At 39.8% G+C, this 144,179-nt stretch overlaps 2 protein-coding genes across 4 annotated transcripts in view; one reads left to right on the forward strand and one right to left on the reverse strand.

Annotated features, from left to right (window-relative positions):
• Window positions 1-5,509: 5,509 nt before the first annotated feature.
• On the forward strand, window positions 5,510-74,691 carry sema3bl (sema domain, immunoglobulin domain (Ig), short basic domain, secreted, (semaphorin) 3bl). Of its 2 annotated transcripts, none has more exons than XM_031286434.2 (16): window positions 5,510-5,824; window positions 25,810-25,970; window positions 33,978-34,040; window positions 47,111-47,230; window positions 54,917-55,007; window positions 57,364-57,480; window positions 58,255-58,397; window positions 60,094-60,208; window positions 60,403-60,472; window positions 60,869-61,013; window positions 65,270-65,501; window positions 65,608-65,699; window positions 65,992-66,033; window positions 66,139-66,364; window positions 68,831-68,961; window positions 70,380-74,691. In XM_031286434.2, the coding sequence occupies exons 1-16, from the start codon at window positions 5,719-5,721 to the stop codon at window positions 70,890-70,892; spliced, it is 2,367 nt and encodes a 788-aa protein (XP_031142294.1). In that variant the 5' UTR covers window positions 5,510-5,718; the 3' UTR covers window positions 70,893-74,691. The 2 variants fall into 2 exon arrangements, with proteins under 2 accessions (XP_031142294.1, XP_031142295.1); XM_031286435.2 differs by having other exon boundaries at window positions 68,834-68,961.
• A 28,222-nt stretch (window positions 74,692-102,913) lies between these two features.
• The window catches only part of sema3b (sema domain, immunoglobulin domain (Ig), short basic domain, secreted, (semaphorin) 3B), an 87,786-nt gene continuing 46,520 nt past the window's right edge, over window positions 102,914-144,179 (reverse strand). The window contains exons 2-20 of one of the 2 annotated variants that reach the window (XM_036008054.1): window positions 136,839-137,445; window positions 134,654-134,811; window positions 131,556-131,618; window positions 121,503-121,622; window positions 120,714-120,807; window positions 120,409-120,528; window positions 120,105-120,247; window positions 119,192-119,306; window positions 114,138-114,207; window positions 113,834-113,978; window positions 112,024-112,243; window positions 111,823-111,914; window positions 111,602-111,643; window positions 108,934-109,091; window positions 108,729-108,784; window positions 107,362-107,501; window positions 106,188-106,813; window positions 103,169-106,119; window positions 102,914-103,123 (exon numbers count right to left, since the gene is read on the reverse strand). In XM_036008054.1, the coding sequence (XP_035863947.1) occupies window positions 106,301-106,813; window positions 107,362-107,501; window positions 108,729-108,784; window positions 108,934-109,091; window positions 111,602-111,643; window positions 111,823-111,914; window positions 112,024-112,243; window positions 113,834-113,978; window positions 114,138-114,207; window positions 119,192-119,306; window positions 120,105-120,247; window positions 120,409-120,528; window positions 120,714-120,807; window positions 121,503-121,622; window positions 131,556-131,618; window positions 134,654-134,811; window positions 136,839-137,037 (2,448 nt within the window). In that variant the 5' untranslated portion in view covers window positions 137,038-137,445 and the 3' untranslated portion in view covers window positions 102,914-103,123; window positions 103,169-106,119; window positions 106,188-106,300. Of the gene's footprint in view, window positions 106,120-106,187; window positions 106,814-107,361; window positions 107,502-108,728; window positions 108,785-108,933; window positions 109,092-111,601; window positions 111,644-111,822; window positions 111,915-112,023; window positions 112,244-113,833; window positions 113,979-114,137; window positions 114,208-119,191; window positions 119,307-120,104; window positions 120,248-120,408; window positions 120,529-120,713; window positions 120,808-121,502; window positions 121,623-131,555; window positions 131,619-134,653; window positions 134,812-136,838; window positions 137,446-144,179 lie in introns of both variants that reach the window. The other variant, XM_036008053.1, reaches the window with a different exon arrangement.

Genomic DNA, 144,179 nt, shown 5'->3' on the forward strand with positions numbered 1-144,179 from the left:
CTTCTGGAAGACATCGACCAGACCAGCGGGCGCTCGTTGGATTGTTGTCGGCCGCGTGAAGCCAGGAGGGCGAGGAGGAAGCAGAAGCAGGGACGCCGGCCGGGCCTACTAGCCCGGCTAAGGAAACCACAACGATCGACACTGACAAGACTCCTACTCACCAACTCCAGATGGATCACACACAAAATGGATATATATGTTACAAATACACACGGAACTGCTGCGTGATGATTATTACCAAAGCATGGCTGAACACACTCACTCATCCCAGACGGCAGCTAGCAGCTAACAGGGTAGGTTAATTTCAACAATGGCTAAGTTGCTAAACGCATCTTGTTGTCATGTAAAGGCCCTGTTCATGTTACACAGACATTTTAATTGCATTTTGTGTCTGTTAAGAGGCACAAAGTCACTCTTTATCTTATGCTCCCATAACTGCCGTTTTAGCTAAGTGGGAGCTCTCTGCATTAGCTGCAGCAGCTCCATGTTGCTAGCACCAATTTGGCTTGTTTTTTTTTTTGCTATAGACGGTACTCACATAGATATAGCGATCAAGATTAATGTAAAAATTGCCCGGAGTTCTCCTTTAATATTGCAAATGTTTGCCTTGCGTTAGTGTCATCTCACTACCCCTTTTGTTTTTTTATGTTACATTTTAGTGTGTGACAGACAAATACATGGATTTCAGCGATTTTATCACCTAAATAGGCTAAAACAAGAACTAAACTCATTGTACCCCGCTAGAGAACAGATTGTTGTTTCCTGTGTTGGGTCCCATGGCACTCACTCTTAGTACTAGAGAACTAGAGAATCCTAAAAAACTGAGTTTTTGGCTTGTAACTTCAGAGTGTTATGTCCTTTGTGAGGCGTCACAAATTGACGCGCAATTCTTGCAATGATAGACATGGCCAAAATAGTGCTGCTAAGAGGCTTACTAGCAGGACTTTTTACATGTTTACACATGAATGTACAGTTACTCTACCATTGTATTGTGGACGGCAGCTACAGAATGCGCTACGAAGGTCACTGCTACATAATCCAACACTGCCACGACACGGACCCCGGCGTCAACATTGCCGGTTTTGGAGAAGACCGTTGGACTTTTAGTTGGTGGGTAGGCTACTGGTGGGTAGCCTTCCGGAAACAGCTTTTTTTGGCATGCTCTTGACAGCATTTCAATTGTGTTTTCGCGTTTTCATGTGGACGGAGATTTTTCTAAACAGTGCATGTGTGGAACGAACAAAAAACAAATGCTGTTTTTAAAAATACACATTCACGTGTGGACTACAACTTAGTCAGCTCACCTAATGATAATGTAATAGGCCTTTTTCCTCTGGACATTTTGATGTATCATATGTATAAATAATACCATTAACACAACAAGTCCGCCAAACCATACGATGATATGGGTCGTTTGTTCCCTACCCTGTAATACGACCCACAGGAGCATTTCATAAAATAGCGCCCTAGTGGTGGCGGAAATACAACCTCATATCTAAACAATAGAACATCAGTCGAGGTGTTTTATGGAAAGGTCGCAATTTTAAACACGTCTTTAATGTTGTGAAATAGTTGCAGTTCGGTTATGTATGTTTAGGCACCAAAACTACAAAGGTTGTGTTTTGGGTTCAAAACAGACTTTACTTCACTTCCTGAAGGTTACACATGTGATGCTGAACGTTTGTTAAGTAAAAACAAAACAAAAAAAAGCTCGCAGTTTACTTTTATTTTCAAATGGGACTTGATCTCTACTCTCCTAGGTGAAAGTCCTGTGTTTGAATTGTCTTTCTCTGCATGCTTGTGAAAATTTGCAAGCTAACACTTATCGTTGATCGCAAAGGAAGCAATGTAACCTTTATTGTGCTACAATCTCAAAATGTGTTTTTTTGTTGTAAAAAAGTGTATAGCTCACAGTACATACTTTGATGTGTGTTGACACTGTTCAGTGTATTACATTCCTTTATTGATCTTTCTAAACTCATTTGGACATTTCTGAGTCACTTTGGCCTTTACCGTGTCTCCACTCATGTCATCTCTCTTATCCGGGGTTCTCCTCTTTATGCCAAGAAATATAAAACATTTATGAACCCTCAGGCACACACACAAACTCACCAGCTGTCTCCTTGCCTTGTGCTTCAAAATTGTTCTCCATCCTCTATTTCTGCCCTACCTCCCACATTGTGAATTCATGAACTTCTGCCCTGCCATTCCCAATCACTACTCAAGGAGCACCAATCTGATTTGTCAAAGTGACGCAATGTCAAGATGCTGGTAAGTGGTCTTACGTTTCATTTCCACTGACAGCTTGAAGAGCATAATTCAGCCCTGGTAGGATCTTGTGAGGCGCAAAGAAGGTCCTTTGCTCAGACAGTACAATTCAATCAGACAATGGACTGCAATTCTTAAGCGGAGGGGATTCGGAGAGGTATGGCATTCCTTTCAGAGAGAATTACATTGTTCAAGAGTTTGGATGGCGATACTGAGACACAAAAAGATCCTTCGTAGGCTTTTTAAGAGCAAGCGCCATGTTTGAAACCCATATGAGTGTTGTCTGTGATTGGTGACATTGAGGAATTTACAGAGAGAGTTAGAGAAAGGAAGAGTAAATCAGAGCAAAGGAAATTATTTTAGTTTGCTGCTCATGTTCCTCTTACAATCTTGTGGTTAAAGAGGCACTTCTTCTCTCAGGTCATTTACCAGTGCAATCCAGAGAACACTCATACAAGGATGGTAAGAGGGCTGGTGTTTTGACAAATTAATTAATTCAGCTCTTGAACACTCATGCTGCCTGTGGCCTCTTCTGCTGCTTTCCCACGTCTGTTTGTCCTTCAAAAAGAATCTGCATTTCGTCGAGTGTTGTCCAATCATGAGCCACTGAGGGCTAAGAGCACTTCACTACATCAAAAACAGCAATCAGAACAACTTCAATCACAGGTCGCTAACTTGTAAAATCAGTTGTAAAAAAAAAAGCTTAATCTTTTTATCTTTGGTATTTATTAGCATAACCAATGTCAATGAAATGCTGTTATTTGTATGAATTGTAACTGCACACTTAATTTGCAATGCATTCTTGTTGCAAACACGTGCAAAGCTTTTGGAATAGTCCCATGGTTCAAATTACAGAAGGAAATAGCCAATTGTGATTTTACTGTTGCAAGATACTTTGGATTCGTGCTTTTTAGAACTGAGAGCTAGCAAAAAGCCACATTTGGTTCGGTTTGTACATATAATCAACGTGTAAACAGAATAAATGTAACACAGATAACATTTGTTATGCAATGCCATACTGCAGTGATAGTCAGCCATTTGGTTTGAAATGATTAAACTTCATTACGATAATGATTAAAAGCCTTCTAGATTCATAAACATTCCCATTTATCCCCAACAATTTTTACTTCTTAATCATTTAAAACACCATGTGTAGCATTTAATTAACACCACATTAATGGTGACAATTAAGAAAAAACATAAATCACAACACCATCACTGGCCTCCACACAACATTTTACATTGTGTACCACTGTGTCCGAGTTTGTTAGAAATCTGCTATATTGCTTTATGGCACAAAACAAGAGTAAACACAGTAGTATTTAAGAATTTTTGGCAAAGGCACATAATGAAACCAGAGAATGGTTGGATTGGAATGGAAAGAGTTTGTCCTCTATAATATACAAAAAACATGTGCCTGAGGACAAGTATCAACATCTTTATTTCATCAGTTAGAGTATCGGTGTTTACTTGAAACATGATCTTAATTTCAAGAAGCACAAAACCATTGGAATGAGACAGAGGCTACTCGCTGTCAGCACCATGGTTTAATTTGTCTACAGTAATTATACAAAGGTATTTTAATTGTTTTCTCAGTGATATAATAATGTTCAAATACTTCAAGTAGCACTTTGAAGGCACAACAATTGTATAAGGGAATAAGGAGAGACCACTGCACAAAAACATTTCAGACATTGCATATTTGATGTTTTGTTGGCATACGTCTTATCTCAAAAATAGGCAAAATATGCAGTTTTAGTGTATATCCATGAATAAGACATTTGATATATTGTTGTTTGAAAAGTATTTGAGTTTGGGAGTCTGCAAGATACTAAAACGAAGATAAATCAAAACCTATTGCAGAAAATGAATGCAAGCATATCTACTAAGAGTAGGAATCAAAGCAATACTGAGCTCACGATTGACTCTTTGTGTCACTCCGCTGGACATGACAAGTTCTACAATAAAGAACTTGAAGGGCACACAGGAGCCCCTTTCCTGGCACAAACAAGCCCTCAGCACAGCTACGAGACACGCTGTCATCTAAAGCACAAAGCATTCCTGCTAACACTTTGGGACTCCTCTCTTTCCACATGTATGGGAGCCTCTTTCCTGGTACAAACAAATGTTCCCAAAAGACTCGGGGATGCAGTAACACTGACACCTTGAATGGCTCTCCCTCACCCTGCCGTGAACCCTGTGTTCACTTGTAGGCTTGCTCATGAATAGATGCACACGGGAGGGGGTTGTTGAGAAGGTACCCCACAACTTAATTAAACTCCTGAACACATCCCGTTGGCGCTGAAGTGGTTAAGAAAAGCCTGCACGGGGCTCCCAGGGGAGAGAGATGTGGATTTTTATTCATTTATAGCCCATAAATCATAGAGCTTCTTGATGTCTTCATTATCTTGAAAAGTCAGCTGGTGGCAGTACTTCCTCCCTTAAAGGGCTAAAACTTGCATAAAGGGCTAGTTCACCTAAAATAAAAAAAATAAAAATATTTTTTTTCTAACTTAGGTGAAAAGTATTTTTATTTTTTTGTTGAGCAAGGAATTTTCTACAGTTTGTCTTGAGTTTACCTTGAATATCTAATGTAATTCAGCCTCAGAACACTTAATTTTCGCTGACATGCTATCCTTTCTGCATCTGTACTTCAGAATATTTTTGGGAGCTATACTCCTTGTATTGGTAACACTTTATTTTCACCCCCCATTTAGACTTATTAGCAATACATAGACAACCTATTAAATGGTTTACAACAAAATATAGTTTTAACCAAATATATGGTATTTTTATAAGTGGTTATTGATGCCGTAGCCAACAACTTTAACTGTATTAATGAACACTTCAAATCTCCTATCTACTTAACATTATAATGTTAGAGGTTCATACTTAGAAATGACAAATGGCCTCTATAAAAAGTGACACTGTATGTTACTAAATGCACTTGACTTGATGTTGAAATGAGTTATGAATCATCTCTAAGAGTAAGCAGATGAGCGTTTCGAGTCTGTCGTGCGTAAAGGAGGGGCAGGTCAGTTGAAGCGCTACTTCTCTCTCTCTCTCTCTCTCTCTCTCTGTTGTAAAGGCGTGGTGTATGCTATCTCTCTCTCTCTGTCTCTCTCTCTCTGAATCTCTGGAAACAGACTTCTGTTGGGCAGCTGTTAGAAGTGAACTGAAGGAGTGTCAGTCTTCAGAGCGGAGTCAGCGAATCAGCTCATCAGCCCCGGTAGAGCGGCAGTCAATCCGCGGAGAGGACACCCAGCTGCTCGGTCACAGACCCTTTTAAGCACCGAGGGAACTACCTGAAAACGCAAATGTTGGCATTGTGATAACAAGGATCCAGCAGTTCCCCCCACCCTAAATTCTCCTGGAATATTCTGTTTAATTGTTGGCAACATATTTTGAAAAAGTCATCAGTTAAAAGACGGAGTGCATCTCCTCAGCAGAATGAAGGGGTTTTCACCTTTCTTCACCATGATTCTTGTTGCGCTACTTGTCGCCACCGTCTCAGCGACCAAGTTAAATGTCCCGCGCCTGAGACTGTCATACAAAGGTAATTAAGCTATCTATCTATCTATCTATCTATCTATCTATCTATCTATCTATCTATCTATCTATCTATCTATCTATCTATCCTCTGTGCGCGCACGTGCCAACAGGTGGCATTAATTAGTGATCTTGACCGCCTTGGCTTAGTATATCTTCTCTTTCCAGCAGATATAAAAAGAAAATTCTGTGAATATTTCAACTCGTGGTAAAGAAGCTTTTTTTTAAATTAATTATTTGTGTATCTCAAACTATTTATTCTCTTCGCGGTGGTCCGAGCTGGAAGCGTTTAATCCGGGTCGATGTTTTGGCTACTGTTTTGGGGGTTTATGTGTTTTAGGAGGCACGCATAGCCTACGATAAATTGCTGGTTTCCAGGTTGGAACCGCTCTGCAGTGCAGGCAGGGTGTCCAGCCGGAGGAGATTTTGGCCGAGGTTTATCGCTTTGCGGTGGGATACACCGGGGTGCGATCGTCTCACTATCAAGGTTTATTTGGAGCGGAAACCGCAGCAGAAATACTTTGGAAGGATGTTACATAATTATCGTGTATACAGTGGTATGGTTATTAACATTATGTCATAGTCTAAAAGATTTGCAGAGGTGGATTTAGTCTGTTTCAAAAAGTTCAGGCTGTCCAAACCTTGATATTGATCTTTCACATTTTAAAAACAAAAATGATTTCTGCTCTTAACAATCCAAGTATGATTACACTGATTTCATTGGTGCCAAAATCACCATCACTGAAACATTGCCATATACAGTATCGTTTGCTCAGTTCACACACCATGCTCTCTCTCCTCCTCTCCCCTCTAATCTGAACCGTGTGTGTGTGTGTGTGTGTGTGTGTGTGTGTGTGTGTGTGTGTGTGTGTGTGTGTGTGTGTGTGCTTAAGAGCTGTTGACTGTGTTGTTGCCAAACCATGCTCATTGTTTCGTTTCACTCAGTCCAGAGCGGTGCTGTAATCATCAACGATAGATATCACACAGGATTTCCTCCCGTTCAGCTCCATGTTTCCAGGATAAAAGTCACCATCTGAGTTTACTGGTCTTCCTGTTGGCTGCACTGGAAATAGAGTGAGAGAGAGACAGAGACAGAGAGAGAGAGAGAGAGAGAGAGAGAAAGAGAGAGAGAGAGAGAGAGAGAGCGAGAGAGAGAGACTGAAATGAGAGAGAATAACTGCAAAAGGATAGAATACATATTGAGGTCATAGGGCAACAGAGGACAAATGCAGAGACATGGTTTTGGTATACACATACTTGTTTTTAATAATTGTAGGCTAATTGTTTGCATATTTCTTTACTACTAGGCTCTGCTTTATACTTTCTTAATAATCAATGAAAATGTTAGTAGGTTATTTTCATGGTCCTGCAAAGGATGAACCCTAATGCTTTAGGTCACCCCTGACCTTTCCTTTAGTGACATCATCAGGCCAATATTTTCACTTGTGCACAACAAATACCAAAATGTAATGGACAAATCACCATAATTTTCTGAACACATTCATGCTCCCCAGATGATTAACGGTTTCCTTTTGTAACAGTCTATAAGCTTACCTTTTGCACTACCCCCTTAAGGCCAACATATAAACTTTGCACAAAAGTATTTCATAATGGGTAAATTGCCATGAAAGTTGCTGAGCACATTCATGCTGCCATAGGAATCTACCCTTTTAATTTGATTGACCCAATGGCCTTGCCTCTTGCGGCAATCACAGAACAAATGTAACTTAAGCCACACTTCTGTGGCTGAATAGCAAAATTGTCAGTATGTTGTTTGCAACATTGACTATAACACTTATGTGACGTGGGAGTTGGATGTGACGCACTCTGTATTTTATCCTCTCTTCAATCAAAATTGATGGTATATTTTTTCACTGTATATCTTGAGAGTCAATGTTCATTATTCCATATTGACAATTTTTTTTTTTTTTTTTGTTTCATCATTTTGGCGTGAAATGGTTTTAGATGTATGCCATACCATGGAGTTTACTGAATTGGAGTTACTGAATGATATTTTTGTAGAATATATAGGAAATCAGTTGAACAGAATGTAGAAACAGAATGAAGCTCTGTTATTAAAGTTATTATTCAAGTCATGCCCTGGGCAAACACCAGAAGTGGAAAAAGCAGTGCCCAAGATTGTGAGTCACTTACTCATTTCGAGCCCCTTTTTCAAAGCATTAGATTCATTTTCACTGTGGTCTAGCAATAAACCGCACCACATCAAAGATTTTCAATTACTTGAAATCATAAAACACTCACCTCACATTTTGCCAGCATTATGAGGAGTGTGGGAAGAAACTCTGCCTATAAGATTATCATTAGTGACCAACAAGTTTCTCGCTTCCTGTCTGGATGACCTTAGATTTGACCCCACAGTTTGCCCTGTTTTACATAATTTCCCCCTCAACTTAAGTCTTTAGTTTCCTTGTTTGACTCGACCGTAAATCGTTCCATACGTCTCCATGTGTCTCATCTTCTCACTCTTAAGTCTAATCTCTCATTCCTCTGTCTCACCTCAGTGTTCTTTCTTCCCCCTCTGTTTGTGTGTCTCTTCCTCTATCGCTCCTTCTTTCATTAAAACCCGGAGAAGCCCAGAGGGTGTTTGTATTCCCAGGAGGATGTAGAGGTAATTTAACGACAGGAAAAGCTGTCATTATCTCATTTCAATCAATTAGTGGGTAGAAGTTCAAGCAGGAAGAAGACCATTTTACATCCGAACTATTAAAGTACTCCTCTATCTTTATGTTTACTTCAAACATCCCATTCTGCAGTGATTTAATCATTTGCAGGTAAACATACATCATGGTAAAATGAGTTGAAGCGATAATCTTTTTTCACCATCTATTTAACATAAACCAAGCCATTCAACAGCATCTAAATGACTTCATTTCAAAGTCAAATAGGTCCTAAATACATGTTAGAATATTTACATTTAAATGCTTGTATACACCTAAACTGCTTTAGACCTGCAATTAACCAAATCACTATCACTAAGTCCTTTCTGGTACTTTACTGCTTAATTCATTAATTTATTTTCTCTTCCTTCCTAATTATTTCCACCATCATAGGACACTGTACTTATCTGCCATTAATGTTTTTTTTAAATTTTTAGAGCAAATCCCAGTTCATATTTTTTTTTAAACCTAATTTGCAGTTCAAACTCTCAATAACAAAAGTGAGAATGTGTGTGTGTCTGTGTGTGTTCATGCGTGTGTCTTATGGGGTGACATTGAGGTGTCGAGGTATGCGATGTGTGTGTGGTTGGCTGCCCTCCCAGCCCTCTGCCAAGCATCTATACCAACCTCCCATCATGCATCTCTCTCTGCCTTTCTCTATCTGTCTGTGTATGTCTTTCATTTGTCTTCCTCCTTCAATCTGCCTGCTTCGTTTATTCATTTGAATTCCCCCCCCCCTTCTCTCTCACACACACACACACACACACACACACACACACACACACACACACACACACACACACACACACACACACACACACTCACACACACACACACACACACACACACACACACACACACACACACACACACACACACACACACACACACACACTCTGTCTAATACAATATTCACTTTGTCTTGCCAAAGGCAGGGGGGCACTTGAAAACATCAGCGTCCTATTTTGATCAGATTGCATTAGTTCTCAGAGTGAAGGGTTCTGTTTGTTTTCGCTTACAGACTGTGAATTAATGAGTTTGTTTTCTCAGTAGGCTTTGCCCAGATGCGTACATAGGCCTACAGACGGCTGTTAGTTGTTCTTAGGTTCTTAGGGTAATCTGTCACCGACAGTCTGTTGGAGACTCCGGAGCTGCTGAAATGTAGGGCGTCTCCTATCCTTTCATCTTTCAGCTCTTTTTCTTTCTTTCTCCATTCTTTTTCATCCATCACTCCCTCCGTGCTCTGTGGAATAGCTCGTTCATTGCAATCCTCCTCTCCTGCTTTTCCCGAGTTTAAATGCTCCCAGGCCTCTGGACCGATCTAAAACCCAGTGAATGAAAAGAAAAAGAGGAAATAAAAGAGAGAAACTTGAAGGTTTAAGTAACCAAGCCAACTGGCTTGTCAAGCACTTTTTTTTTATTGGGATATATAAGGGTCAGCTCTAAGAAATATTGGAAAGAAGAGAGGGTTTTAGAGGTTTTAGTGTTTTAGTAATGGTTGACATGTGTTTAAATTTCAAATGTTTGTATAAGTTCTTTATCATATAATCAAGGGGGTCTTTAGCTCGCAGGCTTAATAGCCAATATTTAAAGTTTACAGCACATGAACAATAGTCCAAATAGTTTGATAAAAGAAAGAAAAAGGAATGGTAAGAAACAGTCTGAAAATGAAGTCCTGGTCCATGTGACAGCTGTAATCATTTTATTGATTTCAGCTGTCCAGTGACAGAGAGATGTATTTAGAAAAGCTGAAACCATTTTATGAGGTATTTAAGCTTTCAAGCGTAGATGGGTTGAGATGTAAGGGCAGCTTTATGTTGGTGACAGGTTTCTAAAGTTTTGTATGCAAGTTTGTTTCCCAAACCTGTCCACTGGGACACCCTTATAATAGCATTTAATATGCATCTATTTTAATTAGTATATATCATGGTATAGAATACTAAATTCTGATTGGCTGGTTGGTGTGTATTATGTAAGGGATAATACCTGACATGTTGTACGTTCCATGATTGTAATAAATGACACAGGGGCTAAGAACTGCTACAACTATCATGAAACATATACATTTGGAGGGTATTATTCCGCTAATAATGTGGACATTAGCCAACAAAATGTCATATGTTATCAAATTAAAAATTTTCTTAACTTACTCAAATATCCATCCATTAGCTTTAACCATTTATCCTTTAGAGGGTTACAGGGGGGATGGAGCCGATCCCAGCTGACATTGGGCGAGAGGCGGGGTACACCCTGGACAGGTCACCAGTCAATCACAGTGCTGACACATAGAGGCAGACAACCATGGGCAATTTAGAGTCGCCAAATAACTTAACCTGCATGTCGTTTGACTGTGCGAGGAGACTGGAGCACTCAGAGAAACCATGCAAACTCCACACAGAAGGACTAGAGCCGGCCGTGAGGCGACAGTGCTAACCACTGCACCATCATTCACTCATATAGCCTTAATAATTTCTCGCTCTTTTGTTTAAAAGAGGAACTCCACACAGTTTTTTTAATCACATAGATTGTTGTTGGCACGTGACGTTAAAACAAGGGATTTTGCCAACAAGACACATATTGTCATATATATATAGTCCTGTGTGTACCTGGCTGTCAACTGGACAAAGAGACACTGACGCAATAGCTTCCCCTTCTTGTTGCAGTAGTAATTTAAGATTGACAAATCTATATAGAAACACAGGTTTAGGGAGCATACAGCAACAGCATACATACAACATTTATATAACAATATTTGTTTTTTTTGTTTTTTTTGGGATTGGCCAGGGTATGAGAGGATAAACCACTCCGACTCACGCTGTTACTAGAAAAAAAACACACATTTCACATCCAGGGAGTAATATTCAACTTTTATAACCAAAACATATTGACTCTGCATGTTACTCTACTTTAGTATAAAATCATAACCAAAAACATGCTTTTGTTTACTTAATTCAGTGACTATTAGAATTCCAGATGATTTCTTTCTCATAAATGGCACTTTTATTAGTATTTTTGATGATATATCATTATTGTAAGACTGGTCATGTACAAATACAATTTTTCTTGATTGCTTTGATGCAGCAGTCAACTCAAACTCCACATTTTTCAAAACAGTCAACACACAGGCCGAAACAGTGGCACTCATGGTTAAAATGACAGATTTTGTTTGCAAAAGGCTCTAACCGTGCCAAAACATTTAAAATATGCAACAAAAGCAAATTTTGCCTTCAAACAACACAACTTGCAAACAAGTGTATGAGCTCTTCCAGTCAATCATTACACAGTGGACTACAAAATACAAAATACAGCACTCAGTGCAAATCAGTGCACCATTGCTTGTCATTGTAGCCTATTACTGTACGTAGCTTTCATGCCAGTGACATTTGTTGGCAAATTTGACTTCTTGCAAAGAATTGGATCCAGAATCAGAAATGCTTTGATGCAAATTGTATTGATTCCATTGATCCTTATTTTGAAAGTGTGGCTGAAAACTGAAATACTGTAAATATAACACAAAATACATGTAAACCAAAATAAAATCTATTAGAGTATAAGAAATTAAGAAAATAAAAATAAAATGTATTACAGTAAAGTATAAACATCTATTACTATAGAGTATAAGAAATAGCCACTATTGATACTCAGTCTCTTCTGTCTTAGACCTCTTCCATCCATGTTGGCAAAGAACAACACAGACGCTGCACCTTTAAGGCCTGCAGACTGATTGCTAATTGAAGATTTGTGTGAAGGAGTGTCAAACAGGTGCTTCAGTGATTTCATACTGATGTAGGTAGTTTCTAATAGTTAGGAACAGATGGTTTCTGCTTGGTTACCATAGCTAAAACAATGGAGTTTGGCCTGCTTGAATGACAGCCGTGTTAACTGTTCTGCAAAAGGGTGGGGAAAATGTGTCAATCCAATGAGAAAGGGTTAACACATTTGCAAGAGGTGTCTTCTGCTCTGCTGAGACAGTGATGATGAAAACTGAGTGGATCCCAGTTTCTTTAAGCAGGTCAAAGCAATCAAGAAAAACTGTAATATATAATATATTACTTAGTGTTTGTATAATAGCCTACATACTGTAATGGAAGCGGCACAAAAGTGCTTTGTCCGTCCCATTAAATCACCCATATTCTTTTTGGAGGCTACAGAGACACCGTAGAGAGGTTTTCGGTCTGGTATGTGGACCTGCTGACAGAGGAAACACACTACATGTTTCTGACACAGCGGGCATGATGTGAGGGGTGGAGAACAAGTGTGTGTGTGTGTGTGTGTGTGTGTGTGTGTGTGTGTGTGTGTGTGTGTGTGAGAGAAAAGAGGCACAGTGAGTATGTTGGATATCTGTGTGGGCTGAGGCGTTGTGTAGGCGTTTTTGATGTGTAAATCATTCATGTGTGTGTATGAGTAGGTGTTACTGTGTAGGTGTGTATGAAGTGCAAAATGTGTCTGCGTGTGAAAGAAAAAGAAATGCACTGCTTCTGATGTGGAAATCTGTGTGTACTTAACAGTTGGTGTGTTTGAAGTTAACTGTGTGTAATTGTGTGTCAAAAAGAGGTAGAGAGAGAGAGCACGCAAATACATCTGATGTAGACATCTGTGTGTCTCAGGGTGTCACTTGTGTGTCATGTCAACAGCATCTCTCATGTGACAACCCTCAGATGGCGGCCTGGCGAGATCACAGACAACACACAGATGGAGGAATTAGAGACTGAAGGAGAGAGACTTGACAGTCAATGTGTGAGAGACAGGGAGCTGGAAAAAGGATTGAGATAAACACAGGGCCAGATCAGAGAGCACAGATGGAGAGGAAGCTGGGGTGAGAAGAGAAAAGTGCCTGCAATGTTTGAGAGAAAAGAAAAAGGATGGAGTGGGTGAAGAACAAAGTAAGAAAAAGAAAGGAAGAGACCCGGAATAGATAATTCACACATCAGAAATCCACAAGGAGGTCAAAGATGAATGGATGAAAATATATGTCTTAGATCTGCTGAACCACAGTGACATGTCGATAATGAATAACCCCACTGATGACTGTTCCTATTGTTTCTCCTGCTTATGAAAGGAAATTACATTATAGGTGAGGTTAAGGCTCATTTCTCAGCAGATCAGATTTGAAATGAACCAGGAACATGTTGGTAGTTCAAGTGTTTTATCTCCATCATCATAAAGTAGAAGCATGTAGATAATATTAGACTGTTTACGCAGAAATGACTTCTAACTGGCTGGCAGCAAAAACAGACTACAAAGAAGTTGAATCATAATTTGATTACAACTTATTTTTGCCTCAGGTAAATGGCCAGCATTAATCAGCATTTTTGCAGTTACTGGCGGCAGCAGGAGATGACTGCTTGTACTTATTTAAGACCTCTTAGTCCCTTAAGGAGATAAAGGTGATTAAAGGATGAGGCTGACAATATTCTATATTTTCTAATTGTCAACAAATGCCATGAAAAGAACAAATCCATCTGTGTAGCCTATTCCTTTTTTTCATAGACTTCCACTTGTAGTTGTAACTACTTGTTGTAGTTCATTGTAAGATGCTACAGTTTCAAATGTGTATTAATCCATGGCTAAAAAAATGGTCCCCAACAAATGCAACTATTTAGCCTACTCCTGTTTGAGGAATGCATGCTTAAAACTACAGTACCCCAGCTGTTTTAGAAGTTTCACAGAAAAGGTAGGGAAGTCAGAAATTACTAGGACTAGGACATTGTTGGTTTAGGTCTCATTACCAGCCGCGACAGCAATGCTGGTATTGTTAGTCTATGTGTGTCATCATGGCAAAATGTGGTCCTAGAGACACACCTATTCTGGAACTAGGCCTTCATTTTGATGACAACTACACACCTATAAAGCTTCCTGACTGTATCTTGCACAGTTGTGACGCTATCGCAGTGACAGATTCTGACTGCAGAGATATAAACAACTGGCAAAGTACTCAAAACCGCCTCTGTGGTAGTTCTTGTACACTAGTTGTCTCCGGGTCCACATGATGACACACACACACACACACACACACACACACACACACACACACACACACACACACAGACTCACAAGGTGAAAACAATACCAGCGTCGACGCTCTTACACCCACAATTTCTCTCAAAGTCCAACGATAGACTAATAAACACCTGCTGGTTTCAAACAGCTTAGCTTTGCTGCCAAACATGTCCAGATAAACACTGCATTGATACCCCTTAAAGGTCAGTGCATGCAGGCCTTTGCAAGGCTCAACTGCCTGAACCAGGACTGCACTGTGAATTAAAACATGTGCCCCTAATGCTGGCATGAATCAACGGTTCATCAAGGTTCAAGGTTGAATGGAAGAGGGGCTTGTCCGCGAAAGAGAGGAACCATCAATGACTGTCAAAGGACATAGAGAGAAAAGGAAAGAGGGGAAAGAGAGGGAAGTAATGAATGAAAGATCTGTTAATGTGGAGAGAAAACAGATGGATCCATGAAAGAGTACATGTAAAAGAAATAGAGGAAGAGAGGGAATGAAGAGAGGAAAAAGCGGGCGTTAGACAGAGATGGAAATGCAGATGAAAAGACGTCATGGTACCATGGTGGAGAGAGATAAATGGATGATAAAAACAAAGACAGAGAGGATAAGAAAAAATAGAAAAGGAAACGACAAGAGGAACGTGAAAGAGTGGAGAGAAAGATGAGGGAGATGGAAGAATGGCAGATAGATGGATCAAAGGTAGAGAGAGGCTAACCTGAAGGCTGAAAGACACTGGTCCCTTTGAGAAGCGAAGGTTGAGGGTTCAAGTCCCAACAATGTGGCTTTGACCATCTGTCATGTAGATTACTCCACTTACACACAGGAGCTGTGTGTGTGTGTGTGTGTGTGTGTGTGTGTGTTGCGCACATAGTGGAAGTATCCTGTATCTCTTTCCTTTGTGAAATCTTTAGGTCTATTCACTCTTGTTTGACTAGCATGTCCAAGTTAAAGAGTAGGTGTATGTGTGTGTGTGTGTGTGTGTGTGTGTGTGTGTGTGTCTGTGTTTGTGTGTGTGTGTGTGTGTGTGTGTGTGTGTGTGTGTGTGTGTGTCTACATGTGTGCTAAGAGGCCAGCCAAAACCAACCCCAGTATCCACAGCGATGGCCGTTGTTTTAACATGGGCGTTACAGATCATAGCAATGGATGTTCACCAAGGCGGGTTCAAGTCCTGAAAAACAATTTATCTAAACCTTCTACACTCTGCCACACCCTGAAGAATGAACATACACCCAGCAGCGCTGCTCCCTGCTGCCCTCGAGAGGTCTGACCCACTCTCTGCTCTGGTACCAATCAGATCTATTGTTATGTACTTTGTTCTGGTCTGGTCTGTACTGGTCTTAGCTGTTCTATTATTGTTATTTCCATTCTGTTTTAGCTCCAAATACCGTTTAAAATGAGCCTGACAAGCCAGACCCACATCAAGATGTTGGGTCTGGGAACTCACCACTGGCAGGGCTCAATCCGAGGGGCGGAATAAACGGTTGTCTTTCAAATTCCCTCTGCATGCAATAGGATAGCGCCACAACCAAGCAGAGCAACAAAGAAGGTAGATTAAACTTTTTTAAGAATGAATTCAGTGCCGTTCTTTGTTCTTTTCTCAAAGAAAAGCTTAACTCCAAGTCTTCCAGAAGACCAACGTTCACCAGCAGCAGCAGCCATAAGCCCGCCCACCGACTCTATACACGATGTGATTGGCCCGGCCAGAGTTTGGTTTTTCCAGCTCGCAAGCCAACGGAGAGATGCTAGACCCCCTGGCTGCAAATTACATTTGCTGCCGCTAGGGTGCGTCTAGATTTCTAGGCTAATTTAAAATATCCTATGTGTAGGATTTTGGTTTGATTGCAGTGTCTTTAAAATGATTGGCATATTTTCGTTTGCAGATAAATTAGATCCTGGTGAAAATGGGACCATGAAATGTTCAAATCCTGTCAACCCCACGTGGAAATTAAAATATGAGTATAGTTCACATAGGTTAGGTTAGTGTTTTAAGGTTAGCCAACTAAAACCACTTGTTGGGGTGTTGTGGTGTGCCTGTAGTCTACAACAAAGGCAAAATGACAGACAAATAACCATTAAAACCGTTTGGTTTAGGTAAGGTCATGGTTAAATAAGTAACAAGGTTCTACAGACATGCTAGTGGCTAGTGTTACTTTCCAACAAACATTTGGACGATATGACAGCACCAATTTTGAACCACCGGTGCACATGTAGTATTAAAATGAAAGTTATTATAACTTACATGACAATCTGCTGTTCATGTCCACCCAAAGCTTTTAATACTTTCAACAAATCACAGTCTCATAATAACACCTTGTAAAAACTTTGTGCTCACTTGGACTAATGTTGAACTTGGCCTCCTCCTGTACATCACTGTCCGCCAAGTGCATGCTGGGTCGTTGTGTTGGAATGACAGATGCCTTGCCAGTGTTTTATAGTAAGTCCTACTGTTCCAACTTTAGAAAGAAACATCTCTCCACCACCCTCTCTCTATGAGATACTGTAGATAAACATCCTGGGTTTTTTTCAATGGAGACATTAAAGGATTACCAGGCATTACATACACAGTAGTACAGCTGGATCTTCCTGCAGAGAGCAGCAAGCACAGAAAGAAAGAAAAGCAGAATGAAAAAACCTAGTAGGATGATCACACACACACACACACACACACACACACACACACACACACACACATGCAAAGACAAAGAGGGTTCTTCTTGTCTTCTCATGTCGATTCAGTGTCCTACCATTTGGCATTATGGCTCAGAACCAATGAAAGTAATAGAGAAACAGGCCAGAGGTGATGGGAACCCTCTTTAATGCAGGATGGTAGACATTACATGTCACACACACTGAGGTGCTGCACCCCCTGCCCCCGAAACAAACACAATCAATTAGTTCCACTGGAGCTGCTGACGAGAAGAGCTCAGTACAAGGGACTCTACTGTGGACTGATGTATCTATTAGACAGCCAAAAAAAGTGTAGTAAGATCAATTCTGTTTTAATGCAAATCGCCTTTTGTATTTTGGTAAAGACACTAATTTCTAGAATATTCTTGAAACAAGTTTGTAATAAAAAAAAAACTGGTTGATAGGTTGGCTATATTGGCCTTTTTTCCTTCTTTTTTCAGTTACATACAAAAATGAGAAAATAGATTTGTTGTTTTGCATTTGTTTATGTTTATCTTCATCTCTGTGTATCCTTATATCTTCATAATTGCAGTTTTTGGTTCAAAACCAACACTTGTTCAACATCAAAGTGTTTCAAAATAACCAAGCCGACAATTGATTTGCTGTAAAAACAAACAAATTAATGTACATCAATAGTTTTGACTAAACTCAAAAAAATAATTGAATTTATGTATTTAAACGTGTGTGTGTGTGTGTGTGTGTGTGTGTGTGTGTGTGTGTGTGTGAGAGAGGAAACACAGCCAGCAGAGACTTTATAGAGGGTTGGAGGCCTCGGATGAGGCGTTGAGGGAGGGATGAGAGTATAACAATAAAAGACTGAAGTTTAAGAAGAGACTGAGGGAATAAAATAGTATTGGTCTTTCTTCAGAGAATAAGATACTGTAGTATCGGGAGGTGTGATGAAGTGAAATGGAGTAAGGATGAGGAGTGAGGATAACAGATTTCTGAGGCAAAGGGAGGGTGAGATTAAGAAAGGAAAGCAGGGATGAGAAAAAGGACGGAGGAAAGCTAGGGTTAAGAAGAGTGGGGTATGTCATGGATCATTTTGGATGAGAGAGATTAAATAAGAGAGAGATATGTGTGTGGCGCATGTGAGTAATGTGTGAGTAAGAGTGGATTGAAAATGGAAGGAAAAAAGATGGATAGAGAGAAAAGCAACTGGCCGTCAGGGAGTGAGGAATTAAGGAGAGAAAGAGGAGAGGAAGGATAGACAAAGGAGGGTGAGGTTTGATGAGGATCGAGGGTGATGAGGTAACACCCTGTGCTGTGTTTTGATTGGCCCAGCAGGGGAGATTAGGTAACAGAAACTCTGATAGGCATTCTGAGACGACAGAGAGAGAGAGAGAGAGAGAGAGAGAGAGAGAGAGAGAGAGAGAGAGAGAGAAAGTGTGTGTGTGTGTGTGTGTGTGTGTGTGTGTGTGTGTGTGTGTGTGTGTGTGTGTGTGTGTGTGTGTGTGGGAGAGAACGAGTAAGAGAGAGAAGAAATTAAAAAAAAAATAAAGAGAAAGACAGGCAAAGAAAGAGAAATCAAAATTAGACTGTAAGGTCACTACATTTCACTTCTCATGGTTTTATCACATGATTAAGTGTGTCAAGAATGCGAGCTGTGTGGGTAAAATGACATCTCCAGTGAGGAGCAGTAACAGGTTGGCAGGAAATCCCAGGATTTACTCTGTCATGACTTTCCTGGCATGTTGTATCTCTGCCAGGACACATCCCTGTGAGTTTAAATAATAATAAACAGATATCTAGATAGATAGTCTTAATCTAATAGCTGTGAAGTAATACTTTCTAAATAACCAAGGTTAAAAGAAGAAACCTGATAAAGACTGAGTGAAAGCAAAATTGTGCTCTAAATTAAAAACGTTAAATACAAACTGTGCTACCCTATAATAATGATAATGATACAGTCTTAATAGAGTTCTATGTGAAACTATATTAACATGTATGGACATAGAAACCTGAACACAGAAACATAAGAACGATCACAAAAGATCTACATGACATCAGAAAGAAACACCAGATTCCGATGTAGAAAGACAACAATCATCAATTCATAATACAATTTGTGTGAGAGTTCGGCAATTCGGACACTATTATTCTGTGCTGTGAGAGGCTGATGCTATCCGAAATTCCATACTAACATGCTATTTAGTAGGCTATGCTAAAACAGTAAAACAAAATCTTAGTATGAAACCTAAATAGTACGTGCATTGCATACTGTTTCCAGGGAAATATTACAGTATGCAAACACTGGACACTAAGTCTGCATACATATCCCATAATGCAATGTGATAGTGACGACAATGTTTATAACAGACAAATGGACAGCGACCAAGGCGTGTTAGCATACTAACATTTTCTTATTACTGTAACTGTAAACGCAAAGTACAGCTACCCTGAAGTTGTGACATTGTTCAGAAATAAATATACAGTACTGCATGTGTTGTTAATACCCTACTTGTGTTTAGTATTTTTACTTCCTGCACTTACAGTATCAACACACTCACAATTCAGATACATGTATGAATATGACCTATATTCTACATAAAGATACAATGACACATTTATGTCGATAACAATAAACAGTACAGTAGAAATAACAGTTTTGCATGAATTTTCTTCTTTTTCTTTACATACAGTATGTATGAAAAATTTGAGGTCAGAAAGTGATCAATAATGTAGGCCATTTGTGCAGCCCTAATACACATCTCACAAAGACAAAGTGAAGAGGATGAGAGGCAATATGAGACCTGGGAAAGGAGGGTGAAAGTAAGGAGGAGGAGTGGGAGTGGTGAGAGCAGGAGAAGCACTGTGAGATGACTTTTTGTTCATGCGGCAGATTCCAGAAATACTTGGCACACTGCAATAATATACAACCGAAATCTAATGATACCCTGGGAAATCTGTCAGCGTTGTAATGAGTCTAATGGGTCTTTATTTGTTTGTGAGTGTGTGTGTTTGTGTGTCAGAGCTCATGAAAACAAAATGTCAAAAAGCAATATTTCGCGACAGAGACTGACAGTTTTGTCAGCTGAAGATAGGAGTAGGTGTGATTTAACCAGGGACCTATTAATTCATCAAAGAGTGTGTGTGTGTGTGTGTGTGTGTGTGTGTGTGTGTGTGTGTGTGTGTGTGTGTGTGTTTCTGGTATGCATTTTGTAGCACAGAGGGTCTAATGGGCTTCAGATGTGTCCGCCTCTCCCACTGAGCCAATGATAATACTATTGTGTGTGTGTGTGTGTGTGTGTGTGTGTGTGTGTGTGCGTGTGCGTGTGTGTGTGTGTGTGTGTGTGGGTTACATACATACATGCATGCGTGCGTGTGTGTGTGTGTCTGCAGCTTAACACAGCTTACACTCTGCCTGTGCCCAATTTGTACATGAGAGATGTCAGCATAAGATTTGGAAGTTCATTTTTTTCATTCTTGGCTCAATTCTTTTCTTCTGTTTCTCCTCTTGAACCCACTTTCACTCTTGTTTCCAGACATGTCAATGCAAATCTTACTTTTAACCATTTTGTTGCAGTAATGCTGCCCTCATTTTCATCACACTAGATCTTTTCTTTTCTTTCATTAATTAGAAGCCATTGGGTGATGAAAGTACCATGTGAGCTCCCATATGAAACAAAAATATGCAAATAAGCAAAATGTCTTTCACCACCAGCAGTGATTTAGATTGCAGAGTCCGAGTCATCTCAGATTTGACAGACGCCGCGGCATGCCTCAGCCTGACTAAGTGGAACATTGACAATGTAAACAAATCCCAGAATAAATTACTGCATCCATAGCTTTGAAGTGGCTGAGACTGCATGATGGGATAGCTGAGGTTTGACACATACAGTGAAACCAGATGCTCTTTCGCGTGTCGCTTCGGTTTGGCACGGCTGCTGTTTGTCAATGCAGCATCGGCTGGCTGCCTCTAGGGAAACAAGACACATTGGAGACAGATGTAAAAGTTTCCCTATGGATGCTGTGAGGGATCTTATAGGGTCTTAGGACACAAGATGGAAAAAAGGAGAGACAGGAGAGAAATATCGAGCAGCAAAGGGGAGGGAGACAGGAAGACAGATGGACAGACCTGAGAGATGAAATTGAAGACATTTAGAAGTGACTTCAAGAGAGGAAAAATAACACCTGAGAGGAAGTTAAAGATGAATAGACAGAAGAGACAGAGCATGATGAAGAGTAGAGAGGTTAAACAGATAGACGGAAGAGATGTCAAGATGGATAGATGGCAAGCTAGAGAGTTTGGTGAGAGGTGAGACAGTGGTGTGGTTTCCACAGTGAGGCGATGAGCTGCTGGAGTGATAACAAGCTGCAGATGGAAGCTGTTAGCGCACCTTTTGCCTCTGTTTTCTGTGTGTGTGTGTGTGTGTGTGTGTGTGTGTGTGTACATTTTTTTATTTTATTTGAAGATCTGTGTATACAGTACTTCTGAGTGATTTATGAGACACAAAGGCAGAAAGAAAGAAGAGAATGAGACATCAAACATGATTGAGGACTGAGTGTTTGCGAGTAAACAGCATGAAGGGGGGAAAATAATGACACAAGGTGCACTGTGCAAAACAATAATCTTGAGCTTTACAGAGATAATCAGATGATTACTCCATTTAAGGATGAAAGTTCAGGAAACTGGATCTTTGAAAATATTGTCCACACCCGATCAAAAAACCTGTCAGAATGAACTGAGACACACCTGCAGATGCCAAACAAATACTGAAAGAGTTATGATGATGTTATTGTCTGTGTTAAAGTGCTCATATTATGCTCATTTTCAGGTTCATAATTGTATTTAGAGGTTGTACCAGAATAGGTTTATGTGGTTTAATTTTCAGAAAACTTTTTTTTTGTACTGCACATTGCTGCAGCTGCTGTTTTCACCCTGTGTGTTGAGCTCTCTGTTTTAGCTACAGCGTGAGGCATCTCACTTCTGTACTATCTTTGTTGGGAGTTGCACATGTGCAACTCTGCTAGCTTGTCAGTTGCAAAGCATGAGGGAGTGCCATGCTAGCAGCTAGGCGAGCATTATAACGTGTGTTACAAAGTGACACACGTTCGTCACGGAAGTAAAGGCTGGACTACAATAGAGCTGTTTGGAGCAGTTTGTGAACAGTGTTTTCTGTTGGAGATGGTAAGTGCCTTTGGGGTGGACTTTGGGCTTTTTCACTTTGTAAACCTATAACATGCACAAAAAGATATATAACACAATAAAGGAAAGGGAAAAAGCCAAAAAGCATAATATGAGCACTTTAAACAGACAATCATTGTTCAGAGACACAGAACTTCATTATAAATGCCAGTCGGGCGCACCCTTACTCATTTTGCCAAATTGCTAAATGTGCTAAACATGATAAGTCTGTGGCAAAAATACATAAACTAAAACCTCAAATGTCAAGCACATTGAGCCAGGTTTATATACGTCGTGTTTTACAATTTGTTTTCTTTATTTTTGGCATTTTTGGCATTTTGGCTTTGTTAGTGACAGTACTGTAGACATACAGTATAGGCATGAAATGGAGAGCTAGAGGACGAGTATGACATGCAGCAAGGTCCCTGACCAGAACTGAACCTGTTACACGGTATATGTTAACCACTATACCAACAGACATTCCCATGCTTTAAAGGACTTAATTACTCCAGTTGCTCATTTTCAATTGTCACTCTGATACATTTACAAATATAAAAAACCTACTGCACCTTGTTAATGGGCGTCAGATAGTTTCTTATACTTACATACACATGGGTTACAAACATTTGACAACTATGCCCTAGCAACCTGACATTATCCATCTTCTGCAATCTTTCCTGTCAAAACAAAGAGGTGTGCTGTGAACATTAGATCTACCTACATCATCATCTGTTGCAGGTCTCAGCACACACCACAAACATACACTATCAGCACACATGCAAAACCACACGTTCTACCCATCACACATACACACACCCACACACAGTCTTGTCACTCATCTCCTTTATCACTCACTCTCCAGCCAAAGGTCATCTCAGGGCTTAGAGCTACGTGGAACAAGTTGAACTTGTGGAGACAGACAGTCATCAGCTGACGGTGTGTGGAGCTGCCTGTGTGTGCTGCTGATAAACTTTGTCATTAAAAACACATTAGACTTTTCCAGCTGTAATATCTGGGCCTCTACATGTCTACTGGTATCAGTGCAAAAGTGTTAACTCACTAAAATTATCGTTTTGCATGTAACTTTATTGGCTTTTTTTTTCTCCAAAAAATGCTGAAACATTTAGCAATATGTTAATTTCCAAAAATCATAATAATAATATATTCAAACTACACTGAGAAAATAAAAACATTTGGCATTACAATTCATATCATGCAATGGATCTCCAGTATCTAATGTAAAACAGTTCTAAAGCTTATCTTGTCTCCTCATCATATGTTTTCTGCTTACCTTGTCAGTCCCAATAAATCCATCATACATCGCTACACTCTCTGTCTGTCTTGTGGGTTTCTCTGCCTGTCTCTCTTCCTACAGTACGTACTCATTATTTTCTGACTTCTACCAGCCGCTAAAAGCCACAATACACCACCCCCTTCCCTCTCCAACGTTATCTTTCATTCTCCAACTCCCTCACTCCCTACAGAGTTTCCCCAATGTCTTCCCACTCGTGTCTCCTCGTTATCTCTTGTTTTATCCAAGTTTTATATCTAGTCGTTCTTATAAAACTATTCCCTTTATCACTATCTTCAGAGGATTTTGTGTAACAACATTTAACGGGCTTTGATGTTGACTGGCCTTAGCGGAGGACAGTGTTTCACCAGAGTTGCTGGTTCAGGTTTTTGAGTTGGCTGCTTTAAATATCCTATCAGGGAGTATATACAGAGAAAACATGATAAAGTGTTGAACTGTTAAAAGCGTTCTCCCCTCACTGTCAAAGTTTCTTCTGCACTTAATGAGGGGGATCCAGGGTGAGGCTGTGTGTGTGCGTATATGTGTGCAGCCCTACTGTAGAGTATGCAGGGGTGTGTGTGTGTGTGTGTGTGGAGGCCTATGTGTTTGAGAAACGGAGATTTCTAATAAAAACAGATCATCTGTGTGTCTGCAAGGCCCTAGTGATGGACAAGGTGTCACTGGTACAGGAGGCCACTGTGCTTCACTCAGTCAATACACGTACTCAGTGGTGAGTGACTGAGCTGACTTTCTCACCTTGTGTGTTTGTGTGTGTAGGTTTGTGTGTGTGTGTGTGTGTGTGTGTGTGTGTGTGTGTGTCTGTGTGTTGGACTGAGCGAAAGAGAGAGAGAGAGAGAGAGAGAGGAATAACGAGAGTGACAGACGAGTGATGACAGGTAGACGGAAAGCCGATTCGGCCCAAAGACTTCTCCACCGAAAGTTTGGCATACCGAAGAATTTCTCTCTTCATCTCGATAACTAGAGAGAGAGAGGGAGAGAGACAAAGAGAGAGAGAAAGAGAGGTGATACAGAAGAAGAGTCATTCAAGAGTCACAAAGGGAAGGTAGGAGTCACGAAGGGAAGGTAGGAGAGGCAGATATAACAGGTGTTTGTGTGAGAAAGTGGAAGATTTTCGAGGCTGAGAGACAAGCTTGCTGTTATGTACTGTGTGTGTGTGTGTGTGTGTATGTCTAACTGAACTTGAATTCAACCCGTCTCTACCACTCCTGTTGAGTCGTTGCATCAACCTTTTGACTTTGAAGCTGCTGCCAGATCAGAGGAGAGCCAGGTGCATGCTGGTGTGTGCAGACCGACTCCAGCTCTCCTACTGATACATATTAACTAACTAATATGTGTGTGTCTTGTGTGTGTGCTCTCATAAAGTCCTGCACTTCAGAAACTTACCAGTAGAGGTTTTCAAACAATTTAGCATCACATGATTCAAATACAGTCATTACCCTGATATGATGTATTGGCTTTGAGTAGTATGAATTATTGCCTGGTTTTGCTACATTTAATCACATGTTTTTTTACATTTTCTGTAGTTCTTTTATGGGAACATCCTTTATTGCGAAGGATTGGTGTGTTGACAGCGGCAACAGGAGTGTAATACAAAATACTGTATGGATGTATAGTGGAACAAAAGGCGATGTTACATGTGGATTCCCACTGGAGACATTAGATATGGTACTGGAGAGAAAATGTACATATCACTTTTAATACAGCACAAGTCTGAACTGAAATCTATCTTCTCATATCAGATCAGTCTATAAAAAATGTTTTCCTCTTGTTTGACTGGGGGAAAAGAGTTTTGAAAGACTTTAGACCTTAGATTACAATAATAATCTGACCAACAGTCTCTTCATGTTTTCAATTGTTCAGTGATGGATGGGAATGAATGTCCAGCAAACCGCTTTACATACAGCAGAGAGCAAACAGGAATTAAACAAAATGTCTGCCAACAGAATTCACTATCAAATACCCTGAAATATTTATACTGATGTATAAATGTTTTTGTAGTTTCAACAGGGGCTATAGCGTCAAACTCACAACTGTCATTAAGGCTTCAACGTCAAGATAAGTTTTAAAATCCGTCAGTGATGCAACCTGTGAGAGAACAGAAAACGTATCTTCGTCATCACAACACAGAAATGGGTTTCTTTTGTGCCATTGCTCATGCTGTTCTTTTCCTCTCTCCCTGCAGACCTGCTGTCCACCAACAGGTCGTCCATCTTCAGCGGTCACCATGGCCAGCTCTCTCTCACCGCCGTCTTCCTGGATGAGTACCGTGACCGCCTCTTCCTGGGAGGGAAAGATATCCTGTACTCTCTCATGCTGGGACCTGCCAGCAGCGAGTCCAAAGAGGTGAGGTTTTTGGAGACAATAAATAATAATATAATAAATAAGTTAAAGTTACTTAAAGGTGCTCTAAGTGATGTCACGCGTTTTTTAGGCTACAACATTTTTTGTCACATACAGCATAGCTGCCTGTCCCCTGAACACACTGTAAAAAAACGCGGTCTCTGTAGACAGCCCAGGCTCCACAAACGGCAACAAAAACAAACTGCACCAACCTGCACCACGAAACATAAACAGTGTTCCAGCCAATAACCGACAAGAAGGATTTGGGGGTGGGGGTTGGGGGGGTTAGTGCATGGAAGGGAGGGGGAGGGGACAGGATGAGGAGGAGGGAGGGGTGAGCTAGCCTCTGTTTTGTTTGACAATACTTCGAACGTCAACAAGAAGTGACATCACCCAACATCGCTTAGAGCACCTTTAAGTATTGGGTTCCTGGGTAGCTCACCTGGTAGAGCGTGCCCCATATGCAGAAGCAGTGGCCGCAGGTCGGTACTGAACCTGCGGCCACTGTGTAGAGGACCTTTGTTGCATGTCATTCCCCCTCTCTCTCCCCTTTCAAATCTAAGCCGTCCTATCAACAATAAAGGCCCAAAAAAGTTAAATAAATATTTTAATGTAATCTGCTCCAATGATTCATGTTTTGTAAAAGGTGAGTTACTGTACAGTCTACATTTATCATTCAATTTTGATTTAAGTTGCAGTGACTCTGCAAGTGGTTTTAATCTGTGGAAGATGATATATGGCTTGAAGGCGTACTTTTTTTGTGTTTTTCCTAAATTCCCTCTTCGCAGAACATCTGTTAAAGCACTCTTAAACTCATACATCAACCGTAAACGTGGTGACTCAAACCTGAACAGCCATTTTATTTTATATTAATGCTATTGCATCATCACTAAAACGGGAACAGAAAACAGTACTGGGAATTTTTAACAAAACTTAAAGAAAGCTCAGTTTTCAGGAATAAAAGAAAAAATTATGGATCACACACCTATTTTCTGGGGTAAATGTGTGATTTCCGAGTGATCAGTTCTGGAATTTATCCATATACGGTATACATGCAAATGTGTGGATACATGCATTTATTGCAGTAAGATTTTTCTGGATTGCATCTCCCTCGACAGGGTTATTCTAACCTCAACAATCACATTTTATGTCCTACTTCCTTTGCCAAAACATCTCACCCATCAATCTCACACCTGTTAAAGTGCAGCTAGTCGTGAATCAAACCTTGTTTTTCCATCTACGTCACCTTTAAGCTGTACATTTCATTTGTCAATCAGGCTTGTCAAACACAGCTGTTATGCTGCGAGAGTTACAGTTTCATGAGAGTGACAGTCAGACTAACAGAGAGAGAGAGAGAAAGATGCTATTGTCATCATTTCAGATTTAAAGGGTAAAAAGAATTAAATTTACAAATATTGGATCTTGGATTTTGAAACTTAACTGTTTAATTAAAGTCTATCCATTTATTCATTTCAAGGATCACATAGTTTATGTCACTATGATGCAGTGCTTTGGCAGTGCAGACCAGTATGTTAACAATTATAGAAAAATGTGTATCTCATATTAGAATGAAATTCATATATTTACTGTAGTGGAACAGAAGACATACGATATACATTTAGCTGTGATTTGTGAAGTTAGGGAGTTATTATACCTTTGAGTTATATCTTATGAGTATTCAGAGAGTTTTTATTGGAAGGCTTCGACACTAGGGAAATGAATAGATTTAAATTAAAACATTTCATCTCAAATGTTTATCTGAAGAAGAATAGTTCAGTGAAAATATGCACCATATATTAATTCATTTTTTATTTTCCAGTAGTGCGCCCAGTATCTCCATGCTTTGTTCCATTAAACTTGTTTCTAGCACAGAACAAAAATAGCTCTCTCTAAAACAGAAAGCATTGGTGTACTTCAGCACTTTAGCTAAGAGCAGCAGTGTGTGTGTGTGTGTGTGTGTGTGTGTGTGTGTGTGTGTGTGTGTCTGTGTCTGTGTGTGTGCATGTTAATATGTGTGATTCTGTGCTCATACATGAGTTGAAGACACGACACAAAGTAAATGGGTGAACTGGGAATTTATATAAACAGAGAGCCAGATGTCGCCCACCTTATCCACTCTTTAATTCCTCTCTTAGCCTCCTCCCACTGCTCTCTGTCTTGGCTGATGATCACACATGTAACTTGCTGCTACTTTTGTTTGCTGCGAATTGTTTGAGCCTTTATGCCCGGGCTTCTATCAGAGCCAGCCGTTGTGAAATATATCCGTGATGCCAGTTCAACGAAACAAAGGTTTATAAGATGACACACATCTGCCAAATACGCCATACACCAGCTGAAAGAAAGAGAAAAGAAAAGACAGAAAGAACAGAATGAATATACGGTTTGAAATTATCACTCCAAGAACACATGTTGATAGTAAATCAATGTTGCCGTGACAACCGGCGTTGATGTTGAAAACAGGAGGGCAGCTAAACTACAGTAGAGTCAGGAGCCGATTAGCCTAGCTTTGCAAAATGACAGGAATCCGGAGCGAACAACTAACCTGACTCTCTTCCGAGTTCAAAAACCAACACCACGAAACTCCCCTAAAAAACTATAAATTATCATTTTTACATTTCTTTCTGTGTACACATTTAATCAACAAGATACAACATATTCATTTTGAGCTTTAAAATGTTGGTCGGCATATTTTTTAATAGCGCTAGCCATTTTCTCTGCTTCCACTCGTTGGGCCCTATCTTGCACCCGGCGCAGTGCGGCACAAAGCCCGATGCAAGTGTCTTTGCTATTTTAAGACCGTCCAGCGCCCACATCGTTTAAATAGCAAATGCACCTTGGTCTTACAGGGAGGTGTGTTCAGGTGCATTCTTGGCGTATTGCTATCTGGAGGCAGCGGGAAGTGATCGCACCATTGACCAACAAAAACCTGGTCTAAAGTCAATAGCGCAGCATTTTATTGTTATTTTAACAGCGAATTAGTAAAATGTGCCTAGGCTCGTGCACAGCGTGCGTACACTATGCTTGTTACACACACACAGGGAAGCGCAGCAGCACACAAACATGCAAAATATTACGGTGCAAATCTGCCATCATAATAGCAATGCGCCAAGGTACAAACGCGCCTGGCTTTAAAAGGGAATGGGAGATGACACTGATTGGTTTAGTGCATGTTATGCCCAAAACACACCTATGAATTAATGAAGACACTAAGTACAACCCTTTTGAACCATGCGCCCGGCGCACGGACCCTTTTTTCCGCCGTCAAACTAGCAAAAGTGGATTTGGACACGCCCTAAACGCACCTGCGCCGTGTGCTTCACGCCGTGCACTTAGATTGTTAAAATAGGGCCCTTTGTGTTAAGCTAGGCTAACAATGTCACTGCTCCAGTTCCATACTACGCAGCATCATAAGATCTTTTTAATTTTATATTATTATTTATTTATGTCCCAACATTTCTAACTATTCCTTTATATGTATTTCTTAAATGTGTGTATGTGTGTTTGGGTTGAATGTCATCTTGTCATTTCTTGTTTCGACATCTGCTGCAGCAACACACACTTATAACTCTAATAATAATGTTGTGTGATTAAAATCTTTCCACTCAGAGATGAAAAGTAAATCATTGCCAAACAAATCCCATTTTCATCCATTGCACTTTTTTTGGCTTACCAGCTTTGTGGTATTCCCACACTTCTTATTGTGCATCTGGTAAAAACCTAAACTTTGTGAAAAACATTATAGGTTTTCACAACCAGAATGAAGTGGTAAACCAATGTGAAATAAATTACACTAGCTGGTAGTTTTCCAGCTCAAACTCTGCCCACCAGAGCTTACAATATGTCTTTGGCATAAAAAGTCACCACCCTTTCCGCTATAACTCTGATCAACAGTGTAGTAAAATTCAAAATGGGAGGAAGGTGTGATTCTAAACACAAGGCTTTGGTAGAAAACAAGTCCGATGGCATTACATCAGTGCAACCAGTGTGTTTCTGCTCAAACTGGATCCAGTTCTTACTGAATCAAATCTGGAAAGTTGCTTAATGATAATTACCCTGGAAAAACTAAAACAAATAGTGATTTAGTTAATGTAAATGTTTCATATGATGGAGTAAATATTCCACTTCCTCCTTCCCTAAAGCATAAGCAGGTATGATTAGTATTTGATATAACATCTTTGATTATTGTATATAAAATGTTGGTTTAAAGTTATGTTTTTTTTGCCGTGGAAATGTGGTTGGCACCTCAAATATGTTTCAGCATGTTCAGACAGCTGGTTTATTTTGCGCAGTGTTTACTTATGTGCAGTGTATCTTGTGGCTGTGCTTCCTTGGTGATTTTGGAGATGGCTTTTGGCCCAGCCTACTTAGTGTAGCATAATGCTATAATAATCCCATTGGCCTCAAAAGAACACAATGTAAAAAAGTGACGTGTCGATAAAAGCAGAGGTTGTGTTGAAATTTGAACCCTTTTCCCAGGGAGTACTTTTTTTCTTCTCTGAGTTAGTTTTAGGATTGAAGACTGCAAAGATTCTTACAATGTTTCAGTTCAATATATAAAGCATGCAATTCTGGCCTTGTTGCATCGGATTGACTCAAAAATAAACTCATCACAGCCCATAATTCAATCTGTTTGCTTCTGCCAAATTTGGCTTTGGCTCGGTAACACTGAGCTGACAAAGAAGACAGATGGTTTTGTGCAAAAATTACAACTGAGTCAACCAGAATGGAAAAGCACCTGCTTACATCAGCGTGCTGTTGCTACATACGGTAGCTTGGGTCCCAGCTATTACAGTATACTGTTTTGAATAGTTACATGTTGAGAGCACATAAACAATATTGGGACATGTATTGCCACGGGGTATATGGAAATCACATAATAAGGATGCTAAAATGAATGTATTTGATGTATTTTATGTGCCTACACTGGTTCATCAAATTTCCAGGTGTTGTTTAGTCTCTTTCTTCAGTTGGTATAATCTGAACTAAGTAGTGTAAAGTATACTGGAGGGTTTTGATCTATTGCAGACTGTTTAGCTGCTGGCACATGAACGAAGACGACATTTGATGATTTTCATCTTTCCATGATTTTGGCTGACTTCTAAAGTATTGTGTCTAGAGCTACTGACGTTTGTGAAGCCCCTGCTGTTTAGTTAAAAGAGGCAGTTAAAAGTTTAGATTTTCCTTGGCTTGGCTTTACTTGGCTCGCTTGTTTCCAGCTCTGGATAGATTTTTCTGCAGGTAAAAAAAATTAAAATTAAAATTAAAATTAAAGGGCGCTCTGAAGAGGTAGAGTCACATCGATGACGTGTGAAGAAACAGTTAAACAGAGGAAGGAAAATGGTGGAGGTCAGCCATATTGCCTAAAGCGTGCAGAGCGAGACTTTTGGACGATGGATGGAATATTGCAGTACACTGACTCAGACAGCCAGGTTTTAGGCAGGGCCTGATTTCACAGTATATCAGTATCAGTCAGGCATGCTATCAGGCTGCTTTAGGTCAGAGTGTGTGTGAGCCAGGCCTTTAACAGGCACGCAATCATATCAAATCGTATCAGTCCAGCATCGTGCCAAGAAACTGGTCCAGTGATCTCGACCATTTCAAGCCAAGTTTTAGACCGGCCCTAATTTATTTATTCATTGCAGTCAGGCATGATACAAATTATTGCTTCTAATGGATTACCACATTTGCATGCCAGATTTTAGATAAAAGCATGCTGGGTGTCAGACAGACCATGCAATCAGATGGTGTGAAGGTGGAGCTGTCTATCAAAAACAAGTTTGCAATAGTTTCATGCTGAGTTTCCATTATAAACATATTTTTAGCTAGAAACCTGGTTCGATTTTGTTGTTCTTTTAAAATTCTGAACCCCTTACTTAAAGGAATAGTTTAAAATTAGGCAAAAAATGCCAATAATAGTTTGAGTAAGACAATATATAGTAAACTCAAATTCTGTGTGCACCTGGACATATATTTATTTGTAAGTTTTGCAGTGTACATACAGTAGGTTTGATCCTTACAAGACTGAAAGTCTGTAGACTACACATAGTTATACTTACACTAGTTGATATGACATACCTCCCTTGAGCCAACAGGCAGTGTGCATTACCATGAAGATGTCTTCAATATTCTCTCAATTTGATTTATTGCATGGTGTATATCATATTTGATATTTCATCTTATACATTGAATGTCAATTGTCATTTTCTATTATCTTAGAGTGGTTAAAGTAATTCTAGGCTCTCCAAATTGACATCCTTTATCCTTACAGGACTTTTCAGAGAATTTCAATCTTTGTGAGACAGGTTTCATTCATCCTGATTTACAGTGAGTCCACTGTGCTGCCTGTGATGAAATAGGATTTATGACAGATGAGATAAAATCCATGTCAAACATTTACTGCTGATATAAAATCCAGGGGGTGATGAATTTCTGTTTCTGTCACATATCTCACTTTATTACTCCCCATTCACACACTCTTAAAAAACCTATAGCTACCACAGTGGCCCCTTGACGCACACATGCTGTCCATACACACTGAGACAATCAGACATAGTAATGCAAGTCAGGACCGTTTGTTTTCCTCACTACTTTCTTTTCTCCCTGTTAGCCAAAACAAAGCCAGTTTCCAGACAAAGGCTTATTGTCTGCTTGCAACTATCACACACACACACGTCATCATCTCAATACTGAGACAGAGTTGGGCTTTCCTCTTCAGTGGCAATTTCATTTCATTTTTCATTAGCTGAAAGCAGTGTGAAAACTATAGTCCCATTGTTTTGGGTCCAAATTCTATTTCATGCTTATCTGAGATTCACCTCTCTCCTTGTTGAATTGGCAGAATGAGAGGAAGACTTTGAGACTTTCCCCATCAGGAAATCTTGGATCTATACTGTGAGAACTTAAGAAGAGAAGAATTGAAGACAGTTTAATGCATTTGTTTCTTTAAGCTCCAGGTGGTCTAGTTAGGACACTTTGAAGGTTTGGCTGGGCACATATTTTGTGTTTGTTTGTAGCAAAATGTCTAATTTAATAAGATTGACATTGAAGGGGACGGAGTCTCTGGAGTCATCACTTTTACATTTACATCTGTTGCAAGTTTAAAAGTGTTTCATAGCATCACAAAGATTCTCTGTGTTTCTGTTTGTATGTTGTTGAGTACGTATCACCATCCATAGTAGGCAAGTGGAAAGGCCTAACTAAACACTTCCACATCATTCTCATTATTCTAGGAGTATGCAGTTAATCCAAATTAAATTAGTTTTTTCCCTTAATAAAGCTAAAGTTCACCCAAATTATATAAATCAAAAAATGTTTATCGCTTGCAGTGGTATCTAACCATGCAGGTAGTTTTGGGTTAATTTGCCAAGGTTTTGAGACACATCTGTCTCCAGATGTGTCCAGTGTTTACATCCATTGTATTGAAGTGGAGGCAGATATATCTGAAAGAGATTATCTCAATGCCTGGACGTATAAAATCAAAATTATATGCTTGGCTGCAACAAGAGGTATGTTAAAAAAAAAAAAAAAAGAAAAGTTAATGACCTCATCACTTCATTCACATCATTTTTTTTTTTTTTTTTTTTGTAATTTGGATGAACTGACCCTTTTATATAACTGGAATGATAAATGGGTCTGTCATGTCTCAATCAAGGTGGTTTCAGCTTTACAAGCCAAAAGTTAGCTCCCCAAGTCCTCGGCCTATCATTCCAAAGCCTTTGTTTCCTCATATGTAGAGCATCTGCTCTGCTCAATCTGCCTCTAATTGCTATAGAGTTCAGTTTGCAGGAAAAATAATTCAAATTTAACAACACATGGGCTGATTATGATGTTATGATTGCATTAACAGAATCACATAAAGCCTGTGTGGGTTCAACAAAGCAATTGCATGTTGCAATATGGCTGAATAAGGTGGATGTTTGCATTACTTCAAAGTGATGAGGTCATTAATCATCACACTCCTTTTTTCTTCTTTCTCTGTTCCTCCATCCTTCTTTTTATCTCCCTTAAAAGATCTACTGGCCTCCGTTACCTGGCAACAGAGAGGACTGCATTCAAACGGGAAAGGAACCACAGGTAACCGATTGACTTTTAATTCCTACTTGCTTGAACACATTTCCATTACAATATGTGTCTGAACACACCCAGAAACACTTTCTCTGTTTTCACAGAGAAAGTGTGTCTGTGTCTCCATTTGGATTGTCATTAACTCTGACAGTACAATGTGGTGAAAAATGAACCTGACAGACCCTGCTTGCATATATTAGGTGACTTCATTGACCTACGCTGTTAAGCAGCTCTATTCGTTTTGCCAAAATGTCTCCAGTGAAGAGCAGAGAAGCAGCTCTCAGCATGGCACGTTTCTCCTCCAAACCCTGGCTTGTCAAGTTGGTGTATGGGCATTCAGAGATTTTGGCTGCTCAGCAGTTGAATCCTGTTGCCGCATCAGTGTCTGCTCTGCTCTCAGTGTTTCTTCTGTATCTTCCAGTTCCTGCCTAATTTGGAGAAAGCCATTTCAAGGCGTTTGAGACCCAGGATACAAAATATTAATGCATTTGTGGCACTACTTTGCGGAATAATTTTAACAGCAGTCCCCATATGGCACATGTTGTGATAACTGCAGAATGTGCCTCTAGCAGTATAACAAACTAAGTGTACAGTAAATCGTACAGTTAAGTGCCAAGTTGCCACATCCCTGAAAAGGTACAATACACTACAGACTATTAATGACTCTAATGAAGCCTGAATAAGGCCATCATTCTTAGAGAAAGGACAAAAATAGGGAGGTTCAGAGACAGAGGAAGCTCAGAAGAGCACTGTAATTGTAAATGAAGACTTTTATTGGTTCTGTGAAGGAGGAAAATAGAGGCAGGACGTCATCTTTTAATGAATGCTAGAAATATAAAGGCTCCTCCCTAAGGAGAGGAGATGGAATTAAGGAAAATAAAAGGAGATGGGGGAGGAAGTGTAAAGTATTCCATACAGTACGAGAGGGGAATACAGTATGAGAGAAGAGAAAAACACAAAGGAAGGACAGTGTTGTAATTATGACCATGTTTACAACAAGAGGAAAGAGGAGATGGAGATTCTGAGGCAACCACCTCAAATAATGTCAAGTAAAGTTTCAGCTTTAAAAAAAAAGGCATACTGTAATGAATGAAACCAGTGTCCAGGAATGTGTCAGCACCTTGAGTTGTTTCCCTCCTCACAAGCCAACTCAGCTTTCTGCTTGTTAGCCTGTAGGTTCAAATATGTTGTATGTTGTACTAAACAGCACATAAGATGGAAAGAGGAGGGGACTAAAGCAGTAGACAGAGATAACAATGAATATAAGAGCATCATGAACAGGAAGGAAAGACCTGACAAAGGAAGCAGGTAGTGCAACAGTCTGCAGGAATGAGTTTTCAGGCATTCTAGCAGCGTGGCTCTAGGCAGACGCGTAACTATCGGTAAGCAGGGTATGCGGTTGCTTACGGGCCCAGACCAATCAGGGGCCCACGTTCCTAACGGAAGATATTGATTGACAGCTGGGGCCCCCTATCACATTTTCATTACTCGCGACAATCCCAGCAGTCCCATGTGCACTCAGAGAGCCACTGACCAAGCGGGAGTGAGAATGGGTCAAATTAATTTCCTTGTTTCTGATATGAAAACGAGACCGTTCTCTTAAAGGAGAATTCTGGCCAATTTTTACGTTAATTTTGATCGCTATAAACATGCGTGTACTTTCGATTGAAAAAAACCCGACCCGAATCAGTGCAGGCAACACGGAGATGCTGCAGCTACGTGTATGAGCTTCCACTGAACTAAAACGGCAGTTGTCAGGGCAAGTTTTAGAGTGCCTTTGTGCCTCTTAACAGACATAAAATACAATTAAAATGTCTGTGCAACATGAACAGGGCCCTTATGTGACAACAAGATGCATTTTCAACTCAGACATTGTTTAAATTCACCTACCCTGGTCCCTGTCTCGATCCTGCCGGTAGCTAACTTGCCCTGCTAGCTGATAGCCGTTAGCTGCTAGCTGCTGTCCGGTGAGTGTATTCAGCCAGGCTGCTGTGATAATCATCCCGATAACAATCCATGGAGCGGCGGTGGTGTGGCTATGTCCTCCAGTTACTGAAGGCTAGCTTTAGCTTGCGCTTGGAGCAGCAAGTTAATCTGCCTGTTGCCCCTCTGTCTGTCTCGTTCTTTCCAACTCTTGTGAGGCTAGTTCTTCATCTGTATACTCGGGTTCGAAAAAATAAGGACGACCATGAAACTCAAAAAGCTCTTCTGTGTGTTGTATATCTGCTATATTCTCCATAGTTACGTTACTCCAAGCTTCTTCCCTTGTGAACAACTCCGCTCTTCACTCACTACGCTCCGATCTGCGCACTACTGTTTACCTTTTCCTGCTACAACTGAATTCCCAGGAGACAGCGCGAGGCTACAGCTAGGCTTCAGTAACGCTATTACTGTGCAAGCCACAGACATCGTTTATCCCGTTTCCATGTAGTTACATAGTCACTGATATGGTCATAACCACTACAGTGCTCAATTACCTATTTTTGAGGGGGAAATAAACAAAAAATGTTCGCCGCGAAGGCATGATCTGTCCTCTGGAGGACATCCACCAGACCACCGGGCGCTCGGGAGATTTTTGTCGGCTGCGGGAGTTGAGGAATGCAGGGACGAAGGCTGCTTGCCTGGCTAAGGGAACTACCACACAGATCGACACTGCCAAGCCTCCTACTCACCAACGCCAGATCGATCACACACAAAATGGATGAGCAAATACACACGGAACTGCTGCGAGATGATTTTCACAAAAGCCTGGCTGAACACACTTATCACGGACGGCAGCTAGCAGCTAGCAGCTAACAGGCCAAGCTACCCACCGGCAGGATCAAGACAGGGTAGGTGAATTTAAACAATGTCTGAGTTGAAAACGCATCTTATTGTCATGTTATGGCTCTGTTCATGTGGCACAGACATATTAATTGCATTTTGTGTCTGTTAAGAGGCACAAAGGCACTCTAAAACTTGACCCGACAACTGCCGTTTTAGCTCAGTGGATGCTTGTACACGTAGCTGCAGCAACTCCAGTTTACTAGGACCGATCCAGGTCGGGTTTTTTTCTATCGAAAGTACTCACATAGCTATTGACCCTTTGCAAACACGTCACACGACCACGTGACGGCGCCATGACGGATGGCGGAAGCACAGGCTAAACAGTAGTGGACGAGCGGAAAGTTTCAATCAGTTTGAAATACATAACACTAAATAAGCTGTATTTGTGGCTTTATATGGTTTCTTCTATTGAACAACAAGTTGTCGTGCCGTTATCGGTCGAGGTAGGGCATCTGGTAGGTGCTCACAAAGAGCAGTATTTGGAGAAGTTGGAGATAGCAGGATTGGATACAGACCCTTAATTCGTTATCCCTCCGTTTTCACGGACCTCATTAAATCACAGAGTCTGCCCGACTTCAGTCCACACGATCTGTACCACTATGTGTTAAACGGGATATCCCCATATACTGGTGCTGATCTCAAAGCTTTTAAAAGTGTGGATGCTAACCAGTTCTTTGTAGCTGGCTGGGTTAGAGGTACGTGATGCTACGCTAACGGCGGGGGGAGGTACCTCATAATGGCAAAGATAAGACATCAATCTAGGGTTTATTTTGTATTAACATCTATTCTTTACTTAAAGGAGAATTCCTCAGCAATAGCTCAGTGGACGCTTGTAGTACGTAGCTGCAGCTTCTCCGTGTTACCTGCACTGATTCGGGTCTGGGTTTTTTCTATCGAAAGTACTCGCGTAGCATAGTGATCAAGACTAACGTAAAAATTGACCGGAATTCTCCTTAAGTAAAGATTTATATAACACGTAGCCCATGTTTTTAGAGGACATGGTCGGTCGTGGCTACCCATACCGTTGTTCACTGGGTGTGCCAATGCAACTTCCTAGCTAATGGATGCCTGAACACATCCCAGCTCTTGGAAGTGCAGTCATTAATTATCTATCACACGTTAATCCATGCAGTAAATCACGGAGTGTCTATGATCAGTAGTAACCACACATAATTGTAACATCTACCCATCTTCTTATCTGTGATTATATTCGCTGCGTAGCCTATGTTTAGATTTGACCGGTGGATATTTCGACGCGATGGGCAGCAGCTAGTGAGCCGTCCAAAGCTAGCTGCAGCTAGCTCGTCAGCTAGCCGGGGTAGGAGCTCCGCAGACCCGCATTTAACTCGTCTTTGAAGCTAGTTTCCGTGCCATGTCATCTTTAATTTAACCGATATTTTTTGTATGTGTGTTAAGTTAAATGATCAATGGAACGGCTTTCTTTTTTGGATATGTAGCTAGGTCAGTGAATAACCGATGTTAGCTAGTTATGTGGGTCATCATCGGGTTGGACCTGTTAGCTGGTTAGCACAGCAGCTAGCTGGTTGAGGATCATTTTATTTATCACTCATTTCCATTTGAAACAGAAAGGCAATACATACACATGCTTGTGTTGGTGAGGATTACTCTGCAGATTGTGAATGTGAGAACACAAACACGAACGAAAACGTACGAGTTTAGCTTGCCGTCCACAGCATATATATATATATATATATATATATATATATATATATATATATATATATATATATATATATATATAGCACTTCCGCCGTCCGTCATGGCGTTCATAATTTGCGCGAGTGGAGCGTGACGTCACGTGCAAAGGGTCAATAGCGATCAAGATTAATGTAAAAATTGGCCGGAATTCTCCTTTAATACATCCATGGATGTGTGTGACTCGAACATCTCAAATTTACCAACAAAACGTAGAGCGAAAGACCGTGCAAAACATTTCAGACCGTCCTGCCAACCTACATACACTTTTAACATTAATGTACGCTTTAACGATTTTTCACTTAAAGGTTGCTGAAAGCTGCTGCTGTTTCAATCCTGTCGGCTCTCTGGAGCGGGCGGGGCTGCTGCTCCGTTCCCCCCGCGGCTGATGTGCGCACACACAAACACACACAATCACACACGGTGGATGCAGGAAAAAACGCAGATGAGATGTACAGGATGATCTAAATTGAGGCCAGCTATGCTCGTTATTGTAAGTGCAATGATAAGTTAAAAGTCCAATAAGTACTTTATCAAACCATATGTCCCAGCCCAGGATAGGAAATTAACTAACAATGAAAAGATCAACAAGCCATTGACAGTGACATATATGTTCATATTTGATTCATTCAATAAATTATTATTTTTTGTCTTAAATCCACCAGCCATTTTCATATTATACCAACATTTGCAGCATCCTGAGCCTATTTGGTAAAGTTCCTAGGAAATCTCAGCCCAGAGTAATTCATTAATAGTAATAATTATTATTCTCCCCAAAACAAGTTTCCTTTTTATTTTTAAAGAACTATACAAAAATCTGTTTTTGCAACTTTCACTGTCTTCTGCAACTTCATTGCAACAAACATACAAAAGACATTGCAACTTTTATCGCAATTTTTTACAAAAGCGCCTGCGAAATCAGGCATTTTGGGCTGCAACAATCTCAAAAAAAGGCCACGAAATCCTGGAGGGACTGCCCTTGTGTGTTTTTTCATGTGTTATGGTGTGCATTCACCAGTGTTTTTGTTGTTGTTGTAGTGCGCATAGGCTACTACTGATTTTGTCAGTCATCTCATCTCTTATATGCTGTGTGTCTATGATCCTATCCTGTCCTATTCATGGTAGCCTACTCGTGGACATTGCGCCGTCATCACGTGCTGTAGTAGGGGGGCCCGCCTTGATAATCCTGCATAAGGGCCCGGTGTTGGCTTGTTACACCATTGGCTCTAGGGATGGCAATGCCATGTCTGTTGGTCGACCCTGGTCTATATCCACGACTTTCCACTTCTGGGATTGCCTCATTGCCGCCGGAAATTCCACCGCATGTCCTTTTTTTTGACTGGATTTCTGTTAACCCTTCCTTTGTGTTGGAATTCTAAACTCCGGTCGATTTATCGAGGACTATGGTTAACTGCTCTTCAGATGTCTGCAGGGTAAATCCAGACAGCTAGCTAGACTATCTGTCCAATCTGAATTTTCTATTGCACGACCAAAACAACTTTTGTTTGAAGATTTGAGATTGAAATTCATGGTTTTGAGTGAAATGTCTATTGGATGGATGGTCATTACATATTTGATACAGACATTCTTGTTCTCCTTAGGATGAATTGTACTAACTTTTGTGATCCCTGGACCTTTCATCTAGCTCATTCAGCTAGTTCATCAGGTCAAACTTAATTAATGAATTTAATTTGTCCATTACTTTGGTTCATAACTACAGTAAGTACCTGCAAAACTAATTGCATTCCCATCAGCCTCAGCTGTACTTTGTACATAGTGCTAACTAGAAAATGTTAGCATGCTAAAATGCTAAGATGGTGAACCATCAAACCATGTTAGCATTGTTTTTAAATGCATGTTTGCATGCTGACAGCCTCACAAAGTTGCTAACATGGCTGTGGACTCTTAGTCTTGTTAAGATGACAACATAACCAAAGAAATCGAGCAATGAAGAATGGACAGAAAATAGAAAAGAGGAAAAGAAAGAATTAATTGTGGAAAGAAAGGAGGAAAGTGTAAAAGAAAAGAAGGAATAAATGAAGGCGTAAAGAAAGAGATTTTGTAATTAAGTCTCTCTTCTGTGATGTACTGAGATCTCGTTAAATTTGGTCCCAGTTGGAAAAAAGCTCTCAGTGGCTTTAGTGGTGCTCAGAATACAAAAAATCGCACTAATTAATGGTTTACACACACACACACACACACACACACACACACACACACACATACACACACACACACGCAAAATGAAGACAGTGTTGTACGACTTGTAAAAGTACTGTGACTTTTTGTGTCTTTTTCACACATACATATGTTCCATCTCATTTGTTTGCTTCTTGCATCTGTTAAACATAACTGAGTTTGACAAAAAGTGGTCAAGGTTGAAAGGTGAAAGATCTTTACATTGTTGTTTTTTTGGACGTGTGTGTGTTTGGTGATAGAGAGAAAGGCATACATATGAGACAGAGACAGAAAGAAAGAGAGAGAGAGAGAGTTCCAGTCAGTCCTTATACAGTACTTTAGCTGCATGACCGTCCTCAATATATACCTTGACATTAAAAGTAAGTGAAAAATAAGTAAAGCATTCCTTCTTTAACTCTTTAATGAAAGCCTCTGCTTCACAGCCTTGTACTGACAAGTGTCTACCACCATAAACATGTTTTTACTGATAGTGTTTCCTCCCAGAGTCACAACCTCATGACCTTCACCATCATTAATTACAGCTCAGACAAATAAATAACAGGCTGAGGGGAGGCACTCAGTGACTTCAGTCAAGCATGCAGTGTCTTGCTCGGGCTGTTAACACATTTCTCTGCTTCATCTATCTGCATATACTGCTTACAATTGGATTGATTATCTAATCAGCTGCTTCCTCCATCTCCAATGCGTTAACATTGTAGGGATTCAGAGCAGAGATAGCATGTTAAGCATTTTGAGTGTGTGGAAGATTCAGCTTTGAGAAGAGGTGCGAGGCTTTGTGTATGCAAGTCAGAATTCCGTACATCTCTATATGAGAACTAAAAAATGCACAATATGTGCGCTTAATTCTGCGCTTTGTTTTTTCATGACAAGCTTTATAGTGCCAGTAATTTGGCTTCCCCCATGATTTGGCTTTATCAGAAGAGCTGTGATCAGTTCTATTTTGTTTGAATCTAGTCTTTGGCATTTGGTATGTCTGAGTATGGGAAAGTGAGAGACTGTCCTCTAAAGAAAAATGGTCAGGAGAAGTTAAACTGCAGCAAAGTCTTAAGAAGGTCAGGGTTTGTGTCTTCTGTCCTATCAACTGTAAATGTTGGTTTCTTTTAACCATGGATGTGAGGTTTCCATATTCTAAACATAGGTAGTACGTTTAGTTGCTTAAAGCTACCCACAACTTTTAAAGGGGGCAGATTAGAAAACACTCTTATGAATAATGATTGGAATGCAGGGGTGGATTGGCCATCGGGAATACCGGGAACAATCCATAACGGCCGGTCCATTTCAGGCCGAACCGGCCGGTGGTCAATAAGTTTTTTTGTTGTTTTTTTTTCCTTTCATGCGCGACCGGCCTGGCCGGCCGTTCAGCTGCAGCGGAGCGCTGTGTCTGTGTGTGTTTCAGATCGGGCCAAACCAATACTTTCAATCTTGAGGGGGGATACGAGCGGCCCCTCCTAACTTGGACTGATCCTCGTTTTTGGAGTCTCCAACTGACTGTGCACATGACATGCTGGTAGTTAGCAGTATACTGTGACTTATGTGTTCAAGTTTTGCTGACCTGGTTGTGTTCAGTGCAGTGGTGACTTGCTTATACAACCTGAGGAGGCAGGTGTCATCCTAAAGTTTGAAGGTCTTCAGCGTAATCTGATTCTCTTTATAACATAAAAACACTATTAGAATTAAAATAACTGCAAAACATCCTTCTGCTCGTGCACCAAGGGCACTCGCGTAAAAGGCCTCTCCATCTTAAAGTCCCGGGCTGAATTTCAGTCCCAGTACGGCCCTGTTGGAATGGGAATACTTTTGGAGTCACTTATAATACAGCGCTAAACAACTACCTGTTTTGTAATTAAGGTATTTGTTGAAAAGTAATAGGACAGGTAAATCGACTGGATAAAAGTGATCAACATGTGATTTAAAGCCTAATTTATGGAAGAGTGAAAGCATAATGTCTGTGACCATATTGTCTACATGCACTAGAAGTTTGTACATCTCTCCAACATCAGTGAACAATGCAGTAGCACTACAATTAAAACTTCCACTTTCTACCTAAGAATGGCAACTAAATATAATTCCTTGATGGGACAGAAGCCGGGCCAGTATATTGTATGCAATGTCCTTCTCCATATTGACTTGTGAACTGGTAAATTATGTTTGTTTCAAGCTAAAACAAATATAAATCTCTTAAGACTGAAAGTATACTTTACCGTTTACTGGAATAATGCAGGACTAAACATTAATACATGTGGGCTCCAGATTTGGGACGATACAGCAGCTCCTCTTTTTGAATGTTTTTTTTTGTTTCATATTTATGAGAAAAAGATGCTGCAGAGACAAACAAAGATCAAGTGTTTTCGTTGCCAAAATGTTGGTTGCAGCTTTTAGGCCTGCCAGGAAGCTATGTAGGTGACTTTTTTTTTTTTTTTATCATAAAATGAATATTTTATTGGATCCATGGGAGTAGCTCATAGATATTTGGAAAATAATCCCACACACTTTGGTGAGAGTTTCTTGCAATGACTGAATGTTTTCAGTGCTGTCTGGAAGTAAATCGACAGTACTTAGAAAATGGGTTTCTTTGAGGATCAAACAGCTGCTGAGACCAAAGACTTGCAGAGGCCAGTTCATCCAGCTGTCCTGCTTTGAACTTCTTTTATGATGTTTGTGTCTGTCTGTCTGTGATTGTTTGTGTGTGTGTGTGTGTGTGTGTGTGTGTGTGTGTGTGTGTGTGTGTGTGTGTATGTGTGTGTGCGTGCGTGTGTGTGTGTGCCTGAATATGTTGGTCCTCATTTCCTGTTAGGATTGCAGAATCTGACTTTTCTCCACTGAACATTGGCTGTTTATACTGGAAACTGCTCTCCATGTCCAACCTTGCCTCTCCCTGTCCGGGTCACTCATCATGCATGTCTGGCAGCTGAAGCTCTTTGCTGTTAGCTCCATGTGAGCTCTACCACTGTGCTCAATAGACATTGCTAATAAACTGGTTACAACCACAAAAGTAAAGTCTAATCAAGCACAATTATCCAAGCAGCAACAGAATTGCGCTTTCAGATTTAAAACACAAAATCCATTGGCATTTAGCAAAATGTAAGAGGAGTTGATAATAGTTTTCCGGTCAGCACTGGCAACGGAATAGGGTGGACAACGAGATATTTTGTGCAGAAGAAAATGTGTAGATTAATTATTCAAAAGACATGTTTGATGTTCAGATAAGCATGGGGGGTTCTGTGGTTATTTTACAACAGCATCAGCTGGTTGCAATGTTTAACCTAGGTTGGCACCTATGCTGGTTAGTTAGTTAATTGTTTCTGACATGGCAAAAATAACAATGCCATTTTTACCTTTAAGTCCTTTTGGGGCTCACAGCAATGCATTAATTCACTATATTGGCAAAATAAAAGCAATGTGCATTTGACAATGTGTCAAAGAGGTTGAAAGTTCTGAATTGTCAGCCTGCCCAGGACAAACTTGGAGAAGAAATAGTATGAGAAACATTTTCCTGGTCCTTGAGCAAATTTCTTGACTGCATTTACGTGTAGCATATTTAAAAATGAATGTGTCATGGCCAAATTGTGATGCAGTGTTATACGTACGGTAAACAAATCAGACCATGATTAAAATGATTTCTAGCCTGTTACTGTTACTGCTCAAACTGTATTTCACATTTGTATGAATAAGACATTTGTCTCCACTACTGCTCTTTGGAGTCACCTTCTTCAGCCTAAGATTTTCTCTTTCAATATACTGAAAAACATATGTTGGAAGAGTGTGACACATGCCAACTAAACCTTTATTTAATCCAATGCACTAGATATTGTTCCTCAACCAGTACAATTGTTTGACCTGTTGTTGGACATGTGGGAAGTGATTTTGCCTCCATGGGAAGTCAGTCTCAGTATTGCAAATCTCAAGACTGGGAGAGGCTGCCAGAGGTCTTGGCAATGATCTTGTTTGTTTATGTTAATGATACATATGTTTCAGAGAAAATGTAGTAATAATTTGATGTTTGAAATTCAATAAATACCTTTTTTAACCCTCAAGACACAAAACTGTGGTTTACGTGGTCAGTTTAAAAGTTTGGACAGTGTGAAGCAGCAGCTTGGTATTGCTGGGAAGAATCATTTGTGGTCAGTCATCCTCCCCTTGATAATTTAAGGTTAATAAATGAACATTGTGAGCTTTTGTTTCCACCAAATAGCCTGACCTTGGGAATTCATACAGTGATTAAATGTCTCCATTTTAAATTCTGGCTACATGTTATAACTTCTCCTTAAAAGTCTCCCAGAGAGACAAAACCAGTTTCGGTAATCAAACCACTTCATTTTCTGTTTAACACCACTCCCTTTATTGCCACTTAATCTCAGTAAGACCACACAGATATTTAAAACCCCAAATCCCAGTGTGGGAGAGCAGAGACATATTTCCTTTTTTCAACATTTCATTCCACTTTTTGCTCTCCTTGGCCACACAGATCTCTAAGACAACTCCTTGAGTAGTAGAACGGAAACACAGGAGAGACAGATTTCTGTTTATTCTCAGTCCACTTGGTCGACTCTCTTAGACCTTGAATATCTTCTGTAATGCCATAGAGACATAATATAAAGACCAGCCTTTTTTTCTAACTGGAGATGCATTTTACACTTGTTTGTCATGGGTAAAGCCATCCAATACTAATTTAGAGGGAAACAACATGTCAGATTTGCTTCATGATATCCCCTCTTCCTCAACAGAAACATCCCTGCATACAGTATGTGAAAACCAGATGCTCTTTTTTTTCAAAGATCAAATACTTTAGAAATCTAACAAATTTAGATTTACTGAAAGCGTTCTCAATACAAACATTTTTTTATTTTGGTTTATTACTGGTCTGGTTTTGTTTGGGTAGAGAAATGAGCCAGTGTGAAAGGGCAATATGATGATGTAAACTATTTCTTGTACTGCAGTGACATGGTTTACATCAGCTCTGCAGTGCCGTAAAGCACTAGAGGAAATGTTTGAGTGTCTGACTGCGAGTTTGAGAGGGACATGGGCCACACACAAAATGACAGATTTACTACACTCATTCACAACACATGCACTCGTAAAAACACAAGCACACATGCACATGTCCGTGCGTCGAAATCAGGAAAAGACATTCACTCACAAGGCAAAGAACCATTAACCTAGCCACTTGGATGGCATTCAACTCATCTCTTTTCACATCAACACACACCAGGCATGCACACATTTTGAACAGACACACACCAGACACAAATTGTGTAGATATGAGTTTGACCTTGTCGACTACAGAGAATGACACCCAGCTGATCCCTTCCTTCTCTGCTGACACCCGTTTTGTCAGCTGCTTCGGTTACAGACAGGAAAAAGGAAGTAGTCATGCCCTCTGCTTCCTCTGGACCTCTGTTTAGTACAGAAATGTCTTGATACTTGTTTCCTCAGGCACCACTTCTTTTGTTCTCACTCCAATGTATGCTTGAGTGTCTGGACCTTTGACATTATCCACTTGAATATCTTTGTTTCCATTTCAGGCCTTTTGTCTCCAGTTTCAGCTCTGCATACACAGCAGCTTAGTACGTTACAGAGTTTATTAAGTTAAATTCAGAGTTGGTGTCTTCATATCCCTTATGACTCAAGACTTACATTTCACATAACAATTACCCCTCACACCTTCATTTTGGCATCCAGACATTTCTGATGCTTTCCAAATCTTGACAAATTTCATTTGACCCGATTGTGATGAAACTCATTCTTGGCTGAAATCCAAAAATCAGAGATACGAGTCCTATGCGGGACACTGAGGATATCAAATTTCACGCTTTTCTTGGCCCTCATTACAAACATGTGGGATCAATAACCCTTGTTAAGAAATCATTTTGGTTCTCTTCAATATCCTGAAAATCAAATTTCTGCATTTGGATGACAGTTACCATTGCACTGTGTGATAAAGGGCCTTTGCTTGGTTTGTGTGTGTGTGTGTGTGTGTGTGTGTGTGTGTGTGTGTGTGTGTGTGTGTGTGTGTGTGTGTGTACTCTACAGTATGTGTGTATAATGTGTGCAAGAGTGAATGTTTAGATCCTGTACCTGGGCAGAAATATCTTGCTATATCATGGAGGTTAAGTAACAGAATGTAGTTCTCAATTTTCTTGTTAAATTGAAAGTTATACATGTTTTTTATCTGTAGGATCAGTATCCAAATTGAGAACATATAGCACTTTATTTACAAAATAGTACACAGACACCACAAGTTCCCCCTGGCAACTCTTTGAGTGAATATATATGATATTATACCTTTTCCCATATTACTTTTAATTTTTAATTTGTGTGTATGTATCTGTGTTTTGCAGACAGAGTGTGCCAACTTTGTTCGCCTCCTGCAGCCCTACAACCGGACCCACCTCCTGGCCTGTGGCACTGGGGCCTTCCAGCCTATGTGTGCCTTCATCTATGTGGGGCACAGAGGAGAGGTAAGCGGGTATGAAAATAGGCAGTGTGTGTCCACCGGGTACAGTATGTGTATGTGTGGGAGGGGATGGCTGCTGGTGAGAACTGGAGGGGGGGTGTACAAAGTATCGTGGGAGGGTGAATGGCTCAGCACATCAGTCATACACAGACAGACAAAATACACACAGCCACAAAGACACTACATGCAAAAGATAACAGTCAGTTGGTATTTTGAGGAAAACTCTGATATACAGCTGTCCCAGTATCTTAAAGGAAATGTTTGTAAACTGTAAATTATATTCACTTTTTAAGCACAATTTTTTTGAATCTGCTAAATGCTCCACTATGTTCACCAGCTAGTCGCTAACTTTGTCTTTCTGGCTTTTGGTGTTGGGTTAGTGAAGTGTACAGTTAACTTGTGTTTGCGGAAAATGGCTACCTACATAGATTTATGGTTTATTGGGGGATTGGTAAGAGCTGGGAAACTGGACTACACAGAAAATGAGCAGAATAGAAAACCCAATGGGGTCAGCATTGCAAGAAATTCTTTTATATTACACAGAGAAGTTTAGTTTTATGTGAAAAAGAGGAAAAAAAGCTTTGCACATAGCTTGCACTTTAGGGCTGGACAGCCACCACAAGCACTTGTTGTTAGGTTTTTCTGATTACATTTAGTTTAATGTTTAAATCAAATATATTGCTCGATGATGTTGAAAGTGTTACTGTAACATCTGACAAGTTGGTAAAGTAAATTCATTCTGATTAAAGTGAAACTCAGTCAATCCTAAGACTAGATAAAGTTACGAGGAATGGTTTTCTAACTAGTTCATATGAACAAACCATAAAGCAACATCTGCATTATTATGGCAGTGTAGAGACAGGATACCAGTATACATATATGAATATGTAGTACTGTACATCTGATATGATAAGGAATCAATGGGTGACCTCTAAGTAATCCTGTGGAGGAAACCAGCGAAATGGAGCAAATATGGTTGGTGCCAACACACAGCTCAGACTCTGCAGATCCCCAGGGTTCAAGGTTAAGCCTCAGCAGGCAGCTCTGCCATGAGTCTTTCTGTAGCGCTACTCAGCCGCAGCATTGGGTCCTCTATACATCCTTTCAACCTCACAGGCTGGCTCTCTACACAGCCACTTAGCTCAGTGGGACCCTCTGCAGAGGCTCACTCTTGGAGCCATTTGAAAGACAAGAATTAATGAATGGAGCTATTAAGACAGACTCGTAGCTTGCTGTTTCATGGCGGTCCAGCCCAGTGTGCTGCCCTGCCTGGCCCAGCAGGAGGGGGTCAAACTGGGCATGAGGAGACAGGAAAGCTGGATGTTGGCAAGGAGCTAAGGAAGGGGAAATGAGACATTGGGGAGGGAGAGTGCCAACCTTTTAGTTGGAAGAGTGTGTGTGTGTGTGTGTGTGTGTGTGTGTGTGTGTGTGTGTGTGTGTGTGTGTGTGTGTGTGTGTTCTTGTTTAACTATATTCGTGGGATCCAAAAACTGGGAATACAGTATACTTGTGGGGTCCGGACAGCTTTGTGGGGCCAAAATGCTGGACCCCACAACTTTAAATGGCTGTTTGAGGGTTAAGACTTGGTTTTACGATTAGGGATATAATTAGGTTATGGTTAGGGTGAGGGTAAGGGTTAAGGTTAGGCATTTAGTTGTGATGGTTAAGGTTAGGGTAAGGGGCTAGGGAATGCATTATGTCAATGACGGGTCCCCACAAAGATAGTGAGATGCACTATGTGTGTGTGTGTGTGTGTGTGTGTGTGTGGAGGATTGCGTGTGCACAAAGTACAGAAGGTGCATTGCAGCATTTTTGCAGCATTTTTTCTTCTTCTTGTGGATTTAGTTGCTCGTCACAGTGTGTGTGCTCTCCTTGGTGCCTTTTTCTGCCTCTCTCTCAATCTGTCATCCTCAGTGCGGTTTTTGGACTACGGGTTTTATTGCATGTGGTGAACAGCAGCGCATGTCTTACTATGCCCGTGCTGAATAACTTTAAGTCCAGTAACAATATACAGTGGTCTGCATGGTTGAGAACAAGGAAAATAAAAATTAGACATAGAAAAATAAGTCAGTGAAATCCTTGAAGGGTGGTAGTGGGCTAAAGGACAGAGCAGCCATATTATTAAAAAGTAGACCTACTGGGAACACAGGCGTTGCTGTCCAGAAACTTTATAGCAAAGCAGTTTAACTAACCAATTACTGGCAACCAATCAAGCCCTATGTGTATTTGTGTTGTGTTGCAGTGATTCAGCTATAGTCACAAATGTCTGCAGGTACAGGAGGGACTAGAATGTGCAAGAGCAGTTTAAGCGGCCCATAATCTTCATAGGTAAAGGAGTTTTAGTCATGAGTCAATGTGTAAAACCTTCTGTTGTTTATTAGTTTATGATGGGGAAGGTAGCGCTGCTCTCTTCAACTAACAAACACTGTGTGTATGTTAAGTTCAGTTTTATTTATATAGCACATTTAAAAACAACCATAGTTGACCAAAGTGCTTAACAAGCACAAAAAACTCAACCCAAATAGATAGTATACACAAACAATACACAATACAAAATAATCAACAGTTGAAAAGAGTCAAGGTATCAAAGCTCAACTTGAATTGAAAGCCAATGCATAGTAATGGGTCTTAAGCAAGGACTTGAATGTTTCAACATTGTGTTTGTATCTGTGCAGGTGTGCATGAAATGACTCCCACGTTGTGTCCGCCGTATCTGTGTTAAAACTCAGACCACCTCAGCTGTCCTGACTGATGTTAAGATACCAGTTGTCCTGCTTGTGTGTGAATGGACAACACCACAGGTAGCCTGTCCATTTATTTAACCAATCATTAACTGGTGGAGAACACACACCCGTCTGTTTGTCTGACCTCTCGAGGGAACACCTCGGACTGGACTCTGGGTGGGATGACCTATGACCTTCTAGGTGTTTCATCTCAGTTAGGGGCAGACAGACACGTAGTCTTTCTGTCTCTCTCGTGCCACCGCTCTCTGTCTCACTCTCGTGTTGCTGTCTGTTATACAAATTGTACGCAAAACTAATAAATGTAGCAACAATGTGAATAAGGCTCATTTTACATCAGCTGTGTTGAAGTGAAGAAATAGGCTCTCCTACTGTCAAACAATGTTTTGAAACATTTCTTGGTTTTGGAGCTGTTGTTGTTCTTTAGTGTCAGCTAATCTTAACTGAATTTCATGCTTTCATCCAAAGATGAAAACAAAGAAATGCATTTAGCAATATTTTAGTATTCCAACCAATTGACATACAGTCACGATGGAAAGATGCGTCAGTAGTTTTCATATTTCTGGGAGGTCGTCGGGTACAACATTTGAGAATCACTAAAACTATTATGAAATTGTTGCGCAATAAGATTTAGTTTCATCTAGCCAAAGAAAGCTGAAAAAAACTTACAGCAACTAAGTACTTTAGTGAACAAAATGTGTCACCCATATTGTTTTTCTTCGAGTGTAAAAATTATGTGACGCGCACATGCACATGTGCATGCGCGCGTCACATACACACATACAAACTTGAGCCCCCATGGTGAGTGACACAGCTGCCTGAGCACTGTCATCGATGGGAAAATAAACCACCATATTACAGTGACGACATAGAGAGGGCTAGACCTCACACACACAAACATGAATACACACACACACACACACACACACACACACACACACACACACACACACACACACACACACACACAGTCAAGCAAAACAAATGGCACAAACTTGAACATATAAACATGCAGAGATACAGACAGAAACACACACAAACATGATGAAAGACATGCACGGTCAAGCATGGAAGCAAATGTGTAGAAAGACACATTGAAACACACACACGAGGAAGCAGATATTTATATGCACCTAACAACAACTGACAGATTGAAAAAAAGACATTCAAAGCTGAACACATGCACACACATTAGAACACACAAATAGCTGACTGGCCTCCTCAACAGAGTCACATTGTAGACTAAAGCAGTTCCAATGCTCCATTTTTCAGTAAAAGCCCACTTTTACTTCGCAGTTGTGCTTTTTGGCACTCAGAAAGCAAGTTGCTGAGTAACTCACTTCCTCTCACCATAATGGCAGACTTCCACGACAACCTCAGTAAGTGCTACACATGGGACACAAGTCCTTTGAGAAAAAAAGCTTATGAATTAAGGTGGATAAACAAGTGGACTAAAAGGAGTTAAAGCATGATCAAAAATGTATTGCTTATAAATCCCTCATTTATTTTCCCCATGTTGCCTTTGGATCAAAGCCCTACAAACTGGAGCTTTTCTGTAATATTTCCTCCATATTTCCTCCATTTTTTTCTATTACCATAACTCTTAATCAGCTCTTGTCTCTCACTCTGTCTCTAACTTTATCATTGTCGTTTATTTTCTGTCTTTCACTTTCTTTCAACGGAGAAGAATGATATGCAAAGAAGATTTAGCGAGAGAGCAAGCTTCCCATGCTTTCACCAGAGTGAGAGTTGAGTGGTGAGAGAGGGAGCCCAGCTAATAGTTGACTTGACAATGAGGAAAAGGCCAAGTACAACAGCATTTCAAATGAGGTCTGTTGGTTGGCCAAGTTGCCTTTGAGATGCTTGAAGGGAGTCCCAAATGTAGACTTTTAAACATTTAACATTTAAAAAAAAAAACACTCTAGACTAAATGTGTGGCTGAGTTTTATCCAATGTTAAACTGTAAATAATAAAAATGGACAATTAACAAAAAATTGCCATTTAAGGACTCAAAGATAAAACTTGGGACCCTTGACAGATGTTTCGACTCATCAAATTTAAAAGGGCAGCCCTGGTTTATATTTGCTGAATTGTATACATTCAGTAGCATCAACCTTTACTTCATCAAAGCATGAACAGAGAGGGAGGACAAGATGGGAGGGAGATAGAGAAGAAGATGAGAGGTTGGAAAGAGCTGGGAGTACAAAAGGTGGATGTCTGCTTTGTTCAACTCAGTAGGACAGAGGAAGAGAGATGGGGGGAAAGAAAGCAGCAGCCAAAAAGCTGTTTTATGACTGGGTAATACGTTATTAAAACTGAAAAATCAAATTTTCCCTTCCTTCTGCAAATCTTGCATGGACTGTATTCTGTTTCTTTTAATACAAAGACAGAAGGACAAGGAAGATGCCTTCACCGTCCTAGTAAACAAATGTGTTTTGACAAATTTGTCAAATTAGACCAAGTAAGGCTGTAGCAGGAAAACTTCTGGGTGTAGCCTATTGAGCAAGGATGCCTTTTATGGCTGAAAACAATCCCTTTTTTCATTTGTAAGTGGATAAATGTGCTATTTTATCTGATTTTAAGGCAGCTGATTTAGAGTCAAGATTGTGGTCAGTGTTAGGTATCAATTTTGAAAAGGGGTACAGTTTAAAAAAGTAAACTCAATTTCTCACAAGTTAAATTATACAAATGTGCATATATGTGTGTCAGTAGTCACTTGTCAGTATTGTTTTGTAGTAGGGGTCCTGGTGTATTTTGCTTGGCACAGCTGAGTATAATGGCCTAGATGTCTCTCTCTCTCTCTCTCTCTCTCTCTCTCTCTCTCTCTCTCTCTCTCTCTCTCTCTCTCTCTCTCTCTCTCTCTCTCTGTATTGCAGCACTTGTGTGTATTTATCTTGGCAGAGTTTGGCCAAAGTGATTCTGACAATCTAATCAGCTGCATAGGCAGCAGCACAATTCCTCTGGATCATAATGAGATAACACAGACACATGCATACACACACATACACATACACACACACACACACACACACACACACACACACACACACACACACACACTCACACACTCACACACTCGGACATGAAGTGACATTAACTCAGGGAACAACTCATTCAAAGGAATGAGATGGAGAGCCGAAAACAGATGGAAATATTAGCAGAAATTCAAGATAGAGAGAGGATGAAAGTGATGAGATAGATGGAAGAAAGAAGGAAAAAAGATTCACTGGGCGACAAAACAAATAAACTACACATTTGCAAAATGAAATTATTATACCGTGCATAAAGTCAAGTGAAAAGGACAAAATAAATCCTCATAAATCACATTGATGTATAGGACTGAACGAATAGAGCAAGATCTGAAATTTGATTAAGTGTGAGCGTGTGTATAAGCATTGTGAGTGCTGGTGGGCTGCACATGTGCACTTTGACACCTGTAAAACTAATTCAAACCTCTTTACGAAGATTCAAAAAGCTACATGTGGATGAAATAAGAAATGAACTGTCTCTCCTTATTTCCTGAGACCTGTTGGATATGCCAGTGTATATATAATATTTTGCCGTGTTTCTGACAATAACAATTTGCCATGTCCATGTTGCTCAGCACGAGTGAGTATGTGTTGGTGCACGTACAGAACTTAGTGTGCGTGGGTGTGCGTATTGTCCACTGTGTTACAGTATTTTTACCCCGCTGACTTCAATGTCATCATTTCCTCTGATCTCCGTCCAATCAAAGTAACAATACTCCATTGTCTATAAGAAGAACAGAGAGTCGCACACACAGAGTTCACTGTGAGGACACTTAAATCAGTAATGTGGAATCTAACAGTAGGTCTTACTGTAGGTCCTGCCGCCTTGCATTCCCTTTGTATCCCTAAAAGATGACTACGTTTGGACTCGCATTGATCATGCCTGGTAGCCTTGTACACTGATGTCGTTGAAGTGGGAGTTAGAAAGGCTTAAAACAAAAAGTCTTTTGTCCACAGTGACCCTGTTTTGACCTGGCAAATCACACAATCCAAGGATGTGGCCAGTGTTCGTCAGGTGAACTTGACTAACTGGTGAATGACGAAGAAAGAACCACTCTGTTATTTTAATTGCTTCCTTACTTCTACACTTGAGTCAGAAAAAAGAATTTGACTGCAGTTGATGTTCAATGGCGATCCATAAAATCCTGAAGTACAAGATTTTGTTGTTTTTGTTTTTGTTTTTTTTTTGGGGGGGGGGGGGGGCACTTCTTTACTTGATTTTTTATCGATCATTCTGGAAACTCAGGTCTTCTATTTTTTCCAAACAGGCTATTGTTGTTGCTGAAAACATGAATCACATCACTTACTGTGCAGTAGGATTTTTTTCCCCAAAAAAGACATGCCACTCTTCACAGCAAATGAAAAAGGTTTCATGAATATGGCATTGGTTCTGTCAAGTTGGCAAGACAGAGTGGAATTCTTGTTACATGTAAATGCCATGGATCATGACTATATATTTACTTGGTCAGTTACTGCACAGTATGTGTTCAATGAGTTTTATGACCCTAAGGGTCATGAAACCTGTTCTCATATAAACTGTCACAATTAGTTTTCTGTTGATAAAGTCTGAATTTTTTTGATGTAGTTTTTATTTGATAACATTGTTATGTACTTTGTTTTCATTTGTTACCCTGCTGGCTACGCAATATACAGTCCAGCTCTCAGGGTTGATCTGCTTTGGGAACCATGTGGGAAACTTGTTTCTGAACTCTGGCAACTACACTGATCCTTTATTTCCTTGTTTCTCAGACAGCGTCTTATTTCTCAGACAGACACAGAGTTCAGTGGAAGGACAAATAAATCTGAAACATAGGGTGAAGCTTAAAACAGCTAGTTGTTGAGCTAGTTGATGCATTCTGTCTTACATTACATGCTGGAATGAATTACTTATAATCCTCCAATCGTCTTTTTCCTCCACAGCATGTGTTCACCATGGACCCTACAAATGTGGAGAATGGACGAGGGAAGGTTCCACATGACCCCAGCCTCCCCTTCGCTAGCACCTTCAGTGGTACGCCCCATGATGTTTTGCCTTTTAACAATTTCTGAAGTGGTTTATGGAGCTAATATGGATTGGGAACCAGTTTCCACAGGTTATTTGGCCCAAACTGTTGCACGTCATACCCTTTTCCTCTTGTTTCCCGTCTGCCTCTTCACTGTCAACTGTCAAAATAATAAAAGACAATAATAATAATAAAGGCAAACATGAGAAAACTTACTGAGGATATAAGGTCCAAAGAGGTGGTTGTTCTATCGCTATCCCATTGCACAAAGTCTGTAATAACAAAATACAAATTTCACAAGTTAACCCACTGTGACAAAGCTATCAAATTAAGGCTGGCCTTTTTGTAGTTTGGTATTCTCTATCTGCCACATCTAACTACTTAAAATGCCAAGCACAGATGGTCTGTTTCTACACATTTCACCTCTCTGCACAGATCTCTGCTCTCTGTTTTGAAATGATAATACCCTAAAGAGCAGCAACATTTGGCTCTGACACATGCATACATGCACACACTCTGGAGCTGTGCTGAGTAGGTTAAATAGTCCTGGGTTTTTCTCTCTGAATGTCATTAGGTATTTAGTTTGTGAAATAGTGCTGATTTATACCAGTGATAGACAGTTCTGGGAGCCTCTAAGGCAGGAGGTGTGCATGTGTGTGCAGCCCTCCTTCACCTTCACCTTCCTCTCACTGTAGCTGGGTGCTTTGAGCAGCATAATTGATCCCACAAAGCATCATACAGTATTTGGCAGGAAATTGTTCAATTACAGCCAAATATATTCAGTAGATCGGACTTCAGCAGAGACATACTGTACTGTGGACATACATACAGAACAATCCACATAACCAAGGAATGCCATTTGCCTGCAGAAGCTTACGTTTATTGTAGAAAGACTGATTTTGAATTGTACATGCAGGGAGAGGAAGGTTTGTTCACCTGCACCGGTTAAAATGTCACAGTTTAAAAAATATAAAAGTGGAAAACACTGACTCAGCAGATCTGTTAGCCTCCGCATGGTCAACAGGGTTGTGTAAGATGATCAGATAGCTGGAATGTAAGCTCCTGACAGGACTGAGTCTGGCAAACTGCTATATTTAGTTTCTGTCTCTGACCGTGACCACTGACCTCTCTATGGATTTTCTTCATCAGGGATCATTGGCCTCTGCTACATACCAGCACCCATTTTCATCCTTTCTCTGATGTAAAGTACACCAACCTTTAAACTAATCTGTAAAATGAGAAACAAATAATGAGACAACCGAGTAGACATACATGGGCCGACAGAAAAAAACAAACAGGCATACAAATAGAGCTTGACAAACATATTACAGCATATCAAGAAAAAAAAGAGAAAGAGATCCCAATAATAAAACAGTAAAAGATGATGAAAGTCCTATTCATCAGCTATCAGCCCCCTGTTGCATTCCTCTTCTCAATTTCAGAATCTGCTCCCAAAATACACAAAGCTGAACTGGCCCTGTCATCACTAATTATTGTATCTACATTTGTCTGTTCACGTTTGCTTGTGTGAAAATGAGTTTGGGTTGTATGTATGTGTGTTTGCATCTGTTTGGCAAAGAAGGATGTGCGTGTTTCCATTATTGCAGCCAAATTATATTAGCTAAGAATTAATTTTACACCAATGAGGTCACTGTCAGTGGCCAGATTCATTTTCTACATTGGTCACAATGTTGAGAAAAATAACAGTTGTGTTTTTTTCAACAAATAGGCTTCTTTTTTTTTTTTTTAAAGGCTCTCATAACTCTCTTATAACTTAATTATCTGACCGGTGTTGTTGTTATTTTTGTCTCCGAACTAGCTGAGATTGCTGTCTTTTCTGATGACCGATAACCCTGGCTGCTAAAGGCTTTTCCAAGGTTCATTTCCTCAACGTGCTTCAGGAAAGATTTTTATATCTATTTGCAGGAAAATCCATTTTCTGAATTCTTGAAATTTCAACTGAGTCCATGCTTATGGTCTCAGTGGAGGATGTACTGTATGGAGTGTGTTTGAGTTTGGGTTTCAGATTACTCTCCCGGTTTTTTCTATATTGGATGTCTTCGATTTCATCTTTCCTTCCCTTCCTCATTTGCCTGAACCGCAACGTTTTTCTCTGTCACCCTTGATTTCATTATTGTTTTTTTCTGTGCCAAACTTTTTATTTCCCCTAATCTCTTTTCTTTTATTGCTACTGTTTTTTTTGTTTTTTTTTTACATTTGCTCCTTCTTCTCCAATCCCTTCCACCTCTTTCATTCTGACCCTCCTCTGTCCTTTCTGTTGTATTTATCCATTCTTTTCCTCCCCTACCTCTATCTGCTAAACTTATCCTCTGTCTCCCACCATCTCCGTCTCCCTCTCTATAGGTGATGAGTTGTATACAGGACTGACGGCAGATTTCCTGGGTAGAGACTCTGTGATCCTGAGGAGTATGGGAGGACGCTCCACCATGAGGACAGAGACTGACCAGAAACTTCTTCATGGTAATGCTTCACTGTTTTGTCAACTTATTACTACATTCAATACAGTAATGAGACAATGCAAAGTAAACCACATAGTTTTCCATATCTGGACCTTGGTGTGTATTATCATAATTATCTTATGCAATTTTTAAACTCATCATCAGGTCAATTTGAACAGTGAGAGTTAATCAATACATGATGTGTAATATTCTTTGCACAACATTTTAATCAACACTTGCCAGCCAATCAGAACCTGGTGTTTTTCCCAGGCCATAGTATAATACTTAAATAAACCACTTACATTGTGTGTACGATAAGAATGTTATATTAAAAGTGTTTTATGTGAGATATTCATATAAAAAAACACATTCACATGTTGGACACTGGTATGACCATGAAAAACTGACTAACTAACTAACTAACTAACTAACTAACTAACTATTACATTTGTCTTTGTGTCACCAGGTTAAATGTTGAAGGAAATCATCTGTACTGATTTACAGCACAAAATATTAAAACTCTCAAAGCTTCTTTGGTGAAAGGCGTAAAGACGATGATGGCAGTAAATAAATGTTTATCCTTATAAGTGTACACAAGCAGTGCCATGCAGGGAAGTGAGGGAGACCATATTGTTTTTGTCTCATAAAACAACAGGGTCTATTGTAATATATGGTATTTTTCAGTAGCTAGCTGGACTCTGCTGTTATGAAAAGAACTTCTCTTTTCTTGAAATGAATTACTTTCTCCTTTCATACTAACGTCCACCTCTCTTCCTTCTTACATCTTCCTCGGCAGACCCTAAGTTCATCGCTGCCCATCTCATCCCAGACAACGACGACAGAGACAATGATAAAGTGTATTTCTTCTTCACTGAGAAGGCCACAGAGGCAGGGGACAGGGAGGGGGCCATACATACACGAGTCGGACGAGTGTGTGCGGTGAGATACTTCATAATTCTTTATTTGTACACATTTATTTTGTGATACAGTACATGCTGATGTTTCTAGTATTAAGGCTGCAACAGTCAACCGGTATCTAGACGTACATATACTTTTATTTGACAAGGTTTTGAGAAATCTATCATTGAGTCGTGTGCTGTCACTATTCCAGTGGAGGTGAATTTTGTTAGTGTTGCTTAAAGCATTAAAAAATGACATGAAAAACTCAACAGAAGTTGTCTCTCCAGAAACAATGTCCCAGTTACTCAGGATAATCCAAAAACCCCAGTTAGAAACAGATGTACACAGAAAGATTTAGAGATGATCTGTTGGCAGGTTGGCGATGAGTGAAGCCAGATGGCCGGGTGAGCTACAATGCTTGTCCTTATGACCATGCAAATATCCAGTCCCAGGAATGAGACATCTGCAGGGGTGTTTCACTTGAGGAGCAGGTTGTGATCTGGAAGATTCTGGGAGTACTTTGGGGCTTTCATGTTTTCTGGAGAATTAGTTATGGGTCTTAAATTTTGATTCTACACCAGGCATTTCAGCCTGATGTAGAGAGTCACACTTCCACTAAAGTCCACTGGAAGAGGATATATGAAAAGAAACATATGGTGAAAAGGTGAGCAAGAAAGAGACAGTAATTTAAATGTAGGGGTATTTTTCTACATGGTAACATATGTCTGCAGGGTTAACTTCCCAGGACATGGAGGTAATGGTTTTATGGGTTTATCCTGCTATTGTGACAGTTCCAAACCTTTTTGTGGTGACGGCATCGTGATTTTCAGCATCATATGAATTCTTTATCCTACCAAAACCCACACAGCTGTCAAATTGGCCAACTGTGATCCCAATCTGCACGCTCTCTCACATTCTGTCACGCATTGATTTGTCTTAGAAAACCAAATGTGTGCTGTGTGCACAATACACAAATATAGGTATGCATAGAAGAATACAAACACACACACACACACACACACACACACACACAGCTGCAGGATTTCCTTAGAGACTGTTTGACTGTGCCAGAAAAGTTTGCAGAAACTTCTCAGACAAAATCCCCACCCTTAGTTTGTCATTCTCATCTCCATCTCTCTTACTCCTCTTTCTCTTCCTATGCGTATTATAGTATTTTCTCTTCAGCCTCTTTTTCTTCCTCAGGCGAATCTGAATAATTGTCGTCCCTTCCCATGTGGTGCTTCTTGCCAGGAAGCCCATTATCACCGCTGATCCTCATCACACACACACACAAACGTCAATGCATGCACACTTTCACACATAGAAAATGTTTGTTTTTTTAAATTTTGATGAATAGGGGACAGTAAAGGACATACACACACATGCATACAGTTCTCGGTCCCGACACATTTATTCTCTGTAAATGACAAAAGACTGTGCAAACATCTTCAAAAGAGTAAAAACCAGTACTTCCACTGCCACTGTTGCCTCAAAAAACGTCATTGCCTTATCTGTAAGTTTAAGCTCAATATCCTGATACTGTATATTGTCCTAAAATTGGGGGACAATGTACAAGTCCGGCACTGTTTCACCCACTTCAACCTTAAAGCTGATGTAACCTCAATGTTTAAATCCAAATCCAGTGTGCTGGAGTACAGAGCCATAACAGTAACATTGTGTACTTGGAAATGAATAGGCAGCTCTGTTTCATTGTGTTTACTGTCTTTTCTGGTAGAATGATGTTGGAGGTCAGAGAGTGCTGGTGAACAAGTGGAGTACCTTCATCAAAGCCAGACTGGTCTGCTCTGTACCTGGACCTCACGGAATCGACACACACTTTAACCAACTGGGTGAGATACACACAAACTTTTTTGAACAAAGCTTATGTCCCTGAACACATGCAGCAGCGTGCCACAGATATGCACACAGACTATTTACACACACTTGTCCTCTTCCACAAACAAAAGGCATACAAGCACACATTCCCACATTATAGTGTATGTAACACACATACTGGATGGCATTGTTTTTTTATATACAACAGAGGATATTTTTCTGCTGCGGACCAAGGATGAGAGGAACCCAGATGTCTATGCGATCTTCAGCTCCATCAGGTGAATAACCATGAAGCTTCATACTCTGTGTATATACAGTACACAATGACATCACTGTTGAGTGTGGCTACAAGTGCACCAGAGCACGCCCATCAGTGATGCTGGGTGTTCAGCCTGGTTTGTTACTCAAGTGATGATGGTTTAATTGTGTGATTTCACTGACTTACAACTAATGAAATTGTTGTTGCTGTTAGGCTGTATGACCATCATTGATGCACATAGTTAAAACATAGAAATATGTACCTTCATGTTTGCCTTTATTTTCAACAATTCCTTACAAGGTCATGTTTCTTGCAAATTAAACTGATCTTCCCACATTTTATGTCAAATATTAAACCTGAATAATAAAGGTATTGGTGGACATTCAACTGTATATCCCCCCTCTCTCCTCTACAGTAATGTGTTCCAGGGTTTTGCCGTGTGTGTTTACCGTATGGCTGACATCAGAGAAGCCTTCAACGGACCCTTTGCCCATAAAGAGGGCCCCGACTACCAGTGGGGGGCCTACGAAGGCAGGGTCCCTTATCCAAGACCAGGCGTGGTGAGTAAAGTATATCACCTCTAACTCTAAATGTACTCAAATGTTTTGGTTGCCCAACCTTAACTGTACCTTAACCATATTGTACTTGCCATGACCACAATATTTCCAGATGATTTTACAAGACAACATTACAGTATAAGGAAACATAAGATGTCCTACTCTTCATATGCTGATGACACACAGTTTTACATTTCTTTAGCCTCTGCTGATTTCAGACCTATAAACAAGCTGGTAAACTGTGTCCAGAATGTTTTTCCTTGTTGGTAATTAAATAAAGACAAGAACAAGATACTTACTTCATAGGTTCGAAAAAATAGAGACATGAAATTAAACATTCAAACTCATATTCACTGTTTCTTAAATAATATTCAGCAGGTCAAGAACCTCAGATTTGTTTTAAATGCTGACCTAAACATTACCATAGAAACATAACTCAATCAACTTTTATTAATTTACTTTATTTATTTATCTATCTATCTGTCAGGGACAACACATTCATTTACAGTAATATCATGTAAATGTGCCAGATTCAGCCAAAAGGCTCATTTTAATCTCTACTTATCAATTGTTCAAAAATGTACATGTATATCTCAAAGAAACTGACTCTGAGAAACAGATTAATGCATTCATTTCACACAGCAATTCTATTTTTGTTGATAACAAAAAGGAAGGCTCAAGCTCATTTTACAACACAGCAGCAGCACAACAAACTGCAGCCCCCAAAATGATCATACAGTTGAATCAACATCTCTCTAAAACAGGTTCAACAAAAACTGAACGTTCATGTCCAAGAAAGTCCAGTAACTTAGATTTTCTAAAGACATAATGTGAGTGGCACATCCTCTTAGATGAAGTGGTTACTCAGGCCTACTGTGTGTGCTAGAATAGAGAGTAAATTAAACTACTGTATGTGGTAGTGCAGCTGTGGTGACTATACACAGTACAGAGCCTTCTCCTGGTTTACATCCTGACTCTCAGTGGAGCTCTGTCATGTTCTCTCAACCACATCACTGTAATTCATACACACAAACACACGCGTGTAAGGCAACACACATACACACGATCACGTTGCGCTGGTACTTCCACCTCATTACCAGAGTGCAGGAGAGCGTATGGAAGCAGAAGAAATATGAATAATGTGAGAACAGAGCAGACACCTCTGTGGTTTCACTCCGCTGACTCTCTGATTAACAGGAATGTCTTGGCCCGAAACTGAGAGTATAAGAGAGAGAGAGAGGGAAGGAAGAAGTAGAGGAAGAGAGGAAAAAGGTGAAGATGATGAAGAGGCACAGATTAGCTGGAGTTAAAATATTCACTATATTCTCTATATTCTCTATGACCTAGATTTCTGTATTGCTGGCACCAGACAGAACATTAAACTTTTGTTTTTCCCTGGCTTTTCCATTAGTAACATATTACATCTTGATGCTGTGTAATATTCATCATGTCTCCTTACTCACCCAGGAATGGAAAATAAAAGCTCAGTTTATATGAGAGAGAATTGTTGGATTTATCCTCCTTAGGTATTTATCTTGGATCGACATATTACTTCACATTGTTTAAATGTGTGCCAGAACTCATTCTGTAATAGAGGGAATGATGGGATAGTCTAGATTTTAGAGCTTTAATGGTAATCCTACCTGGAATGAATTTTGTGAGGCATTTGTCTGCCTGCTTCTGTCATCCACACTGACATCTAATTTCAACCTAAAAGCCTCATGTTTGATACTTAAATATCAAGCTTCTGCGTTGCTATCACAATGATTTTATCCTTTATGATCCATACAGCATTTAATTTACCTGGGTATTTCTATTGGATTGATTTCTGACATGAAAATTACTTTCACAGCCTGTTTTAAATCAATAGTACTATATTATACTGTCACCTCGATAATCAGAGCATCATCTGCACATTTTTCTGCCTCCTGCCTGCACTGACAGTTCGGCTTGAATTTGAAGTGTCATACTTTCAACCATAAAGGCTTTAGATGTTGAACTTAACTATCCTTTCCTGATTGAGTCAGAACCCAACTATCTGTTTAGGGATTGTCAACTGTCTTCTTTGGTTTGAGATATTACAGGATATAATTAATGTTCTTAGTTCAAACAGAGGCTTCTGCTAACCTATTTATATGTCTGTCTAACATACAGGCATACTCCCTTTTTCGTCATAGTGTTGTTTTCTTCCACTGAACCTACATTTAAGTACCAGTAGTAACCAGTGGGTATTTAATTGGTACCTGATTCATACAGCAAAATTACACTGTAAATCGCAGGCTGTATTATAAAGTGTTACCAAAAATGGATTTTGTTGTGTTTGTGTTGTGACACAGAACGCTTGCAGAAGAGTGAAACCACAACTAGAGAGATTGATATAGGCATGAAGAAAGTCATTTTCCAGGATTTGAACCTCAACTAATCTCTCTTTCCTCTGCTGGGTCTGTTTGTTATAATGGAGCAATTTCCCAAATGCAATACAAAAGGGCTTACATACAATGCATACTGTGCTTAACACACATACGTGCAATCATGCTCAAATACACACTAATAATGGACGTGAATAGAAGTCTGCCAAATATGCTCACCTCTTCTCTCTCTCTCTCTCATTAATCCTCACTTGGCTCTCAGTTGGAGATGGAAAGCAGTCGGCCTGATGCAGCAAAGTTTGGATGAGTTGACAAGAGATTTTGGAGCTGTTCCAGTTTAGGTTTTATGCACTGTGCAAACAGATGCAGAGTAGTTTAGAGAGCAGTTTAAAACACTGGCATATCAAGAATGTTGCATTGAGTGGTCAGGAAATCTTAAATGTTGAAGAAACATAGTCCCTTAAGTTCCAAAAGGAAAGTGCAAAAGATTATGTTGTTTTGTTTCTGTGTGTAAAAGTAACAATTATGTTGATTTTAGCATACAGCTTACTCGAGTTAGATAAAGTTATGCTTGGAACCCATTTTGAATTATACACAACCATCACAATTCATATGCTACTTTTTGTAAAATCTCATACTGTAAAGGCATGTACATTTTTTACGAAGCATTTGTAGTTAGCAAGTTGGAGTATTGAGGTTGGATTTTCTTACACATTCCACACCTTCTGCAATAAATTGTAATTGACACCATTTAGTAAGCCATACTCAGAGGAACGTACTATTATCAATCGTTTGTGCAGATTTGAGTCCAACGTCCCCGCACAGTTTATTTCCCCCCTCTGAAATTTAATCCAGACCATTACAGAGCTATTGTGTGGATCGGTTTCTGTTGTGATAAGCAAAAGTAACAATATTTCTACCATATGGTAGTACAGTCTGGGACACCAATATCAGGCAATGAGATTTATACAAATACCTATAAATACCTATAACTGCTCTCTCAAGAATCTCGTCTGTATAAGAGACTCTGTCTCAGTTAAATTCAACCTGTTCTCTCAGACTTAATTTGTGATATTTGTCAACTAATGACTTTGACATATGCTTTCATTTTAGTCAGTCACTGTTTCTGTTTCACTTTGCTTCTTTCATCCACATCCCTCTGTCTTCCCAACCGCCCCCTTCATGAAATGATCAGTTTGTTTGCTTCTTAGGCTCTTAGGTAGTTTCAAAGTATTTCAAATCTTGAGTGAAAGTATCATTCACCAGAGCAGCTAATCTGATCTTGCAGCTCCCTGGTTTATTTCCATGTGACTCTCTTAATATCAACCCCAAAAGACTAGATTGGAGTCTTGTGAGCCCGGGCAGTAACTCTGCAAAGGTCAAGTCTGCCCTCTCTCTCCACTGCTGCAGTCATTGATCTTAATTCACAAAACTTTGGCTTCTTTGCAACGAATTGCTTATCAGAATGAGCAAACCCAACGGTCATATGGTTCGCATACATGTCTTTATTTGGACATTGTTCAGCCCTCTAAATTATTTGAGTGATACAGTGTCTCAGCCAAGTACCAGCACATTCATTTTTCTCATACAGTGACACAAATGGGCTGATTTTAACTAACTCTGCTTCTATAGAGCTGTTTCCAAACACATAACTTTACAACTGTGGTTTTGAACTGTCATCCAAAGTTTTCAGGCACAGTAAAACTGCTAATGAGGGTTCTTTGAGAAGTCTTTAAAACCTTAATTAGGCCACATTTTCTTGGAAAACCCACCTCCAGTGAAGGATAATGGTGGGAATGTAGAGTCATGGTGGAAAATGCCCAGAGCTTTACTTTCTTCTGTCTTGCTTCTGTTTGTCTAGCTTTCTCATCTCTCCCTCTGCCCCTCCAGTGCCCTAGTAAAATCACCAACCAGCCAGGCAGAGAGTTTGGCAGCACAAAGGACTTCCCTGATTCAGTGTTGCAGTTTGCCCGCAGTCACCCATTGATGTGGCGGCCGGTGTATCCCGCTCTGCGCCAGCCTGTGCTTGTTAAGGCCAACATTCCTTACAAGCTGAAGCAAATCGTGGTGGACCGGGTCGAGGCAGAGGACGGGCTGTATGACGTCATGTTCATCGGCACAGGTAATACGAGTATGAATATGAATACAGCCCTCTGGGGAAATTGGAATATTGTGGCAGAGAACAGGTTCCAGTTCTGTCACTTATAGTGTGTGTTTGTGTCTTTCAGACGTTGGCACAGTATTGAAGGTAATTGCCCTGCACAGTGGAAACAGCCTGGAAACAGAGGAGGTCACACTGGAGGAGCTGCAAGTCTTCAAAGTAGGTTTTTACTCCATCAGGTGTCTTTATTAATTTTCTCTATTCTCTGCTTCTTCCTAAATCATTGTTTTTTTAGGCCATCTTGAAGAAGCGGCTATACATCATTATAGATGACATTTCTTTCACTGTGTCTCTTAAACCCTCTTTATAGTCAAAATATAAGGAACCACAAAGATGTCTTAAAAGAAAACCTAATCACAGTTTTTCCTCCTCATTTTGTTCTGAAATCTAAATTGTAAGCCTTTTCACACATTGTGAAACACCTAAGGTCAACATATTTTTATTATTGCAGGTGCCAACTCCAATTACATCGATGGACATATCCGTGAAAAGGGTAAGTTAATATAACTGTAATTACTAAATTAATGCTCCCTTCTATTAACTGTTTTACCAGCATCATGGCTTACGCCGTTTTTTCTCCTCTTATGATTTTAAACAGCAAGCCCTGTATGTGGGCTCTCCAGCAGGTGTGGCGCAGGTGAAGCTGCATCGCTGTGAGACTTATGGGAAAGCATGTGCCGAGTGCTGCCTGGCCAGAGACCCTTACTGCGCCTGGGATGGATCATTGTGCGCACGGTACACGCCCAACAGCAAACGACGCTACCGCAGACAAGACATCAGGCATGGAAACCCCGTGCTGCAGTGTGTAGATCAGAATCTGAGTGGTAAGTGTGACTACCTACTTAGACCCTTCTTTTGTACCATCTTTGTTCCTCATGCAGGACTATTTCTTGGTTGGGTGCAGTGACTTCCCTGACAGCCCCTGGTGAGGTAATAGTCCCTTGTTAAACTGCAACTTTTTGTTTTTACACTTTGGCTTTTGTACAGATTAAACAAACAAAGATATAACTTTACAATTAGTGAACCAGGTTAAGTGTTTCCTCCTGCTTCCAGTCTTTACGGGTATGCTAAGCTAAGGTTGCTAACAGGCTGCTGGCTGTAACTTGAGTGGTAACAATCTTAATCTAAATATTCTATCACCTAGATAACTGACACTTTTCATAGAGAACTTACTACAATTAATGCACATTTTCCTCTTTATAACTGCTCATTGTCCTGGTTTTGAGGTCATGTTCTGAATTCTTTTAGCTAAGCATTTCGTCTTGTAGGTCTAGACAAGGGTGGTGCTCTCTTCACTCTAAACTATTTAGCTGTGGATAGGAAGAAGACCAGTGAGACTCCACTCTTATGTTTACTGTCTGTGAGTCTGTAAACACCTGACGTCCAAGGGAAGATGCTATTGGACAAGTGCCAGCCTGTGTTTGAATGAAGATTGTATGTGTTTGTGTTTGTAAGGGTCAGTGTACAGTATGCCTTTGAGCCTTTTTTTCAGGATAAAAGCCATGTTGAAAGAGTGTTTATGTGAGAAGTCTGATTTGTAGTCTGGCAGTTTATCCTAGCTGTGTGGGACAGATGTGCAGTATATATTAGACAGAAAATGTTAACTCCTCAATAATATGTCTGTTTACACACTACATCATTCAGTGCATGTACGTAAAACACATCCTTGTATGTATTTCTAGGGCGAGATGAGAGGGCGAGCGAGCAAGCTGTAAGATTGAAATATAAGCTCAAACTGAGGTTATCTAAGCCATCAGTGATCATATGAAAAGTAAGAACTAACAAAAAGTAGAAAGACAAATGAGTCGGAGAAAATGGATAAAAGAGATGTGGAGGTGAGGGTACGAAAAGTGTGAAGACAGACAAAAAGGAGAAAAAGGAGACTGTGGAGAGGGAGAAGAAAGGATGTGTGCATGTGTTGGATGTGTTTGCTCACCTGACTGTAGGTATGTTGCTGAGGTGATGAAATATGCCTCCCTCAAGGCCTGTGAATGAACCTACATTTTATGCAGTTTCATTGTGCCAAGGTGTCAAGTTGGTGTTGAAGTAAAACTCCCAGAGGCATGTGTTTTCTTTGCTAAGACTGAAATAATGTTAGCTATTTGTTAGGGATTTATTATAAATGGGTACTCACATGGCAGTGAACTTTTCACAAGGTACAGGCCAGTGTTGTAGTACTCAAAACCGGTCTCAAGACCACTTTTTGAAGGTCTCTGCCTCATTTTTCTCAAATTTTTACTTGGTCTCGTCTCGATGAAGAGGACTCTGGATTTTATTTCAAGAAACATAAAGAAATGTAAGCTAAGTGTAAGTGACTCTAGCGAAGCTAGCTAGCTAAAGTTATGAATCTGCCTCTGTACCAAAACTTCAGAAATCTCTTCACCCCTAACCCAAAGTGATTTAGCAAATATTAGCTATACATATTAGCTAGTTATGTAAATACTGTATGTTATAGTTGTTTGGTCTTGTCTTGGTCTTGATACACTCTGGTCTTGGTAATGACTTGGTCTCGGTTTAGGTGGTCTTGACTACAACACTGGTACAGGCAAAGATGCTGCCTGGTTCACTAACTGTGTCTCCATATCATCATTATATCACACTTATATCTGTATTTTCTGAGGTTTGCAGTTCAGATTGCAACTTTCTTTGTGTACAGTACATTGTAGGTCGTATTTGGGATTGATGTTTTGAGAAATATGCTTTTTTGCTTTCTTGCAGAGAGTGAGATGAGAAGACCGCTATCACTCTCATGTCTGTACAGGCTGCAAACAGGGGTAAAAGATAGCCTGGCTCTGTCTAATGGTAAAATAAATCTGCTTACCAACACATTTATAACTCACTAATTAAGTGAGTTAGGTGTATTTTGTTACCTTTGGACAGAGCCTGGCCACCTGTTTCCAGTCTTTATGCTAAGCTAACCAGCTACTGGCTCCAGCTTCATATCGCATGTGCATTTAACTGAGAGTGGTATTGATCTTACCATCTAAATCTCGTCAAGAAAGCAAAAAAGGGTATTTCCAGAGATATTCGTTTAAATTAATTTTGCCTTACTTTCTTTTGAGATTTAACTTGACTGACACGTCTTCATTTCTTGTTTTAGTTGGGGATGTGTGTAACTGTCTCACATGCACATGGTTCAATGTGTTGCTCAAGAGAACTTTAGGCTCACTTGATGGATGCTTACATACATTTAACACATACGATAGGTGTCTGTAAAAAGGATCTTACCCATAAAGGGAGTCGTCATTTTCATTTTTTTCACAATCTTTCAAATCATCTCTCTAAACCAGAAGACCTAGATGTGACAGAAGACAGGGTGGTGTATGGGACAGAGAACAACAGCTCCTTCCTGGAGTGTGTTCCTCGCTCTCCACAAGCTACTGTCTCCTGGCTCGTCCAACGTGATGACCGCAAGGAAGAGGTAAGATGATAAGTAAATAGCCAACAGATCAAAATCAAGATAAAGATAACAAAATGCCACCCTTTCTTATATGATGGGAGGAAGGTGGGGAGCCTTGAAAGACAGATGAGGGGCCAATGGTGGCCCGAGTAACTGCCTTTAACTGCTGGAGTAAATGCCTTTAAAAGTGAGATTTGTGCATGAATTTGGCACATGGTTGACACATTTGACAGCCATTTGACATATGGTTGAAATTAAGCAGTTATATTTCAAAGGAAAATGCACAACCACTCTTTCTCTTGGATAAACAGTGAATTTAAACCTTGACCACATGCCACTGAAAGCTGAAGTGTAACTCAATGTCTACCTGCCACTATGACTTAAACACAGTGTTACAAAGTCGTTTAAAAAGGGACTTAGATACTTATGTTTCTGCGTACGCCCTCAGCCACAGTAAACATTCATTTGTTTGAGGGTATGTTTCTCCGAGCTTAACCGAGTGCCTCGGTCAGCCATTCAAGTATTAAAGCATTACCACCCCTCTCCGTTTCCTTGCAAATAAACATTTGGCTGCTACTCCAGCTGACGAGGCTGCCATGTTTGTGTTGGCACAGAGGGATAGTTCGACAAGCAAAGGGATGGAATCTGAAGACGGGGGAAGTAGGGAAAATAGAGAAACTAGTGTTATAAATGAATAGAGGAGAGACTTGGGGTGAAAGTAGGTAAGAAAAGAAAGGGAGAATGAGAGGAAAGAAAAAGGCAGAGAAAAAGTCAAAACTAACAGTGACTGGATTTCATGGTACATTTTTGCTGTTGCAATTCAAGCTGCGAAAACAGTACATAGTACCCCGTTCGCCCTCTTTCTTTTCTCATGCTATGAAGTGGATTACATGCTCTTTGTCCAAATATTCCTGATTTCTTTTTTATAGTTTGTTGGCGTCAGCCTGATGAATAGGCTGAAAAACATTGAAAGCACAATTTTCACATGGATTTTTCTACAAAAAAGACATCTGCCATTAGAATAATTTGAAAGATAAAGATGCATAGTCTCATAAATGGCTTTAAATCCCTTTTTTCTCACTGCTTTCTTGTTCATCCACTTAATGATAAAATATTTGCATTTATAGTCAAGGCTTTGGAACTTTTATATACACTGCAAAAGCGAATTTCTTGTACATGCAACATGCACATTTACAACATTCACAAATTCTTAGCAAAAGAAATTTTAATAATTCTTGAACGTGTAAAATATATCTGTTTCCTTTTTTTGTACTGCATTGCAGCAATGTGACTACACAATCACAGTCCAATCTGAAATCTGAATCATTCAAGTAAATGTCACAGATTTTTCTCCCAATTCCTAATTTTTTTTTCTCTGCATCATGTCTTAAAATCTTAACCGTATGCTGTTACACAAATTCTCCCTCTGCCTCACTCAGGTAAAGCTGGACGAACGGGTGATGTCTACAGAGCAGGGCCTTCTGTTTCGTCGTCTCTTCCGCCAGGACGAAGGCGTCTACATCTGCCACTCTCGAGAGCATGGCTTCACACAGACCCTGGCCCGCCTTACTCTCGAAGTCCTCCAGGGGGAGACTGTGGACGAGCTCATGGCACGTGACACCGCTGGCCTCTCCGACACGTTCAAAGACCGGTCCACAGGAAGCTACAGGGCCTGGATGCCTTGTAGCGCATACAGCAGGGGCGGCTCATCGAGCCAAATCGGCCAATCACGTACATGGTTCAAGGATATCATGCAGCTGATTGGGCCGTCGAACCTGCCACACGTGGAGGAGTACTGTGAGAGGATGTGGTGCAACGACAAGCTGAGGAGGAAACACAAGAGCATGCTGGAGAAATACCGCCAAGCACAGGAGAGCGCCAGGAAGGCACGTAGCAAGAGCTCTGGCGAACGTAACCGGACGCCAAGGGATCTCAGCGCATGGGAGGAGTAACGGAGAGAAAGCGACCGGGGGATAAAGAAGGAGAAAATGAACGAAGTATAAAGGGACAAAGATTACAGTACAGGACAAGATGAATTGGGCAGTAAAAGAGTCAAGACCAGCATCAGCTCCTAATAGTTGAAACATTGGAACCTGGATTTATAAGAATAAGGTAGATCAGAACAGTGCATCTGCTTTGGCCATTAGACCTAACAGAGTGGTTTTTATCAGTGTATGTGTAGGTCAGGTGCTAGGGGTTGGCTCAAAAAAGACATAAGGTTGTCTGGAAAGACAGCACAAAAGAGACTGCTACTGAACTGGTTCTGTTGCTGATGTAATGATGTTGATAAAGAGAAGATGAGAGACAATCTTTCAAATACACTCTTATATACTTTTACGGTTAAAAATGGCAGACACATAAAATCATCAAGTCACATAAAATCCTCACAAACCTCAGATTTCTAAAACGTATGCATGCCTGTGGACTGACTCTTTGATGAACAGTTTGTGTTGGCTCTTGGCAAATTAGGACTTCGAAAAGAGAGGGGCTTTTTGCATCTTTGGACCACAAAATAGCAAGTTTGTCAAGTGCAGCTCTGGCACACATAGACACATACTTTCCATTTGTTTTTGTCACATTTCACACAATGCAGTCACTGGATCCATCTCCTTCTCACTTTATTATATGTATTTAATGGTCCATGTTTCTTGCCTTGCTCTGCACTTGGCATTTAAAAAACAAATTAAATATTCATATGCGACTTCAGCTCGAGACATAACTGAGTTTGCAGTGTATTTATAAGAACCATATGCAACTAATGCAACCGGGCTTAGACACCTACTGTATCTGATCTCGCTACTGTACATGCACACAAACAGCCTCTTACATAAACTGAGATCCCACTCACCCATTACACTGAATGCATAAGCTCAACTAGCTCAAACTGGAAGCTACCATGAGACGACTGTTGATGGTTCAACAGATTAAAGGCACATTGCTTTATTTTTACTGCTGTGGGTTGAATTTTCCATTAAACACCAGCTACAGATCAAGATTCCTCTTACTTTCATGCTTCTGGGCACAAACCATACCGTCTCCTGGAATGTACCTAATGGCCTCGATATTTGCTTCCATGGGAATCCTTTTCTCAACTCAATGAAAATCTAAGTCTGTGACTTTAACAAGGTGACATCTTCAAAGTGCTTTTTTTCCCGACCAACAATCAAAAATCATCCATTAAAAGTAGAAATTACATCACCCGACCTCTCTGTCGTAGCCTCTCCTCACACACTACAATCATCCACTAAACTCATTTTCCCACAGTTCCTCTGTGTGCTGTAGCTCTCCAGTGACAATAGAGGGAACAATAGAAGGGGTCAGCTGTAATGGCCGACTCCACTTCTGTTTTTTGCTTTGTAAACACTGGTTTTATGACGGTTCATGGTTTGAACACATACACATTGTTAATGTCTTCAGTTGTGTGGTTAAAATATAATCTTTTACGTTAACTGAATCCAAAGAAGGTTTTCCTTCCACGGGTGAGAGAATGGAGGGTTGAAAACAGATAAAGAAACAGGGCATTGGATAGGGTGAGATGTGAGCATTATAACCTTAAGGAGTGGAGGTCAAGGAAGACAAACTGCAGGCTGAGGAGAATGAATGCCAAGCTTCAGTTTAGGTGACTGTGTACATAAGAAATCCAAGCTGATATTATCTGTTCTATTATTTGTTCTGGAATCAATCATACGTTGGTGGTCAAGTGGTGAAATCATCAGTTTCCAATTAAAAACTGTACTAAAGTGTTGTATGTTTATTGGATTAATTTGAAGACAGCTAAACACCTTTAAAAAACGCCAATCAGCTGTTCACAAATAGCCTGTTGTTGCCAAAGAACTGAGAAGCTCCAATATGGAGGGTGAAATCCCTATAACATGTGTACATATGGAAGATGGTATAGATATTCTGGGAGCCCTATCGCTGTTTAAAATTAGCCAGGAAACAACATTAACACCAGTGAACTTGGTAACCTTTATGTAACCTTCATGGCGTGTGAATAGCTTCTGAGAGGGCAAATAAAAAAAGAGGAGTGAACATGGGGAGAAGAAAGGAGAGAGAGATTTAAAAAAAAATAAGGTACTATAAGCATCTTGTGAAGGCTGTATTTGCAATTTATAAAAGTCCTAATACCTATTAATACCCATTTGTTTCATCAGTATGAAGTGAGTATTTCAAAAAGTGATACATTTCCCCCAGTTTGTACAGCACACTTAAGCACACATTTTACTCTAGCAAAGTTTATTTTCTTAGTTTGAGGATAGCGAGACAGGCTATTAGACACCACTGTTTTCTTTAAAAATATTGATTTTGATGTATATCTAAACTGAAAGAAAATGATGTGACAGGAGGATGGTATGCATGAAACAAAGAGACAGCTGGCAGGGTAAAAGAAAGTTAAATCTTGATTTAGCCTGAAAAAAATCCTCCTCAAAAGTTCCTTTCTCATAAAATTGTCACTTTTGTATTCTTTGTCTTGTCATGTTTTTGCATTGTCTGGTCTGCTCTGGTCTATAAAGATGATAAAGTCATATTTTGGTGGTGGTGGTGGTGGTATCACTCTGCTTCTGTAAGTCCAAATCCTGACCCTGCATTACTGTCATCAGAAAATTAAAAACGGTGTTTAAGGTATAACTGTGTTACTATTATTGTAAACTTAAAGTGTAAAATTGTCTAAAAACACAAGTTTCCATTTTACCGCAACTGTCATAGTGAAACCGCCAAAATAAATGCTGACACATTTTTTGTTTTTTTTTAGCTGGACAGTGTTTTGAGACTTGACACAAAATAATAATTTGTAATTTGTGCATTTTTGCAAATATAGAATTTTTAGTTGCTGACAAAAATGTGGCATGACTGATTAAATGTCAGTTTCTGTGCATGTTTAAACACACACTTTGTAAAGTTTTCAGATGCATTTTAGTTGTTGAACAGTTGTACAAAGTATGTGTTGGTTTTGCATCTCACATTTATATTTTTATCTTGCTCCTAATCTGTCCACTCTCTATAGCTAGTTCAGTGCAGTTTGTCAATAGCTTAAAAATGTTATCTCAAACACATTACAGCACTTATTCTGCCTTAATGTTTAAGTGTAGTGTTTTACAGTATTTTAGTAAAAACACTTGGATGGATTTATCATTTAACAAAGACCCAAACACTGTATGTACAATGTATTGTGATACCTTTTGTAACACTGGGACAGGATTTTGCTCTAGTCAAACTACACCAGGTGATTTCACTGATTAGTTGCTCCACCTCATTGGAGGTGCAATAATTAATACTTGGCTGCACATGCTCTGACCTCAACAGCTACTCTATATTAAGCAGACAAAGAGGTTCAGTCAAGTTCAGACTGTGAGAGTAGACACTGCAGTTAAAACATTCATAACATCTGTCTTATCTAGCTACTCAGGACTATGGCACCCATGAATTTGGAAGGTCAGCAGTCTTTCAAGCACATAGCCATCATGAACTTGAAAGATTCAACCAGCATGGTTTCCCTGCAGTAAACAATTCTTACTGAACAACGCTCAATGTAGAATTTAGGCTAAAAAATGTAAGGATCCTTCGATTAGATATGAACATTAACTTGGTGACCTGTCCCTCTATTGTACTGTAAAACTGTGCTGGTTGTGGGGTCTCTGACAGAGCCTAATTTAAATGCATATTTATGTTTTATTTAAGTGTCTTTCTGCCATGCATGCTATGTACTTGTATGCTATTTAACAGCATTAAAAGTTGATTTTCTAACATAAAGGAGGTGATCCCTGTCTGGGTGTTTTATAGAATGTGACTTTTTGTTTTTTGGGGTAAAGGGAGTCTTTTTTTAGTGTTTTGGCAGGACAAGACTAATTGTGGCAGTGACATAAACACAGAAAAACAGCAGGCCACTTTTATAAACTATAGCTTTTACTTCACTCAAACAAAGTCATGCTCTATTTAATACTGAATCAACAACCTGCAGACTGCACACCTGAAACAAAGTGGTTTGTCATTTAATGTTAGGGTTAAATAGACTTTAGAGGCTTTATTTTCCATGTCTGCTTTCATTTATTGTGTGTGTGTGTGTGTGTGTGTGTGTGTGTGTGTGTGTGTGTGTGTGTGTGTGTGTGTGTGTGTGTGTGTGTGTGTGTGTGTGTGTGTGTGTGTGTTTTTGTGATTAGAAAATAAATGCTGGTTATTTAAGTCCCCATAATGTAGGTATAACAACAAATGTGTATCAGTGCAAAAGTTCTGGTATTTTTACTTTTGCGTGTGCACACTGCAATCTCAAAAATTAGCCAGGAGGACATGCATGAGTGTGTGATTGCAGATTTACAGACCCAGTGCTGGCCCATTACGTTACCCTGTTACTGGGTCTGGCCATGCATGTGATTGGAGGGTAATTGGGCAGTAAACATATGTGGAAATGTGCAGTAACAATGGCTGCTTGTCGCTTCAGCAAACAGACCATCTCAGAAAAAACAAACCTGCAACCGAACCCACTAAACGACTTCACACCCTGACAATTAACGAAGCCACATAAACACAATGCCAATTCTGATGTGAGTCTCCACTGTATAAAATGAATTAAAGTGGCCCCAGTGTTTATGTTGTCCACAGCATGGGTCAAGCCTCAAGAAACAAATTAATTGACACACACACACACACACACACACACACGCACACACACACACACACACACACACACACACACACACACACACACACACACACCACTGGAAGCCATAGTAACAACTTATTTTAACTTTAAAGTTATATTCTAAAATAAGAATGAATGGTTCTACTTTCTACTTTTCCCGTTGACTTACATTGGAAATGAGTGAAATTATCCTCACTGGGAAAAAGTCCTTAATGACTTATTGAAGCTACTGATAATTCAACAAAAGCACACAAACTAAAACAAAAATCAAAATCGGGAGGAAACAACAGGTGCTTTATGAGGTCCATTGGACACATTTCGTATTAACATGTACAGCAACCCATAAAACCAAGTGATGATTTATTTATTTTTTACTTTTTGGATTAGGATTGCTTTATTACAGTAGTGTGATTTATCCTAGTTATATATCATACAGCCAGGGGAGACAGGTGATAGAGGTTTGGCTGATTTCTCCACTGTATGGGCTCACTCCAAGGCTGAATCTTCCTTTACTTTCTCCTTTTCCAGCTTATTGTTTCTCCCTTAATTTAAGCATTGTGAACACATATCAAAATTGGTAGCTATTGTTACCACTACAGTGGCAAACTTTAAGAGCTGCACATACTTGTTGAGCAATTTTCTATTTAATCACGTGTCCCTTACAACTTCAGACTATCCAGCTCACACAGGTGGGTGGCGTTTAGATTATGAGACTAATCTTGTGCTGTTTGCCTGCGGGCCGTGGTGGATCAGTGATTAATGTTGTTGCCCCATTATATATTAAGAAGGCAAGGCTGCTTTATTTGTATAGCACATTTCAGCAACAGGACAATTCAAAGTGCTTTACATAAAACATTAAAGAGCAGTTAAAAGCAATTAAAAATATAAAAACAGATAAAATATGAGAATTAAAGTTACAGTGCAGTATAAGAAATTAACAATTATTTAAAGAAAGGCACCATCAAAAAGAAAGGTCTTCAGCCTTGATTTAAAAGAACAGAGTTGTGTCGGACCTGCAGTTTTTTGGGAGTTTGTTCCAGATATGTGGTGCATAAAAATTAACACTGCTTCCCCCTGTTTAATTCTGACTCTGGGGACAGAAAGTAGGTCTGGGTGGTTCATAGTGTAGCAGCAGATCAGAAATGTATTTTGGCCCTTAACCGTTTCGTGCTTTATAAACCAACAGAAGTATTTTGAAATCAGTTCTTTGAGGGACAGGAAGCCAGTGCAAAGACTTCAGAACTGGAGTGATGTGATCCACTTTCTTGGTCTTAGTGAGGACTCGAGCAGTAGCGTTCAGAATCAACTGCAAAAGAAGAAAAAGGGCCTTGTTTTGATCCCCACCACAGCCAGCTTTCTTGTTTGTTGATAAAAATGCTCCTGCTATCACCCCTTTCCAAGGAATTGTTCTGACGAGTGAAGTAGAAGTTGAAACATTTATGCTGAAATGTATAAAATTACTATCTTTCAGCAAGTTGGTACAATTTGGTAAACATTTTCTGTAATGTATTTTCTAGGTAAACTCCCAAGTAACTAAGAAACTGGTGTGCTCAAGTCAAATGTCTTTAGAGTATAATGGGACAAAAAAAATCACAGAATTAAGGCAGTAGCACTCGCTAATAAATAACACCTTTAATGATGCTGGCAACTTCATTTGCTAACTCCCATGTATGCCCCGTTTACACGAAGGGAAGACGCAGATATTTTCCTGCGGTTTGGCTTCTCATTTACACGAAAACCCCGTTTTTATCACAGAAAACGATTATTTCTAAAAACTCCGGCCAAAGTGGAGATCTTGGAAAACTGCGTTTGCACGTTTGCATGTAAACTGAGACAAACGGAGGTTTAGGCAGCCGAGAGAGAGAAAGAGGAAGTGATTCGTTGCTGTTGTTGCTATTTTCGGGATTCTGATTGGCTAACGTGGGCTTGAGCTTCTCGTTACACTGCCACCTACAGGTTTGGCATGATCTTGACGGCATTGACGGCATATATACACGGGTACATGTAAACAAACACTTTTCTGAAAACTTAGAAGTTCTAAATGTCCGTTTATGAAAATAGCTGGCCACGTGTAAACGAAGTCGTAGTCTATAGCCTTGACGTTCCACTTCAGGGATTGCTCCAGTGCCGCAGGAAATTCGGCCGGATGTATGTTTTTTCGCTGATGTCCGTTTCCTTTCGCTTTCTTTGTGTTGGAATTTTAAACTCCGGTGGATTTATGAGGACTATGGTTAACTGCTCCTCAGATCTCTTCAGGGTAAATCCAGACAGCTAGCTAGACAATATGTCCAATCTGAGTTTTCTCACGCAGAACTAAAACAACTTTTGAACGTACACATGTTCAACCAAACCAAGTTCCTTCCCGAGGCTATTTTTCAGTGGCTCCATGCGGATCTTGGCACCGCCCATGAAGATTATGATTGGTTTAAAGAAATGCCAATAAACCAGAGCACATTTTTCTCCCATCCCAGAATGCTATGTGGACTAGCCAGACCCTCCTCCGCACTGTGGAGGAGGGTCTAACTAACTAACTCCCATGTAACCAAGTTCAGTTATATGCTACTTAATATATATATATATATATATATACTACTGAAACCAATTAATTGAAACAATTCAAGCCAATCCAGGCTACATGAAAACAGTTTTGATCACCATAATTGTTCCACCTTTTAATTTTGGCTGCGAAGAGATCCCTTCTTAATTCCAATATAAGAGATGTGGGACCACTGTCCTCATTACCTGAGAATAAAGAAGTTCAGCTGAAGCAAATCCAGAGGTTTTAGATGTGGGTATCTTCCAAAGTTAAAGTTTAGGAAAAGTAACACAGTGATGGACATTTTAACTAAAAAGACTTGTAACTTTGGAACTTGGACTCTGAAGCCTCATTATTGCACATGTAGCTCAATGTAGGTCAATGTGGTTATTTCAAGTAACATTCGTAAGTTAACTTGTACAGTACAGTAAGTTAACGTATGTAACTGAGTCACTTTCAATGTCACTTCATGAAGTAGTTACATGCAGGTTCTCCGGATTCCTCTTGCTAACTAATGGGACAAGAAGTTCACATTATTCGAAAGAATAATTGGTATCATAGACTTGTGGCTCATAACTGTCAAACCATACTCCAACAGAGGAGGGATACATAAAAGTGGATGGTGCAACACAGCTAGTAAGTTACAATAGCTTTCTCTATTTTGGACTCTCTGGCTCTCCGTTCCCTCAAAAGTCAGCAATGACTTGCTCTTGGTCAACGATTGTGGTAATTAAGAATCAATTACTTTTTGCGCAGAAATGTTGTCATGTTGAATGCTGGTGTGACCGGGCTTTAGGCACGTGGAGCAGGGTAAAACCTTACTGTGTATGATATAAGGCTATATTATATCTTGCTGCCAGTTTCTTGCTTTCCCGATTGTAACATTACTGCATGATGTTTCTTCAATCATTCATTTATCTTCCTATGTAATTTGCTCTTTTGATCTTTCACTGTGGCACACACAAACAATGGCGCCTCTATAATTTTTTACAAACTGCAGCTGGTGGTCTAAAACCCAGACTCGACAAGGCTTTCCAAGCCCTATAAAGTGAAAATGGACCAAACAAAGTTGCAGCTTTGTTCAGCCATTTGCATCTGCTCATTTATCTCAGCCACCTCAGTGAATTGTTAATGCAGAAAGACCTGTGGCTAATAGTGTGTGTGTGTGTGTGTGTGTGTGTGTGTGTGTGTGTGTGTGTGTGTGTGTGTGTGAGTGTGTGTGTGTGTGTGTGTGTGTGTGAGAGAGAGAGAGTCACACTTCATTAGGCAGCCGCAGGCCTGAGTTCAAACAGTTGTCTGGCAGCATGCTGCTCAAATTCTCTTCCTCCATTTAAAAAGGATATTGTACATTTTATGACTAACTTTCATACATATAGCATTTTTGGAAGAGAAAATGTATAGAAATGTTTGGTTTGATGGTTGTTGGTCTGATAATTCATCCGACGGGTTGTTTCAGAGCAAGATATCTCAATCCTGTGTGCAGTGCCCACATTATATATCTTAAGAAAGTATCTCAAACTATTTTATAAAAGGATTCATCCTGTGAAGACCATAGATTTGTAGAGGATTACTGTGTAATGCAGACCATAATTTAAGATACTGGTATTTTTGGTGACCTCTTAACCTTTAGTAGCACCTAAACTACAGGTAATGTTGAAGTGCAAGTAATATTTCAAGACTGAAAAATTAATCTTTTTGTTTATTTTATTTGCCTCCTCATTTTGTTACCATATCACCAGGCCCACACGGAATTTGTGGCCGCAGAAATACGACAACACCTCAGCAGATTTTAAACAAATTAAGAAAAAATAAAAAATAAAACTTAGAATGTAGACATATCTCCACCCAAAGCAAAAAAACAGCCCTAAATTATGCAGATTTTCATTCTGGATTACCGCTGAAAACTGTAAAAAAATAAAGATCCGCAGATTCCGATTTTTTCTGCATATCTCTTCACCTAATCAGAACATTAAACATACTGTGTGCAGACTCATTCTTTTCATCAATACGAAAAAACACATCACACATTAGTAGTAGTATGAACTGCATAGCCATGTCTTCAGTGTTTATGAGGAATGATAGGCACTCAAACAACCATAGCTAATAGTCTCCAGCTGGCAGGTACAGAATACAGAGCTATCCCACAATCCTCAACTCTGTAAAATGTTGTATATACATGTCTACAACCACAGAAAAAAAATGTGCACACAATTGTTTCAAACCACATTATACACACACGCACACGCACAAACAAACACACACACACACACACACACCGTGCAGTTAAGTTGCTTTTGGTTATGGTTGATTTTACTTGTGCACTCAGTACAAACTTTACTTTTAACTAGTTTAACTTTAGAATCTGGATGTGGATCATAAAATGCTTTTTCATAAAGCCCAGGACCACAGGGAAGTGTAAATTCATCGAAGGGGGTTTACATTCGATCATGTAAACCACCTTTGATGGATTACATTGCAGCTGCTTCAGAGGCTGATTGGAGCCCAGTTTGGGTTAAGAGGGGGGTTTCCTGTCCACAATCCTGTGGCTCCCTGTAAGGATATTTTTACTTCACTTTCTTTTTATATTCATCACCACTACAATTGTCTGTGGAAAAAAAACGTATTCCCTGAAGTAAGGAGTTTTTTTTTATGCTAGACTGTCATGTTTGAAATATGAGCATTTGACTCCTGAAATATCTCTAAAAGTCACTGCTGTGTTTATCAGATATTTGATAAAGTGTTTCACTGGTGTAATACTTATTTGAATGAAAGATTGCTAAATATACTTACACAGAAACTCAATAAACAGTTTAATTACTCAGCATAAGAGAAATTTCAGTTCCACAGTTGTCCTTGGCTGATTACTGCTGGACAGCAAACTTATTATTTCTACATACAAGAATGTGATATGTAACCAATCCATAATATTCTTTATGTTTTGATGTTGGTTTGGGACTACAAAAAAATGAATCCTCAGCTTCTAAAAGATTGTGGTCTTCCACATGACACAGTAATGCATGGATATGTTGTAGGCCAAATTACTTATTCCTGCACTTTGATGCTGTACTTCCTTTGGGATTTTACCTCGTGGGAAGCGTTTTTTTTTCAGGAGGTTAAAGAAGTTTATAAAATTGTGCTACAAGGAGTACCCGCACACTGGAATCACAGCTCCCTTTGATATTATAGAAAACCTTTGGACCAACATTAACAAATTTGTTCAATTATGGCATTATTTGAGATGTTTTTGTTATGACAATTTGACATTATGCAAGATGATTTAGCCTGTCAATGTCTTTGTTATGACAACTTTAACGTGTACAACATAACTCGTAAATATGTCATAGCAGGCCTAAGTATCAAACTTAAAGAAACTATTAAATGTGTTTGGTTTTTACATTGGCTGTCATGAGACCTCTAGTAAAGTGGAACCATTTGGACTTTTCAATAAGATGTCATAAATGTCATAAGGCCAGTTTGAGGACAGAGAATAAAGTACCAAGGTGATTTATGGAGTTTTGGACAGATAACTTTATGCGTTGCTAAAGTAACCGCTAACTTAGTTAGTTTGGTTAGCTATACAGCTGTCCTATTAACTGACTCAGCCCTGGGGTGGAAGAAAACTATCTTGATACTGTTTTCCCTGTCCTCAAACTGGCCTCCTCCTTTTACCTGAAGATTTGCTACGGCGAGCACAACTTTCCGACAGTGATGATTTGCACTTGGGCATGAAGGTCCGTGTACTTGGTGGCCAACGGATTTTCGTTTTGAAAGGAAAAAAACAAAAACGAAAAACGGCCAGTTTCCCAATTACCATTAGTAAATAGGAAAACAAAAAACGGAAAACAACCCATTATTCGTTTTTTGTTTTGATATTAAAAAACGGAAAACGAAAAACAATCTCGTTATCCGATTGTCTTTGATGTATTTGTAGATGGAACTCGAAAATTAAAATACGTGTGTGTAAGTCGTATTCCTTAATTTTGCATTGGCATTTTTTTCGTGACCCGGAAGTTACTCCCGCCACGCCAAGACCCGCCCTTCAATAGCATTTATTGGCCAGTACTGCCTGTAAGATCCGTTCTGTGGATGCGCATAATTACGTAGTAGAAAACTAACAATGTCCCTGTGCGATTTGTAACTGTCGGTACACGATCCGTTCTGCCTGCACGATAGACTGTATATAAGTAACATGTGTCAACACTTTACGACCAAACATTACAACTTTTTTATTAAATCTTTTTTTATTAAATCTTTATTATACAATAGTCATAGCTACAAACATTCGAAACTTGTCACTGATCCAAAACCGTGTAGCGACATCGTTGTTGTGTTGTTTACGTTAATGTTTTTACCTTTAATACTTCGTCTTGACTAATAACCATAGACTGTCTATTATTAATGCGATGAAGTGTAAACGTACATAAGTGTCCTTTTGAAGATGGGATGACAGCTCTCCCAGCCACCACTGCTGTATACCACTATAGTAGCTACATGCTAACGGCAGTAAACACTATAGTAGCTACATGCTAACGGTCATCTTAGCTGGCAATGTTGTTAAATTCTCCCCAATTCCGGGTCACATTCCTGCTGAAACTTGTCCGATTGTGTAGTGTTTGGTCTGCGATTTTTGACGTTAGAAAGTGCTGCTTCGTTCCACTACAATCTAACGTTAGCATACTCATAGCTAACTATTGTAGCTGCATGCTAACGCGACATAGAGGAGCATATATAGCTAGCTATGTACGTATATAGCAGGACTTTGTACCGTAAAAAATCACCAATAAAGGCTTCTAAACCAAATACTAAACAAATACAAATACAGTAAAGTGACCGGAATTAGGGGTGAAATGTCCAGCATTGAGCTACATAATAGTTTGCTAGGAGTATGCTGGTCTCTCACAGAGATCTCATTTGTAGCCCTGTTTTTACCTGATACTTTCATAAAAGTACAAACACATGAAGTGAGAGGTATACACATGCTTAAACTTTATTTAAAACATGGTTAACCTGAAGCAGGACGGAGTCATGACTTATAACACCAAAGCAAGGCTTCTAGCTCAGGCTAGCTAGCGTTAGCAAATTACCTTCAAAGTTGTAAAGAAATGACGAAACGTAAAATTTGAAGCCTTTATTTAATTTGCTACATGGTGTTGTACTGGATGGCCAGACGACGCTCCGTATATCATTAACAGATACTTTAGGCAACTCCAGCAAACACCTTGTAAACTTCATCTTTGCCATCATAACGGTCTACTGTCACTGTCTAATGTTTTCTTCCGGTAACCGGGAATGTCCAAACATCCTTATGCCAATGCGTGCATAGAGCTGTGAAGTATGCCGGTGCTCGCGCAAGCGTAGAACTGATCAGGCAGTGCACAGAATTTCAGCACAGATTTTACAGGCGGTACGGATCGGGTACTGACAAAGGAATAAGATTTATACACACATTTTAATTTCCGAGTTCCATCTACAAATACATCAAAGAAAATCGGATAACGAGATTGTTTTTCGTTTTCCGTTTTTTAATATCAAAACAAAAAACGAATAATGGGTTGTTTTCCGTTTTTTGTTTTCCTATTTACTAATGGTAATTGGGAAACTGGCCGTTTTTCGTTTTTGTTTTTTTCCTTTCAAAACGAAAATCCGTTGGCCACCAAGTACACGGACCCATGAAGCAAACGTTTCTGTAAAACTGTTTCTGTTTCTTCTTCTTCTCTTCTTCCTTTTCTTGTATTTCTTGTATTTCTTCTTTTTCTCCTTTTTTTCTTTTTCTTCTTTTTTCTTTTTCTTCTTCTTTTTCTTCTTCTGTTCTTACTGTATTGACCATTGTGTATGGAGATGGGGCGGGTGTGTATATAAAGGTTGTTAGCTTTTCAGTGGGTGGTTGTGGTGTATGCATGTGTTTATGCGCAAGTGAAGTTGTGAGTCTAGACTAGTGGACGAGGTGGGTTGATTTTAGGTGTGTATAGGTATATATTTTTTCAGTTAACCCCTGTACTAATGTTTTTAAGTGAGATATTTCATTAAAGAACATCAAAAGTCTTCTTCTGTCATATTTCTGGTAAACGCTTTGTCTGGTATAGTGGAAAAAGTATTTCCGGTTCTAAAGGCTTAGAAAAAAGTAAATCTGCCAAGTATTTATTTAACATGAAAAATAAAAGGTTTTTAGTATAATATTTCAACAAGATAGGACATGTCCTTGGTTGAACGGTTTTCGAGATATGCAAGGACACAAACTGCTATCCAATTAAAGTAGTGGGAAGTAGTGGGATACATACATTACAGCCTTATTTGGACTGAAACTCTAATGGGGCAACACATCCAGGTCTTATTTGAAACCTCTGAAACCTAATGCACAGTCTAAACTGTAATAAGCCATAAGGAAACACACTTGAACTGTTTACAGTCACATGTAGACACAGCCAAAGATATATCAGAACAAGTCTCATTTATAGGTTTAATGGTATTAAATTAGTCTATTAGGATACATTAAATAGCCATAATGGCCTGGACTGAATGGACTTAAATTACTTTAATGATGCCATATTTATTGTTCAGCAGTATGTAGGACTTTTGCCAAAAAAGCCTGATAAGAGAAGAACGAAATTGTTTATTAAATAATACTTGACAGCAACAGTGGATACATACTGTATATATTATGATGTTTAATATCCACTCGAAAGACTGTTGCTGAATGCTGGATGTTCCCAGGATAATAAACCCTTTTTTGTTCTAAAAGTGACAAAACAGGCAATTCCAAATGTTGCATTATTTTTTAACTCAGCAGTGGTTCTTTTTGTCTCAGCTGTTTTTCTTCTGCTAAGGCCAAAAATATGTTGTGTTCCTGTCTGTGGTGCATTCCCAGGGCGTATGAGGCCACAATCCTGTGTCCCAGTGTCAGTTTAAATTTATTCAAATACGTTTTTCATTCAAAGTTGTGGGACAAAGCAGCTTTATAACCTCTGATTTAGGTTTATGGCAGCATCTCACAGCAGAGTTATTGCCTCAGAGGCAGTTTTCCTTGTCAGTCTGTTGGTCTATTTCATTTCTGGTCGACTACAAACAAGCTTCCTCCTGTTCAGCTTTTTTTGTTCTGGTAGTGATTGTACCCACTGGAGCAGTCTGTTGAACTCATTGATCCGGAATGGAGGCATGATGTTTTCCTTTTATGTCTGTGTGCTGGAAAGAATCCGTCTCACACTGACAGACTGCAGACCTGCCTTGCCCTATAGTGTTAGAATTTCCACAACATGTGTTTAATTTCTTCATGTGGCCTCTATTTTAGCTGCTCTATTTTGGCATGTGAAATGACAATTGTCAGTTTTGTTCACCTATTAGCTTTTTCTCTAAAATCTGGCAATTTACAAAGCCTTTTGATACGTTTAAGTTAATTTTTGTTAAAGGTTGGGGCAGAAAATGGTTACTTTCACTCAGGATTCAATTCAAAACCTCCCTGGGCATTTATTTTTCTTGTTTACTGGTATTTGTTAGTCATAATGTTAAATTATTTAGAGTCATGAAAAAGACATTTTTCATGATACAACTTGAAGCAAACTACTTACAGTAGCACAAATAAGACTTTTGGTGCTCTGTCTAGACACAAGCATGGTGACACGGTATGCAAAATTGTGAAGTAAAACAAATTTGGTCACTTAACATAGTTTATGAGAAAGAATAAAGGCAGATAATAACAAAGATATAGGAACATATGTAGCCTACCAGCCTCTAAACTTACTTTACAGTACATACACAAAAAACAATTTGCTCATTTTTAAGCGCAAAGTGCAAATACAACTATAAGTGTCAGAGTTTAATAGTGGAAAGATAAAGAGTGGATAACAGATAGTTAAATGATCACCAAGTTGTTTACTATCAGTATTATACTAATAAGTAAAACCTTTTGACTGCACATGCAAACATTGTTTTTTTAGGGGTCTGTAGAAAATGTGGTCCAAATCTTCTAAGCAATCAAAAAACCACTACAATGAGAGTACAGTGGGTAAGATGACTTAACAATGAGGAAGAAACAAATGAGGACCAGCCCTGGACAGGAAGGAGCACAAATGTTCAATCGAGATGTGGAGGGAACGTGATGATGAACGGAGAGAAAGGACTGACTAGAGAGGAATACCTTTTGGGGGAGAGGAGGAGAGTTTGGTCATTAATCTCTAGTGTTCGGTCCCACTCATCCTCTGGGAGAATGAAATGAACCATTTCTTGGTGTGTCCCAACCTGTTAAGACTCTGAATTGGGGCTGTATTACAACCCATTACTCATTAGATAGATAGTGTCATTACACCACAATCTCAAAGGACCCACAGTCTATGCACAAGCTCAAACATTTTATGACCCACTTTCAGCAGGACTGAATATTGTTTATCTTTCAGTATTCAGTATAGACCAGCGTCATTTATCACTTGCTGACCCCTTGATGTTCCACAACAACCACGGAAACCTCCCTCTCCCTCATGTTGAAGGTTTGAATTTGCTTGCTCTTCTAATACAAAAACCACAGAAGAATTCCTCACTCCAGCTTTAAACGAGGCTTAAAGCAGCCATATTATGCTCATTTTCAGGTTCATAATTGTATTTTAAGGTTGTACCAGAATAGGTTTACATGGTTTAATTTTCAAAAAACACCATATTTTTGTTGTACTGCACCGCTCTCTCACTGCTGCAGATCCTCTTTTCAGCTGGTCTCTGTTTTAGCTACAGAGTGAGACCTCTTTTCTATCTTTGATTGCACTTGCACATGCGCAGTAGCTCAGATGTAGATCATGTCAGCTAGCTAGCTCCATAGACAGTAAAAGAGGCTGTTTCTACATCTTCGGTCAGTTACAAGGCAGGATTAGCTGGGAGACGTCTAAATGAATGCGCAAATGTAAGTAGTTCTTTTGTAGATTATGGTGAACTTGTGTGTGTTGTAGCAGTGCTTTGCTATTGAGAACGAGGTAGCATGCTAGCGTTAGCATGCTAACGCTAGCATGAGCTAATGGTTGCGGTTAGCCTGCTCATTTCGGCTTGTGACGTCACAAGCCGTGCCGATTTTGAACAGCTCACCCAGAGACTGAAGGCAGGACACATTCAGAAACCGTATCTCACGCTAAACAGCATGGATGGATTTTTCTCAAAGTTTGTATGTGTGTGGAAGCACCAGAGACACAACATAACACCCCAAATCCCAGAAAAAGTGTTTTTTTCATAATATGGGCACTTTAATTATTGTGTGCGGAATTAATTTTTTAAATCCAACATGAGTTATCCAAATTTACTGATGTGTAATTGAACCCCTGAGAGAACCCTTGAGTTTTGTGAAGAATGCAAAAAGAAAATAAATGATTTTAAGATTTATTTGGAGTTCACAACAAATAAATACTCTAGCTCACTAAAACATTGCCTTCATGTAAGGATACATGTTAACATATAAACAACAAGGTAGAAAACAAATACTTGGTTTCTGAAGAACACACTGTTGAATGATTTTCTACATAATGATTAATTAATGTACTTCAGTCTAATTGTCAACTTAATCCCAAGTCACAGCAGTGCAGAAAATGGAAAAACATTCTCTAAATGTTGTCATGAAACCAATATTATTGTTATCAACTTTCCTTATCTAATAAGATTAGTCTGTCAACAGCCTTTCCTAAACATCTGATGTCCATTGAAGACAGGGGGCCTAATATTGATCCTTGAAGGACACCTTTATCAACCATATGAGGACTTGATTTGAAACCATCTGCAGCAATAGTTTAAATTTGACCCAGTGGTGCTGCCAAAGGGTGCACGGCCGCACTGATACAATCACTGCAATTGTGCTTATTCCATAATGTATGAAGTTTTCATATGGTTAACGCCTTTTAACTTAATATTAACTTTCTCTCTTGCTTTTTCTTGTATCGTCACATAGAGCACATATCAAGCTTTAGAGGTTGACACTTTAAAGCAATACAGATTATTGTTGTTGGTCGAGGACCCAGGTTCAGTGTAACTTTCTCCCCGTGTGCCTGATCCTGACCATCATTTATACAGCAACGATTTACCACTGGCGTCAGCTCATTTGCACTTGCGTCTACCATGCAGATGATCTATTTGCAGTTGCTGTGTCGTCATCGTAAATAGGACACAGCCTGTCAACAGGAACTGCAGCTGATGATGTTTGGGCCTCTAATTTCCTGGCATTAGGGAGATCCTTTTCAACACAGAGAAAAACATGTGGTGTTGCTGAAAGAGTCATACTTTAGGTATTGGAAACTGATGGAGAGAGAGACAAAGAGGTGCTGTTTTTACCCAGAGCGGAATAAACAACTGAGAGGACAAACACCTGGTTATTTAAAAGTAGAAGCAAACCATAACACACAATTACATGTCAAATGTTAACTGACTATTGGAACTTGGGTAAATAACTTACATACCACTAGTTGTTTACCGTCATCCACTTATGGTTCACTTCCTGTCCTTTTCCTGTTTAGGAACACTGCTAAACCTAGAGTCCTTTTCCAGATTGCCTTGATTATTTCAGAGGTAATGGCTTGCGCGTGTGTGTGTGTGTGTGTGTGTGTGTGTGTGTGTGTGTGTGTGCGTTAGCTGCAACAGCTGTACCGGGAAACAGAGCAGGCACCTCTGGAACTGCCCACCTGAGACCAAACCTTTTCATACACACTTGCCAATATAGCTAATGTTGTATGAATGTTGATTTTTTTTTTTCTTTCTCTCTCTCTCTCTCACTCACTAAAAATTCATTGAAGCTTTTTCATTAAAAACATGTTGCCAAAGCATATACATAAATACTCATTAATAAATTAATACAAGGACAGTAAAAGAAAGAAAAAACTGAACTATGACTAACATTAGAAAATATAAATAAGTAAAAGCTCAACTTAAGCTCAACTTAATTGGTCATGTCTTTCCAGACAGTTTATTTCCTCTTTCCTCTCATTTTATTTCATTCCTTTGCCTCTTGTGCCGTTTCTATCACACACATATTGATTCAATCAATTTCTCTCTCTCTCTTTTTCTTTCCCCCTCACCCTCTCTGCAGCCATACACTACACAGAACACACAGCTGCAGTGAACAAGTGCCTATCTTCCAGTAAAGTGAATAATTAGTCCTGCTATGTGTTTAATAAAGATTAACCTTCACTTACTTTTTGTAAGCAGGGTTAATTGATTCCCCATGTGAGTGGGCAGAGGAGTGTGTCTGTGTTTGTGTGTTTGTACAGGAAGTGTCCTGTGTTAAATGCAGTGGTCACTCAGTTACTTCTGACCACCAGGAAGTAATGCTCTCATGTGGTCTGACTGAGGCATTGTCAACATAGGGCCCACCTTCCTACTGTGTTTGTGTTTGTGTTTGTGTGTGTGTGTGTGTGTGTGTGTGTGTGTGTGTGTGTGTGTGTGTGTGTGTGTGTGTGTGCGCGCTGTTAGTATATGCTATTATTATTTCTTGAAGAGCTGCATTTCCAAGATCTCCATCAATTTAATTAATGACTTGACTTGACTATGTCAGTCTAGTTGAATATTTATTCCTACTCAAGTTTCAAATACAGTGCCTGTACTTACAGTTTTTTCTGATTGCTTAGCACATTTTTTGTAACTATTGGCTATTTTTGCAAAACTCTAGACACAAATAAGAAAACCTTTCACCCAATTATCAAAACATTGTAGTTCTCTTGCAAAAGCGAACACAGCTAGATTAACTCTTCACACCTTCGTAAAAATGGTGTTTTCGTGTCAAAGAGTAAACACAAGCCATCATCTACTAAGCACACAATGTGGCAACTACACACTGATGGTATGAATACAAAACACATCTGGCTTTTGCTTTCTCTGTGTACAGATGTCAATTTGAGGTCATACTTTTGTCATAGTGTCATGTAAACATACAAGGATCCAAACTTCAAGTATTGGTGTTTATTCACACTCATCAAAACCAAGACAAAGTCAGAACACAAAATAGTAATTTCACAAAAAAAAAGTATAAAGACAATCAGTCTACATCATGTCGTCTTTCTGGGTCCGGCCACAAAATTTCATCCACATCGCATGCGATATCCTCCAGTCCAAGGCACCGGGGAAAATATCTCCTTGAATGCCGTATCCAGGCTTGACATGATGCCTGATCAATATCTCCACATGCCTCCTCCATTGCCTGTAAAAGGGCTACCTGTTGATGAGGATGACGGTCGTACACTTTCCAACGCCAGGCAGAGAAGAACTCCTCGATGGGATTTAAGAATGGAGAGTATGGAGGGAGGTTGAGTGCCATGAAGAATGGGTGGTCCGTAAACCAGTTGCGGACCAAAGCAGCCCTATGGAAACTTACATTGTCCCATATGATGACATATCGGGTATGCTCTGGTCTCTGAACAGTGAGCATGTCATGTAAGGTGTCCAGGAATGCAATAATATGTGCAGTGTTGTATGGGCCTATGGTTGCATGATGGTGAACAACACCATTTAGGCTTATAGCTGCACACATGGTTATGTTACCACCACGTTGTCCTGGGACATTGATGATGGCACGTGTCCAATAATGTTCCTGCCACGTCTCCTGGTTTTACTGAGGTTAAAACCGGCCTCATCTACAAAAAGTAGCTCATGTCCCATGGCATCTGCTTCTAGTTCCATCACTCTCTGGACAAGACAAAACAAATGCAACACATCAGGCCCATGCACAGCACTACAGTATGCACTTCCAAATTCAGAACCAATGACACTATAGCTTACCTGCACATAGTCATATCGCAGTTGTTTTACACGTTCTGTGTTTCTCTCGAAAGGAACTCTGTAAATTTGCTTCATTCTTATTCTGTGGCGCGCAAGTACACGACTTAGTGCAGAAATGCTTACACTGTGTATATTTTGAAAGATGGTGTCATTATCAATTATGCGCTGCTGTATTTCGCGCAGTCTTATTGCATTATTGGCAATCACCATGTTCACTATATGGGTCTCTTGCTCTGGAGTGAACATTCTTCCTCTGCCCCCAACATCTGGACGTCTAGCAATTCTGTAAAGTAACAATTTCAGTATTTTTGCATGTATGGTACTGTTGTGTTTCTCATTAGAGTATGGCAGTGCTACAAAGTACTTACCGATTCTCATTTCGAAATGTCCTAATGATGCTTGCCACAGTGTAGCGGCTCAAATTAGGCTGAACGCGTTGGCCAGCTTTCCTCAGGGTCATCCCATGGTTGATGACATGGTCCACTACTGTAGCTCTGATGTCATCAGTTATTCTATTTCTTACTCTTCTTACCCTTCCTCTTTCCCCTCCTCGTCTTCTTCTTGCTCCTCCTTGTCCTCTTCCTCTAACTTCCTCTAACCCTCTCGCTTCTTCAAGTCCATGTCCTCTCCCTCCAACTTCTTCAACTCCACGTCCACGTCCTCGTCCTCTTCCTCGGCCTCCTCTGATTCTCACTCTTCTCACTCTTACTGCTCCTTCCATTGTACTCCACACAGACAGCTTACCTGTGGCTTATTTATAGTGCTTAGGCTAATTGCAAAGTGAACTAATTATCTAAAACAGTTTTCACATGTGAATGTGTGCCAGACAGTTGGCAAAATAGTGTTAATGATAGCCATACATATGTATAATTTTGCTAGTAGTGTGTTGGAAATGTGGTAATTGAGTGTAAGCACAGAGTTGTGTTTAAAGTTCTGCAAAAAGAGTGTTGTGCTGTGAATTGTGCCTACAGTTTTGCAAAGTGTGTGTTACAAAATTGCAAAATGAGTGCAAAGCAGTGTTTGTGCTTTTAGTTTTGCAAACTCGGTGAGTGGTTTTGCTATACGTATTAATAGTTTTAGAAATTGTGCTACAAGATTCACGATTAGCGCTTAAGCAATCAGAAAAAACTGTAATACTGAGTATGCATTGTGTGTGTGTGTGTGTGTGTGTGTGTGTGTGTGTGTGTGTCTGTGTGTGTGTGTCTGTGTGTGTGTGTGTGTGTGTGTGTGTGTGTGTGCGTGTGTGTGTGTGTGTGTCTGAGGCATGAATTGTGCCGATTGTTGCTATTGCAGCACATCGGCACACTGAATAATAATAAGTATGGGGGATAATAGTCATTGTGCCGATTGCTGCTATTGCAACACATCGGCACACTGAAATATGGCATGTTGAAAAAAGTGATAAAGAAGTGATAGTATAGTATGTTGAAAAAAGTGATTAAAAAAAAGTCAAAGTATAGTATGTCGAAAAAAGTCATCAAATGGGCTAAGCCGGACTGGGAGTCAAACCTGGGTGAAAGTCTGCAGTGACAACTTGCTGGTTGCATGTTGGAGCAGTGAAATAAAAGTCAAAGTATAGTATGTTGAAAAGAGTCATAGGATGGCATGTCAAAAAGTGATAAAGTCATTGTATAGCATGTCGAAAAAAAGCCAATAAAAAGTCATAGTATAGTAAATTGGGGAAAGAAGCCATAGTATAGTATGTCAAAAAAGTGATAAAAAAAGTAATGGTCTGGGCGACCTCTAGCTCACCTAGTAAAAGCGTTCGACCCATGTTGGCCGAGTCCTGCAGCAGCTCAAATAAAGGAAAAAGCCCCAAAAAATAATCTTAAAAAAAAAAAGTCATGGTATAGTATGTTGAAAAAAGTCCTACCATAGAATGTTGAAAAAAGTGATAACAAAAGTCATAGTATGGCATGTTGAAAAAAGTGATAAAAAAAGTCAGTATAGCGTGTTGAAAAGTCATAGTATAGTATGTTGAAAAAAAGTGATAACAAATTCATAGTATAGTATGTCAAAAAAAATGAAGTCATGGTATCGTATGTCGACACAAAGTTAAAAAAGTCACATTATAGTATATAATACGCTGGTTGCCTGTTGGATCAGTGCTAACCACTGAGCCACTGTGCTACAAAAGATTTTATGTTGATGACTTGTCGAAAAAAGTGATAAAAAGTCATAGTATAGTATGTAAAAAAAGTGATTAAAAAAAGTCACAGTATAGTATGTCAAAAAAGTAATTAAAAAGTAATAGTATAGCAAGTAAAAAGTAAATGATAAAAAGTCATAGTATAGCATGTTGAAAAAATTGACAAAAACGTCATAGCGTAGGTTTCGATAAAAGTAATAATAAGTCATGGTATAGTGACTCGAAAAGAGTGATAAAAAGGTCATAGTATAGTATGTCGAAAATGTCATAGTATTATATGTAGAAACAAAGTGAGAAAAAAGTCATAGTATAGTATGTTGACAATAGTCAAAGTATAGTATGTTGAAAAAAGGGATTTAAAAGTCATAGTATGTCAAAAAAAATGATAAAGAAGTCACAGTATAGCATGTCGAAAAAAGTGAGAAAAAATTCATAGTAATGTATGTGGAAAAAACATCACGAGAAGGGCCAATCCAGACTGGGAATTGAACCTGGGTGAGAGTCTGTGGTGACTATTTGCTGGTTGTCTGTTGGCACTTTGCAAACCACTGAGCCACTGCTCCACCAATAAATTTATGATATAAACAGTCATAGTATAGCAAGTCGAAAATAAATTATAAAAAAGTCATAGTATAGTATGTCGAAAAAAGTGATAAAAAAGTTATGGTATAGTATCTAAAAAAAAGTGATAAAAAAGTCATTGGATAGTATGTTGAAAAAAGTGATAGAAAAGTCATAGTATAGCATGTGTAAAAAAGTGACAAAAAAGTCAAAGTATAGCTATGTCAAAAAAAAAGTGATAAAAAAAGTCATAGTATTGTATGTCGAAAAAAACGTCATGAAAAGGGACAGCCCGGACTGGGAATAAAACCTGGGTCTGAGTCTGCAGTGACTACTTCCTGGTTGCCTGGTGGAGCTTTGCAAACCACTCAGCCACTGTTCCTCCAAAGAATTTATGTTATTAACAGTCATAGTATAGTATGTCAAAAAGTGATAAAAAAGTGTGTAGCAAGTCAAACAAAAATTATAAAAAAGTCATAGTATAGCATGTCGAAAAAAGTGATGAAAAAGTCATACTTTATAGTATATTGAAAAAGACGTAGTATATTGTGTCGAAAAAAGAGATAAAAAAGTCATGGTATGTCGAGAAAAGTCAGAGTATAGTATGTCGAAAAAAAGTAAAAAAAAAAGTCATAGTATAGTATGTCGAAAAAAAGTGATAAAAAAGGTCATGGTATAAATGTCGAAAAAAGTTATACTATAGTGTGTCAAAAAAAGTCATAGTATTGTATGTTGAATAAAGTCAAAAAAGTCAAGAAAAGTGATGAAAAGTTACAGTATACTATGTCGACAAAAGTGATAAAAAGTTATGGTATAATATGTCGAAAAAAGTGATTAAAAAAAAGTCATGTTATAGTTTGTCAAAAAAGTCATAGTATAGTATGTGTCGAAAAAAGTGATAAAAAGTCATAGTATAGTTTGTTGAAAAAAAGTGATAAAAAAGTTATAGTATTGTATGTTGAATGAACGTCATGAAAAGGGCCAGCCGGACTGGGAATTAAACCTGGGTCTGAGTTTGCGGTGACTACTTCCTGGTTGCCTGGTGGAGCTTTGCAAACCACTGAGCCACTGATTCACCAAAGATTTTATGTCATAAACATTCATAGTGTAGTATGTCAAAAAAGTGATAAAAATTCACGGTACAGCAAGTCGAAAGAAAATGATAAAAAAAAGTCATAGTATAGCATGTCGAAAAAAGTGATGAAAAAGTCATAGTATAGTACATAGAAAATGTCACAGTATATTATGTCGAAAAGAGTGCTGAAAAAGTCATTGTATAGCATGTCAAAAAACTGATAAAAAAGTCATAGTATAGCATGTTGAAAAAAGTGACAAAAACGTCATAGCATAGGTTTCGATAAAAGTAATAATAAGTCATGGTATAGTAACTCGAAAAGAGTGATAAAAAAGTCATAGTATAGCATGTCAAAAAAAGTGATAAAAAGTAATGTCGAAAAAAGTTATAAAAAGTCATAGTATAGCATGTCGAAAAAACTGAGAAAAAAAAGTCATGGTATAGTATCTAAAAAAAAGTGATAAAAAAGTAATTCAGAATCAGAATCAGAAAGGGCTTTATTGCCAAGTACGTTGCACATACGAGGAATTTGTCATGGTGTTGTTGGAGCATGTCACACATACAAATATAAGAAGGATAAAAAGAATATAAACAATATAAGTATAAACATATACACACAGTATGTATTAATAACGATAAAATAAATTTAAATAAATAGTAAAATAAGTTAAACAGTAGTAAAAAGGAACGCTACAGCAGAGTAGGTACAGTGGCATGAGGAGCCAGAGGTGGGGTGTTGAGAGAGTCAGGATGGATTCCGAGCCTTGTTAATAAGGCTAGTGGCGGAGGGGAAAAAACTGTTTATGTGGCGTGAGGTTTTGGTCCTGATGGACCTCGGCCTCCTGCCAGAGGGGAGTGACTCAAAGAGCTTGTGTCCGGGGTGGGAGGGGTCAGCCACAATCTTTCCAGCACGCTTCAGAGTCCTGGTGGCGTATAGGTCCTGGAGCGGCGGCAGATTGCAGCCAATCACCTTCTCAGCTGACCGAATGACACGCTGCAGCCTGCCCTTGTCCTTGGCAGTGGCAGCAGCGTACCAGATGGTGATGGAGGATGTGAGGATGGACTCAATGATGGCTGTGTAGAAGTGCACCATCATTGTCTTTGGCAGGTTGAATTTCTTCAGCTGCCGCAGGAAGTACATCCTCTGTTGTGCTTTCTTCACGAGGGAACTGATGTTCAGCTCCCACTTGAGATCTTGGGAGATGGTAGTTCCTAGGAAGCGGAAAGACTCCACAGTGTCAATTGTGGAGCCACAGAGGGTGATGGGGGCAGGTGGGGCTGGGTTCTTCCTGAAGTCCACAACCATCTCCACTGTCTTTAGAGCGTTGAGCTCTAGATTGTTTTGGTTGCACCAGGTCACCAGGTGGTCAGCCTCCCACCTGTAGGCGGACTCGTCTCCATCAGAGATGAGTCCGATGAGGGAGGTGTCGTCCGCAAACTTCAGAAGCTTGACGGACTGGTGACCGGAGGTGCAGCTGTTGGTGTACAGGGAGAAGAGCAGAGGAGAAAGAACGCAGCCCTGGGGCGATCCGGTGCTGATGGTTTGTGAGTCGGAGACGTGTTTCCCCAGCTTCACATTCTGCTGGTGGAGTCAGGCACACCAAGCTGGGAGAGTTTCTCCTGAAGCAGAGCCGGGATGATGGTATTGAAGGCAGAGCTGAAGTCCACAAACAGGATCCTGGCGTAGGTTCCTGCGGAGTCCAGGTGCCGGAGGATGTAGTGGAGGGCCAAGTTGACTGCATCATCTACAGACCTATTGGCTCTGTGGGCAAACTGCAGGGGGTCCAGGAGGAGGTCGGTGATGGCTTTGAGGTGTGAAAGCACAAGGCGCTCAAAGGACTTCATAACCACAGAGGTCAGGGCGACGGGTCTGAAGTCATTAAGTCCTGTGGTCCTTGGCTTCTTGGGGACAGGGATTATGGTTGAGGTCTTGAAGCAGGCTGGCACATGACATGTCTCCAGTGAGGTGTTAAAAATGTCTGTGAACACTGGAGACAGCTGGTCAGTGCAGTGCTTCAAGCTGGATGGGGAGACAGCATCCGGTCAAGCAGCTTTCCTGGGATTCTGTCTCCTAAAGAGTCTGTTGACGTCCCTCTCGTGAATGGAAAGAGTCGTCACTGAGGTGGGAGGGGGGGTGGAGGTGGAGGGGACTGTATAGTATGTTGAAAAAAGTGTTAGAAAAGTAATAGTATAGCATGTGGAAAAAAGTGACAAAATAGTAAAAGTAAGCTATGTCAAAAAAAAGTGACAAAAAAGTCATAGTATTGCGTGTCGACAAAACCTCATGAAAAGTTCCAAACCAGACTGGGAATTGAACCTAGGTGAGACTGAGCAGTGACTACTTGTTGGTCACCTGTTAGAGCTTTGCAAACCACTGAGCCACTGCTCCACTAAAGAACTACTCTCATAAACAGTCATAGTACGTCAAAAAAGTCATTAAAATTCATAGTATGGCATGTCGAAAAAAGTGACAAAAAAGTCATAGTATAGTAGGTCAAAAAAGTGATTAAAAAACGTCAAAGTATAGCATGTTGAAAAAAATTACAAAAAAGTCATAGTATTGTATTTTGAAAAAAAGTCATGAAAAAGGACAACACAGACTGGGACTCAAACCTGGGTCAGAGTCTGCAGTGACTGCTTGCTGGTTGTTTGTTGGAGCAGTGGAAACCACTGAGCCACTGCTCCACCAAAGAATTTATGTCATAAACAGTCATAGTATAGTATGTCAAAAAAGTTATAAAAATTCATAGTATGCATGTCGAAAAAATTCATTGTATAGTATGTTGAAAAAAGTGATAAAAAGTCATAGTATGTATGTCGAAAAAAGTCACAGTATAGTATGTTGAAAAGAGTGATAAAAAGGTCATGGTGTAGTATGTCAAAAAAGTGATAAAAAGTCATAGTTTTGTATGTCGAAAAAACGTAATGAAAAGTCACATTATGGTATGTTGAAAAAGTCAAAATCAGTGTATCTTTATTGGGAATCAAATGAATGCAAAGAAAGTTGCTTTATGAAGTTGACTTTGTATTTGTTTATTATTTATTTATTTATTTACTGTAAACAAAAGAAAATGTGTGAATCTAGTCACACATTTGAATCTAAAGTCAATATAGTGTGCAGTTACTCATAAATAATTTTGATTACTCACTGACGTCCAGTGATCACCGGTTAATGAGACAGCGTTTGCACTTTGCAGCAGTTCCAGTTGGGCTGCTTTCTCCGTGTCATACAGGCTGTGTATGCGTGAAACTACTGTCCCCCTCGACGGCAATGTATAAGACGTGTCAGAACATGCCAACCGTAGTACGTCTTTAAGACCCAAGTCTTCTACGATGCTGACAGGTCTGCAGTTAGTTGCCACCCATTTCGCAAGAGCTGTAGTAACTTTTTTGGATTTGGTTTCATCCACAGGTCGGCAACTAGTAGCACTCTCCAGTCACGTTAACTGTACAATGCTTAGCTCGTAGGTGGTAGCTCAAGCTTGACGTGCTTCGTGATATTTTAATTCGGCTTTACAGTGTAAAATAAATTAATAAATGGCGGCAGCCGATTAATGCAATAAAAAAAAATTAACGCGTTATGCTCGGCCCTTAATCGCATCGCGATAAACGCGTTAATGCTGACAGCCCTAGTCAAAATATTGTAAGTCGAAAAAAGTGATAAACGTATAACATAGCACAAAGTCAGTGTGTATGTAAAAAAAAGTGATAAAAAAGTCATGCATGTCGAAAAAGGTGTTGAGGGTGATTTTTAAGAAAGATATCAAAAGGCTGAATCATTTTCTAATAACTGAAGGTTTTGTGAACAGTTTAAAGTTTGAATGACGTCTGTAGGTGAAAGTATGTGGGAGGAGTTGCATTTAGAAGTGGAAGAAGCCTGAAGTGGATTTAACGATTGCTCCATTGACTTTCAATGTAAAAAAGACAAAAGCTTAATATTTTAAAAACTATAAATGGCAGAGAAAAGTTGAATACAAGCACAAATGTCCTTAAAGAGCTGAACATTTTGAAATTTGTATGTATTTTGTAGCTGAAAGTATGCAGAAGTAGTAGGTGACCGAAAATCGTACGGAAGAATCGGATAACAATACTGTAAATGCGCCTGAATCAGCATGCTCACAATAACTGGTGGTAGGTAGTAATTGGAGCTCAATCAAGGTATGTTTTTGTCTTAGAAGGATAAAGTATCCCATACTGTTGGCTAACGGTCTCAGCGCTTCAGGTTTAAACCCATTTCTCTAAGTATTTTTTTCATCCAGTCTTAAATCTGTCAAGGTTGCTATTTTGTTCTTTCTTTTGCTTTACTTTTGTTTTTTTTCCCTTCCTTACTCATATCTAAGCTATTTTTCTCTATAGAAACAATTTGAGTGTTTGCGTTTTCAAGGTGGTAGGCTTACATTACATCAAATCAAGCAGTGGTCAAAAGTCTGAGTGTGTGTGAATGAGTGACTATGGTTAGTAAATGGGAGCCCTGTCTCCTTTGTGTCAACAGGCTTTCTGACTTGCAAAGGCTAATCACTGAGGTAATTATTGTTAATTAGGGTCATTAATCATTAGACCTGTCAATCTGTTTCCTTGCCTGGTAACTTGTGTGTGCATATTGTATAGGTGGGCAAGATTTGGGTTAATCTTTTCTTTTTAAATACACAGTTTTGTTTCAAAGAGTAAACAAAGATTTTTTTTTCATGTCTCACTTTATATAACATTCCACCACATCACTGTTACTAAATCAAAAAAACTAAGACTAGATACAAACATGCCAGGCAACCAAAATCAACTTATCAACAAAATGCAGCTATGGCTATGCACATACATTTTTAAATGCAGCACATGTCAGATTGTTGTGTCTGGAATTGTATAGAAGCAGGGTGAATTAATAACAATACATGTTTTTTACAGTAGCTGCTCTGAGAACAAAATGTTTTAATTGCTGTAAAGTACAATAAATTAAAAAGCCTTAAATCTAAAATTTTCACATAAAAGAGGCACATTACATTAGGACAGACCAGAAGGTGGATTATGTATGTTTCAAACCATCCAGCAATATCAAATTAATATAATAAGATAATTTAAAAAAAAATCCATGTCCTGTATTTATTGATATATTTGTATATTCTTTAGGTCCAGGTTCTGTCCGTACACAAAATGTCCACAGAGTGATGTTTAAATTAGGTCATTACTGGGAGAGTAAGTTAATTAGTTAGTTAGTAAGTTGCTGTGTGAAGTTGTGAAACTGTACAAAGTGTGGCGAATAAAATAATTTAGTTCACTGTTTGGTTTGTTTGCTTTATTTCCACAACATGTAACACAAGAAGTCCACTGGAGGTATATAATCCTTGTTTTTATTCAGAAAAGATGCACATACACTTTCATAGCAATAGAATCAGTGGCATTGTAGCAGTTATGTATTCTAATGGTTCATTGAAACTGCTTAACATTTACCATACAATGTGTTTATTGTACAAGCCAGTGATGCAATCACAGGGATACACATTCTCCTGTTTCTCATTTAAACCCAACATAAACAATCCCGCATGTAGTGGAAGAAAAGTGTTTATTCATTCAGCAAATGCAGTTGAAGCCTACAGCTTTGACTCTAAACATGCTCTCATATTATTCAATCAGTGGGTGCTGTATGATCACAATGTGAATTCAGTATCTCTGTTGGATATTATCCCTTCCTATTTCTCCAATCATTTTGCACACCATTTACTGACGCATGCATAAGCTTTATTGGAGAGGTTTTATTTTGACACAAGAAGAAAATAATTTCATCATGTTATATGTGTAGATTAGACTATTTTGGGGAATTGTGGTCATTTTCAAAATGTTACACCATGGTAGTTGACATGATGACCAAGCTATATTCAAGTTTTCAGAGGGCTTGGCTTTTCCAAAATGATTTGGTTTTTTAAAGAGCAAGATTTTTTTTTTTTTTTTTATCCTACAGTGTGTGTTTCCCCAGGTTAATCATACTAAATCTAAACTATTTTGAAAGGTGTCATCTATAACCCAAGAACCAGAAAAGAAAAAGATTTCAGAGCAAACCTAATTCTACTGATACATCTACTAATGATCAGATGTTTTAGAAAGCCAAAGTAAAATGTTCTTTACTTTTATAGGCCGTCAAAAGTGTATGATGTGCCAGAAATGATCCAAGATATGAGTGCACTACAGTACCTACCAGTTTACAAAAAGAAAAATCAAAAACAAAGCTGTGTATTATATGTTTAGGTCAAAATGGCATCTTTATAATCTAAATTCTGTTATGAGCTCACTGAGAACTGTAGCATTTGACTGACTCCATATATGTCTATGTTTAACATTGTATTGGATGGCATTGGAACGACTTGAACAAGCGTTTTCTATTCTCATTAACTGCTGCAACAAATTGAATGTAAACATGCTGGTGTATATAAATGGCATTAGTGTGTGCGTGTGTTGAAGTCTCAGTGATATCATGTTTCATACAGAGGCCACTGTGTGCCAAAGTTACATTCACCCTGTTATGATACATTCAACTGTATATGGAAATATGTTCGCTTTACTGGGCAGGAGAGAGAGACACCTGCAATGCAACCAAACGCAACCCAACGCAACCCAACGCAACACAATGAAACACACCCACCCACGCACACACACACACACACACACGCACACACACACACACACACACACACACACACACACACACACACACACACACACACACACACACACACACACACACACACACACACACAGAGAATGGCAAGTGGTAAAATCAGCATACAGAGATGAGCCCTTTTTTTTTTAACCTTTATTTATTATTTTGGACCCCACTTTGGACCCCACGAACCATTGCAGACCCATTTTAACACACACATATATATATATATATGCAGAAAACGGAGTGCCATCGAAAACACTGGGAACAAATGGGTTGCCAGTTTGAGTAATATGGACCCAATTTAATTTTGTGTTTATGACTGGTGACCACATACTGCATTTGAGTGTGTGTGTGTGTGTGTGTGTGTGTGTGTGTGTGTGTGTGTGTACGCGTCACTGAATACTTAAACATATGTGAATATTTTTTCATGTGTAAAGGAATGCATGTGGCCTCACTTATTATCTGCGCTTCCAGCGCTGACAGGCAGGTCATGCAGGTCATGATGATATTAGTATGAAGGAAGTGGGTCTTGATGTCAAAGATAGAGACACTGATATACGGATGGAACATGGGGGGCTAGAGAGAGAGAAAGAGAGAGAGAGAGAGCAAAAGAGAGGAGCGTATTTGCATTTCATTTTTTTTTTTTTCTTAAAACTTTTGTTTAGTGTCTTACATTCATGTTACAGTGTTTTCCATGCTTTGAAAACCCACCTCTGTATGAATATTTGTGCACTTTAAGAGGAGACAAGAGAAACTTCATTTACCTCTGTTGTGCAGACTTACGTCATCTGTCAAATGATCCAGTGGAAACTGTTGGCCACACCAAATGTACGAGCATTTGCATTCGACATGATTGCATCATCAGAAGAAAAAAAAAGACAGATTCAAAACACTAAGAGTTATTAGTACTTGTATAGTGTGCCCAGAGATACATTTTGAGGTAATAATTCATGTTTGAATGTTTTGAACCTGCATACATACCACCTGAGCATGTTCCAGAGATGACAGTCACTGGCCTCTGTAGTAGTCGCACAGTATCCAGCAGCTTGTTGTGGGTGTATTTGAGCTTTCTTGTTCAGCTGTAAATAGCTTCCTGGGGTTTGATATTTTTTTATCAAGATGAATAAACTCCATCTTTTTGCATACACTTAACATAACATTGTGGAATTGGAAAAAGTTCAATGAAAAAAGTAGCCTACTTTATTGAGATTTCTTATAACCTTACATCATAGCGTGACTGCCACCATGTGGTCAGAACACAGATTACATAATTTAAAATCCAGCTCTGGGACAAAGTAGATTCAAAGTTTAATCAAATTAAACTAAATTTAATTAAACAAGGATCTGGGTGAATCATCCTCTGTTACACCCTTCTTGTAATTGTTTCCCCAGTAATTCATTCATTCATGAAATCCCATACTGGCAGAAATTAAAAACAGAAATGCAGCACATCCTCTCATCATAACCATCTTTAAAAATGCTGGACTGTCATGATATATGACTTATTATTATTATTATTATTATTATTATTATTATTATTATTATTATAATCATCATTATTAATATTTCAGTAATTCAGTAAAGCGGTTTTAAATTATTCCCCTTTCTCCATCATATTACAGAACAGATCAGGAATTTCAATTTTTAAGTAACTGCATATTTTTATTGTGTTAATCAAAAACAATCTGACATGACAATTCACAAAGACCTCTGGGAGTATTACAGTGCACAACGTTAACTTTGGCCTTCAACCTTTCACCTACAGACCGCTCTACGCACACACCACTGTTCCTTTGCCATTATATACAGAGCTCTGCTTTCCCCCAAAACTCACACACACACACACATTTCTCTCTCGCTTACACACACACACACACACACACACACACACACACACACACACACACACACACATACACGCACGAGCCTCTCCTTGTGAGCAATCATACAGGGGTGCGTCACATGGCATGGGATTCAACAGGAGTGTTGATTGGAGGGCTGTGTGAACAACAAAGACTCTAATTGGACACTGTTCAGGAGGAGTTTTTTTTTTTTTGTTTACCATTGGCTGTAATGTCCACAAAAATGTTGAGGATGAGTCCTTTTCAGCAGAACATGAACAATACAGATGTAAATCTACATTTATAAGAAAAAGAAAAATCCACCACAACATATCAGCTTATCTTTGCACATAAATACATAGGAATAATAATAATAATATTCAACATTGTGCTTTCTTTCTCTCGCTCTGTCTCGCCACCGCACCATTGTCAAACGTGTTAGCCACTAACATTGGTCATGCAATTTCAAAAGAGCACAAAACAGCTGGCTTAAGAGAGAGACTTGAGCAAATTTGACATCACTACCAATGTAAATGATCTCTCTCGCCTGCAGACAGGCAGCATCTACATTTAAAACTAATTTTAAAAATATTTTTCCATGTAATTGTTTTTCAGTTAATCCTGGATGTGGTGTCAAAATGCAGTGCCCCTTTACAGGAGTCAGTCAGTTCAGTTTTAAGAGTTACTTACATCTCTATAAAGAAGGTATATAAATAAGGACAAGGATTCCATACATCTAAAATCACTCATAGACCTAGTTTGTGCTGCCTCCTTTTATCAGGGCCTGTGGGAATTAAACCCACCAAAAGCCAAATTTAGCCAATTTCAGTATACTGAAATGCTTTAAAAACAGGATACTTCTGCGAAATTTGTGGCAGCAACACAAATTAGATCATAAATTCATCATAAAGATCATATTCAGATTGCAAAACATAAATGCATGTTTTATCTTACATGGCCAGTTGCTGTCTTTCATGTGGATAGACTATGATATAATAAAGTATGGTACCACAGGTAGGTTTCACATCCGAGCCTTTACACACAATTGACACTAAGGGGGCAGGCTACACACACCATGTTAGCACAGACGATCAACAAACAAGGTTTCTGTACAGATAATACACAGAGATAGATTGGACTAAAGACAGAGAGAAGGAAGACCTTATCGTACTAATTGTCCATTAGGAATAAATGACATCATTAAGCAGCAAAATTCAATGATATTAACGACTGTAACACTACGTTGAGAAGTGATTCCAACAGTGTATGAAGTCAGATGGAACTTGTTTTTTTGCAGATAGTGAAATGCATTGTGGGTAGCACAGAACAGCTTTCTCTGCATTTTGCCGTGCTGACTGAGGAGTCGGCAACTCGCTCATCTCATATTATTTGCATATATCTATTTATCACAAACAACATATGCAAGAACAGTGTAAAAGAGCAAGGAGTAGAATTACCGCTTAGAATACAAAAACAAAATCATAGCTTCACTCATAAATATCATGCTAATATATATATATACTGTACTGTAGCCCAGAAACATGGGTTGTCATACTAGAGTCCACTTCCCTCTTCATCCTCATCGTACTAATGCTTCCCACCCAAACCACCATGTTCATTAATTCTCCTTAATGTTAATGCAAAAAACATTAAACACAGCCAAAAATAAAACCCCATAAATAGCTAATTTTAGTGTGAGGTTTTGGATCATGTCAAAACGCTTCTATATGCAGTTCCGATGCTTATTATAATATTTGTGTATGTTCAAGATCCCACATAACTAACACTTGTTTAGATGTAATCCTGGTCTTATTTGGACTTTTATTTGCTTTTGGAGATTGACTTCTATGTCTGTATACTGTAAACATCTCATCTTTCTATCACATCATGGAATGCCAGTAGTTTTTCCACACCTTATTCTCTAGTGGTTTGGACCAGTAAAGCAATATAATCATATCTTGCAAGATATGACTGCTCTCTAACCGTAGCGCTACATATGTATTGTGTGATTTATTTCGCTGCAACATGTCTCAATGTGTCTACGGAAACCACTAACCACAAAAACTACTATATAATATAACCAGTTTTGCAACATGCAGTTCTGCTCCACAGGCTGCCCCACGCTGCTGGCAATCTCTACATCGTCTGTGACTGCATTTTGTAATAATAATAACGCACAACCATGTGAAAAGTGAGGTTACTGAAAATATGTGCACCGGAAGTTGATCAATGTATCTGTTTCTGTAGGAAAAATGTTTTAACAATGTGTTTATTTGTCTGCATGCTTGTGCAATCGCACATAAAGAGTTAAATGTGTTTCCATTTAGAGATTAAAAAAAGTGCTACACAAGCCTTGGGTTGTTAGGTTTAAATGCATCTGAGCAGAAGGGTGCATTGAGCATGTTATGACACAGGTAGGTGACCATTACTTTCCAGTATATTCCAGTTTCTCCATTCCCTCTCATTATGCGCAGCAATTAAGTTCATCATTTTTCTACATTGTTATGAAATCTTCAGGTAAGAAAAGCAGTGAGGAAAGATCATCCAAAACTTTGGGGCTGTTTTTGTTCTGAGTGGTGTAGTCCAGAGAGTAGGTGTTCATACTGTGAGCCACTATCCACATATAACATGTGTAGCTGGCACGTAGTAGGCAAACATTAATTACCCAACAAAAGATGTGGTAATCCTGTGCGGTGAACCCAACTTCCATATACAGTCAGTGGCAAAGGGAATGACAGTTGATATAAGTTTATCGCCCACAGATAAAGGTGGGTTCACTCCCACGTACCTGCTTGTACACTTGATTATGCTAGTGGAACAGTGTAAAGGGATCGTGCAGAATCAATTTGGACAGTAAGGCAGCACATGCAGGGGCTGGCCAGTGGGACGAGGACTCAGGGATTGGGGTACTATATAGTGGGGGCATCCATAGATAAATATACACAATAGAGGAGGTGCTGTGTGTGTGTGTGTGTGTGTGTGTGTGTGTGTGTGTGTGTGTGTGTGTGTGTGTGTGTGTGTGTGTGTGTGCGTGTGCGTGTGTGTGCGTGTGCGTGCGTGTGTGGGTGGGTGTATTTGTATGTGTGAACACCTCCAGGAGTTCTTGGTCTCTCAGTCTCTCATCATTCCCCTTCTTTCTCCTTGTATCAGTCATTCTTTTACCCCTCCATTTCTTTGTTTACGTTGTTACTCCCCTGCGCTGCGAGGCGCCCGAGGATTCGGTTTCCCGTCGTGGGTCCGGCGGTTTCTCCCCTTCCTTATCTCCTGAAGATGCTTCCACTTCTTGTTAGGTGGGCGTACTGCAGGGCCAAGAGACGGGACGTCCTTCCCCGGAGCAGGAAAGGTCTTATCCCCTTGGTCACTGCCGGCGTTCTTTCGTGCCCAAACTTGCTCACAAATCTGGTCGACGGTGCTCAGGTTAGGGTGGTCCACAAGCTGCATGAAGTCCCGGTACCAAAGCTTTTGATTGGTCATTGGGGGTCCACCTCCACTGCGAGGGTCTAATCGGACAGGGGCGTCGGAGGGGAGATTGGAGACTGAGGAGGATGTTGAAGGTACAACTTCTAAGGTGATGCCTAATAAGGTTTGGGTGAAGCCATGTTCCATGGCGTGGCACTGGTAGATGCCGATATCTCTCTTCAGGACACGACGAATCAGAAGGCCTCTATCTGTCTGGAGTACGCGGTCATCTAGATGCACCTGGAAAACAAAAATAATTTTCATTGAAATGTTAGAGGGGAACTAGCACTGTTGCCAATTTGTCTCATTGTACAAGTGTGTCATCGAGGAAAGCTCCATGTACATGTGTAAAGATGATTCTGACCCTGATTAATGGAAGAGCTAAGAGAACAGAAATTAAGTTGTGGATCTAATAGTGGCTCTAAACAGCACTGCACATACTGCAATGAATGCACAAGTATAAAATAAAGCCCACAATTTATCAACTTGTCAATCAAGAAATTTAGGACCAATTTTAGTCCACTCTATGGCACAACTTCTTTACAGAGCTTTTCAGAACATAATGATTTAAGTGACCTTGCTTAAAAACAATGTAATGTGGGAACAATTATTAAATCTGGATTTTTACCATAATCTAATAAATGTTTATACTAATTGCACGTTGTGAAAGAATGGCTTTCTGACTTCCTGATATACCTACTCCTGTAAAACCTTTTTGTGACTTTGGACAAAGTCTTTGTCAGATATCTTAGTTATAACCTCTCTCAACTCTCTACCATCCCTCTCACCTCTTCCCGTGGGTTTTGTGGATGTTTCTGGAAGGTCCAGGTAACTCTGGCCTGAAGGGATTTGGGAATACACTCCAAGAAAGTGCTGCTTCCCTCAACTCCATACAATTTCCTCTCTGCAACACGGTGCTTATGGTGGTCTGCAGGGGGCAGCAGAGACAAGGACATTATGGGGTCTGCTGTAATTAAGGACATTCGCTCACCACTGACAATCCAGGCCCAAGAAGTGAAAAGGCAAAACAAAAAAGGAGAGGGCAAGACAGGACAGGACAATGCAGAAAGGTCAAGAGAGAAATGGCTAAAAAAAACAACAGGAAAAGATAAAATGATATGTGACAGAAAACATTCATCTGGTAATGCTAATGCTAATAGTAAACCAACGCTTACTTTGAAACAATTTACCTGATCTATGAAGACACAATTATAAAAAAAAAAAAAATAGTTACTAGGTCTTTTTCAGTCTTGAGTAAATGTATTTATACATTGGTATCACAAGAAAAATATGTAATTCACATTAGTTCTTAGCACAATATAGGTGTTATTACAATAGAGTCTCAGTCAACACTGATTAATGAAAGCCTCTGTTGGCTGTTGATGGGAAAGTTCACTACCATCACATGTAATGACAGCGTTCTGTTATGTAGAACATTAGCAAATATTTGATGTGTGACACCAAACAAAGACTCTTTTGGTCCTGGGAGTGCTTAGTCATGCATGTTGCCAATATGAGTGATGAGGTTTAGTAATGACAAAGGATCAGTGTCTATGCCCCAAATCCTAACAGTACATGTGCTGACATTTCTTCAAGATTTACAAAAATATATCCAACATCAAGACCATGATTGGGTCAGAATAAGATCAATATACAGTAAGATCAATTTTGTTTCTAGCCAACAGCACTACACAAATTATTGGGGAAACAATAAAATGACCCCTGATAAGCACTTAGGGGCAATGCCACCACATCAGAGACAATAACTCTGACCTTAATTAGTTTTACACAACCCGGCTTGCATGCCACATGATGTAATCGTATTACTCAGGAGCTCCTAACGTTTGAGTGATTAGCCTTATTTAGTTATGTGGCAGAAAGACAGACAGCGGTAGAATGCTGGTATTGTGGTCTGGGAGGACCGAGGTCACCAGGGGCGAAGGCCGGGTGGAAGAATTTGGGATCTTTTTAGGCACAGGGACAGTGAGATGTCAGATGCCAAAAGTCTATGTGAGTCAGAGCAGTCAGAGTAAAGCTTTGTTCTTATTTATTGAATACACCTCTGCAGCAGTCAGCCTAAAAACTGGTCACAGCTACCAGAGCTTTCATGTTTTCATTTTAACAACCAGACAAAATAATAATATTTGAATAATACCTCCAGAGCACAGGGTGTTGGGGTCTCCGTTCCTCACATCCTGGCGACGGAAACGTCTGTAAAATGAATTTATTAGAATTTACTATAAGATTTTGAATTATGCAAGTATTTACTATACTTGCAGATACAGTAGTTTTCATTGTGTTTCCTGCTCAGCGTAATGAATAGTCATCTGGTTTGTGTCATTAGTGTTTGTATCACAGACCTCTTGGTGTTTGGCAGGTAGCGAGTACAGGATGTTCCATCCCAGGCACAGTATGGGTCTCTGGCCAGGCAGCACTCAGCACAGGCCTTCCCATACACACTGCAGCGGTGAAGTGGAACCTGGGCAATGCCTGTGTCTGAGCCCAGATACAGCTGTTGCTGTAAGGACACAGAGTGGAGGGACAAGTTTTAAAAGAGAGTTTCAGGACTTAAAAACAATCAGTTTGTACTTGTACTTTAATGTGTCTAAATTCTGTTTTCTGTCTGTGACATTTTTTTGCAATTTAAGATGCCTCCTTGTGACATTGCATTATTGATAGTAATAAATCTACTGGGCCCCATCACAGGAGCCATTCTGTAACCCTGACCGCTGCCTTTAACTACTACTCTCACCAAGCAAACAGCAGATTGGCTGCTTTACCCGGCCTTTTATCTACATTGTATCTGCTTTGGCTGAACTGCCGTGGCTGGCGCCCCTGGCTTGATAAGCAGTATAACCTTAATGCCATGGCCCACTCACTAGTCCAGCCATCATCCCTACTTAGCTAGCTCCACTGATCTTACAAGTAGTTACTTGTTATATCAGAAAACTCATATTGCCTTGACCCAAACCCCTCAAGCCGAGGCTGTACCTTCCCTACAACATCCCTATGCCTAAGTGCTGCCTGAGCCTGTAAAACCACCTTCCTTAGGTCCCCTTAGCGATATAGAGACCAATATTCTCAGCAAAAAAAAGGGAACCAAAATGTTAAATTTTTTCGTCCATGATTTTAAGTATTTAAACATCAGCCAATTAACAAATATTGAACTGAAGTGTGAATACCAGATGGTACATAAAATGTATGATTTTTTTGGATGGAACTGGTCTATATAGTGTATACTTAACCTAAGTGTATAACCTGCCACTTTAAAGACAGCAAAGACACACGGAGCCTGTGGCAGGACTTTCAGACTATCACAGACTATAAACCCATGCCACAGATCTGCGACAGCAACATCTCTCTGCTCAACAACTTCAACAGCTTCTTTGCATGGTTTGAAGCACAAAACAATACACGTCCACGGAAGACTCCACCACCCCCCACGATCAGGCTCTGTGTCTGTCTGCTGCCAGCGTGAAGAGGACACTCTCCACTATCAACACCCGCAAGGCAGGAGGCCCAGACAACATCCCTGGTTGTGTGCTGAAGGACTGTGCAGAGGAGCTTAAGGATGTCTTCACAGATATCTTTAACACTTCTCTGAGACAGGCTGTTGTTCCATCATGCTTCAAGGCCACCACCATCATACCCGTGCCAAAGAAACCTACTCCATCCTGTTTTAATGACTACCGCCCTGTGGCACTGACCCCCATCATTATGAAGTGCTTTGAACGGCTAGTCATGTCACTCATCAAATCCACCCTCCCCCCCACACTGGACCCATTCCAGTTTGCATACCGAGCCAAACGGTCCACAGAGGATGCAATCTGCTCTGCCCTACACCCAACCCTCACTCACCTGGACACAAAGGGCTCATATGTAAGAATGCTGTTCATAGACTTCAGTTCAGCATTCAACACCATAATCCCACAACAACTCATCTGCAAACTAGACCAGCTGGGGCTCAACACCTCACTATGCAACTGGCTGCTGGACTTCCTCAGTGAGAGGCCACAAGCAGTAAGAGTCGGCAACAACCCCTCAAGCAGCATCACACTGAGCACAGGGGCCCCCCAAGGCTGTGTGCTCAGTCCCCTGCTCTTCACCCTGCTGACACACGATTGCACACCAACCTACAGCAAAAACCACATGGTGAAGTTTGCGGACGACACAACTCTGGTGGGTCTCATCACCAATAACGATGAGACCAACTACAGCAAGGAGGTCGACCTTCTGACCACATGGTGCAGAGACAACAACCTCCAGCTGAATGTCAGCAAGACCAAGGAGGTTGTTGTTGACTTCCGGAGAGGTCACATCCAACACCCACCACTGACCATCGATGGTGCTGCTGTGGAGATAGTGAGCAGCACCAAATTCCTGGGGGTGCACATCAGTGAGGACCTGGACTCTGACGTTGCTGCTGTTTCTTTTTGTACATAGCATCTTTTTGCACAAAACTCTGGACTCTGAAGTTGCTGCTGTTGCACTGTTGCATTTGCACACCTTTCTGCACTACCAGACCACATCATATAACAATGTTTGCTGCTTGTGTTCTTGTGTTTTTGTCTTGTGATCTTGTCTTTGTGATATTGTTGCCGTTTATTGTTTTATTGTTTTTGTTTTAGTGTTAGGAAAAAAGTCCCTATCTGTTGTGCATTTTTTCTTCTTCACCGTGGAATGGTGAGAAATGAACTTTCGATTCCTCTGCATGTCTAGTATATGTGAAGATATTGACAAATAAAGATGACTTGACTTGACTTGATACTTAGTTTCTGTTACTTTCTTCTTCGTAGGAATGAAAATAATTTATGTTAAAAGGGTAGGTGTAATAAGCTCAGGCTTCAGCCTACAGCTTTTCGGTCCCGTTTGTTTCTTGTATACTTTTTTTGTGTTAGTTTTTTTTTTTTGGAAGTATAAGCAATAATGTCTATTTATTGTTCATTACCAGTGCATTGAATGTTGTAAGTGACAAATGGCGTAAAAAAAATAATAAACTAAACTAAACTAAGTATAAAACAAACATACCCGTTTTGAGGAGATCTGCATGTCAATGATAGATGAGGCATCCTGAAGCGCAGGGGAGATACAGCAAATTAATTACCATGCTACATACAGTATTAAAAACATTTGCATTATTAAAGACATTTTGAGATGCATGAATTGCCATGTATTGTCACTCGATACACATTCAGTACATTTATCTACAGTATATCTACAAGAAATGAGCTTGATTAAAGTTGTCTTACTTTAAAGACCTCCAGCTCTTCCAGTAGAAGCTCCTCCATGTTGTTCCAGCTCTCCTTGGGGACATTGATCACCTTCAGTACTGTCCCTTTATCTGAAATAAGAAACGCAGTCCAATTAAGTCACACATCATAACACATCAATTCATTATTTTCATGTTTGAATATAAAGTTAAGAGTTAGAATTGAATATAAGTCATTCACCTGTGCCTATAAACATGACATCATACTGTCCGTCTGCGGCGCTGACTCTGTCCACAGCAATCTGTGTGAAGCTGTAGTCCACGTTAGTTCTGACGAAGACGGGCCGTCGGCTCATAGGGTAGACAGGGTTATACATCAGAGGATGGTGACGCGCAAACTGGATCACATCATCTGGGAAACCCTTCGTGGACTCAAAACTGCCGAATGTCTTGCTGGGACACTAATGGAGGTAAATAAAGAAATACACAAACACAAATGAGATACAGCCCAAAATAAGTGTTGCAGATGTTCTAATAATCTGCAGTTATTTTGCATTTTTGGTTCCATTGTGGTATACAATTTACTGAACTTCAATGGTTATGCAAAATGCAAGTAAATCTGAAACATTAAAAACAGACTGTAAATACTAATAAAATCATCAAAACCGAAACCATTTCAATGCAAAATATTGTCCTGGCAATGCATGAATATGCACGTTTTGTATTTATAAAAGGGTTTACTCTACCCAAGGATCCACTACCCAGCAATTTAAAGTACTTTAATAATCCAGCCAATCCACTTCTACTGTAAGGGATTTGTTAAAGCTCTGCAGAACAGAACTGATTGAGTGTACACAGAGACTCAAATGTTCCACAATGACTAACACTTTTTTTGATGAGCAAATATGTTTTGTGTTTGCTCTGCATGTAAACTGGTATAGAATGGCTGACTTGACAAAGTCACGGCCCAGCAGGCCATACTGAGGTGATTATGGTGTGAAAGACTTTCATTCAAGATACTAATTTTACTACAATATGCTGTAGCATTAGGCAGATTTCACACTTTTATTGTGTGTGTGTGTGTGTGTGTCTACATGAGATACGGTTTGCTCATAAAGTGAAAAAACTTTTGATCTGGTTTATGCACTTCAAACTCTGAATTTGCTTTCTATGCAGTTTTGCATAATTATCTTGTACACATGATCGGCTTCTTTCAATTTGATTCGTTCCGCTAATTTTACTACCCAGTGAGGTGATGATGGCGTGAGAGAGGGTTTACTGTAGGCCAAATACAATTACTATTCTGCAGTCATACAATAGGGATTGTTCTGCTGTAACAGCTGAAGCTCTGCATAACAAATCCTGCTGACGCTACGCTTGTGTGCTTAGCAGAATGTAAGAGTCCTAATAAGCACATATTGATTGGGAGGACTGTGGAGAGCTTTTGGATGAAATGAGGTCTAATACTGCAAGTGCATGAAGTGCCTTACAGACTTACAGTATATCACAAGGATATTACATGTATTCATATTGATATGACTTTGTATTTTTACAGTTCAGTGCCCCAAATGGAAATATTAGAAACCAGGCAGCAAAGGTATTCAAATCTGTTACTGAAGACCTACATATAAGTACTGTATATACTGTTAATACTGGTATATTACTTGTAATATACCATTACAAGTAAAGTTCTTGCATTAATAATTTGATTTATTATTCAAGAGTTTATTTAAGTGAAAAGAAAATGTTCACTAAAAGCACTTATTATGCAGAATGACTCCATTCAGACTGTAACTGAATTTAATATAGCTATATAGCTATACTATAGCTGTCATATAAATGTAGTGTACTATAGTAAGAGTAGCATGTAAATGAGTTACAAGTTCAACATTTGCTTGTGAAATGTAGAAGCATAAAATGGAAATACCCAGTAAAGTACCTCAGAATTGTACAATAAGTACAGTTCTTCTGTAAATGTACTTTTTTTTTTTACCGGCGTTAGAAACTCTTGACGTTACTTTATGGATGAGTCTTGACAGTTATTGACATACCATTCCTGGGCGTGGATAGGGGACTTTTCCCTGGAAGGGGACCCACTGGTAGTTGGGCCCCTCTTTGTGAGCAAAGGGCCCCAGGAACGCCCTCCGGATGTCATTCATGGAGTAGAGACATACAGCTGAGCCTTTAAATACACTACTGCTGGGGGACAGGGGGAGTTGGGTTAGAGACATCAAAACACAGACATACACACTTGTCCTCTCCTTTCTCTTTCTGTTGGACGCACATGCATACACACACACACACACACACACACACACACACACACACACACACACAATAAGAATGGACTCTGACCTGGAAGTAGAGAAGACAGTGTAGACCAGAGGGTTCTTTCTGTCCCTCGTCTGCAGCAGGAACACATCGCCTGAGGACACACACACACACAGAGTTCAGGTGGTGGTAGGTCAAAGGTTGAGAGAAAGATAAACAAAGCCCTACGGCCATGCCCTATGCCTTTAAAGACACGTTTCACTAATTACTCAGTCAGTCATGACACAAAAGACAATCCACTACAGCTTTGAGCAGTGGTTTGCAAAGATTTAGAAAGATTTAGTCTGATTAAAAAATTCTTTTACACTTGTCAGATTGGGGTCCGCCACAAACAAGATGCATTTCTGACTAATGCATTTCTTAACTAAAATTAAAAAGTAATGTGGTGCAGGTATTTCAGTAGAATATTTTCAACAGGTTCAGATCAACACAATTATTTCTACAGGGAGGTCCTTTCTAAAGATTTAGCCTCAGGTATGGTCAGAAATCTCTTGGTCAAGATAAGAGACTCATTGTCCATATGAGATAATGTGACAGATTTAGCCTAAGGTAGGGTTAGGATTTGGAAAATTCTTCCACTTAGTAGTTCACCTTTCACTGCGTCACGAGATAAGCACAAAGACAGATCATATTATGGCCCAGTGATATGGTCAGAGAGATCAATCATAAACAAAGCTGAAACTGCTGCAGATGCAGTGCAAACCACATTACTGGAGGTTTGGTGTTTCTCTTTGTGAGACGATACATTGTCCTGTGTTGTTTACTTTAGTCAGAAAATAAGCATTTTTTAAGTAGTTCAATGATTCCCCTAAGTCATGGCATTTAAAGTAACATGTATTTAAGTTAAATGGGCTTTCTTTTGGTCTGATTGTCATGGTTTTACTTGTTAAAATAAAGTGCATATTTTGTGCAGTTGACCATTAACAGTGTTGGGAGTAACGCGTTACAAAAGTAATGCAATTACAGTAATGTATTCCTTTTTGCTGTAACGCAGTAATATAACGCATTACTAATTAAATTTCGGTAATATTATACTCGTTACAATCTCAGTAACGCGAGTTACAATGCATTTTAACGCAACATTTAGTGGTGCATTGTTTTTTTTAAGAATTCACCAACACCGCGACACATTTCTTCACAGGAAAAAAAAAAAGCCGTATTATTTTCCTGTCGCTGTATTCAATGGTTGAGATGACTGCAGAGACAAATACATTTGCGAGATGGATATTATTTTCAGGAGTTATTACGCTGCGTTGAAGTGAGCTGTCCTGTTTCTGTTCCCGTGGTCAGAACCAGAGACGGTACGGACACATGTATGTCCCAGCCATAGACTGTATATAAGAATGGACCAACAGATCCCGTTGCTCTGGACGGAGACCAGTGAAGGCCGTTAGAAGCACTTTTCCGGTGACCGCTGAGCGTTACTGCGCAGCCTCCAACTGAGAGAGACGACGTAAATGTGCCGTGAGCAACGTGTCTGAAAGTTGTAAGTCTTCTGGTAGCTGTGCCAAGAGAAATCTCAATCATTCCCAATCTTGCAGAGACGGAGAGCGTAGGTATATGTAAGGAGATAACATAGGCACAGGCTAATTATTGATCACTAAAATGATAGTTAACATTAGTAATTACACTTAAACAGCTAATGTGAGATGAAACTGCCTGCGCGCTTCTCCTGTACTATACGGTAATTCCTCTACTATGCGACAGTAAGTTGCGTGGTTATGACACAATCGTTAGCCTATTTTTACAAAAACGGCTGCTACGGAGCCATAACGTGAGGTACAAGGTAATGGAGCCTTTTATACATTGTCATGTTTCTTTAGAAATAAACAATGGACAAATAGAGTCTTTAAACTCTTCAGATGTAAAGTTATTCTCTGTCAAAGTGACGTCAAAATGAATGGCAGTCAATGGGATGCTAACGGGGGTGATCGCTTTGTAGCATTAAAATGGCGCCATAGGAGGTTCGCGGTCCGAGGAGAAGCTTACCCCCTTGGTCCCAACAGGTGACGGTACGTCAGCGGCTGACAGATATAAACATGTCGGGAATTAATGTTGAGGCTTGCTACACGTAAATATCATTGCATTTTTATCAGCCGTGGAGAGTAACTATGCCTGTAGTGGCATGGCTTCGAATGACGACCAAAAACGCTTGTCTTTTACTGTGACCATTTACTGTTCAATATGTTGCAGTTTTACAAACAAGAAAGTGAACAACTTGAGCCTGACGGACATGTTGCTTCTCAGTAAGCTAGCAAGAGTAGGCTACACAACAGACAACTTCCGTGTAGCCTACTTCAAAATAAAAGCACTGCTGTGACGGTTCGCAGTAAAACTAAATTACTGTTAAATAAGGTTGTGTAGGCTACCTTTTCACAAATCAGCTGTAAATCAAGTACTGTAAATAATGTTAATAGTGAGTTTTAATCACACTATAATTGAACATTTCCTTTAGAGTGTTTTAACCTAAACAACATGAATTTCTTATTGAAGTGCTATAAACAAACATTTTACAACAATGCCATACTTTTCATTTTCTCCTACTTGCCTATTATACGTTTTACTTATCTATTTTGTATAGCTTTAGTTACTTTGCATATTTATATTAATTATACAAAATATGAATAATCTATGATGTATTAAAGTGGATAAAGAGGAGACTTTATTGATCTGGTGGTGAAATTCACAAGCTAGCTGCCAAATCAAACCTCCCCTGTTATTTTGGTGAAAGTAACTCAAAAGTAATGCAAAAGTAGTGTAACGCATTACAATTCAGAGACAGTAATATTGTAATATAACTAATTACTCTCAAATGACAGTAACTAGTAATCTATAATGTATTACATTTTGGAAGTAACTTGCCCAACACTGACCATTAGTGTACTAAGCCCGTCAATCTTTGATTGTCGTCATAAAATAAATAAATGGATTGATTTCAGACAAAGCTCGCGGAAGAGCTGCTAACATTAGCCTGCACTCTGATACACAGTAGTAGCATATTTCACACAGTGGGGGAAATACTACACAGTGCATGTACTAGTCATTAATGGGGCTTTTTTTAAACATAACCTGTAGCCCCACAAAATGTAGTTGGCCAAGGAACGCTTGGTTAGCTTAAGCTAGTTATTCAGACATGCTTAAATTGGAAGCTTATGTTAAAGAAGACAAATACACTGTCTAATCCATTCCTAGCATAAAATAAAAAGACCAAAAGGCTAAAACAAGACACTACCATATTTAAAGTATTGCTCTATGATACTCAGCATGTGGACAAATTTTGAGCTTGACAGGCCTGCCCTGCCTATCAAGGTTGCTAAGCTATGATTAGATAATTGCTTGAGGAGGGGTTTAGCAAAGGGCCTATATGAAGCCATATATTACTGAATTGAATACATAAAGTACAGATAGGTTTTATCTCTTGGTTGTGAATATTTACAGTATGAGTACAATGCTCGGGTGAACTGGCACCAGATGTTTGTGGAACAATCCGAGTGAGTTTAGAGTGAAGTTGTCTTCTTTATTATAAAAATATTTCCTCTACCCACAATCCATGCTCCCCCTCCCCCCTTCCTGATGCTGTCTAATGAAAACATTGCCTTTTGTGATATGTAGACTCACAGAGACAAGCCTGCAACTTACTATGAGCCCACAGCAACAACACTGGCTTCCGAACCGATCAGGCCAGAATCTATTACTCACTCATGCATTCTTCAAGTCTGCAGGAATGTGGGGCTAAATGGTAATCTACAATTGAGGTCATAAATCCTGGATAATTTATTATGCTTTCCTCGACTTTCTTTCCCTTTGCACTTACAGAGTGTGCTTTCAACGGTTAAAGCACGGTTGGAAAATCAGCCTAAATTTTAACTCTTTGTTTTGCTTTTTCTAACCTCTGAAAAATGGTATTATACTGCACACCAGTGATGGAGTACTCGAGTCCTGGACTCAGACTCAGACTTGAGTCTCTATTCTCTGGACTCAAGTCCGACTCGAGAATCTATTCTCTGGACTTGTGACTGAGGACTCGAGACTCGACTCGGACTCGAGGATATATAAAATCGGACGTTGGATGAAGTTTCTGACTTTATAAGTTTTAAAAATATGATATAACATGTTACACTTTTCCTGTTTCGGGCTCCAAGACTGGCCGGGAAGCAGCTGGGGAGACGTTCCATCCAGGGCTGATGTTCTTTTGGGGGTAACACCCTTAACTTCACCAACCGTATTAACAAAAGATGAAGCCACTATGTCTTGAGAAGCTTATTGTTTATTGTTAACTGTTAACTGACTTTACATCGTCTTTGGGATCTTTTTTTCTCTCGCTTTTTCCTCACAGCCACACATACGCTTCTCAGTCGGACACCGCTACAGCTCGCTCTCCTTGCTTGACAACACACTCACTGACGTCACTCACTTAACGCTGCATTCTCGCTCTTACTTTCACTACTCTCGTAACAAAGCAATTGATATTGATATATGCAACTGTAGTGCATGATTCGTGGGCTCCCTACTACATGTTCAGATTTGGAAAATGCAGAGAGATGCGCCCCGGATCGTGAAGTTCGCCTACACAGATTTTACATCCAATGCTGGAAAGAGCAGCGCTAAATTTTGTTTGGAAAAAAGTCATTAAATAAACGCCCTTTGCAATCGTGACAGTGGTGTCATTTTTGTTTAATGTAGACCCTCTTTTATTCATATATCAGCTCTTTAAAGGTGCCAGAGTGGAGAAATGTAGGCAGTGTTGGAATTCAACACAGACTCAACATTGACGACTCGACTTGGACTCAAACACTCTGGGGACTCGAGACTCGACTCGGACTTGACAGTTGGTGTCTTGACTACAACACTACTGCACACTGCACATGTGTTGGATGAATAACGTCGAAAATGGGGACATAAAAAAGAAAACTAGACCAGTTGAGCCACTTTGTTATTGGAGTTGATTGACTTCAGTATCATGGAGGGCCTTCACTTCAAACACCAATAACTATCACATCATGCTTCTTCAATGTGATTTTAGGCATAATTGATACAGTTGATACAGTACAGAATCTCTGTCTGCAGAGTGAACTTACGCAGCTCATCAAAGTATGTGTCGCTGCCGTCGGCTCCTGGCACCGAGCAGATAAGACGGGTCTTGAGGAATGTCGTCCACTTGTTCACCAGACTTCGCTGACCGCCCATGTCATTCTGATTTAAGACAAAACAGCATATAACGTTTAAAAAGTGTGAATAAAGACAGTAAGAGCAGTGTTATACATTGGGCACCAGCCTCTTATCACCACTTTACCAACTGTAATTCTTTTGACAGAATCTCATTTTGTTGCAGAATCTGTCAACTATCCAGGCTGAGTTTGCCTGATCCGGACTAGTTTTACTACACCCACTGTAGTGGCAAGATTCTTTGCCGCTATTTGCAGGATGTAAAGGTTTCTGACTCATGTAGACCACCATGTCCAACTTCAACATGCAAAGCTATCCCAAGAACGAGGCTTGTAGACAGTGAAAACGGTTTATTCCATGGATGTGATCAAAAAAGAACATTAACAAAAAGTGCTGGAATATCCAAAAACTGACCTTAAAATTGACATTCCTATAAGCAAAAATACAGTCTACAATCAGCGATCTACAATCAGCGATCTACAATCAGCGATCTACAATCAGCGATCTACAATCAGCGGTCAGAACAATTGTTGCTCTACATCCTGCTCTGTTGAAGCCTAACCTACACTAACTTCACTTAGAAAAACCAACTCAAAACTGTCCAATAGCAGGACAGACTAGTGGAGAGTGAGTTTTAATAGGGCAAACACACACATCAAAGCACATTTTACAACATTCCCTGAATTCTAATGTATATTGGACTACATATTTTTATTTTCATAAACACTATTTACTTTTGCAGTGAAAATAAAATACCAAAAAATATTAACAATACAACATGGCTCTTACACCCACTTTAATTAAAACGATGAACAAATCTCTCACCCTGCAGAGCTGTCCGATGCGGGAGTAGGTGGACTTTCCCAGCCCCTGAGCCTCAACCGCCGTTTCGCGGAAGAAGAAAAATACCTTGTCATCATCCTGGTTTTCACTTTCTGGGACCCAAAAGGAACCAACAAACTTTGGTTCTGGTGGACAGAAACAAAGTTGTCTTAAACAAGTTGTGAGTGTTGTTTATTAACACAACCAGATTACCAGGTACCAGATAAGTTAGTTATAAAGTGAAAGAAACTAAAAACATATTGATACCTAAACTGACACATAAACACAGAAACAAACACAAACAGACCATTGAGCCAGCGCGAGTCATGCTGTTCAGTGCGGATGGAGGGGCGTTTCCCCAGGCTTCTAAAGATGGTGAAGTCCCGTCCCATTAAGTCTGTGGCCACACCTGCATATAGCTCATCACCTAGGAAACAGAATTAATCAATAACTCCCTGATTGGACATGTGACCTTTACTGATGATTAGGTCTATACCATCCACCAAAATTAGCTTGTATATAGCTTGACAATAACATATTTCAAACCAGTGTAAGTACAATCCTGTAGTTAAGGGATAACCAGCTCATATTAATTTGGATAAGTTTAGTTACCGACGAGTACAGATGCAGCATTGTGGCGAGGATCATACGGACTCTTCCCTTTCCCGTCCTCCACCTGAGAGGGGTCAATCCTGAACACATGGTCCTGATGGAGAAAGAGGACAGGGAGAAATTGATTTAAAAAGTGATCACACATACACTATGTTTTCTTTTCTCAAAACCATACAGTCAAACCGGGAACTTGAGCTAAGCATGATGGATTTGTCTGCACTCTTTGCCATCATTTACCTTTTCTACAGCGTCTGTATCAGACTCCAGCTTGCTTGAGTCAAGTGCTAAGCTTTCCAAGCATGAGCAACTGCTGGATATCGGATGTCAACATTCATCTCTTAATACACATAAATCTTGTGTTTTGATGCGCTTTCCTGCAGTTTGTTCGGATTATGTTCTCACTTATAATGAACAGGTTGGCAGAGGACTGAGGTTTGCTGTGCGCGTGCGTGTGTGTGTGTGTGTGTGTGTGTGTGTGTGTGTGTGTGTGTGTGTGTGTGCGCACGTGAGTGTGTCTGTGTGTTTGTCTGAGTTTAAATAACTGTTTGCAGGTGAGAGAAAACTAAGTTTAATATCCTCAGTGTAACTGCACCATGACTCGTAATTGACTTATAAAGTATAATTATAAAATTGATTCAGGCAAAACCATAGACTGTATCTAGTCTATGGGCAAAACAACTGGTGTTTGAGATAGTGTCTCTGTACTAGATCATGATGCACTTAAACAAGGAAAAATAAAGAAGGGAATACTACAGTCCAGCAGTTTGTGTTGTTTTGTGTATTCCTCACCTCCATCCTGTGTCCCACCTCCACAAAGGCACAGGTAGGGTGGAAGGCCCCGGTTCCACAGGCGTACAGGTGGGTGCGGTTATAGTGGTGCACAATCTTCACATAGTTCACACAGTCGGACTGAAAGACACACACATAAACACAGTTTCAGTTTACCTATTAATAGAAATTTGAAGGGTATAGTCTTTACAAATAAAAATAATCGATTTGGATCTTTCTTTTTTCCCTACATGCATGATGTGAATGCTACTTCAAAGCAATATACACCTGCAGGGATAAAATTCTGGTAAAAACTGATTTTATTTACATGTATTGGTCTAAAAGATATGATTATCAGTTAAAAAGAAGATTGGTTAAAAAGAAGATTGGTCTAAAGATATTGGTGTGATTTGGCTTTAAATAATCTTATTTGCTTGTACAACGTCCCTTCTGGTCACTAAAACCCCAAAAATACCACTGATGTGACCTCAGTTAGCTGCTGCCCAGTATAAAAGTGTAAAAACAAGTTAACATGACAACACAAGAGAAAAATACCCGTAAATCCAAGACAGAAGGATAAAACGTGGACTACCTCTCTCTCTTTTGGTTTAGTGCTGGACATTCCTCACATAGCTCCTCTCACCCTTTCTGCCTGTGACAACACTGTCGAGTCCCCAGCTCCGCCTCCAACACCCTGTTGTGACAGCCTTTGTGTCTACAATGTGTGTCTACTAAGGGTAAAATGGTCATATGAACCGCCATGTCAATGCACACAAATAATAAGCGCCTGGAACTTTGAACTACTCAATATACAGTATATGTTGCTGGCTAACTTACACAGTATGTATTTCATATAACACACAGACATGTTCTGCATTGCAGTGGGTGTGAAACACTGTGTTTCAGTTATCTTCTACTTTTTTCTAATGTTTTCCAGTTCAGTTTAGTGGAAAATGTTTATTTCACACCTCTGAGTAGTTGTGTATCGTGCTTGACATTTGTTTGACACATTTTATGGCATATGTTTTATGCCAGCTTAGTTAAAACATTTACATCAGTAAATCTCAGTTAGGTGAAAGAACAACTGAACCATACAGAGCATAAGACCAAATACACTATGAAGAACTTCCTTTTAAAGTAATAGTTAGACAATATGGTAAATACAATATAAGCTAATATAAGAAATAAGCTACAGCCAGCAGCCGATTAGCTTGGCTAAGAAATAGTCCGGTACATAACCGGACTATTTACCCACTAAAACAACAATGTGTAAGTTTTTGTATGAATTAAACAAAAGAGATATAACATGCTAGTTAATGAGCTTCAGAGGTGCTGGTGGGTAGATTGGGTTACTTGTAGAGCCAGGCTAACTGTTTCCTCCTGCTTCCAGTCTTTATGCTAAGCTAAGCTAGCCAGCTGGTGGCTGTAGCATTTAGTGTGCAGTTATGAGAGTGGTATGGATCTTCCGATCTAACTCTAAGAATGCAAACAAACATAAACGTAAGTGTATTCCCCAAAAATGTAAAACCTTTTTTCTTTTAACAGCATACTTGCTTGACGTTTGAATTTACTGTTTGCTTCTTGTCTTTATAAGCATCATCTCACTTTTTAAGTTCAAGTTACAGTAAGCTGGATCTCAGGAGACAGCCAGAGGAAAGATTTACTGTACACTAACAGACTGGATGGCACACATTCTTTTTTTCTGGCCAGAGTCCTTATCTTAACACCAAGCTTTAAAGTGATTGGCCCATTTAAGTGAAGAGAACATTACCATGATGATTATCAGTGGTCTTCCGCCCCAGGGCTATGTAATACATGATGAGCTAATATGGTGCTGTCAAATGTCTGTGTTCTCATTACAATTACTTTTGTAGTCTACTACATAAGACCTTGCTGTCTTTACACACTACTGTAAACAAACATACCAGCTCTCACATCTAAATCTCTCCGTTTCTCTCCTGTCTACTTTTCCCCAGACAGGCCACTGTAACATCTGTCTGTTGATCAAGTTACGGACACTGTTGGACCCCAGGGGGCCACTGGATTAGAGGTTCATAAAGGCATGAATCTGAGCATCAATGAACAATTGCCCTGTGTGCAAAGCCTGCAGATTCTTCCTAATTTAATTTGGTAATATTCATGTTTTTATTTTGACATCATTTAAAGTATGTTTGTGCCTAAATGTACAGGTCACTATATGGCTTTGTTATTAATCTTCCAGTTGTGTCTAAGATGGTAGAACTATTTTGGCTTCTCTACATCTTTTGTGTTTCAAATTTCCTTTAAGATAAATATTGATTAATGAATAGATGAATGAAGGTATATAGTATAGTTATAGTTCTATTTCTCTCTCCATCTCTCTATCATATACAACTTTACTCTCTTCTTTGATCAAATGTCTTTCTTTATAAGTCTGTTCTGTCTTTCAGCCTAACCCAAGGGTGACAGGTAGGCCAGGTTGTGAAAGCAGCAACAAGCGGAATTGTGGCTCATTAGGCCTGATAAACACACACACACACACACACACACACACCTCAGTGGTTTACAAAGGCCTGCTTTTCAACCTTTGAAAACCACTAGGGGGTTAGATGGAGTTGTTGGAGTGTGATTTCATACATACTTCCGTGTGTGTGTGTATGTGTGTGTACATGTGAAGGTGTTCAACCAATCGACAGGCCCATTAAGCTGTTAACAAACAGGAGACCTCTGTTTCCTGTGAAAGAAAGGGGCACACACACTTCACTTTTACCTCCACCCTCTGGCTGACATGCACATTTTACACAATGAATGAACATACACACACTTAAACTCACACCTCACCAACTTCCGAACACCCATATTCTTCCGATAAAACATACTCGTGCTAAGTTTTTTCCCATTATTACCAGTGCTTGTATCTGAAGCAAAATCTCATCCTACTCAATCTAACTCCCATTGAATTTTAAGCAGTGTGTGTGTGTGTGTGTGTGTGTGTGTGTGTGTGTGCGTGCGTGCGTGTGTGAGTGTGAGGGCAGAGGAAGGTGAAGGAGTCAGCGGACCGGTAGTAAGACAAAGTCAATTCTTTGATGTGACAAAAGAGAGAGAAAGAGCAGGAAAAGAAAAGGTAAGAAGACAGAAGACGCTTGAAAGACCTTGAAAAGATCAGAAAGGAAGGAGGAGACCAGGGGAGGTGAATTATGCCAGCCATCACATTTCCTCAGTGTGTGTGTGTGTGTGTGTGTGTGTGTGTGTGTGTGTGTGTGTGTGTGTGTGTGTGTGTGTGTGTTTGTGGGGGGGGGGTTGTTAAATTAAAGGGTTCACTGGCTAACCTTTGACCTACCACTGACTCATTAGTTGAAAAAGTGAGCAAAACGCAGGCTGTGACCTCACTGCGGCCTGAGCGTTAGGTCTTGCCTTCATGTCTTATAAAGCTCTATTGTTCCTCAGTGGAAGTCTTTGTTTCTTTTTCTCTCTTCATCATTTCCCTTCTAGAAATGATTAACTCGATCTATCTATTTATAATTTAAGCCATTATCTGTCCTTCTGCTATTTCTCTCCATCTGTGTCCGTCTCACATTAACTAGGTTTTCATTCAATTATAAAGTCCAAAGGAAAGTACAATTTACTCAATATTGCAATGATTTCTCATGCAACTTAAAAGTAAAAAAAAATGGATATCAAACATATTAGCATCCAATCATGTTATATTGTCATTAGTTCTATTGTCATGTGTATATTATTTATTATAATCTTTAGACAGCTAATATGACTAAATCTTTAAGAAGAACCTTCCTCATTTTTTACCATTTATCTGGCACTGACATTTTTCACCCAATTGAAACTCACATTTTAAGCTATTTTATTGCATCATTATAAAAATTAATATAGAAACAGAGCTAACTTAATAAAGTTAATGGCTGAGAGCCTTTGACTGAACACAGAATGATGGTGCACAGTATACTAGAAGACCATTAGATACACAACAGAGCACAGTGTAATATCCCAGGAATGCCTTTGATTGCTTCTGCTGAACAGGACAATGTAGTGTTGACATTTGTCTGACATATTTTTCCTTCAACAGAATGATTCCTGGATGCTGATCTTCTACGTACAAACCGTACAGCTGTAATAATATCACTAAGGAACCCATCAAGGCAGAGCAGGATTTCCTTTTTTCAATTACTTGGATGGAAACACGTGTTTCAGTTCCTGTGTTTTCAGTAACTGTGTGTAAAGTGAATACCCACACAGTGATGATACACCAATCTACTCAGTAATTTTAAACAGTGACAGTCAAATGATGCTTGGTGGTTTTCAGGAGCATGCTGCTTCAAGACACCTGCTAAAGGTCCTAATACTTAGATGACTAAATATAGGTATTTTGTTAGTGCCTTCCAAAACGACCAATGTGAGTATTTGCAGATCCGACTCGATACTAGAGGCTTAAATCTATGGATGGCAATGTTGGTTGGTTGATATCTCAGCAACTATTGGATGGATTGCCATGACATTTTCTATGGACAGCCATGATCCCCAGTGGAAAATTCTTTTGTGATCCCCTCACTTTTCTGTGCAACCATGAGATTAACATTTTTGGTTTTGAGGGAAATGTCTCAAAAACTATTGGATAGATTATCATAGAATTTGGTAAGAACATTCACGTCCTACTCAGAATGAATTGTTTGGCGATCCCTCAACATTTCATTTAGTGCTATCATCCTGTCAACACTTTTATTTGTCAAATACTACTAACTCTAACCCTAAATCACTGAATTACCTGCAAACCTGATACACAGTATATTCCCATCAGCCTCAGCTGTATTTCGTGTTAAGTGCCAAATAGCAAATGTTAGCATGCTAAGATAATAAACTAAGATGGTGGACATGGTAAACATTATACCTGCTAAACATGAGTGTGTTAGAATTGTCACCGTGAGCATATCAACATGCTGCCATTAGCATGCTGACATTAGCATTTAAGCAACGCTGTGCCTAAATACAGCATCACAGAGCCGCTAGCATGACTACAGAGCTTTAGTCCTGTTTTCAAGATAGGCAACAAATAGTATTCAGTTTTAAACAGCCTCAGCAGGAGACAACTGTAGCCTTGACAATCGTACCTCAGCAAGGCTTCAGTACGCAACAATCGTTGCCTTGGCAGGCGACAATTTGTGACTCCGGAGGCTACAATTGTTGCCTGCTGAGGCACAATTTTTGTAATATGGATGGTAGACTACATTTCTGACATGTTTTCTGAGGCGTTTATGGTCCACTTGGCTTTTTCCACTTTTCAAATGCTTGAACAAATGAACAATGCTGACAGGTTCATTATATGCAGGGCCTTCTGTGGTCAAGAAAAGACTATTTGCAGGTCAAGAAAACGTAAGCATTAGTTAATTTAAGCCATTCAAACAAATGACCAATGCTGGTGTTTTCGTGGTGAGGACATTCACAGTCAACCTCACTCAACCTCTTTTTCCACAATGTCCCAGTCGGTCAATGGATTTTAACTGGTAATCTTCTTTTAACTGGTGTTAACATGACAGCGTAAATAGGTTTAAATATGGCTCCAGCTCTACAGTCAGAGTGCTGAGTCAGACTGAGTGTCTGGGTGAACTGTCAACTGTTTACTGCTACTGTCTGACTGTGTTTATGTGCATGTGTCTGTGTTTGTGTTAGTGTGTATGTGTGCATGTTAGGTGGCTTTCCTGTGGTCTATGGGTGTGTGTGAGTGATGAAGTGACTATTACTTGTCTTTATGTGGGATACTTCTTAAGCCCATCACAAGCCCTGTGTGTATTTATTGAGCTACTGTGAGTGTGTATACTCTGCTGGATAACTCATTTTTGAGGTAGCTAGCATTGCAGTTCATTTATTTGAATGTATGTAATACAAAATAATGCAATATACTGTACTGTATGTCAGACAATCCAGCAAACCTTTCCTACTTTTAAAGGAAAAGTTTCACATTTTTGGGAAATATGCTTATTTGCTCTCTTGCTGAGAGTGAGATGAGAAGATTGATACCACTCTTACAGCCTGGCTTTGTCCACTGACAAGCTGTGGTTTTATGCAGGGTAAAGGGCTGGATTATTTCTTGGTCTTGGTTGTCACCGTGAGGTTACCAAGCAATCAGCTAAGCCTTGGTCTTTTATGCTCAAATGTGCATAACATGGGCTTTCAAAACAGTAAATGATTTCCATTACAGTCTAAAACAATTGGCAGCACATATAGTGAGTAAGTTGGTAACACAAAAGTGTTCTGAGATGATAGGGAAGACATAGGGCACACAAACGTTCACGCTATCCCCCACCATACTGTATGGTTGCCCCGGTTCCAGACCTCTAAATCACCGTCCACATTTCTACTCCAGTGATGAGGATCAGAATCCCTGTGGCGTTTTCCAAGGCACCATCCCTGTGTCATGAAAAAACTTCTAATAAAGAGTAATAATGTAATATAAAGTCACTGCAGTGTAAATACATATGTTTAAGCTAATTAACAGCTTATAATTAAGCATCCCCCAATACGTCTTGTGTGCTTATGTACAGTATGTTATAATGTGTGTACATGTGCAGTGCATTTGCTAATGAGCAGCATACATTACAGTGTAAAAGGTGTAAAAAGACAGATACAACCAGTAAAAAGGTTAATACGAGGGTAACTGCATGAGAAGAAAGAGAAAAGATTTCCACGAACGAGTACGCAAGACGATGGGAGGACTGAGGGGGTTGTAAAAAACAGGAGAAACTTTTGGTTCCCAGAGAACAACTAATAGAGATACAAAGAGAGCAAGGGAAAAAAGGAGGGCTCAGATAATAAGAGAGAGAGAGAGAGAGAGAAGTAGGAGAGAGAAGAGATCCAGTGGGAGAAAGAGATATTGGCCTCTTCCTACAGAGAAACACACTTCTCTGTAATTAGGGTCAACGGTGTAAGGTCAGCTCAGTTCTCAGTGTGTGGGTGAGTGTTCACAAAGATACTGTCATGCCGCTTGAAAACGTGTTCTACTTTGTTTCAGCAGTTCAGTGTGGTTTGTTTATCTTTGTAACCATAGTAACGTAGTACCAGTGCATGTTGGGAAACAGTAAGTAAAATTGCCATGCAGTAATCAGCTACAGGAATGCGTGAGCTCTACCAGTCGTCAGTTTCTGAGTCGACCGCTTTTCTTTCTCCCTTTTTGCTAAGGCAACGTCTGTAAGTATTTCTCATCATGTAACATTAGGTTACTGCTTATTCTAATTTTGTAAGATTATTGAGACGGCCAAGAAGCTAATTAGTTCGTGTTAGGCTAAGTTAGCTTTATGTTTATTACTGCTGGTTGTTTTTACTAGCTTGACTGTGTTTATCATATAGGCTACACTGCTATGTTAGCTAAGCGGTGCTATTTACACTGTTGCTGTGTATTTGGGTTTGATTAATAATATAGACATCTCATTGTACTGTATTGCAGTTTCACAAAATTCCCGGTAAACTTCATGGAAATGAATCAGCTGTGTCCTGGAGTTTCTTGGGAGTGTTTAAGCTGAATGGAACATAGCCCATGACAGATACTATGGGTTAAAAGGAATAGGAGGGGAGTGAGTGTTTAACAAAGGATAAAAAAACAATCCAAAGGAAAAAAGGCAGGAATAACATCTAACCAGGGGAAAACTCCTTTTAATGCAACATTTGTCTTCAAAATTCCCCCAAATCTTTATTTTATTTTCTTATCTCTTTCTTCCTCCACCTCCCCTTCCCTAATTCCTCTGGAGCAATTTTACTAATTCTCTCCACTACTCCCTGTCTCCACTGTTACTTTCTTTTTTTTTAAACACACACACAGGTCACATACACAGAAACCTGAGCGTGCACACACACACACACACACACACACCCACACACACACACACACACACACACACACACACACACACACACACACACACACACACACACAGACTCCTGGTCAGGTGAAACTGGAGCCTGGGGTTTTGAATGAATGGAGCTCGTTGTCTGTCTGCTACAGCTGTGTAATCACACTGATGAAGGGTTTGTTTTACACACACACAAAGAAAGACACACACACACACACACACACACACACACACACACACACACACACACATTGGATACTTAAACATACATGAACAAATGTATACACACACTGCTATATGAATACAGTACAGTACATACGCAGATTTGTGGCATGTCAGCTCGCATTGATGGGAAGGTACTGTTTTACACACTTGTACACACCGATGCACACACACATATATATGAGTTAGCTAATTGTGTGTGATGTAATCCTGGGTGGTCTATAGGCTCTTGGTGGCCTCTACTTGTCAGTCAGTGAAGCCAAGCCTGCTCTGCCCAGACTCCATCCACATACATCACATTTAGACACATAATCATCACATTCAGTATTTACTCGACATATTCTCGGAAACTAAATGTTCCTCTTGTGTAGATCAAAATAGAAAATCTTGATTTTTAAACTTTTTTTGGCAGCTAAGAAAAAGAGGGACGGAGCAGGGTGGCCTATGTTTTAGGAAACAGTCCTGAGAGTATTACAGTAGGTCATGAGTTCAATCCTGGCAACATGTAGGAGCCATGTACAGTATATGCTGTCAATGAGGTCCCTCGCTGCACACTCACTGCATTTGCAAGCACACAGGAAACCATGCAGCTTTTTATTTAGGATTTTATAATTTAAAAATGATGGTCTTGCGACATATTTTGTATCATTCCTTTAATGTTGTTAGTCTGTTAGTCCTGAAAATAACAGTTTTAATCAATCATAACATACCCTGCAACCTACTGTAATGGAACCTAACACGTGTTTACATGCTGTGAGTCAATAAACAGATTTCACCTGTACCTCAGACCTTATTTTGGAACCATGGCTCAATTACTGTGCTTTAAGGGTCTGGCGAGTCCACACAGCATTCCGGGATGGGAGTGCTCTGGTTTATTGGCATTTCTTTAAACCAATCACAATCGTCATGGTCGGCGCTAAGCACCGCACAGAGCAACGGCGCCTCTGCAAAATAGCCTCAGGAAGAACTTGTTTGGGTGGAACATGTGTACATTCAAAGGTTGTTTTACTCGTGCAACAGAAAACTCAGATTGCACAGATAGTCTAGCTAGCTGTCTGGATTTACCCTGCAGAGATCTCAGGAGCAGTTAACCATAGTCCTCATAAATCAACCGCTTCCAATCAATCCTTATATCCCCTTGCATGCAGCAATACATACCCCCCGTGAAGTCTCTGTGATGCACATGCTCTGTTGTAAAAACTCTGAGTTAAACTTTGTAATGTCTATACTGTGCATAGCCAAGAAATCAGGTGTCTCAGGAATCTACTTTAGCTGTGCTAACTGGGTTTATCTAATTCTTTAACCAAATTGAAGTTTCTCATTTACAGCACATGACGTGTACAAACAAATGGCTTGGAGATATGCTGAGTTTGATGCTAAGCCAGTCAGATAAGGTTGAAAACAAAAAGATTTTGAGGAAGTGATCTTACCACAGGGCAGGTCCAAAAGTAGGAGTGTTGCACCTATTATTACATGTTATCTGTTTAGACGCGGTGTTTGTGTCTTGTGATGACTCCCATGACTCCAGTGGATTAAAAGGTAGCATTGTGTTGCACTGGGTAGGAGTGGACAGTCCTCCACGAGGAGCTCCTCCCAGGGGTGTTGGACTGGGAGGAAAAAGGGGACTGAGTACCAAGGGCCCTCATGTGAGGAGGGCCCAAAAAGATCCCAGAATGAATAGCTGTGGATGCGGGGGAGGGGGGAGGGGGGGGGTGCGGGGGACGGCACATAGAAAATGCCTTTCTACAGGGCCCAGAATTTTGTGCTACGCCCCTGGCTCCTCCACCCTCTTGTTTAAATATGTGTGTAATGTACAGTATGATGTCTGGGGCTGATGAGGAGTGATTAAAAAAAAAAGTAATGTAATGCATTACGGTTCAAACAGTCTGTTTTGTGAAAAGTCGTAGATAACTCTTTTCACTTTGGTTAATAATAAGTGTGGTCTTTACATTTCCTATGAGAGAATATGTAATGCACAGTTGAGGTTTGATTGAAGGTGAAGTGGTGTGAAGAGACTTACAGTGATATCCTTGCCAGCCCAGTTACACTCCTCCCTCCAGTCGACGGGAGCGGGCCAATAGATCTGAAACACAGCAGGCAAAGGTCAGATGATCCTGTCGCTAAAATCTGAATTCATTATCTAGATTAATTTACTAATTTAAAGTCTGCTTGATTACATGACATTAAAAAGTGTTTGTTGTTCTAAATTAATAATATCCTTCAGCTCAAATGAGACCCCTAGAGGTTTGGATGAGTAAAGGTTTTCATTTCACTTCCCTTCAGCCTCTCCATACTATTGTCCAACTTCACTTCCTGTATTCTCTTCATCGCACTTGCATCCCTTCACATCGGCTACTTTCTCCTCTTTCCTCACCTCCTTATCCTCCTCATACTCCCTTCTCATTGTAAAGGAGGATGACCCCACCACTTTGATAAACCGCTTCAGCAATGGTGAATCTGCACACCCAGGTCATAAATCAAGCTTGCCCATATACCTGAAACCAACAGAGGCTTCACATCTAAGGCACCAAGCATGTAATTTACTCCAAACAACTGTGAACAGATGTTTATAGTGGGCTGTATTTTGTGTGTATATTATGTTTTATTTGTGGGTCTCTGTGCATTTAGTGTTTTTACCAGTGTGTACATACATATATAAATGTATTGTCTGCTCCAGTGTGTATATTCAGCTCTGTGCAAGCATCCCTTGGCTATGACTATTACATACTCCAAAGGCAAATGTTTCAATCAAAAGATTCTCATTTAGATATTAATCACAATGTTCTTTTGGGATAAATGATCTCTCTTCATCTCTGTCCACATCTTTGATTTTTGCTCACTTGAGTGGTCTCACATGGGCAAGAATACAATTCTGTCATTTTCAAAGGAGCAAGTTGGTAAAATGTGTCCACAGTTTTGAATATTTCTCTTTCTTCCATGCCTTTAGATCCACATGAAAACAAACTCATAAAGTGCGTGTGGCATGACAATAGTATTAAATGATTCTTAGGAATCAGACAATATGGTGCTGATTGTAAAAAACAAAAAGACTTTCTGATTTCCATCCCGTGCCACTTTAATCTCCTCTATCTAGTTTGTCAACTAAAGTAATAAAGACAATTTATGATAAGAGACACATAAAGTCTCTAATTAGGTCACAGTTCAGGTAAATACATCTCTTGATTAGGTTTACAGGAATGTAGCCATGAAAAATACAGTAATTACTGCTTTGTTTTAGAGACAAAACACCCTGAGCTCATGAGAATTTCAAACACATTACAGTCCATTAAAACAATGTGTAGAAAGTGTTGAAACCTCAGCAAAGTAATGACTGATTCATTAGTAATCAACAAACATTCCATACCCCATATCTTATGATGTTATTCTGCTGTGTGGCAGTAAAACATTAAAGAATTAAGTAGGGCTGTCAGCATTAACGTGTTAATCACGATGAGATTAAAGACAGAGCATAACGCGTTATAATTGTGTTCATCACGTTAATCGCGTGCACCAAATATTCTTTATTTTACACGGTCGCTGGTGCTGTTACCAAATAACCTTTTCTACGAAGAATACGCTCTAGAATCTTTGGCTGCTACTATTTTGACCCTTTTAGGTACCTTTACTTGTTGTCAAGCTAACCATAGACAGGAGGGGTATTAATTAAAATTAATGGACAAAGCCACGCCGTAGACTTCCGCGGAGACCAGTGAAGTCTATTAGAAGCACTGTTCCGGTGATGGCTGAGCTTGACGACGTAAATGTGACGTGAGCAACCTGTCTGAAAGTTGTAAGTCTTCTGGTAGCTGTGCCAAAAGAAATCTGAATCATTCCGAATCTTGCAGAGATGGAGAGCGTAGGTATATGTAAGGATATAAATAGGCACAGGTTCATTATTGCTAACTAAAATGCTAGTTAACATTAGTAATTAAACTTAAACAGCTATTGTAAGTCAAAACCGCCTGCGAGCTTCTCCTGACTATACAGTAATTTGTCTACTATGCGACAGAAAGTCGAGTGGTTATGACACAATCATTAGCCTATTTTTACAAAAGCGTCTGCTACGGAGCCATAACGTGAGGTACAAGGTAATTGAGCCTTTTATACATTGTCGTGTTTCTTTAGAAATAAACAATGGACAAATAGAGTCTTTTAACGCTTCAGATGTAAAGTTATTCGCTGTCAAAGTGACGCCAAAATGAATGGCAGTCAATAGAATGCTAACGGCAGGTGATGGCTTGTTAGCATCAAAATGTCTCCATAGGAGGCACACTTTGCGGATGCTCGCTTACCCCCTTGAAGCTGCCACAGACACTTCCTACCTCCTGCTGCAGCCATGGAGACGAACAACACCGTTCTAAATGGCAAGTTTTACTTAAAAAAACTCCCAGACGGCTCCATCGACAAGTCAAAAGCAATATGCACCTTGTGTGAAATGGAACTAAAATATCACCGAAGCACTTAAAGTTCAAGCTACCATCTACGAGCTAAGCATGGAGCTAGTACAGCTAATCAGGTTGATGCTAGCGGACTCAGACAAAGCACTATTTTGGAGAGTGCAAGTCGCCACAGACCTGTGGATGAAACCAAATCGAAAAAATTTACTGAAGCGCTTGCGAAATGGGTGGCAACTAACTGCAGACCATCTTGACATCTTGTGCATGCACTTTTGCTGTATAATTTATTTTTAAAAAGCAAGCTTAAGGCAAGCTATATTTCTGACGACATTGGTTGTGTTACCTCTCAGTCTCATTGCACATCTTTTGATTTGCAATAATCAAATAAATCTACAAGTCAAGTTCATTAAGTAACTTTCTTTGCATTCCTTTGATTCCCAATCAAGATACACTGGTAAGAATTGGTTTACATTGATAATACAGACTTAAAAACAGTTATGAAATGCAAAGTAATTGAATTTTAATGATGTGATAAAACATGCAATTACTTGAGATTAACTATTGAAGTTCAGCGATTAATCGTGATTAAGAAAAAATGTATTGTTTGACAGCCCTAGAATTAAGATTTTTACATTTTGTCTGTCCAACAAAAATGGTTCCTGACTTTTTGTGTTTTTCTTTGTTTGTTTGTTTTGTTTTACAGATTTTGGTTCTGACCAACCTTGTGTTCCTGCTTGGCAATGTTGTCTAATGATAGCGACAGCAGGAAGTTCTTGGCCCCGACGAAGAGGCGGCCTCTTTCTTCATCCAACAGCAGAGCACTGAAGCAGCATGAACGCTCCAGCTCGAACCGCCGCACTCCATGGAACTGCTGCAACTCTGAAATTGCACAGATATACGGGATTATAGAGGGCAGCACCCCCTAATCTGTCTTCTGTTACATGTGATATACTGATGGCATCCCATACTTTACAAAAAACCCCTTCCAGTTAATGTGTACTGTTAATGGTCCTCTGCTTCTTCCATATGTACAGGAATAGACCAGAAACCCCCCCGTTGATGAGTCCAGACAGGGTTGTACAATTTATGATATAATGATAATATAAATAATAATTTATGATATAATATGTAATGATCGGGCTGTTTGTACATGTTTGACCTTTCATTGTGAATCTTGTTGTATGACACGTGCAAACTCTCACAAGCTAACTCACATTGTGCTGTCAACAGTTAGGCAAAATAGAAATAAATACATTTTCCATGGCCATTCGTGTCTTGAATAAAGTTGTCTTCAAAGTTTAAACAACCTCAAGTCATCAGAGTCTTAAGATCCGAATTGGTTAGTTGGCCAAAGGGCTGCAACAAGGTTGATACAAACATCTGGTTGATAAAGAAGACTTACTTTTAGTATTTCAAGAACATTTCTGGGATGTGTCCTAAGCCCAGTGAGATGTGAACAAGCAGGACAAACTCCTCTGACAGAAATGATACTATATTGGTTTTAATGGAAATATTGAGTGTCCGTGCTGTTTCCAAACTGGCAAGAACAAATTCTAGGGGAACAGTGCCCAGGAAAATTCAGCTTGTATTTGTAAATTTAAGCTATAATAGTTACCCCAAACCAGTGGAAAAAACTGTGATCTTGGCCAGAGAAGCTGAAGAAATAAGGGGACTGCATCCTCCCCTGCTTGCCTGCACTTAAACCCGGAGCTAAAAAAAAAAAAAAAACAAGACCAAGGCCCTCCCTACTTAGACTTTAAAATGGCTTTATTAGTCTGCCATTGTTGTAATGAGAATTTATGACTTTTATTAAGACTCTGACGCCACCCAACAGCCGCCTGCATGACATCAGGGACTGTAGGTCTACTGCTCATTTTATTTTAACGTGCCATTTTCAGAAAATGAGTTATTATTCAGTTCCACAATGCTGTGATGATAATAACATTGGGCCCAAAGAAGACACATACTGAAAATGACACCTGTTGATGACACCTGTTCTCTAATACATGTTAAAATAATTATTCTTATTATATTAACAGGCTATAACATTCAGTAACAGACAATATATATTAAATGCCAAAATTTGCATGTAATTATGTTAACAACCCAGACAGACATACAGACAAGTGACCAACTTACATTGTCATCCCTTGAGCTGCACTGCTAGGGTAGTTAAAAAGAGTCTCTTTGGGACTTGAATTACAACATTAAAGAGTTGTTTCCTGCTTATTACATATCCTATTACAAAAGGCATTACAGCAAACCTGTTAATCAGCCAGACACTGAAATCTGGATAAATAAACAGACTGCTGATGGCTATGTCTGGCTTACTTGCAGGCTAAATTAAATCAAAAGTCATTTCAGTGAAACACAAGGTCATTAGGATCTCTTTTAGTCCTTCATGTGTCAACTAAAACTAGAATATTCTGCTGTCTTTCCATCCTGTGTGCTACATGTTACCTTCAGCCTAAATTAAAGGGAGGACATATCTCAGCTGGGCAGACGGCCTTCAGCAAACCTCACGTCCTTGGTGAGTTAGTTCAGGCTGTAATTGCTTTCAATGATGGAACACGTCCCTGGTTTATGTGGTTGTGTTGGGCATTGAGCGGTCTTCTTCTAACTTACAATGCTTGAGATGGTGTGTGTGTGTGTGTGTGTGTGTGTGTGTGTGTGTGCATACATGCGTGCGTGCGTGCAAATCACAGCAACCACAAATTACAGCTGGCTGCTGTTCAGGACTGTTTACTTTGAAAAGGATATGGCGGAATCTCACATGAAACATAGAAATTGTGTGTGTGTGTGTGTGTGTGTGTGTGTACGAAGTATATATTATGTGCAGTGGAAGAGGCAAAGACTCCACCGCACACAAACCAAATTTGCATTCTTAACACAGCTTTGGTTCTTACCTTTGTATGAGAGCTTCATGCGTGGTGAGGAGGAAGAAGAGGAGGAGGAGGAAGAAGAAGAAGAGGAGGAGGATGAAGATGTGGAGGAAGTGCGCGTCATGGTGCCGGAGGAAGCATGTGCGGAGGCGGCCAGTCCCAGCAGGAACAGAGAGCTACAGGTGACCATCATGGCCACCATCATCATCATCATGGTCATCATCTTGGCACGCTTAGAACAAACTCAAAAGTCAACTTAAAAGTTTGAGTCTGTTAAGTGAATTTATTGTGGTTTTCAGCTGGATTTCGGCCTAGATTCCACTTAGCATGAATGCCCAATTTTTGTCTGTATATTAGATGCAGTCCACCCGCCTTTGGACTGGTTTGCCAAGGATTCAGAATCACCTCAGCTTTGCAACCCCAAAACAGATTCTCCCTCTTGCTGTTTGCTTTGGCAGAACCTCACTCTCTTACAGGCTTCCTTTCCAGTTCTTCATATAGGGTGTAATCTTTATAAAGCCCTCCTTGGTTCTGAAGAGTCTCTGTTGGCAGATTCACAGCTACTCTCATGAAGGTCAACCAAGTTCACCTCTCACATCCAAGATGGGACAAAAACGTCACACATGGAGACCTAAGAATAGAGACAGAAAGGGAGAGGATTTAGAAATGGACACTACTAACACACAGTACGTTGTGCCAGGGATGCCCCTGCACAAGCACACACACACACACACACACACACACACACATACACACAGAACTGGCGTCTGAGGTATATTTAGTCAGAGTCGAATTGATGCCCCTGCCAGGATGTGTTAATGCCAGCCTCCATTATGGCAACAACACTATAATCTCTTCACAGGGACAGTATCCAAAACACACACACACTGACCATGATGATGAAGACTGTGTGTGAGTGTGATACAGATATGCCATGTCCACTGCCAAGCCAAGCACCCCTCGCTGCCTCCACACTGGCAGACGGTGTCACCAGATGAGATCTCTTCAATGCTCAGGACTAATGAGCCGGCAGTGACGTGGATGGATGTATCAATGGATGAGAGCATTGGTGCTCAACAGAAAGTTACTTGCGAGTGAGTCCAGAAAGAGAAAGCAAAAAAACTGTTTGCTTTTGTAATTAGATTTGCTGTCAATATTGAATTACACCATAGTGGATACATGACATTACAAGTTATACAAAGCTTTAAAATGTTGGTTTTTATAATCTTGTTTACACAAGGCTTCTTTGATCTCAGTTCGGTTTTTCGGAGTGCACGGGGACTTGCTGTCAATTGAGCATGGTCAGGGAGTATAGAAAAAAAAATGATAAAGTCATTTGAGAGCTGGAGTCAAATATATAGTGTCAGATTTGCTTTTGTTTTCGGAAAAATCCACAATAACTTTGTGCCTCAGTTGTGAGTGTGTTGTTGTAAACCACAACTCTACCACAGCAGGAACAGGCATGAGGTCACTGGTTTGTAAGCCTACATGTATATGAATATTGTGTGGTAAAAAGTGTGCACGGGACAGACACACACTCACACACTCCTCTCTTTCAGTACTTTGGACCCTGTGGTCGGCCGTAACAATAAAGCCTTTCAGTAGGAACAGTCTCCTTTATTATATTACACCTCACAGTTGGCACTCAGTCAGTAACAGGCAGACAGTCTGCTTTTCTCCCTCTTTACTTTCAATCTTTGCTTCTTTTCCCTCTCCATGCAGTTACCTTTATCTCTGTTCTTCAGACTGGATTCATATATTTTATCTTACTTTTTGTGGCAGTTTCTATTCAATAAGAAGCTTTAAAATACTTAAGGAAGCCCATGTGGACAAAATTGGCCCAACCCCTAGAACTTATCCAAATCATGCAGCCATATATGGCCTAGACCCAAGGAGCATTTCAGCTTCTAGTGATAGAACACAGACGAGTGTGCCAACACCCAGCTGCTTTTATCCCAACTCAGCTGGCGATGTGGTGGGCCTCTAGAAGACTGCAATGTAAGGTAACACCGGTCTTGCGAGAATAACTACAATGTGGGTCCTTAAGATGCCACAGATTTGCTTTGTTTATCACAATAAAAAATATATTTGGTGCATGTAGTGGTGGTTCATCTATATTAATGGAGGATTTCTTGATTTAACCAGAGTTGAAGTTTGATGGACTCCTCCAGTGCTGCTGTCAGTGAGGATGACTGGGTGAAGTGAGGTTTTGAGCCTGGCTCACTATCATCATCTCAACCATCTGTAAAGCATGCTGAATTTTCAAATAAACCCCCCAAATTCACCTCATTCGTTTTTAAGATGGAACATCCTTACATTAATTTCAAAATTTCTGGCACAACTATATTGCAGAAAGCTGCGGTGATCACTTTTAAGCACACGTGCATACAGAAAGATGAGAATATACGCACAAACTACACACACACACACACACACACACACACACACACACACACACACACACAGACAGACAGACCCGTCCAGGCTGTTGGCACATTGTTTGATGAATAATGGAGCTATTGAAGCGTGGAGACAGGAGAACTCTCATAAGCTCACGGCTCTCAGGCCACAACACAACAGGACAGAGCTGAGCAGGAACATAAACTCCCACATATCCTGCAGTATGTAAACACACACACACACACACACACACACACACACACACACACACACACACACACACACACACACAAATGGACAAAAGAGCACATACAAGCTTTGAACTGCACACAACCTGCCATCTTCTGCCAAGCTCGCAGTCCACAAGTGCACAATGAGGTGTGAATCGTCTGGAATACTTTTATAGTTTTGATCTGTTAAAGTCAGGTGTGAAGCAGAAAACATCTAATTTGTGTGTGTGTGTGTGTGTGTGTGTGTGTGTGTGTGTGTGTGTGTGTGTGTGTGTGCGTGTGTGCTTGTGCGTGTGGCAGAATGAAAGACGGTGAAACTGTTGTGTGTGTGTGCTGAAGGTTCTACGCAGAGCTACAAAGACGCTGCAGTATTTCAAAGAGAAGGACGTCAGCGCCCTCCTCAGCTGCAGCTCCGTGACACACAAACAGAAACACATATACAATTCACATCACAGTCCCTGGGAGTGACAGGGGCAGCGGTGAAGCCCTTACACTCCTGCCGGCTGCTATAAAAGGAACGGCCGGTCCCATTGTTCCTCTGAGTCTCCCTGAGCTGTGTGTGTATGTGTGTATCAGCATGTGTGTGTGTCTTCCAAATCTGCCATCATGAGTTGAAGAGAGCATTATTGTTCCTCGCACATCCTCGTCCCATCCCAGAGCACGCACAAACACATGCGTGCACACACACACACACACACACACACACACACACACACACACACACGTGTATATACACATGTGCAGGAGCATTTATACTCATTTACAGACTTCTGCTTCTTAGCACTTAAATCTGCAAACACACACTCACAAATACACAAACTCCTTGCATGCTCCATAATGCATCTTAATAAAAAAAAAAACATTGGGGCTGCTGACACTTGCATTCAGTTCAGCTTCAATAGACATGAAGCAGCAGCATGCCAAGAGGGAGTGGATTAAAAATAAAGAGAAAGACAGAGACAGATTCTTTAGAGGGGTGGGGGGGCTAAATAGACACACGCAGACAAAGCAGCCAGCCTCCAGGGTGAGATGGGCTTTTCAGAGTGAGGTTAAAGTGCAACCCTACAGTACAATAATGAATAAATAGATATCAGCAGTTTAACCTGTAGCCCTCCACTACCACAGGTTAGAGAAGAGGAGATGGAGAGAGTAAGAGACACTGAGGGTCTAATAGAGAGGAACCGACAGAGGGAGATGCAAAAGTAGACAAGGAGAGAAAAGATGGGGATGAGAAAACCATAAAGAGTAAAGCTATTAGGAAGAAAGTATGATAGAAAGGGTGCACTATGAAGGGCACTTGGGAGCAAAGGAAGTAAAGAAGGTAAAAAGAGATAGTGAGAGAGAGAAAAAGGGGGAGTAGGTATAAGGGTGGCGATGGGAGACAGCAGGAAAACAAACAAAAGGAGAAGAGGGGAAGGCAAAGAAATAACGAGGCATAGGGGAGAAAAAGGTGGATAGGAAGAGACAGAGATGGAGACAGAAAAGTGTGAGATGGGGAAAAACTTGGATGATGAACTGTGGATGGAGCAGTAAAGAAAGGAGGATTATTAGGAATCTGAAAAGGAAGTTATGTAGGGGAAGGGAGAGGAGAGAGAAAAAGGGAAAGCAGGGAAAGAGAGATGATAGAGGGACAGTAAGAGAAGGGGAAAGCAAGAGGTTAAGCCAGTAAGGACAAGGGACAGACCATATACAAACTTTACACCACTTTAGCCCTGTCCCACGGAAAAAAAAAGACTATGATGGAAGGAGGGAGGGATGGAGGAGAAAATGAGGGAGGCGAGAGGTGACGAAGAGAAAGGAGCCAATTGTTTCGCCTGCAGGGAGAAAAGAGTTTCCCTGGCCTGTGACCAAAATGTCTAAGCCTCCCTGTGACATAGAAATGAAAGGAAGGAGGAATGGATCGAGGGTAAAAGAGGAAGAATGAGGTGGAGAGGGTGAGGAAGGAGGGAGGACTCTCAGCTTTTCACAGCAAAATGACTAAAACAGCAGGTTACTGGTGGCTTTTACACTGTCTGATAGGGGGTAGAGAAGGTTGAAGATTAAGCAAATTATAGAGAATTTGGAATGCAAGGACACAAAAATCTAATTCACCTGACACAGTATGTGTGTAAAACAAAGAGACAAAAAATATTTACAAAGAACAATCCATGTGAAAAGATGAAATAATAACGGAGCTTTTAAAACAGAAGTGAGTTGAGGTACGATGAGAGAAAAGGAAAACAGAGGAAGGGAAAGTGATGAAGAGGAGCCGAGGGGAGAGGAGTGAAGAGGCAGGATGGATGCAAAGGGTGAGTCAGAGGGCAGCTGGTCGGGGTGGGTTCATTCAACTACTACACTGAAAGCGATAACATTTCCTGTACAGTAAATGGTGAAAAGTGTTTGTTTTTTATACCAGTCTCCATATAAGAAAGAGTTAAATTATGAAATGCATTGGAATTGAATGCACATGTGTTACTAACTGACTGTTTTTATTCTGGCGTTTTACTGCTATTTGAATCAAGTTCATCCATTTGCCATAAGTCTGATATGTGTATCATTAAAAAGTGCTTATATACAGCATATCAGAACGCAGAGAAGTAATGGTGTGTGCATTCATTCTATGTATTCATCACATTGTCAAGACTCCCATCTGTAGACAATTTTTGATTTATCTTAGTGTTATGACTTGGCTTTGGAAATAATTAAAGAAAGGGTTGGTGTTCAGCATGTCATTGTGATGGTTAAGGTTGGGGAAAGCATTAAGGGACTGAATGTGAGTCTTCACAAGTACTGTAGAGAAGTACAAGGTGTTTGGTGTTTTAAGCCCTCAACGTCGTCTTCCAGGCAGCGCTGCATGGAAGGCACTAGGCTTAGGCAAGGGTTTGGGTTAGGGTTAGGATTAGGGTTAAGGTTAGGTGCCTTAAAGTCGACGGTCGCAGCGCTGTCTTGAAATCGATGGTGGGGGCTTAAAACACCATAGAGCGAAGTACAAGTGCAGCAGGAATGTAAAAGTTGGACCTCCAAACTCTTTCCCACCTCTGCAGTTGTACCATTTAAAGCATTGTTAAAGCAAAGTTTTGATTCAGCTCAGATACAAATCTGCTTGGCTTGCGGGTCTGATTGCTTTATACCCAGAAAAGAAGAAAAAAAAATATATGAAAAGCAGAAAGACTTAAATGTGCAGAGAGAAGCAAGAGAGGAAGAGCAGGTGATGCAGGGTGGGGAGGACTTTTACAATGACTACAGCTGTGACGTTATTGGTTTGAGAAATGAGATCATTTTGCTTTTGCGGAATGGAGAGCTGAGCAGTGCCTCATTTCTTTTGAAACTAGGAAAAGAAAGGCTGATAAAGACAGACCAATTGCAAACTTAAAAGTACAGGATAATACTGTTCTGTGTTGTAACTGTGATATAAGTGATCCACAAATGTTATTCATGTTGAAAGTCAGAGCTAAGAGGGAAGGTGAAAGTTAGGTTGATGCAAGTCTTTACAGTGATTACAGTTACACAGAGAACATTTCCGAAAAGTGTAGTGTGGCTTAGATGTACAGTCTTGTTTTCAGTGGAGGGTCTTGGGATAAAGCTGTAAATTACACACACACACACACACACACACACGACAAAGTGAAGCAGCTATAAGGCAAAAGTGACTACTAGTCTTTATGGGATTTAAACGGAAAAAACAAAGTGAGAGAGAGAAAGCGAGTCGATCCGGGGCTCGAGAGCTTACTTGTTCTGAAAGACACAGAGAGAATGAAGGAGCCGGGGAGGCTACAGCGCTCTGCTGGTTGCTGGTATCGAGCCATCTGGCCCAGCATCATTAATGGAAAGTTTCCCAGCCTGCGAACCCATGGCTAGTATTTGTTCAGTTTGGCTAAATTATACTTACTAGTTAGTCAGAGTTTGAATGGAAACAAAGTGGAGTCAACTAAACCTGTTTGGCTGGTGTCCAAAATTAAAAAAGTTGTTCACCCTGCCAAACCTGAGCGGTGTTACTAATGATTATTGATATCTTTTCAATATGTTATCAGTTCAGCCTGCGCAGCCTGATACATAACAAGGAAGAGATATACAAAAAATGCTGTTGGAGAACAGCCTCGCTATGGTCACAAGAACGCTTACAGTTTTTGCCACTTGCTTACACACTGAAATCAAAAGAATTACACAAGTATCAAAACCTTACACTCAAGGAGCAAAACATTGACCCTGGTTTGGGTATATGGAGAGAAATAAATTATATTTTTGCAGCATTGTGTAGTGTTTGGTGAACTTATTGAATATTTGCACTTTCTCTGTGTACTTAATTTACAGTACTCTAATCACTGAGAAGTAGAATTGCTAAAAGTGTTTTAGGTTAGCAACAGCAGTGTGTAACAAACAGACTTAAGTCATGTGAAACGTGTGTTTCATATGGTAATAAAATATGTTTTTTATAAATTAGTGTACAGTTTTTTCAGTGTTTCATTTTGCAAAGGGTCTGAGGTGTTCTGCTAATTGTGTGTAGTGTTTTGAAAAAACGGTCCCTGCTTTCAAAATAGTGCTTAAGCAATCGGAAAAAAAAACACTGTAAACCTCTCGTCTGGTGTAACAAGCTCAAGAAAAAAGAAGAGACAATGAAGGAGCCACTAAGGCGAGGGCAGCCTGCTGGTAGCTGGTAGCCGGCCATTTGGCCGTGTTAAACCCAGGAGCAGCAGTGAGTGAGGACCTTACAGAGCTGCCTCTGGTCTCCTGCCTGGAGCTGCTCCAAACAGCTCTA

The sequence above is a fragment of the Sander lucioperca genome, chromosome 12 (assembly GCF_008315115.2).
Source record: "Sander lucioperca isolate FBNREF2018 chromosome 12, SLUC_FBN_1.2, whole genome shotgun sequence".
Lineage (NCBI taxonomy): Eukaryota > Metazoa > Chordata > Actinopteri > Perciformes > Percidae > Sander > Sander lucioperca.

What these genes read in the sequence shown, in the direction of transcription:
- sema3bl (XM_031286434.2), top strand. Translation starts at nt 5,719, where the DNA reads ATGAAGGGGTTTTCACCTTTCTTCACCATGATTCTTGTTGCGCTACTT. An exon ending in CTTCGCTAGCACCTTCAGTG is followed by an intron (nt 55,008 to 57,363) that starts GTACGCCCCATG and finishes CCCTCTCTATAG; the next exon opens with GTGATGAGTTGTATACAGGA. An exon ending in TGACCAGAAACTTCTTCATG is followed by an intron (nt 57,481 to 58,254) that starts GTAATGCTTCAC and finishes CTTCCTCGGCAG; the next exon opens with ACCCTAAGTTCATCGCTGCC.